This window comes from Cyanistes caeruleus, chromosome 5, assembly GCF_971803275.1.
Source record: "Cyanistes caeruleus chromosome 5, bCyaCae1.hap1.1, whole genome shotgun sequence".
Taxonomy (NCBI): domain Eukaryota; kingdom Metazoa; phylum Chordata; class Aves; order Passeriformes; family Paridae; genus Cyanistes; species Cyanistes caeruleus.
Window position 1 is genome coordinate 1,749,327 of NC_141705.1, and position 140,288 is coordinate 1,889,614.

Sequence of the window (140,288 nt, forward strand, 5' to 3'; positions counted from 1 at the left end):
AGCAAATCTGGGAATTGCAGCCCAGGCAGGAATTCCTTGCCAAGATCCCAGCCCAATCTCCCCTTTCCCACTGGAAGCCATTCCCTGGCTCCTGTCCCTGCAGCCCTTTCCCAAATTCCAGCTCTCCCGGAGCTCCGTTAGATCCTGGAATGTTTTTATTCCCTTTGGCAGCCACACCTTCCTGTGGGAATGGGAACATCCCGGCTCTTCTCCCTCTGGAATCCAGAGACCAATCCCTGCCTCATCCCCGATTTTTATGGGATGTGACCCCAATTCCTGTTATCCCAAACCTCCCAGAGCAGCTTCCCACATTCTCTGGAGAATTCCCAGCCCGGGAGCTGAACCAGCAGGGAGCTCGGAATGATCCCAATCCAAGCACGGAGCAATTCCCTACGGATTCCGTCCCACATCCCAACTGATCACATCCACAGGGGATTCTTTGGGATCTTCCCTTTGGAATGAGCCTGTGGAATCCAGGCTGCTTTTCCTGCTCTTCCAGGTCACTTGGCCAGCATTCCCAATTTCCAGGATGCTCCAGAACTGCTGGAATTCCCGAACTTGGAATTGTTCTGAACATTCCCTGCTGAGGAAGAGCAGATCTGGGGAGAGCAGCCGGATCTGAGGAGGGATCAAGCAGGTGAGAAATAAAATCAGGGAATTGCTGAGGCTGGAAAAGGCCCAAATGCGATCTGTGGGTTGGGAAGAGGAAATGCGGGATACTCAGAATGGCTGGGAAAGGACTTTGGGACAGGGATTGGGAAAAGGACATGGAAAGGAGGAACTGGGGCTCTCAGGAATGGAGCTGGAACTCGGGACAATCCTGGGATGAAGGGAATTGGATAAATCCCTGGAAAAACATTCCTGGGATGGATCCACACTTGGATAAATGGGAGGGCTGGGAAATTTTTTCTATGGAGCAGGGATTCCAGAGGGAACGGGAAATCCTCGGGGATCCCCCACCATCCCTTCCCAAGGAAATCCTTTGGAAAACAATCAATGGAATGATTCCTGGGAAAATTGACCACATCCCACTTTTTTTGAATCCCAAAGGAAAAGAGGAATCTCTTCTCCTTTTTTTTTTTTTTTTTTTTAAATCCTTTTTCCTTTTAATTCCTTGGAAAGAGTGAAGTGGGAATTATGGGATGTGTCCACAACAGAAAGGGAATCCCTGGAAAAGCTCTGAGGGACCGAGCACTCAGAATTCCATAGGGATCTGTCCCCAGCTGTTCCCTGATGTTGGATCCCACATCCCAAACCCAGCAGGGAATGGGAATTCCTCCTGGGAATCCTCTTGGATCCAACTGTCCCACCCCATCGGGAGGAAATTTTCCAGGATTTTCCGGGATTTTTCTTTCCCATCGGCATTGGAGCCTTTTTCCAACCCGGTAAAAAACCTGGGAATGTCCTTGGAGTGGGAATTTTAGAGGGAATACAGAGAGGGGATCCTTGAAGGGATGGAGGTGAAGGGATTTTCCGGGAATGTAGGGATAACGGTTTTTTGGGAGTCTCCAGTGGCAGGAACCGGGAAGGGGCTCCAGCTGTTCCAGGTGGGATCTGATCCTGGAAAAACTTGGAATGGGAGATAAAGGATTTGACCGATTCCAGCCTCATCTGCAATGGAAGAGCTCCCTCTGCTGCCGCCAGGAATTCCCGGTTTTCCCAGTTTTTCCTTTTTTCCCTGACTCTTTCCCAGGAAAATTGTTTTTACTGCTCTAGAGGGAAGGGCAAAGCTCATCCCGATTCTTTTCCAGAATCGGGAAAAATCCAATTCCTCATCAGAATATCCCAAACATCCATGGACACCCCAAGAGAGGCTGAAATCCAGAATCCCAAAATCCCTGATCCCAAAATCTCAGGGAAATATTCCCTGGGAAAGCAGAGGAGTTATTCCCACCTCAGAGTGGGAATTCCAGGCTTGGGAATTTTATCCATGTCCAACAGGATGGGAGCCCCAAATGGGAAAGGTCACAGCACCAATCCCGGAATTCCGCATATTTTTTTTGTTATCCCAGTCCTTTTCCAATGGGAACTGGAGTTCTTCCCTCTGGAAAAGGAGGGGAACTGGAGTTCTTCCCTCTGGAAAAGGAGGGAAAAGCACTGGAGAGGATTTTTGGGATGGAGCAATCCCAGAGCTGCTTCCATGGCCACGGGATCATCTCCAAGGGCAGCCTGGGAACTGAGGAGATTCGTGCCCTCTGATTCGTGCACTCTGAGGTGTGATCCAAGGTTTTGTTGGGATGCAGGGAGAGGAAAAGCATCCAGCAAAAGGTCATCAAATAAAAAAGTTCTTGAAAAATTCCAGGGAAAACTTGGAGCCTTTTCCAGGGCCTGCAGGGGCTCCAGGAGAGATGGAGAGGGACTGGGAACAAGGGCTGCAGGGACAGGAGCCAGGGAATGGCTTCCAGTGGGAAAGGGGAGATTGGGCTGGGATCTTGGCAAGGAATTCCTGCCTGGGCTGCAATTCCCAGATTTCCCATGGCTGCTCCTGGATCCCTTGGAATGTCCAAGGCCAGGCTGGATCCAGCTGGGACAGTGGGAGCTGTCTCTGGATGGGACTGGATGGGATTTGAGTTCCCACCTAAACCACTCTGAAATTCCAAGATTCCATGAAAGGTTTTTCCCTCATGAAATTCCTGTGATCCCCCTCAAATTCATGGGAATTCTCCCATTCCCATCTCTTTAAATTCTATTCCCCTCCATAGCCAGAATCATGGAATTTGTTCTCATCCGGGACATTTTTCCCTGCCCGGGTAAAACAGGAATCAGGATTTTTCCAAGACCTCTCCGAGCTCTCCGTTCCCTCGACCCATCCACAATTCCAGGTTTTTTTTCCATTTCCCTTCATAGTCAGGAGGAGCGGAATTAAAAATAAACCAAAAGGATCTTTTATAAAAGCTGAAACAAACAAACAACAAAAATCCCATGGGAATTCACAAATCTTCCTTTGCCAGGTCGGTTTTGGGAGGAGAAAAAGGAATTTTCCTGGGATGGAGCCGTTCCCTTCCACATCTGGGATGCATCCATCCCAAACGCTGCTCCATTGGAGCACCTCTGATCCCTGGGCCTTCCCAGGCCCCTTTCCCGGATATTTTAGGAGGGAATGTTTTGCCCGGAACCCCCATGGAGCCCTTCTGGGAAAAGGAGGGAATAACCTCTGGCTTTGGATGGATGGAAAAGAGAAGGCAGAGCTCTGGATGCATGGAACCATGGAATGCTTTGGGTGGGAAGGGACCTTAAAGACCTTCTGATTCCTATTGGATGGGCAGGGACAATTTCCATGATCCCAGGTGGATCCAACCTGGCCTTGGGAATTCCCAGGGATCCAGGGGCAGCCGGAGGAAATCTGGGAATTGCAGCCCAGGCAGGAATTCCTTGCCAAGATCAGATCCTGTGTAGGATCCAGCAACTGGAGAGGGCCTGGAGGGACAGGAGCCAGGGAATGGCTTCCAGTGGGAAAGGGGAAATTGGGCTGGGATCTTGGCAAGGAATTCCTGCCTGGGCTGCAATTCCCAGATTTGCTGGGGCTGCCCCTGGATCCCTGGCAGTGCCCAAGGCCAGGCTGGATATTGGGATTGGATCCATTGGGGTATTGGAAGTTGTCCCTGTCTGGAATTGGCTGAGCTTTAAATCCATCCCATCCCAAAGTTTCCCAGGATTTGGTGAAAACAGGGATCATTTTGCACCCCCCAGCTGCTCCCACTGCCACCTCGTGCAGTTGCTCCCACAGGACAATTCCAGCTCCGTTTCATGCCGGAGGCACCAGAGAATCCACAATTCCCTCCTTCCCCCATCTCACCTGGCTGAGCCTCCCAAGGGCCTGGAGAGCCTCCCGGAAAAACCACTTGGGAATTAATTTCATGCGCTAACGAGCCGACCTTTATTCCACAACAATTCCCGAGCTAATTGCGCTCATTCCCTCTTCCCGAGGCATCGCCGAGCACGTCAGAGGAGCCGCTTTCCCTACGGATGGAGAGGAAAAACGGGAAGGAACCTCCCATCAAGGACTTTTCATCCGAGCTCGGGGCAGGATGTCGGCGCTCCGTGGGTGTTTTTCAAGGGCTCTTCCATGCCTTGGATGGATTTTTATCCCATTTTCAAGGAAAAGAAACAATTCCCGGAATATTTCAACAGCCTCCGAGCACCTGTGAGTCCCTGAGAGCTTTTTTGTGCTCCATGGATTTATTTCCAGCCAAAGGAACGAGGGCGGCTCGTTGGAAACCGCTCTGAGCGTTTCTCACTCCAAAGTTTTCCCTTCCCGCTTCTCAGGGATGGAGAGAGATTTTTTGGGATAGGATTATTCTGAGAATTCCCCATGGAGAGCTTTTCCCAGGATGGGATGTGATGTGATCCATGGGATGGGATGGGATGGGATGTGATCCATGGGATGGGATGGGATGGGATGGGATAGGGGACAGGGAATCACTGGGATTTGGGATGGGATGGGATGGGATGGGATGGGATGGACAGCTCCTGCTCCAGGGTGTGCACACAGCTCTGGCTCGGTGTGGGAATTCTGGGATTCCCTGGATGTGCTGCTTCCTTTTGGAAGTTCAGCTGCTGGGGGTGAATTTTCCATGTCCCTCATGAAATCATGGAATGCTTTGGGTTGGGAAGGGGCTCCAAATCCCATCCCATCCCAATCCATGGGCAGGAACACCTCCCACTATCCCAGCTTGTTCCAAACCCCATCCAACCCAGCCTCGGACACTTCCAGGGATAAGACATCCCCAACTTTTCTGGGAATAATCAACCACAGTTCCTCCAAAAAACTTTTATCCCCAAAAACCCCTTTTTTTCCCGCCTCATTCCAAATCCAAACCTTATTCCAGAAAACAGCGATCCAAAATATTCCTCCATCTCCATCCCTTCCACATGGCCACAGAATACGAGACAAACAGAAGCCAGACTGGGAATAACTGGGAAAACAAGGAGGGAATGCGGATTTTAGGGAAAACAAATGTTATTTGTTTACCTTCCCTGGGCAATAAAATTCCCGACATGGAAATAATGAAGGGGAGCCGGGAAATGAAAATCGCTCGGAATCGCCGAGCTCGTAAAAAATTATGAGCCCAGAAACAGAAGGATCGGAGGGAAAAACTCAGAAAAGCTGGAAAAACCAGAGGAATTTTTTTTGTCTTCAGCCGGATTTTTATTTGGGAATTAATGGGGGTCGTGTCAGGGCATGGAAATCCCGTAAAGCGGAGACGGGAAAATTCTTCCTGAGGAAAAATTGAAGCTGGATTGGGGGGGAAAAAAGCAGGAAAAAATTGTTGGGAAAGCTGGGATTTTATAAAAAAAAAACCCAACCCGGAATTCCAGAGAGGAGCAGGGATAGAAAGAGCTCCTGGAATTTTAGATCCCGAATCTGGGATCCGATGGTTTTTTGTTCCACGTGGATTTTGTCCCGCAGATTCCAAGTTTTCCTAAGGATTCCAAGACTCCTGGCTGTCCTTCCAAGTGATATTGGGATGAAAGCTCCATTTTCCAGTGGAATTCCCACACTTGGAAGTGCAGGAATGAGGATCAGGTGCTGTTGGGAATTCCCTTCCCAGGCCCCAAACTGGGATGGGGGTCCAGAACTCATGGAGGAAAAGTGGAAATGATGGAAGAGGTGGAAAATCCTTTGATTTCCAGCATTTCCGTTTCATTTTCTGTTGAGATTTGGGATCTTGGGAGGGGCTTTTTGGTTGGGATTTTTTTTTAAATGCGGGAATGTGAAGATCCCAAATCCATCCCAAGCTCCATCAGCACTCCCAAAAAAAATCTTTTCCAGAGCCCAGCTCATCCCAAGGCTCCTCAGGGATATTTTAGGAGCAAAGCTCAGGATTTCGAGCGGCTGCCCAGGAGCTGCTCCGGGTTTTTTTTAGGAGTGGGATGATCAGCGGGATGGAGAAGCTCTGCTGGGAGAAAAAGCTGGGAGAGCTGGGAATGTTCCCCTGGAGAAGGGAGAAATGCAGGGAATGCTGAGAGTCCCTGCAGGGGCTCCAGGAGAACTGGAGAGGGACTGGGGCCAAGGGCTGCAGGGCCAGGAGCCAGGGAATGGCTTCCAGTGGGAATGGGGAGATTGGGCTGGGACCTTGGCAAGGAATTCCTGCCTGGGCTGCAATTCCCACATTTGCTGGGGCTGCCCCTGGATCCCTGGGAATGCCCAAGGCCAGGCTGGATCCAGCTGGGATCGTGGGATGGAACTGGATGAGCTTTTAAGTCCTTCCCATCCCAACCCTTTCCCTGATCCTGTTTTTTTTTTTATCTCCTGGGATGACGCAACCTCTCCAGAGGTGCAAATCTCACCAGGAGCTCCTCCTGCTCCCAAAATCCGGATGCTGATGAGCTCCAGGTGACTCTTCCCGACCCCATTGCGGTGAATCCCTCTCCAGGAGCTGAATTCCCCATGGAATGGATTCCCAGCGGGAATCTGACCTGTGGATATGGAAAATCCGTGAATCTACCTGGGTTTTGGTGCTTTTTTGGGACAAACTTCCCAAAAACCCTTCCCAATATCCCACCTGCCACCTTTCCCAGTTTTCCCTTCTGACATTCCCAATTTTCCCATCCCTCACTGGTTACAATCCCACGAATCAGCTCTTTTCCCATATATTCCACCGGAATTCCACACAGAGATCCTTTTCTGCCTCTGGATCCTACTCCGTCTTCCCAAAAATCTGCTTTTGGATGCCCCTTTCCCAGTTTTTATAGCAATGGAGCCCCATGGAATTCCAGGGGATTTCCATGGACAAATTTCTGACTCAGTTAAATAAATCCCATCCCGGATTTTTTCCCGGAGCACAAGGCTCCATCAGCAGGCCCTGCAATGCCATTTTTCCAAGGAAAAATCCTGGATTTCACCTCACTCCCAGAATTCAGCCTCACTTTAAGCAGCTTCCAGCTAAAACAGGGAAAGGGAGAGGCGGATTTTCAATCGGATAATCCCTCGGGGTTATCTCCTGCTGGAATTCCTGCCCTTCCCTGCTCCAAGGAGCACAGAATTCCCTCCTTTCCCTCCCTCTGGAAAAGCGGTTCCCTCTCCTTTTCCACCACTTCTATTTTTCAGCCTCCCAAGTCCAAGGAATAAAATCCCGGAAAACCGGGAGAGAAGGAGCAGAGCAGACTTTGGGCTCCGATTTAAGGAGGAAAAACCCCTTGGAAATTGATTCCAGACCTGGAGAGACCGGGATGGGGGAACAGCTGCCACCACCCCGGCTCCGAGTGCATCCAGATGTGCCACCACCCCCCCCTTCCCTTCCCTCGCACTTCCCACCCTCCCTGTGTTCCCAGAGCCAGAAAAAAACTGGGAATAGCCGTGCTGACAAGATGGATGGCTGGCTGCTGCTTCCCAGCCTCCGGAGAAGGGATATTTTTGGGATTCGGGAATGTCCTGACAGCTCAGGGTTGTGATGTCAGCGTCAGCTGATGGATCCAGGCTTCCAGGAGCTCAGGAGGCCGGGTTGGAAAAGGCTTGGAGCAACCTGGGATAATGGAAGGTGTTCCATGGAATGGGATGAGATTTAAGGTCCCTTCACACCCAAAGAAGTCTGGGATTTTGGGATTATTAGATTTTCCCAAACTTCCCTGTGGATGGTGCTGAGTGATCCCTGGGAAACCACCTTGGATCGCATCCCGCTGTTCCCTCCTGGAGCCCTTTCCAGGGCTGGAATTCTGGACCTGGAAGAGCTCGGATTTGGAATTCTGGAATGGTTTTGATGGGAAGGAAACTTAAATCCCATAGATCCCATCCCATTTCATGGGCAGGGACAGCTCCCACCATCCCAGGTGGATCCAATCCCAATGTCCAACCTGGCCTGGGGCACTGCCAGGGGTCCAGGAATCCATAGGAAATCTGGGAATTGCAGCCCAGGCAGGAATTCCTTCCCAGAATCACAGCCCAATCTCCCCTTTCCCAGTGGGAAGCCATTCCCTGAATTGGAAGGGGAGGGAAAGGAAGGTGCTCCAGGGGGGCCTGGATTTAACAAATTCCCGATGTCCAAGGCCCAGCAGTGGGAGAAAATTCCCTGGAGCAGGAGCGATAAAAGGTTACGAGCTCGGCCTTCCCACCTGGCCAGGAGAGATCCTTTGATGTTAATCCATGGATTTCCCATAAACCGTTATTGGAAAAGCGGCCGCCGGCTTTTGCTCCAGCTCCATGGGGTGCGGAAAAGTGGAGCTGCCCCAATTCCCAGCACCTGGTGGGATCCTTGGAGCACAGAAATGCTGGATTTGGTCCATTGGGGAAGCGCCTGATCCGAGGAATTGTTTGGGACTGTGTTGGGAGCTGCTTGGAGCCCATGAAGAAGGCAGCTCCAAATCCCGATATCTAACCTGACCCTGGGCATTCCCAGGGATCCAGGGGCAGCCCCAGCAAATCTGGGAATTGCAGCCCAGGCAGGAATTCCTTGCCAAGATCCCAGCCCAATCTCCCCTTTCCCACTGGAAGCCATTCCCTGGCTCCTGGCCCTGCAGCCCTTGGCCCCAGTCCCTCTCCAGCTCTCCTAGAGCCCCTGCAGGGACTCTCAGCATTCCCTGCATTTTGCCCTTCTCCAGGGGAACATCCCCAGCTCTCCCAGCCTGGCTGCAGAGCAGAGCTGCTCCAGAATCCTGGAATGGTTTCCCATCCCATTCCCAGCCCATCCATGCTCCCACTATCCCAGGATGCTCCATTCCCAATGACCAACCTGGCCTCAGACATTTTCAGGGATGAGACTTCCATGATTTCTCTGGGAATTCCCAGCCCCTCACTCACCTCCCAGCCAGGGATTCCTTCCTAAATCACGGAATTTGAACCAGTTTTGCTCCTGCCATCCCATTTCTCCCAGTTTTGAGGTCTCTTCAGAGGAACCTTGGGAAGAAGGATCCCCATCCCTATTCCCAGGCAATTTGTTCCAGGGAAATTAAAACCCGCATTTCCCTGTACAAATCCTGGCTATTCCAATCCCGGAATTCTGGATTCTCCATCACCCCTGGAGATGCCGATATTTCTAAAAGGGTTTTTCCACGCTCCGGGGTGTCGGAGCAGGAAATCCACGTTTGATATTCCGATGTTTTTTTTTTTCCATCCCGCATCCCATCATCCAATTTTTTTATTCCTTTTTCCACATCCACTGCTCAGCTCCCTGGATATAAAAATAAACAGCTGGAATCCAAGCCCATTCCCAAAAAGTGGCATTTAATGGACTCCAGATCTCCAGCTGCTCTCCGGTACTTTAATGGGAAGCAGAATTCTTGGAATTAGCCAGCCTGGAATGTCTCATCCACCCACTGGCACACCAGGAGCGGAATTCCTGCTCCAGACCCTCTCCAGCCTCGGCTTCTCCTTGGACACGAAGGTTTGGGATTTTTCCATGGAGCCCAGAAGTTTTCCGAGGGGAATTTTCCCAGTGGTGAGGAGAGGATGGAAAATTGTCCTCACCAGCGGAGCTCTGAACCGTGGGAATTTGGGAATTGGTGAAATTGTGGCTCCCCATCCCTGGAAGCGTCCGAGGCCAGGTTGGAATGGGCTTGGAGCATCCTGGGGCGATGGGAAATATCCCAGCCCATGGAATGGGATGAGCTTTAAGGTCCCTTCCCTGAAGCATTCCATGATTCCATGATTCTGGGAGAGCTCAGGAAGATGGAGAATCCTGGAAAAATTCCAACCTCGAGGGAAGGTCAAGGCCCAAGCTGACCTCAGCTGCTGCTCCCACTGGATAAAATCTGGGATGCATCCACAGCCTTTTCCTATCTTATCCCAGTTTTTCCTTTCGGTATTCCTGCTTCTCCGGGATTTATTCCCGGCTGTTTTCTGATTCTGAGTGGGTTAAATGAGCCTGGAAATTCCAATCTCATCCCACACGGAGTCTCCCTTCTCCCAGATATCCCAGATCTCTTCCTTGTCTTTTTTTCCAGCTTTTTTCCCTGTCCAATTCCCTCCCATTCCAGCAGAAATTTCCCAAAATTCAATCTCTGGGACAAATCCCTGTTTTGTGTTAATTCCTGACAGGGACAGAGGTGGGAGAGGTGGGAAAGAGGAAATGATCCTCTCCAAGTTAATTTTTTAAGATCGAGGTGAGGATTCAAAAATTAATAACAAACTTCTTGATTGAAACTAATTAATTAATAAGAAATTAAATATTAATTAATCAATTTCTTCAACTCCTCCCAGATTTCCAGAGCTGATGATCCCAGATATCTCTATCCCAGCCCAGAAAATTTGGGATTTGTGCTATTCCTTTAAAAACAGTGCTGGAATCGAAGGAAATTTCCGTTAACCTGCGGGAATGTTTTCAGGGTTTTGCCCTTGCAAAGGAAATCATGGAATTCCCAATCCATGGTTATTCAGACAGCTGGAAAATAGAAATAAAATCCATCCTGCCTTTGTGTTATTCCACTTGTTTTCCCTGGGATTGTGTAATTCCTAAAAAAAAAAAAACAAACCCAGGAATGATTTGGAGGCGCCCAACTCCGTTTTTTCCCATTCCCCGGGGTGAAAAGAGGGATGAGCTCTTCCCAGAATTCCAGCACCTCAAAAGCTCTCTGGTGACCTCGCTGTCCGTCTTTGGAGTCGCTGGGAAGCTCCAAGGTCATTCCCACCCTTTGGAAGCGACTCATCACGATTTTTCCCTGTTATCCATACAGGGGGGGCCAATGAATCCAGGCTTTGTTTTCCAGCCACGGATTTGCCGAGGGATGATTCTTCCCGCTGTTTTCATTGGCAAAGAGGAATTCGTAAATCTCTGGTTTATCCTGGGATTTCTTTTTCCCAATTCTCCGTCTCCGCCAAATCCTATTTTGTCTTTGTTTGGGATAGGAGCACAACCTTTGGAATCTGCTCCAAAAGGTGGGAAAAAAAACAGTGATAAAGAGGTTCCTCCCTCCTCCAGCAGCCCCGGGAATTCCATCCAGTTCAAGTGCCCTGGATCCATGAATTTCATAAACATGGGATTAGGCTGTTTCCTGGGAAAACCCCCAGGAGATCCCAACACTGGGGTGGGAGAATGGTTGGATTTCAATGGGGCTGTTGTGTCCAGATGGTCCCAAAGGTGTCGCCACGGTTCAGAATTCCAGGCTGGAATTCCTGCCGGCAGCAGGTCTGCGGAAATCCAGGATCAAGGAAGCGCTCGAGCAGCCGAAAGTTTGGTGATTAACTTCCGTGCGCAGGCAGGGAATCCTGGAATCATGGAATGTGTTTGGATGGAAAGGATCTGAAGGATCATCCCATCCCACCACATCCATGGGCAGGGACACTTCCCACAGTCCCAGGTGGATCCAATCCCGATATCCAGCCGTGCCTTGGACATTCCCAGGGATCCAGGGATCAGCCCCAGCAAATCTGGGAATTGCAGCCCAGGCAGGAATTCCTTGCCAAGATCCCAGCCCAATCTCCCCTTTCCCACTGGAAGCCATTCCCTGGCTCCTGGCCCTGCAGCCCTTGGCCCCAGTCCCTCTCCAGCTCTCCTGGAGCCCCTGCAGGGACTCTCAGCATTCCCTGCATTTTGCCTTTCTCCACGATCCTGATTTTCCCATTCCCACTCCCGAGAGGAGACGCAATTCCATCCCCACAATCAAAACACCAGGAACGGGAGTGTTTCAGAGCATTTCTTTGGGAATCACAGTGCTTTGGGCATTATTGCAGATAAGGCAGGCACGGGTGATCCAGAACAAATTCCAGCCAATTCCCTGGATAACCGGAAGCCACAGGGAATTCCCTCTCCAGCTCCCACTTGGATTTGGAGTGGACACACCCAGGCCTGGAGCTGGATGTGGCTGCTCAGGTATAAAAAAATGGGATGGAGTTGGATTTTCCGGATGCTGCAGCCTGAATTTACTCACCGGAATTTCATGGGATCCTCTTGGCGTGAAAACTGGACTGGGAGCAGGGAATTCCTTCTGGAAATCCCTGTCTTTATGGAATTGGATGCCCTGGATCCTTCTCTCCCATCCCTGCTCCAGGTTTGCCAGGAATAAAATAGGATTTCCCACTGGAAGTGTCTCTGGAGCCAATCCCGAACTTTCAAGCCCATCCCATTCCAGGCATTCCACAATCCTGGGTGGCTCCAATCCTTATCCAAGCTGGCCTTGGCCATTCCAAAGGTAACCCATGGATGGATTTGGATTCCTTTTCTTTCTGGGATAGACGGTGGTGTTCCCGATGGGATGAGGGATGAGCATCCCGTGTTTGTCATTCCGACATGGATCACGCATCCATTCGGAGCTCCTGGCTCCAAGATTTTGGGATGGGATCACAGAGAATGACATCAGGATGGGAAATCCCAGAATCAAATCCAGGGGATATTGGACCTGAATTCCCACTGTGGATTCCAGGAGAGCACTCAGGGAATTCCAGATTCCCTCTGGCACAGCTGGATCCTGGTGGAAAAGCTGCCAGGACCAAAAATTCCCAAAATTCCCATAAATCTCGAATTCCCAATCCCAGCAAGGGCCGAACAGAATCAACTTTCGTCCTCGGCTCCTCAGATCCTTCGGGATAATAAAACCTCTGGAAAATTGGAGCGGATCCTGGCGGTCGGCTACAAACAGGGATGGGGGTGGGAACGGGCTTAGGAGGTTTTTAGGGAAAAGCCGAAGGAAAACGAAGCGTTTAATGACGGAAAACGAAACCTCCGCCCTGGGATGTGCAAATCCGGAGCCGATTCCTCCGCTCCAGCTTTTGGGAAAGGGCCATGGATCAGCCAGAGCTCAGCAGCAGGGATGGGTTAGAAATCCCTAGAAATCACTAGAAATCCCAAAGTTGTGAGTTTTCCATGTGGAAAACACTGAGAAGGAGGTGCCCTGTGCGATCCAGGAGCTGTCCCAATAAGAATCCCGGGATTTCATCCCCCATGGATGGCATCCCAATCTGACAAAGTGTTTCAAATGGGTTTTTTCCCTGTTTTTTTAAGCACGGGATAAAATCCCAGCCGGAACGGGACAGGAGCTGCTTTCAGAGGTTTTTCCCAGGAAACTGATCCCTCGGGATCACTTTTCCCAGCTCCTCGCTCGTTCAGAGCAGCCACAGCTCCAAGGAAAACGTGGAATCAAGGAAAAGTCTCATCCAGCTGAAGGGAAGATGGGAAGATCCCAAATCAGCTGGTTATTAGCGGGATTTTCCTGGTGGAAAAATGGGAGATGATTCCTTGTGGGATGAGAATTTGAGGAATAATATCCTCCCAGCACTGGGAAACTCCATGGAATAATGCTTCCATGGAACAAAAATTCCATGGAATTATGGAAACATCCAGGGTGGGAAAGACCTCTGAGCTCGAATCCAACCTTGCCAAGGTCACGAATTCCCAAACGCCAAATCCCACGGGATAATCCCGCTCCAGGGATGGGAGGAGGGAACTAAGCGGGAACGTCCCAGCATTCCCATCGGATCTGTGGGAGGCTGAGAAGGTCATGGATCACGGATTTGTTTGGAAAACAAATCCCATTCTGGGACAGGTTTTGCGCTCCATTAATGCCTGGTGGTGGCAAGCGTGGGTTGGTATGTTTTCCATAAGAATCTTTGGGAATATAAGGGAAAATGAGGGATTTTTAAAGGAATATCAGTGAGGCTCAGCCTGGGAAAAAGGAGGATCCAGAGGGAGCTTCCAGCTCTCCCTAACTCCCTGGAATGTTGGAGCCAGGTGGGAGTTGGGATCTGATCCCAGGGAATAACAGGAAAAGAGGGAACAGCGTCAGGTTCTCCCAGGAGAGGCTCAGGCTGGACAGCAGCAGGAATTTCCTCATGGAAAGGGCAGTAAGGGATTGGAAGTGCCCAGGGAGGTTGGGAATCCTCATCCCTGGAGGTTTCCAAGGAATTCCTGGATCTGGCTCTCAGTGGGGATCAGGCACGGCTCAGACTCACTGATCCCAAAGGGTTTTTCCGACCTCTGGGATTCTGGGATTCTGCAAATTCTGACACCAAAAAGACCAAGAATTCCCAAAAAAGTGGCTGGGAGGCAGCAGGAAAGGAGGAAATCAAAGCCCAGCTGCTCCTGGGATTACTCTCCCAGTTGGAACGGGAGACCTGAGGGATTGTGGAGCAGCTCCAAGGGAAAACCAGCCCCAGAATTCCATGGTGGAATGCAAAGGCTTCAAAATCCAAGAAAAACCAGGATTTTGTGGAGCACCAGCTCCAAATCCCAGGTTTTCCACCGCAGCCTTTCCCATTCCTGTGATTTCAGCTTTGGGAATGCGATGTGTCATCCCAGAGATTCTGGTTTTCCAACACATATTCCATAGGTTTACAATATATAAATGGGATAATACAGGGAAAAGGTGAACTGAGGCTGGATCAGAGAGGAAAAAGTGCTCGGAATCCGTGGGATTTGCTCAGGCCGGCAAATCCCAGATCCTACCCTGAGGATCCTCCCCACATTCCCAAGTCACAGATGGGAAGATCCTTTCCCCGCTACCTCCTCAGATTTTCACTGGAATTTGGGATTTACCAACCAGAGCAGCGGGAAAACTCAAACAAAACACAGGAGGCTGGAAAATCGGGAGTATTTTGGTGGAGGCTTTGGTTAGGTTGACGCTTCCCAGGTGGAATTCCAAAGGGAAGCGGAGTCTTTGGCAGCAGCTGGAGGCCTGGATGAGGTTGTTCCTTCTCCACTTCCGGAGGGAAAATTCCTTCCCCAAATTCCCAGGCAGGCACGGGAGCGGCTTCAGTTGAAAGGTTTCACCAGTTTCATGGCAGCGTAGTTCTGGGAGGGTGAGAAAACACGGGAATCGTTGGGAAAACAAGGAAATTGTTGGGAGAATGAGGGAATTGTTGGGAGAATGAGGGAATCATTGGGAGAATGAGGGAATAATTGGAAAAACTAGGGAATTATTGGAGGAATGAGGGAATGATTGGAAGAATAAAGGGATGGTTGGAAAAACATGGGAATGATTGGAAAAAATGAGGGAATTGCTGGAAAAATGAGGGAATCATTGGAAAAAATTAGGGAATCACTGGAAGATTAACTGAATGATTGGGAAATAAGGGAATGGTTAGAAAAACATGGGAATCGTTGGGAAAATGAGGGAATCACTGGAAGAATGAGGGAATAATTGAAAAAACTAGGGAATTATTGGAGGAATGAGGGAATGATTGAAAGAATAAGGGAATGATTGGAAAATGAGGGAGTCATTGGAAAAATAAGGGAATCACTGGCAAATTAACTGAAGGATTGAAAAAATTAGGGAATGATTGATAAAATGAGGGAATGATTGGAAAAATGAAGGGAATCATTGGAAAAATGAAGGGAATCATTGGAAAAATGAAGGGAATCATTGGAAAAATAAGAGAATTGTTGGAAAAATGAGGGAATAATTGGAAAAAACTAGGGAATTATTGGAAGAATGAGGGAATGATTGGGAAAATGAAAGGAATCATTGGAAAAATGAGGGAATCACTGGAAGAATGACGGGATCAGTGGAAGAATGACGGAATCATTGGAAAAAGAAGGGAATGATTGGAAGAATTTAACAAGCACCAGGAGTCATTCCTGGATTTTGGCTGTTCTTCCCAAAACTTTTGAAGAGAAATTCCCACCTCTTCAAACCCTTGGAATAAATTCGGCCCCTCCCTCCATCACCATCCCAGCATCCCACTGGTGGGAGCATTCCCAGTTTTCCCTGATTTCCTGGAACCTCTTCCTCCCCTCTGGATCCCGCTGCTCATTCCCGTCCTCTGGGATTCCCACGGATCTCATGGATTCACTGCCCAACCCCTGGCTCTGTATCCCTAGAGCTCCTTTTTCCAGCATCCCACAGAATCTGGGATATCACCTGCTCTGCCCTTTTGGAAAGGGCTCCTGGAACATTCCCAAAAGCTGTGCCAGGATTTTTCTGGAATGCAGAGCTTTCCAGCAGGAGGAGGTTTCTCCAGCCCCGCCCCGTCGTCATTTATTCCAAGGACAAATCCAGCTGGCAGCTCCATGGAATTTTGCCAAAGGCCATCAAGGCAGGCACTGCTATCCCAGATTTTTCCCTTCCATATCCCAGAAAACCTCGGGATCTGTCCCAGTGCCAGGATTTTGTGTTGCTGAGGACACCCCAGGAATGACCTTCCCATGATTTTTTGGGATCTCCACCATTCCTGATTATCATGGAATTGCTGAGGTTGGAAAAGCGCCCCAACCCTTGCTCATCATTATCCACATCCTCAAATGCCACAAATGCCTCAAATCCAGATATTTTTGGAATAATTCCATGGATGGGGATTCAACCACTGCTCCAGGGATGGACACCCCTTTCCATGAGGGATTTTCTTTAACATCCATCCTAAAATTCCCTTGGAACAACTTGAGGCTGTTCCCTCTCGTCCTGTTGCTCCCTGGGAGCAGATCCCAAATCCCACCTGGCTCCAAACTTCCAGGGAATCATGGAGAGCAAAAAGATCCCCCCTGATCCCACTTTTTTTTCCAGGATGAGCCGCTTCCGCAGCTCCCTCAGCTTCTCCAGCCCCTTCCCAATTCCATTCCCATCCTCGGACACTCTCCAACCCCCTCCAGATTTTCCCCACGAGGATCCCAAACCCAAAGAAGTCCCTTTTTAACCCATTGTGCTCCTCAGCACGGAATTTTCCATCGCCCCGCAAACCTCGACCAATTCCCATCCTCTCCCTGCCGCTCCATACCGGGAAGGCGTAGACAAAGATTCCCAGGAAAAGCAGCAGGATGAAGAGGAGGATGGCCAGGAGCAGCAGCCACTTGTAGCGGCGCCACAGGATGAACTTCAGCGTCTTGTACGGGGACGTGAACCACAGGAAGGAGGTCTCGGGACGCCTGGAGCCAAGGGAAGGGGAGGTCACCTGGGAATTTCATCCTCCTGGATCCCCAATCCCACCTGCCTTGGTGGTCTGGAGCAGAATCCCAATCCCAGGGGATTCATGCTCCAGAACAATCTCCCAGTCCCACTGCTCTCCCATATTTCTGGATACATCCCATCAATGTCCAACTTGATGGTACAGAACTGTCTCCCAGATCCCAGCGGATTCATGGTCCAGAATAATCTCCCAATCCCACTGGATTCATGATCCCCACCAATTTCCCAATCCCATTGCTTTCAGCTCTTCCACATTTCGGATACATCCCATTAATGTCCTCGTGATGCTCCAGACCAACCTCCTAAATTTCATTGGATTCATGGTCCAGACCAACCTCCCAATCCCAGTGGCCGAGACCAGCTTCTAAATCCCACTGGATTTATGATCCAGGCCAACCTCCCAGTCCCACTGGACTGGGGGTCCAGGCCAGTTTCCCAATCCCACTGGAATGTGTCAGTTCCTTCATCCCTCTGGGTATGTCCCACCAATGTCCACCTTGGTGCTCCAGACCTGTCACCCGAATCCCATTGGATTCATGGTCCAGAATAATTTCCCAATCCCACTGCTCTCAGATCTTCCATATTTCTGGATACATCCCACCAATGTCCACCTTGGTGATCCAGGCCTGTCACCTGAATCCCAGTGGATTCATGGTCCAGACCAGAATCCCAATCCCAGTGGATTCATGGTCCAGACCAGAATCCCAGTCTCAGTGGATTCATGGTCCCTATCAGCTTCCCAATCCCACCGCTTTCAGCTCTTCCATCTTTTTGGATATATCCCACCAATGTCCAGACCAATCTCCCAGTTCCACTGGATTCATGGTCCAGACCAACCTCCCAATCCCACTGTTTTCAGCTCTTCCATATTTCTGGATACATCCCACTGATGTCCACCTTGGTGGTCCAGACTCCCAATCCTACTGGATTTGTGGTCCAGACCAATCTCCCAATGGATGGGGTCAGACCAGATTCCAAATCCCAATGGATTCAGGGTCCAGACCAGCCTCCCAATCCCGCAGGACTGCTGATCCAGACCAATCTCCCAATCCCAATGGATGCGTGGTCCAGACCACAATCCCAATTTCCCTGGACTGTGTCCCCTCCTCCACCAGCTCCAAGTGGATCCTACCCGGGTTCAAACCCAGTTCAGCCCAGTTCCCTTCAGCTGGAAACCCAGAATTCCCATCTGGACCTCGAGAAATCCATGCCCTGGTTGTTGCTTTTCCCTTCGGGATGTTCTTACTTGGGATCCTCCAGCCTGGGGTTCATGTTTGGCTCATCCCGCCCCATCCCGGCCGGACGCTCCTCATGCTCCTGTTCCGCCACGATTTCCAAAGTCATCTCCAGTTTGCCCTGGATGGGATAAACAAAACCAGATCTATTATCCCAAAAAACAGGGGGGGAAAAGTGAGGAATGAACATGGGATGGAAAATTTGGATTAGAGGAAGAAAATATCCTTTGAGCACAAACCATTCCCAGCAATGACCACAAGGATCCCAGGATTCCAGAGATCCCTCACCTGTCACTGGAGATATTCCAGGAAATCCCACATCCCACTGATGCCCAAATTTGGTCAACCCCAGAATCCCAGGATCACTGAGACTGGAAAAACCTCTGGGATAAATTCCAAGCTGTGACCGATCATCACTGAGGGCCACATCCAGTCTTTCCCAATTTCCCTGGAAGCAGCTCAGGTTTCCAATTCCCTGCCTGGATCCCCTCACCAAAACCTGGAAGAGGAGCCCATCCACCTTTAAATCTATCTCTGGGACAGTGGGAATTTTTTTTCCCGGTGTTTAGGACACGAGATCGTTGGGAATAGCCGTGATATGGAGCCAAACTTGGTGGCACATTCCAAAAACGACGGTGAAAATCCCACAAATCCCAATCGTTCTCTGCATGGAAAACTTCCAGCCAAGTGCGGGCTGGATCCACAAAATCTCCAGCTGGAAATGGAAATTCCTTGCCTTGGATTGCATGAAGCTTTCAGGGAATTCTGGAATGCTTTGGATTAGGAAGGAATTTGAAGCCCAGCCATTCCCACCTCACGGGCAGGGAAATTATCCCAGGGTGCTCCAATCCTCATCCAACCATGCCTTGGACGTTTCCAGGGATGGGAATTGGAGTGAATCCAAGGGAAAACATGGAGAGGCCACGTTACCGCCAGGATCTTCTGCTGCTTCTGCTCGGCCACACAGGGCCACCAGCCCTTGACGGTTTTCTGCTCGAAGAGGGACACGAAGCGCCCGGAGGACAGGGAATCATCCACGAGATCCAAGGAACATTTTTCCGCCGTCTTGGCAGGCTTGGGCATCCTGTTGAGATCCATCTGGATGGATCCTGCAAGGAAGAACATTCCAAGAGAGACATCTCAGTGGGATAATCCTTGAAACATAGAATGTTCCCTGATCCCGTGGAGTTTGGGCCATCCCAAATCATCCCAATACAAACTCCCGACTTCCGCTGTCCCAGGTGGCTCCAAGTCCCATCCAAAGTGGCCTTGGACACCTCCAGGGATTCAGCATCCCCGGACAACCTGATGCTTTCCCTTTTTTGGGATGGATCCCAAAATTCCCAACTCACCCAAATAGTCGTCGAAGGAGAACTTGTCGTTGTCCCAGATCTGGAGGATCAACTGCGGTGGGATCTTGTTTTCTGTCTTGTCCAAGCTCCAGAAGTGTTCCTAAAATCCCACCGGGAGAGAAACCACAGGAAAATGAAAGATTCACCGGGAGAACTGAGCAGGCTCTGGAAATCCTGGAATTCCTGGGGTGTCCTGCAGGAGCACAGGCTCTGGAAAACTCTTGGAGAAGGATAATCAGTGGAAAACCCAAGATGTTTCTGGAAGGTTTTGACATCAATTTATGCCTCAATTTAATGATTTAAATTATTGTAATTAACTTCATTTAATTAATTTGATTTAGATTAGGAAAAGGCTCCATGGGATCCCAAACAGGATCTTTAGGATTGATAGAAATTCCCACAATTCCAATGAGGAAAACTTCCCAAGGTGAAGAGAACAACGAGAGTTGAGTGGCCACACTTTGTCTTCCCCTAAATTCATGGAAAAATATGGGATTGACACCTAAATCAGAACTTCTGAATTCCCAAGGATCCCTTCCCTTCCGGATCCACCAAGGATCCGATCCCAGCTCCGTCACGGGCTGAGACAACCAGAGACCACCAAATTCAGGTCACCCATGGCTCCTGAATTTATCCTTGGAATATGGATATGGAAAGGAGGATTCCGTGGTATCCCAGGAATCTCCTGATATCACAAATGCTGCTCCCAGCCCCAGCATACAGCCTGGCCTTGGGCCAGGGATCCAGGGTCAGCCCCAGCGAAATCTGGGAATTGCAGCCCAGGCAGGAATTCCTTGCCAAGATCCCAGCCCAATCTCCCCTTTCCCACTGGAAGCCATTCCCTGGCTCCTGGCCCTGCAGCCCTTGGCCCCAGTCCCTCTCCAGCTCTCCTGGAGCCCCTGCAGGGACTCTCAGCATTCCCTGCATTTCTCCCTTCTCCGGGGGAACATTCCCAGCTCTCCCAGCTTTTTCTCCCAGCAGAGCTGCTCCATCCCCCTGATCATCCCACTCCTAAAAAAACCCGGAGCAGCTCCTGGGAAGCCACTCAAAATCCTGAGCTTTGCTCCTAAAATATCCCTGAGGAGCCTTGGGATGAGCTGGGATCTGAAAAAGATTTTTTTTGGGAGCGCTGATGGAGCTTGGGATGGATTTGGGATCTTCACATTCCCCACATTCGCATTAAAGAAAAAACCCCAACCGAAAAGCCCCTCCCAAAATCCCAAATCCCAACAGAAAATGAAATGGAAATGCTGAAAATCAAAGGATTTTCCACCTTTTCCAGCTTTTCCTCAAGGATTTAGGGATCCACATCCCATTTTAGGACCCCCAAAAATCCTAAATCCCAAGAAAAAATTAAACAGAAATGCTGGAAATCAAAGGATTTTCCACCTCCTCCAGCATTCCAGGTTTTCCTCCAGGAGTTCTGGATCCACATCCCAGTTTGGGTCCTGGGAAGGGAATTCCCAACACCTGATCCTCATTCCTGCACTTCCAAGTGTGGGAATTCCATTGGAAAATGGAGATTTCATCCATCAGTTCTGCACCCCAGAGTAAGGAATATCCAGTGCCTGAGAAGCGGCATCCGCTTCCCTATTTCCGTGCATGAAACCAGGAATTTTTTCCAACAGGGATCCAAACACCATTGTCGGGATGCCTGGGAGTTAGGACCGAGAATTCCAGAATCTCAGAGGTTGGAAAAGTCCTCCAGGATCAGCGAATCCAAGCTGTGCCCAATCCCCACCTCAGCATCCGAGAATTCCTTGGACACCTTCAGGGATGGGGATTCCAAATCTCCCTGGAGGTTTCCAATCCCTGACCACCCTTTCCATGAGGAAATTCCTGCTGATGTCCAAAAAGAAATGTTGGGATAAAGGAGAAAGACAAAATCCCCCCCAAAGCCCAGGGATAGTTGGGATTGTTATTCCTGGCTCCAGCAAAGAGCAGGAAAATCCCAACGGGATTCCTGACACCCCTCCAAGGTTGTCCCGGTGGCAATTCCTCCTGGAAGTGTCAGAAATCCCAGGATTTAATTAAAACCAGGAAACTCCAGCATTATTCGTCCCTCGCTCTATAAATTCACCCCAAGACTCGGATTCGTTATTTCATCCGATATTAAATTATTAAAACAAAAAAAAAAAGGAGGAAAAAGGTGTCACATTCCATCGGAACATAAATATTCCAGCTGGGAGTCCACGGGCACTCCGATCCCATTGGATTCATTTTTAAGAGATCCCCCTGGATGGTTCCGTTTCAATTTCGCTCCGTTCCCTGCCCGCTTTTGGGAAAACGTGCCAGGAATTTTGCACTGGAGCATTTTACGGATGCATTTGAGATATTGGATGATCCAGAAATCTCAAGTGAACTCCATGGAAAATTTCCTCTCTCCCCTCTGCTGGTCGCAGTGGGTTGGGATGGATGTTTATCCAGGGGGATTTTTTTTCCCAGCTTTTCCAGCTGTTTTGAATTAAAACTGCTAAAAAAGGGGGAAGAGTTGATGGTGATTCTTCCCTTTCCCAGAAAGTGGGAAAAGAAGGGATCCACAGGGACACGGGAGCCGTGGATCCATGGATAAGAAAGCTGTGATGACCTCAGGAGGGGCTGGAAAATTCCCAGGTGCTGGAAGATCCAAGGTGACCACCTCCTTTGGATTGTCCCTTCCTGGAGAAATCCTGGTGCCCTTCTAAGCTTGGAAAAGGGGGAATTACATGGAATTCCGGACTGGTTTGGGCTGGAAGGGACCTTCAAGAGCATCTCGTTTCCAGGCTGGAATATTCTCTGGAAAGGAAACTTCCATGAGCTCCATGTCCTCTTCTTCCCAGTGAATCCCTGGCTCAGAGGTCCATGCCATCACTCCCACATTCCAGGGATTTGTCCACGCTCCAGGCACATCCCATGCTCCCTTCCAGGTTGATGCAGCTTCCCAAGGATTCGTTGGAATTTCTCCTTGCACCATCCCATCCATGTGGAGCTGAACTTGAAGAAAACCTCACACCTGGGATCATCTCCCGCTTTTCCCAAACAGATCCGTGTCCCTCAGGATAACGAAGATGAAGGATGGGATATTGGGAAGGAAATCCAGGCTGGGGAGGAGATGGGATGGAATTCCCTGAGAAGCCGTGGTTGTCCCATCCCTGGAAGTGTCCAAGGCCAGGTTGGACAGGGTTTGGATCCACCTGGGATCGTGGAATGTTTCCCTGGATGGGCTTTGAGGTCATTCCCATCCCAAACTATTCCATGATTCCATGGAACTGCTGGCAAACACAGCAGACTTTGGGATTCCACCTTCCCTCCTTCCCACTGCAACATCCAAGGAAAAAGGGAACAAAACCCTGGCTCTGCACCCTCGGTATCCCAATCCCAACATCCTGGCATTCCAGGGATAGCTCGACCCTTTCCAGGTGGGAATTCAATCCTCCATCTCTCCAAATTCCCTTTTTTTTTCATGGAAAAACACCATAAAACATCATTTGGCCGGAGACAAAAACTCCCTGCTCCGAGCCCTGTCAAGCTAGGAACACCCAAAACTCCGCTGGAAAAGCAGGAAAAGGAACAGGGAATTGGGAAGAGGGAATTTGATGCCAAGCAAAGTTTATGGGTCCCTTCCAAGGCGGCGGGAAATTCGCTTCCATGATTAAATCGAGCTCCGAGCATTCCCTATAAAAACAACCCGGAGCGCGAAATTTATATCCCGGCCTCGGCCAAGCCGTGGGGAAAAAAGGATGGAATTATTGTTTGGGGGGTTTGTTTTCCAAGCGAGGGGAGGCTCCGGGATATTTTATGGATTTTTGTGGATAAAGCAGCAGGGAAGGCAGGGAAAAAACGGGCTCCGATTCCCAGGAATGTGTTGACAGGGCTGCATTTCTCCCGGATTCTGAATGTGCTCCAGAATACAGTGGAGGAAATCTGATTTTTGGGAAGGAGAAGAAATCTGCTTCCAGAAATTCCCATTTCAGCCTCGTCCCGCAGGAATTTGGGAGTTCTGGACGTGCAGGAGATTCCCCTTGGATGTCACAGAATCCCCGAGGTTGGAAAATACTCCAGGATCGTCGAACCCGAGCTGTGCCCAATTCCCACCTCGGCACTGAAAGCCACATCCAGGAATTCCTTGGAAACCTCCAGGGATGAGGATTCCCAACCTCCCTCTGCACTTCCTATCCCTGACCGCCTTTTCCATGAGGAAATTCCTGCTGCTGTCCAGCCTGAGCTGATCCTGGCACAGCCTGACGCTGTTCCCTCTTTTCCTGTTATTCCCTGGGATCAGATCCCAATCCCACCAGGTTCCAACATTCCAGGAAGTCGTGCAGAGCCAGAGGGAACCTCCCGGGATCCTCCTTTTCTCTCTTTCCCAGCTCTCTCAGCTTTTCCTGGTGCTCCAGTCCATTCCCAGCTCCATTCCCTGCCCTGGACACGCTCCAGCCCTTCCATGTCCATAAAAATCCCAGAACTGGCCATGGCACAACCAGGGAGACGCCGTTAGCTCCAACATTCCATGAAAACCTTTTCTCACCCTAAAGGACTTCCCAGATCCAGAACTGGCACGGGAAGCTGAACATTCCAAAACCAGTTCCATGCATTTTCCACCCCATGGCACCTGCAGGATGCAGGAGCCGAGCTCTTCCCTGAGTGGATGCCTGGGAAAATGGGATCCACATCCAGGTGACCTCGGATTGTCCGGCTGTTCCACGACCTATCTGGTAACAGGCTTAGACCAGGAATCCAAACTCTAAACTTCCAGTTTCGGTTGGAATTTTGGGAAAATTCCTTCGTGGAAAAGGTTTTCCAGCCATGCAGAGGCTGCCCAGGGAAATGATGGAATGTCCATCCCTGGAATGTTTTAAAATCCCTCGGGATGTGGCACTTGGGGACAATGGTGGCCTTGGCAGAGCTGGTGATCTTTGAGGGCTTTTCCATCCTAAATCATTCCATGATTTTCTTGTTTTCCATCCCATAAACTGTTTTCCTACAGAACTCCAAAACCTGGGAATGTGCTCCTCCCGTGCAGCCAACATGGACTGACATTTCCAGGGGGAAAATATTTGGAATATATCTTCTCTTTCCAGGGCTGGAAGAGAAAGATGGTACCAAAAAAAGCAGGAAAAAGGATGGAAATTCCAAAGGAATGCTGAGAAAAGCTTGAAAAAGGTGTTTCCATGTTTTCAGAAGAGCTGTCCTAAAGATCGGAATATTTCTTTTCCATGGAAATATTTTAGAAACTCGGACTGGGGGGGAATTCTCAGACTGAGAAGAAAAATCTTTATAACATTAATCCAACCAGGAAAGTTATGGAAAACCATCTGGAAGTGGTTGGAAGGTTGAGGAAAGGAGGAATAAGAGTGGCACCTGGGTTTTCCCTGGTTTTCCCTGGATTTTCCAGGCTCCCAACCATTCCCATCAGAATAAAATAACATGGACACCCCTCTTATCCAGGGGTTATCCAGCCTGGGTTGGGATGAGTCACGGAGCCATCACCTACAGGAATTCCAGTTCTGGAATTCCCATCAGGGGAAGGACCTGGAGCTCTTGGAGCAATCTAAGGAGGCACCAGGATGATCCAGAGGGATGGAGCAGCTCTGCTGTGGGAAAGGCAGGGAGAGCTGGGATTCCTGGAATTGGAAGAGAAGGATCCAGGGAAAAGTCGGAGTCTTCTCCAGGGCCTGAAGAGGGCCTGAAGAGGAGATCTGGAGAGGGCCTGGAATGACAGGAGCCAGGGAATGGCTTCCAGTGGGAAAGGGGAGATTGGGCTGGGATCTTGGCAAGGAATTCCTGCCTGGGCTGCAATTCCCAGATTTGCTGGGGCTGCCTCTGGATCCCTGGGAATGCCCAAGGCCAGGTTGAATCCATCTGTGATGGTGGAATTTATCCCTGGATGGGATTTCAGCTCCCTTTCTACCCAAACCATTCCACAATTCCATGATTCCTAATCCACCTGGCCACGCTCCTGGGAGCTCCAGCACGGAGAAAACAAAGGAAAACCATTGGAAAACTCTTTCCCTCCCTCCCGGTTGGGCACAGGTGGTTTCGAGCAGCTCCCAATTCCCCACAGTTGCTCTCGACTTTTGATTGAAATTCCACCTTCCAGCGCCCGCCTTTCCAGCCGGGATTTTTTACGGCCACAGGAACCGAGCCGGAGTTCAAACAGCACATGGCGAGATCAAAAAATTCCCGGAGCTGGAATGCTCCAGCCGGCTTTTCCTTCATTATCCCGGCCTTTACAGAGAGCTTTTACAAGGTGTTTATTTTCGGATCCAGCGTTGGAAGCCACGTGGTGGGAAAAGATTCCAGATCGGCACAGCGGGATGGATTTGCTTAAAAGGGTTTATGGATGGGGTCTTGGCTTTTTCCAAGCGGGATAATTGGATGTAGTACACCCTGTACTTGGGATTTGTTGGATATGAAGCGTGAAACGGGCCCAGCTGGAATTCTGTCAGTCGTTGGAACTGCACGGGAAGGGATTTTGGAAGCTGGGAATTGTCTGGGATGGGGGATTCGCTCGGCATCTTCCCAGCCGAGGCGTTGGTTCCCTGGAAAATGAGATGGGGATGGGGATCTGGGTGGGTTTTGGGGATCCCAGGGATGATCCCATCACAAGAGGGAATCTTTGGGCACCTCATATTCCGTTAATTCTGAGGCTGAGCTAAAGCAGGGAGTAGGAATCATGGAATTGTTGAGCTTGGAAAATCTTCCAGGATGATCAAGTGCAACCTGAGATCGATCACCAGCTTGACACTGCGGGCCACATCCAGGAATTCCTTGGATATTTCCAGGGATAGGGACTCCAAACCTCTCTGGGCAATTCCAAGGCCTGACCGCCCTTCCCATGAGGAAATTTCTGCTGGTGTCCCAAATCTGAGCATCCTAGAGGGATGAAGGCTCGGGATGAGGTGAATGAAGGACTTGGAGGCTCCAGGGAGGTGCCAGGATTTTCCCTGTTGCCCACAGCCCACAAAGAGCCAAAAATCAGGGAATCATGGAATGGTTTGGGTTGGAAGGAATCTTAGAGATGATCCAGTTCCATCCCCTGCCATGGATAGGGAATCTTCCCTTGGATAATTCCTTTTGATCTCCAGGTGAAGGAAATATAAATTAATGGATCTCCTCGATTGCTTGGTGCCCAATTTTCCCAAATTCCCATCATTCCCATCCAATTTTCCTTTGCGTTATTCCATGCACCCATCCCAACTCCATTCCCGTTTCCTTCCATCCGTGCAATTCCCATGAGCTGATCCAAGGAGCAGCCGGAGGAACGAGGGGATCGAAATCCCATCCAAAAAACCCCATCCCCTTCAACTCCCAATCCAATCCTCTCCCTGAATCCAAAGCTTTTCTTCCAGTGGCACATCCCAATCCGTGTTCCCCTCAGGAATTTGGAGGCAGCTCCTTCCTTTCCTGATTCTTAGCCTTTTCCGGGAAGTTTTTGCACGGCACGACTCCCGTTATTCCATGCCGGAAAACAAGAGATTCCCACCAAACCATCGCCATGGAATCGCCATCTCCAGCTTTGGAATATCCCCATTGTCCAAGAGCATTTGGACACTTCTTCCAATATTTTTCCTGCTCCGAATCTTGCCCAGAGGAATCTGTCTCTCCAAAAAAAACCCCACCTCTAATTCCCAACCCCATTTCGCTCCCAAACACGGATTTTCAAATGAAATTCCCAAAATTTCGCCGTCAACACCACGGAAAAGCTCAGCTTTGCACGGCTCTGCTTGTGAAGGTCTAAAATTCCTGTTCCCCCCCAGAATTCCCACCGGGATGCAGAAATTCCATCCAGGACCTCTCACCTTCTTGGCCACGTGGCACATCTGCTCCGCCGGGAGATAATCGAAGGGAAAGATGAATCTCCAGTTGAAATTCCCTTCTCCTCCCATGGATCTGTAGTGGACATCCGTCTTCTGCTTGTTCTCCTCGTGTCCCACCAGCCACCTGCCAGGGAGAAACGGAGCCCATGGAAAACCAGGATCGTGGCAAGGATTTGGGATCTCGCTCAATGTCACAACATCCAATGGAAATGGAATATTCCAGATCCCAGTGGCTGCTGGGGATGGGGAAAAACTGGAGGTGGCAGAGGGAATGCAGCAGTCCCAGAGCTGGGAATTCTGTCTGGGGGTAACAAGTCCAGGATTATGGAATCGTGGAATGGTTTTGGTGGGAAGGGATCTAAAAGCTCATCCCATTCCATGGGCAGGGACAGCTCCCACAATCCCAGCTGGATCCAAGTCCATCCCAACCCGGCCTTGAGCATTCCCAGGGATCCAGGATCAGCCCCAGTAAATCTGGGAATTGCAGCCCAGGCAGGAATTCCTTGCCAAGATCCCAGCTCAATCTCCCCTTTCCCACTGGAAGCCATTCCCTGGCTCCTGGCCCTGCAGCCCTTGGCCCCAGTCCCTCTCCAGCTCTCCTGGAGCCCCTGCAGGGACTCTCAGCATTCCCTGCATTTTGCCCTTCTCCAGGGGAACATTCCCAGCTCTCCCAGCCTGTCCACCATTCTTTGGGAATCCCATTCCACTGCTTGGCAGCTTTTCCATGAAGTATTTTTCCCTAATATCCAATCCAGGATAGACAGGATTCAGCCCCTGTTCCAGTGGCATCAATGGATGGAAGGAACTGGAACAGTTCCCACTGGATTCCCGATCCAAAGGGCAGATCCTTAGGCACAAAAAGATCACTTAACCCCTTCCCAATAGGATTTTTCAGGATGGTTTTCCTTTGGGATGGGAGATCTGGAAGCTGAGCAAGGTTTTACACATTGCAAGCCCTGCAGGATTCTCTTGGATGCTAAAAATTGGGAAAAGGATCTCAGCAATCCCTGGATGCTCCCACTTTTCCAGCAGCACGACTTTTTAGGAGCCCCAAAAGACGTGGAACAGCTCAACTGGAGCTGATAACAATGGACTTGATGGGAATACCAGGAAAGCCGCACGACATTCGGGATTTACGGGGGGAAAATCGGGATTGTAAACCAGGGATTTACAGTCTGTTCCCAAATCCCACCTCTTCCTGCCCGTAAATCCTAAAAAGGCACGAAAAAAGGGAGCTCCCTTGGCTGGGATTGCGTTTTTTAGCACAAGATAAATCCTAAATGGAGTTGGGAAGGGAAAAGGGGGGGGAAAAAGGGGGAAAGGGGAAAGGGGAAAAAAAGGGAAAAAAGGGGAAAAAAAAAGGGGAAAAAAGGGGAAAAAAGGGGAAAAAAGAAAAAAAAGGGGGAAAAGGGGGAAAAAGGGGAAAAAGGGAGAAAAAAGGGGGAAAAGGGGGAAAAAGGGGGAAAAGGGGAGAAAGGGGGGAAAGGGGGGAAAGGGGGGAAAAGGGGGAAAGGGGAAAAAGGGGGAAAAAGGAAAAAAAGGGGAAAAGGGAAAAAAGGGGGTAAAAGGGGAAAAAAAAAAAAAAGGAAAAAAAGGAAAAAACAGGAAAAGAAGAAAGTGCCAGAGGAGCTTTTTCCAGGAATAATGGGAATTCCAAAGAAATAATCCAGTCTATGAGCCTGGAGAAAGGCTGGGAATGAGCAGACAACGAGCTCCTCTCCCCATGGCCAGGTTGCTCCCACACCTTATCCCACTATGGGAACATTCAAGGAAAAATATTGCCCTGGGATCATCCTGGAGATCCAAAGGAAAAAGTTGCGAGCTCAGCAGAGATGTGTCTCTTCCAAAAAGCTGTATCCATGGATGGAGAGGTGTGGATCCATAGTGGGAAATGTGCATCTGCAGAAGTGTGGATCCACAGTTGGAATGGTGTGGATCCATGGATGGAGAGGTGTGGATTCATGGATGGAAAGGTGTGGATCCATAGTTGGAATGGTGTGGATCCATGGATGGAAAGGTTTGGATCCATGGTTGGAAAGATGTGGATCCATGGTTGGAGGAGATGTGGATCCATGGATGGAATGGTGTGGATCCATGGTTGGAAAGATGTGGATCCATGGTTGGAGGAGATGTGGATCCATGAATGGAGAAGTGTGGATCCATGGCTGGAAATGTTTGGATCTATGGCTGGAAAGATGTGGATCCACAGCTGGAGATGGGATCCATGGCTGGAAATGTTTGGATCCATGGTTGGAAAGGGATAGATCCATATTTGGAAAGGTTTGGATCCATGGTGGGAAATGTTTGGATCTATGATCAGAAAGGGGTGGATCCATCGTCGGAGATGTGAATCCACAGCTGGAAATTCATGGATCCATAACTGGAGAGCCATGAGGGCCCCTCCATCCCAACAGGATCCAGGTCTATCCCAGCAATCCCAATCCAAAGACCACCTTAATTCCCTCCCAGCTTCTCTTGCACCTCCAGCCTCTGGAATCCGGGAGACTCCGGAGCGGGACACTCACCCTTTGACGTAGATGTCGCTCATCTTCTCCCCAGTGATGCTGAGGTCGTCCAGGATCACATCCTTGGCGTTCCAGATGATGCAGCGCAGGTAGAACCTGGAAAATCCCGGGAATAAAACCATGGGAAGGTGGAAAACTCATCAGTTGTCCCGCTGAGGGATTTCCCTGTGGGATCCGCTTTCCTGGAGATGATCCCACAGCTGTCCCTCATCCAGGAGGGTGAATCCATCCCCACCTGAGGCTTCCAAGCATTCCCAACTCCTTTTCCCAAAAGAAAAGATGTGGAAGACATGGGAAGTTACCTCTTGGCTTTGCGTGGAGTGACGTTGAAAGGGGGGCCAGGATGTCCCAGGGATTTGGGAAACAGATCCACCCACATCTGGATCTTTCCCTGCATGGAAGAACAGATCCCTGAAATCCTGGGAGATTCCAAACTGGAATGCCTGAACCTCTCCAGGGAGAGCTGGGATCTTTGGGTGGGAAGGGAGGATTCCTCAATGGAAAAATGGCATTAAAGGTTATTTTAAAATTATTTTAGGGATGGTTGGGAATGTGTTGATGGATGTAAATCCTGAGGAGGAGAAGCTGAGGGAGGTGGGAAAGGGGCTGGAGCACCAGGAAAAGCTGAGAGAGCTGTGAATGGGGCTCAGTCTGGAAAAAACAGGGATCCAGAGGGACCTTCTGGCTCTCCACAACTCCCTGGAATGTTGGAACCAGGTGGGAGTTGGGATCTGATCCCAGGGAATAACAGGAAAAGAGGGAACAGCCTCAGGGTGTGCCAGGATCAGCTCAGGCTGGACAGCAGCAGGAATTTCCTCATGGAAAGGGCAGTAAGGGATTGGAAGTGCCAAGGGAGGTTTGGAATCCTCATCCCTGGAGGTTTCCAAAGAATTCCTGGATGTGGCTTTCAGTGCCGAGGTGGGAATCGGGCACAGCTCGGACTCGATGACCTTGGAGAGCTTTTCCAACCTCAGTGATCCCAGGATTCTGGGAGAAGAATTCTGAGTAGGACTTTTAGATCAAAAATGTAAAATTAAATTAAATCAAATTAAAATTAATTTAATTTAATTTAATTTAAAAACGGGAGCAGGGCCTGAAGGGAATGACACTTCCCCTCCCTGGGAACATCCCATATCCCAAGACAGACATTCCCAGTGGGATTCTCCCCTTGGATCCATCTGGATCGGGAGACGCCGCTCCTGGGCTCACCCCAGCACGCACCTGCTCGATGTCCGGCTGGAGGGGGCTGTAAAGGCGCCGCGTCTCCACGTGCTCTGGAACCAATCCCTGCTTCCGGAGCGCGGCCAGAGCCAGCCGCTCCTCCACCGGCCCCAGGTGCGGATTTGGGGGTTTTCCATCTTCTGCCACAGGGAAAAGAGCAGAGTGAATCCCACAAGGATGGATTTTGGCTGGGAAGAGCTGGAGCAGCACAGCCTCTGTTCCCAAATCCATCACCACAAACCATCCTGGGCACAGGGATAACATTCCCAGTGGGAAAACACACGGAGATCCTCGTGCAACCCCACAAGTCCCAGCCAGGGAAACGTGGCAAGGATCCAGCTGGATCCCATGGAAAACAGAATCCAATGGTTGATCCCACTCCCAGATCTAGCTCTCCTAAAGTCACAGAAATCCAGATTCCCATCAACCTTCTGCCAACAGTTTATCTCACAGTTTAAAACCACCCAGGATCTTCAGCTGGGCAAAGAGGAAGGAGCTCCCGGTGGGTTCCCATTTCTCCTCTGCAGGCTTTGGGGTGAAAGACGGGAATGAGAGGAGGAGGAACACAGAGACACCACCGGCACAGCCTGGGGGTTGTTCCAAGTTCCTACTCCGGTTCAAGTGCCTGCTCCGGGCCCACCAGGATATTTCTGGTGCTCCATCCATGGAAGACCTGGAATTATCTTCTCCTCCTCCTCACCTGCTCCACACCAGCCCCTGATCCTGCCAAAAATGGGCCAAGATTCCTCAGTCATGGACATTCCTTCCTTCTCTTCCTGGTCAGGATCCATCCATCCATCCATCCATCCATCCATCCATCCATCATCCATCCACCATCCATCATCCATCCATCCATCATCCATCATCCATCCATCCATCCATCCATCATCCATCATCCATCCATCCATCCATCCATCCATCCATCCATCCATCCATCATCCATCCATCAATCATCCATCCACTCATCCATCCATCCATCCATCCATCCATCCATCCATCATCCATCCATTATCCATCCATCATCCATCATCCATCCATCCATCCCAGTACAGCCAATGGCCAACTCCTGCCTTCCTATCCCATTCCTGGGATGGACACGATGCCTTGTCCTTGGATATGAGGGAAGTGGTGAAGTCCCGACCCCTGGAGGTGTCCAAGGAACAACCAGACATGACACTTGGACAAGGTTGGACTTGATCTTGGAGATCTTTTCCAACCTGAATTCTGGAATTACAGGATCTTAAACATCTTTTCCAACTTTACAAACTCCAACCCAAATGATCCCAAAATCCCAGGCTGGGGTTGGTGGACTTCACCCCACTCTGGTCCTGCACCTTCCAGGACATTTGAAACACAACCTGCTCCATAAATATAATTCCATAAATATTATCCCATAACTATTATCCCATAAATATCCCATAAATATTATCCCATAAATATCCCATAACAATTATCCCATAAATATTCTCCCAACTCCACCAAATCCTGGTGAGATATCTCAGCTCCTTCCTTGCCAAGGAAATGCTTAACTCCAGCCAGCTGGGCTAATTCCCGACATTTTCCCAAACCCTGGAATTCCGGCGTGCGCGCACACGCGTGGCTTTATGTGCCGGGAAAAGAACGAGCCCCTCTCGGAGAACGACAAAATCTGGGATTTATGGAATAACGGGCCAGGGGGAGGGGCTTGTAAAATCCCAGCTCTCGTGTTTAACGGCTCCAGTTTATTCCCAGTCCGGCTCCGGAGCTCGCAGCTGGATTCCAGATCTGCTCCGGGTCAAGCCCCGGGCTTTGTTCTGCTGTTTGAACTCGCTGCTGTTAAAGCCAGGGAAGGTGACAGCAGGCACTGCCACGGGGGGGACGCCTTTTAACACCTCCCCAGCTCTCCCTGGAAAACTTTTCCATAAGGATTCCCTGCTTTCCTTGTCCTTAAGGGAAAACTTGAATTCCTGAAGGAATTTGTGCTTTGTTTCCCAAGAGTGCGGAGAGGGATCAGCCCCGGGTTGTGCCTTGTTTTGTGTCTCTGGTGATATCCTTGGTGTGGTGGCCTTTAAAAATCCCATCAAAATTGAGGTGGGATATTGGGAATTCTTTGCTCTCAGGGTGGGGAGGCCTGGGAAGAGAATTCCCAGAGAAGCTGTGGTTGTGCCTGGATCCCTGGGAGTATCCAAGGCCAGGTTGGATCCACCTGGGATAGAGGGAGGTGACCCTGCCCAAGGAGGGCATGGAATGGGATCATCTTTATGATCCCAACCTGAACCATTCCATGATCCCAAACAGCAGCTCATGGGCCAGGCCCAGTGGGATTTCACCTCCTCCTGGGACCAAATCCCTCTTTTTGTGCCCTAAAGCAGAGTTTTCCCAAAAAAACCCTCCTGCCCCAGGAATGTTGGGTCAGAGGGAGGTGCCATGGGAAAACAAAAAACTCCTCCCTGAAAGTCCAGGACTTTTCTCCTCTTTGTAGAAGTTGGGTTTGTGCCCCGATTCCCCCAAATCCCAAAAGAATTCCCAGCTCTGTGTGTGGGATATTGTCTCCCTCTAGTGACCATTCCCAAAATGAGATTCCGATGGAAGAGCTGCTCTTCTGGCTCCGGCAGCACTTGGAATGTCAGGTTGGAGCATGTCACTCCCACCCAGGGGTGTTTGGTCTAGTCCAACTCAAGGTTGGTCAAAGTTCCTGTATTGAAGGTCTGGATTCAATCCCAGGATTTGGGATGCAGCCAAGTTTAGGAAAAGTCCAGACCCAACATGGTCAGTGAGGAAGAGGAGGGGGACATGTCCATCACCCACTCCTGGCCTCCATAATGCTCCTCATGATGTCTCCACGAACTGTGGGAAGCTCCAACCCAATGGAGTTTCCCACAAACTCAAGATCAGCATTCCCAGATCGAAGGTCTGGATTCAAATCCCAGGATTTGGGCCACGGCCAAGTTTGGGAATAGTTCAGAGCCCATGGAGACAGAGAGGAGGAGGATGGGGACAATGTCATCCCTCAATCCTGGTGATGTCTCCATGTCCCATCCCTTCCACTGGAGCAAGGAAATTCTGCTATCCCAAAATATCCCTGCCATCTTACCCAGCTCGGAGAGGACGTATTCCTGATCCCGGAAGACGATCCGGTCAGATTTGTAGGTGGGAGCTTTGTAGTTGTGCTGCAGGGAGAAGAGGTGGAGCAGCTGGGAAGGGCGGAGTTGGTCTCGCCACTGGTTGGGGCCGGAGCTGAAACCAAACAGAACCATGGAATTATGGAATGGGTTGGATTGGGAAGAGGTCAAACTTCATCCAGTGCCATGGGCAGGGACGGCTCCCACCATCCCAGCTGGATCCAACCTGGCCTTGGGCATTCCCAGGGATCCAGGGGCAGCCGGAGGAAATCTGGGAATTGCAGCCCAGGCAGGAATTCCTTGCCAAGATCCCAGCCCAATCTCCCCTTTCCCACTGGAAGCCATTCCCTGGCTCCTGGCCCTGCAGCCCTTGGCCCCAGTCCCTCTCCAGCTCTCCTGGAGCACCTCCAGGCACCACCCAGGTAAGGGACTCAAAGGTCAGCCCAGATCCTTCTCTTCTCCAGGCTGGACATTCCCAGTCTGGCTTCAGAGCAGAGGGGTTCCAGAATCTTGGAATGTGTTGGGTTGGAAATTACCTTGAATCCCATCCCATTCCAACCCCAACACTTCCCACGATCCCATGTGGATCCAAGCCCCAGTGTCCAGCCTGGCCTTGGGCACTGCCAGGGATCTAGAGGCAGCCACTGCAAATCTGGGAATTCCAGCCCAGCCAGGAATTCCTTCCCAAGATCCCACCCCAATCTCCCATTCCTGGGATGGGACATCCACAGCTTCTCTGGGAGCGTCCTCAGCACGAGGTCACCAGGAGAAACCACGTATGGAACAGGATATCCCTGGAGGAGAACCAGGACTCAGCCAGCTCCCCTGCTGTGATCCCGTGGCCACCTCAGCACCCCAGTCCCAGGAATCACGGGAATTCCGAGCCCCTGGAGGAACGCACACGCAGTAGGTCTGGGGGAGGCCGCAGCGAGCCCCGTATTTGGACAAGAAGCGATTCTCCAGGTCGATGACGGTCTCGCCAATCTTCTCATCCTTGGACAGGAGGTCGTAGTCGTAGAGGGTGACCTTGAGGTCCTTCTCCAGGGGCAGGGTGCAGTTCAGCTCAAACATCCTAGGAACAGGAACAGGGAAATGCTTGGGAAAAGAGGATCATGCCGCTGGAATTCCATGGGAATGGACTGAACATCTCGTCCTGGCCCACTGGTGATGGGACGGATCTGAGTCCCTGAGCGCCTGTGTCACCTCGAGCCAGCAGGGCCAGGGCTGGGTTGTGCCGGCTTTGTTTATCAAGGAATTGTGGAATTATGGAATGGTTTGGATCAGGAGACACCTTAATGACCTCATTCCACACCTTCCATGACCCCAGGTGAATCCAATCCCAATGTCCAACCTGGCCTTGGGCACTGCCAGGGATCCAGGATCAGCCCCAGCAAATCTGGGAATTGCAGCCCAGGCAGGAATTCCTTGCCAAGATCCCAGCCCAATCTCCCCTTTCCCACTGGAAGCCATTCCCTGGCTCCTGGCCCTGCAGCCCTTGGCCCCAGTCCCTCTCCAGCTCTCCTGGAGCCCCTGCAGGGACTCTCAGCATTCCCTGCATTTTGCCCTTCTCCAGGGGAACTTTCCCAGCTCCCCCAGAGCAGAGGGGCTCCAGAATCCTGGAATGGCTTTGGTTGGAAATTACCTTAAATCCAGTCCCATCCCACCCCATCCATGTTCAGGGACAGCTCCCACCATCCCAGTTGGATCCAAGTCCCAATGTCCAGCCTGGCCTTGGACACTTCCAGGGATCCACAGCAAATCTGGGAATTCCAGCCCAGCCCCTCCCCACCCTCCCAGCCCAGAATTCCTTCCCCAAATCCCATTTAAATTCCCCTCCCTCTCCATTTGGCTTTGTGGGAAAGGTGTCCCAGCACTGGTGGGAGCAGCCTTGGAAAATCAGATGGATTTTATGGGAAGCAGGATTTGATCCCTGTTTGTTCCCCCAATACCGGATTTTGCCAGCCTGGAGCTCATTCCAAAGGGCAGCTCCGGTCTGTGGGACAGGATCCATGGAACGGTTGGAGCTGTTCCAGGGGAGGTTTACGCTGGATATTGGGAAAAGATTCCTCATCCAGAGGGGGCTGGAGCACCAGAACAGCTCCCCAGGGAATGGCCACATTCCCAAGGCTGTCGGAGCTCCAGGAGCATTTGGACAACATTCCCAGGGACAGGGTGGGATTGTTGGGATTGTCCTGGGAAGGAGCTCAATGGATGATCCTCATGGATCTCATCCAACCCAGGCTATTCCACGATTCTCTGATTTTCTGGGAGAACAAAGCCCTATGGAGTTGAGCTTTCCTCAGTTTCCCTGCTCCTTTCCCAGTCTTGCCAAGCATCTTTTCCCAGAATAAACCATTATCCTTGGAATTTTATCCCATTTCTGAGGGAAAGGACTCAATTATCCATGGATAATCCTTTTCCAGAACATTCAGAGGTGTCCCATTCCTCTCCATCCCCCACGTTTTTCCTTCAGACATCGGATCAAAGATCCCAGATGAGGAGAAGTTCCCCAAACTCTTCCCCATCAATGGGGTGATCCAGATTCCTCCACTATTCCAGCCCCACAGCTCAGAAATCTCTGGGATTGATGAATGAGAGCCAAGGGAATCATGGAATAGACTGGGATGGGAGAAACCTTAAAATCCATCCTATTCCCAATCCCTGCCGTGGGCAGGGACACTTCCCACTATTCCAGACTGTTCCAACCTGGAATTGGGTGTCGGAATGGGAAGTTCCTGTTGGCCCAGCACAATTCCCTCAATAAGGGAATCCAAAAAATTCCATGGATCCTGAAGGGAATCCGTACTTACTTCCCAAAGACAGGCTCCAGGGTGCAGGGAAGGTAATTTTCCTGGTCATTTATGGATTTCTTTCCCACGGAAATCTTCACGTAGGGATCACACTGGAGGAAGGCACGGAAAGAAACATAAAAATCCCACAGGATTGTTGGATTGGGAATAAAGCCCATCCAGTCCTACCCCTTTCTGCAGGTTGCTCCAAATCCCATCCCTTTCCCCAAAAAGAATTATTCTGGGAATTCGGCATCAGTTTGGGAAGCAGGGAATTTAATTTAGATCTGATTTTTTTGCCAGGAGAAGGAAAAAATTCAAGGAAAAGATCCAGTTCCACCTCAAAGGTTTTGCCTGGATCTACAGGGATCCACTGCCCCAGCCACATCCAAGAATTCCCTGGAAAAAAAACACCCAGTCCAAGTTTTCTCATCACTTCTCCCGGATTTTCCTTTTCCTGCTGATTTGGTTTTTAAGGAATGGATGGGAAACAGAGCTCAGAGAATGGAATCAGCACTCAGGTATTCCTTGGGCTGGGATAAGCCTCTGGAAAAATTCCCATCCCAGAGGAAATTTGGCATCAAATTTGGGTTGGTTTGGGGTTTTAAATGGAAAAACTCCCTTTTTTCCTCCTCTTCTTTTTAATCCTTGGGAATTACTCATGGAAGATTTCTGAGGAATTAAACACTTCCATTCCAAATCCATTTTAAAAAATGGGGAAAATTCCAAAGTGATTGGAATTTCTTCATCTATTCCATATAGATTTCCCATATTCCATATATTTTTTCCGTATGTTTTTCCATATATTTTCATGACTATTTGTTATTTTTCCATATATTTTCATGTGTATTCCATGTGTCCATCCATCTTTCCTATATATTTCCTCACTTATTTCCCAATTTTCCCCTACTTTCCTTAAATTTTCCCCTTTTCCAGTGGAACAAAGAGCCTTTAAAAGGATTTTCCCCGTCCCTGGATTTTGGACCTTTACAATTCCCATTTTCCCAGAATTTTCCTTCCAGACCAGCAAACTTTTGCAAGAAGGAATTTTGGGAAAAACGGGATTTTATTTCCTTCACCACTGAAAAACCAAAAAAAAAAAAAAAAAACCCCAAAAATAAAACCAAACCCAAAACTCATGGAATCAATCCTAAAAAATCCCAGTGGATAAAGGAAGAGTTGGCTCCTGGAATTCCCAGATATTCCAAGGGAGGCAGAAAAAGGGAACAAATTCCTAAATTTTAAGAGAAAATTGTAAATTTTGACCCATTTTGATCAAATTTTGACCAATAAGGGCTGAGCTGTTCCAAGAATCCGCTACAGGAGCCAAGGCAGAGCTTTCCCTCTGGAATACCTTCCCATTGGAATCCTTGGGCTGGAGGCCGAAGGCGCGGATGATGTAAACCCGGACCAGACATTCCTGGAGTCCCCTGGCCGGGAGCTGCTGGAATTGCCGGGGAGGCACCGGAACCCGCGGATCATCGGGAAGAGGATAAATCCTGAAAGAACCCTGGGAAGAACACGGGAATTCAGGGAAGAACAGGTGTAGATGGGTCCTGTGGGAGCAGGCTTGGAACGACGGGAATGGATCATGGAATTGTGGAAGGGTTTGGGTGGGAAGGGATCTAAAAGCTCATCCCATTCCATGGGCAGGGACAGCTCCCACCATCCCAGGTGGATCCAAATCCATCCCAACCCAGCCTTGGGCATTCCCAGGGATCCAGGGGCAGCCCCAGCAAATGTGGGAATTGCAGCCCAGGCAGGAATTCCTTGCCAAGATCCCAGCCCAATCTCCCCTTTCCCACTGGAAGCCATTCCCTGGCTCCTGGCCCTGCAGCCCTTAGCCCCAGTCCCTCTCCAGCTCTCCTGGAGCCCCTGCAGGGACTCTCAGCATTCCCTGCATTTTGCCCTTCTCCAGGGGAACATTCCCTGCTCTCCCAGAGCAGAGGGGCTCCAGAATCCTGGAATGGATTTCCCACTTTGAGTGGGAAGTGACCTTCAATCCAATCCCATTCCCAGCCCATCCATATTGAGGACACCTCCCACTGTCCCAGTTGGATCCAATCCCAATGTCCAACCTGGCCTTGGACAATTCCAGGGATCCACAGCAAATCTGGGAATTCCAGACCCTCCCCACCCTCCCACAGCAGAATTCCATCCCAACACTCCCACCCATCCCAGCCCTCGGGCAGTTTAAACTCTTCCCCCTCCTCATTAACGCCCCAGCCGGAGGCAGATCCTGGTGAAATCCAGGACCCCCCTCACACGCTCCGCACTGAGCCGGATTTTTTTGGCTGGAAAAGCTTTTTTCCAAGATTTCCCCAGCTGCAGCCTCTGGGTCTCATTCCCATTTTTCCCTTCTCCAGGGGAATATTCCCAGCTCTCCCAACCCCACTCCTAGGGAATCCTGGAATGGTTTGATTTGGAAAAGACCATAAATCCCACCCCATTCCCACCTTTTCCATAGGCAGGGACACCTCCCACAATCCCAGGTTGCTCCAATCCCCTTCCAAGCAGCCTTGGACACTTCCATGGATGAGGATTCCACAGCTCCCACAATTCCTGGCCTCACAGAACAATTTGGGCCGGAAAGGACTTGAAGGATCTTCCAATTCCCACCCCTACGGACACAATCCATGGAAAGAGGATCATCCCACCTTGAATTCCCCGACCACCGAGGGGTCGTCGTTGGAATCCTGGGATCTCCCCCGGAACAGTTTGAAGGTGTGGCAGAAGTCTGAGAGGTGCTCAAATTCCTCAACGTTTTCCAGCTCCGTCTCGTAGACCTGAGGAGGAAAAGATGGAGCAGGGAAAAAATTCCAACCAAATCCCTCAATCCTGGGAAAATTCCTCCCACGGGGAGAAAATTCCAGGAGTTTTCCCCCTTGTTTCCCTCTGAGGCAGAGAGAAATTCCAGCCCATCCCAACAACCCAGACAAAGTCAAGGTCTCCCGGTGGGTTTTTCATGGATTGAGATCTTCCAGCTGGGAATATTTTCCTTAAAACCAAGGAAAATCTTCCCTATTTGGGAGTTTGCTTTAAATTTAGCATTTCTTGTGCCTAAATCTCCCTCTTCCCTGAGAAATCCCCGATTTTCTTCATTCCCAAACCCTTCCCAGTGTGGCAGTTCCCCACCCCCTCGCTGCCTCCCAAGAAAAAATTCCGGAAGTTTCCTGAATGGATTTTCCAAAGGAAATGGAATTTTTCCACACTTGGGGAAAATCTTTCCATTTTTTTTTTTTAACCCGGATGGGGAAAAAAGCCAAAAATCCCAAAGAAATCGTGGAGAACGGAACTCCAAGGATCCACACCCGACGGAAGCCGCTCACCTTCAAGGTGTCAAATCCCTTTTCCAAGTAATATCCGCATTTTTCCCTCTCTCCCGTGGAAGCGTAGAATTTGCTCCACCAGTCGATGAATTCCTCCTCCTGCAGCCAGAGATCCTAAAATTATTCCTTTTCCACAAAAAAAAAACATCCCAGGAAAACAGCAGAAGCTCCCAGGTTTGGGAAGTGAAGCCTGCATCGACCCCATCCCTGATTTCCAGGTTTTTTGGGATGCTCCCAGCCCAAATCCGGGTGTTAGAGCCACTGTGGATATTCTCAAGAGGATTTTTCCTCATGGGAAGATGAGGTAGACCTCCAAGAAGAATATTCCAAGGATTTGAAGCATTTTTAGGGAATTTTTGGCTGCTTGGAGGGTCATTTTCCCAGGATTTCCCTGCAGGGAAAGAACCAATTTAATGGTGTTGACAGCTTGAAATGCTCCAATTTTAGGCTTTCCCTGGAAATTTTTGGGATTTGGGAGACAGGGATTGACTTCCTGGCTGTATCCCAGCACCTCCCAACCTCCCCATCCCAACAAAACCTGCGGATAAATGAAGAAATCCATAAAATTCCTGTTTTTCCATTAAAACCCAGCAGTGCTCAGTTCTCCAGAGGGACAAAACCCTTGGATGAAAAAAAACGGGAAAATCCCACAAAACCTCGGCTCTCACCATCTCCCATTGCCTTATTCCCAGCAAACCATTCCAGCTCTAAGGATGCTATTCCAAGAGGAAAAACGACCACACTGGCTCAATATTCCATGGATTTTATAGGAATCCCGGTTTTGGGATCTCTTTGCCGGCAATCCATGAAAAATTCCCGGAAAATCCCAATGTCTCCTTTAAGGAGGCCGCAGAATTCCAGCTCGGTGACCTCACGGAGGATTCCAAATGGAATTCCATTTGATTTATATTAGAATTTATGGATTCAATGGATAGATATTGGATTTAATTGGAATATTCCGGAAATTCACTCCAAAGTATCTGCCACCTCATTTTATTTTTTTTTTTTTTGGGGGGGAAAATCCCGATTTTCCTCTCCTCACTTCCCATTTTATTTTTTCAAATGCTCCATTCGGACATCGTGACATTCCTCAGGTATTGGGATTCAAGGAAAACACTTGGATTCATCCCAGGACTTACCCACGGAATCTTCTGCAGCCCAAGGGAAAGAGTTGGATTAGAGATTTCGGTGGATTTTGACCAATATTCCAATGAAAAACAGGGAAAACATAAAAAGGAGGGAAGGGGAGCAGCTGGAACGTTAATGGTGATGGATACAATTCCGTTTGGGAATGGAAAAGCAATGGATGGGCCAAGGATGGATTGAGGAATTTTGTTAGTCCAGGTGATGGAAAAAATTTCCTCTGGGTATCCCAAACCACCTCCAGGGGTTTATCCAGGGCACAGACGATCCCTGGGATTGTGATCTGTGCTCCCTTTCCCAGCTTTTTCATGGATCCCATTGGGCAAAACCCAAGTGAGAATCCCCTGTGGATAAATTTAACCTCAAGCGACCAAATCCTGAAATTTTCCCAGAAAAAGGAGCTTATTCCAACCTGGAAAGCTGCTCCATGATTATCCCAAGGTTTCCTGTCTCCCTATCCTCGTTCCATTCCTCTTCCCTCTCACCATGCTGGAACTCCAACCTTTTTTCCAAGAGGGACGCATCATTTAGATATCCTGGGAATCACCGGATCATTCCAGCCAATCCCGTCATCCCAGGAGCTGCAGCAGCTCTGGGAGCAAAGCACGGCTGGAGGAAGGAGAATTTCTCCTTCACGGAAAAAATTCCCAGCTCTGAGGGTGAGGGAGGGCTGGAATGGAATTCCCAGATTTGCTGTGGCTTCCCCTGGATCCCAGGAATTGTCCAAGGCCAGGATGGGCATTGGGATTGGATTTACCTGGGATGGTGGGCGGTGTCCCTGCCCACGGATAGTCTGGGAATGGGATGGGATTGAAGGTCCATTCCCTTTCAAAGGATTCCAGGATTCCAGAGCCCCTCTGCTCTGGGAGAGCTGGGAATGTTCCCTTGGAGAAGGGCAAAATGCAGGGAATGCTGAGAGTCCCTGCAGGGGCTCCAGGAGAGCTGGAGAGGGACTGGGGCCAAGGGCTGCAGGGCCAGGAGCCAGGGAATGGCTTCCAGTGGGAAAGGGGAGATTGGGCTGGGATCTTGGCAAAGAAATTCCTGCCTGGGCTGCAATTCCCAGATTTGCTGGGGCTGATCCTGGATCCCTGGCAGTGCCCAATGCCAGGTTGGATCCAGCTGGGATCAGGGAATTTGTCCCTGCTCATGGAATGGGATGAGCTTTAAGATCCCTTCCCACCCAAACCATTCCGCGATCCTACAAACCCCGGCTGGAGAAATCCTGGAGTTTTCTCTGGGAATACTTTCCCCCTCTCCAGTGGCAGTGCCATGGGCTGGCTCCCAGCTGGGAATATCAAAACCATCAGGAACACTCTGGGGAGGGGCGAAGCTCTGGGATGGGAACCATTCCCAGGAGGAACCATCCAACAGCCGGAGCTCTTCCAAGGAGCCGTAACCGGAGAAGCCGTGAAATGTGGGCTTGGATTGGGAAGGAGCAAACACAGCAAACAACCAATTATCCCAAATAGTTCACAGACACGGAGAAGCCGGAATTGGCTCTGCTCGGCTCCATTAACGTGTCCTGGGATGGGGGATTTGGAAAGCAGCACAAGCTGGAGTAACGGAGGAGTAACGGAGGAGTAATGGAGGAGTAACGGAGGAGTAACGGCCCTGTAGGTCTGCTCAGCGAGGAATGGAGGAGCAGAGGTGTCTGAGAGTCCCTCCTGAGCTCTTCTCCTCTGGAAATCATGGAGTTATGGAATTATGGAATGGGAAAGTACCTGAAAGCTCATCCCATTCCATGAGCAGGGACAACTCCCACCATCCCAGGTGGATCCAAGTCCATCCCAACCTGGCCTTGGGCATTCCCAGGAATCCAGGATCAGCCCCAGCAAATCTGGGAATTGCAGCCCAGGCAGGAATTCCTTGCCAAAATCCCAGCCCAATCTCCCCTTTCCCACTGGAAGCCATTCCCTGGCTCCTGGCCCTGCAGCCCTTGGCCCCAGTCCCTCTCCAGCTCTCCTGGAGCCCCTGCAGGGACTCTCAGCATTCCCTGCATTTTGCCCTTCTCCAGGGGAACATTCCCTGCTCTCCCAGCTCCGCTCCAGAGCTGAGGGGCTATGGAATCCTGGAATCCTTTGAATGGGAAGGGACCTTAAATCCCAACAATTCCACCCCTTCCATGGAAGGGACACCTCCCACCATCCCAGTTGGATCCAATCCCAATGTCCAACCTGGACTTGGACAATTCCAGGGATCCACAGCAAATCTGGGAATTCCAGACCCTCCCCACCCTCCCACAGCAGAATTCCATCCCAACATTCCCACCCATCCCAGCCCTCGGGCAGTTTAAACTCTTCCCCCTCCTCATTAACACCCCAGCCGGAGGCAGATCCCGGTGAAATCCAGGACCCCCCTCACATGCTCCGCACTGAGCCGGATTTTTTTGGCTGGAAAAGCTTTTTTCCAGGATTTCTCCAGCTGCAGCCCCTGGGCCTCATTTCCATCTCCTGCTTTTGTGTAAAACTCCCAAGTCCTGAAGGAGAAGGAGCCGGGAAGGAAGATGGGAACTCAGTTTTCCAAACCAGGATGGTTTTCCCAAGGAAACATTCCCATCTTTTGGCAAATTGAGGTTTATCCTATTGACCCCCATTCCTGAAGGATCCTGGAAAAACCGGAACACCGGGATGGTTTATTCCCACCTAAAATTCCCGTAGTTTGATTTTAAATTAATGTTTTGCAGCTTTTACCTCTTTTTTTTTTTTCCCTGGATTTTGTTTTTCCTAAACCAAAACCATATCCATGGAAATTAAAAATGTGGATAGATAGCAGGGTGGAGGGATAATTTCAGGAATTTTTGCTTCCAGAGTTGAGATCCCAGCACTGCCACCTCTCTGGGATGGAGAAATCAATCCATTGGACAATATTTGGATCCCTGGAAGTGTCCAAGGCCAGGTTGGAATGGGCTTGGATCCACTTGGGATAATGGGAGGTATCCCTGCCCATGGAAAATGTGGAATGGGACAGGATTTAAGGTCCTCCCAACACAAACCATTCCATGATTCCATCGGGAATCTTAGTGGGATGAATTTGGGATGAAGGGAATTGCTCCTCTGGAGTGTTATCCCTGAGAGGGCAAAGCAGCTCCACTGCCCTCCCTATAAAACCCAGGAAAATCCCAACATTTGCTTTTCTCATGGAAAAGACACAAAAAGAGCAGGAAAATGGAAGAGATCCTTAAATCCCATCCTGTTCCAAGGGCAGGGACAGCTCCCACCATCCCAGGCAGATCCAACCTGGCCTTGGGCATTCCCAGGGATCCAGGGGCAGCCCCAGCAAATCTGGGAATTGCAGCCCAGGCAGGAATTCCTTGCCAAGATCCCAGCCCAATCTCCCCTTTCCCACTGGAAGCCATTCCCTGGCTCCTGGCCCTGCAGCCCTTGGCCCCAGTCCCTCTCCAGCTCTCCTGGAGCCCCTGCAGGGACTCTCAGCATTCCCTGCATTTTGCCCTTCTCCAGGGGAACATTCCCAGCTCTCTCAGCTTTTTCTCCCAGCAGAGCTGCTCCATCCCACTGATCGCCCTGGATTGCTCCCACATTTCCATGTCCTTCCTGTGCTGGGATCCCCGAGCTGGGGTCAGAATTCCTTCAAAACCTCCCTCATTCCCTTTGAAATGATTGGAAAACCCCAGGACACGCCGGCAGCCAGCTGGAATTGCCGTTTTCCTAAGCAGCAAGCGGGGTCATTCCTGGAAGGAAAACGCCTCCTTCCATCTTTATCCGCGTATTCTCATGGATTCAGATCATTAATTAAGCAATTAATTAATTAATTAAGCGGTTCATTAGCAATTAGAAAGGAAGCGGTACCTACATGAGGCAGGGCCCGGGAATCCGGGATGTTAATTAGCGCGGAGCTCGTCAAACCCTCGGAAAGCTACAAATTAAAATGATCCGTTATCCAAGGAATTCCGGGAACAGCGATGAACACACGGCAGCAAAAGCAACAAAGAAAGGGATTCATCCAAAGTAATATTCCCAACCCTGGGGTTTCCTGGGATGAGGCAAATTTGGGATGAGCTCAGGGTTTGTTTTTAGGGATGTTCGGCAAAGAGCTGGAATGAGGCAGGGGAAAAATGGGATTTTAAAAGGGAAAAATATGGAAAAGCTGTTAGTAATTCCCAGTGGAGGAGAGGATTTTCCCTGGATACCGAGGGCTGCAAATTCAGGGAGTCATCCTGGAATCCAGGGAAGGATGGGAGCCAGGGGGATTTAGAATGGGATTGGGAATGCTCAGGATCAAGGTCCAGGTCCAAGCCTAGCTCATCCTGGGCAAACCAAAACCCGGGATCACTTCCGTGGGCAGGAAGTAGCAACACTTCCCTGGGATCCTTGGAATCCACCTCGGAGGTGGAAAAGGGGAAGGAATGCGAGGTTCTTCCCAGAAAACAGCCAGGTCTGAGGATCAGATAGATGCCGACAGCATTCCCAGTTTTCCAGCTCAGGCTTGTTCCCAAAACCCTGCTCTGATCCCACCAGATCCACATCGGCATCCTTGGGCCCAACTCCACAGTTTCCGGCTGTTTCCATAGAGAAAAAATTCCCTGAGGATCATTTTCCACCAGGACTCCCTCACGGCTCTCAGAGGCAGCTGGGAATCCTTTCCAGCTGATTTCTCCATGAACAGACAGAACAAATCCCTGCTCATCCCACAGAGCCATGGGATCCTTCCCGAGCCTCTTCCCATGGGAATGAACCCTTGGAAAACACCGGGAGCAGAGCAGGCAGGACAAAGCCTGATCCAGCAGCCTTTTCCACAGATTCCACCTCTCTAAAACCCTGCTCCATGTCCTTCTCCCAGAGAACCAAACTAGACGGGATTAGCCGGGAAAAATCCTTTTTCCATGATTTTTTAGGAGGATTTTCCTCACTTTGGGTGACCGGGATGTGATTCCCGTGCACTTGAACTGGTTTTAAACTCCGCCTGAACTCCTGATCCCGCTCAGATGAGATGGAGAACGCGTTCCCAAGCCTTGGAGCTGAGGGATTTCACCTCTGGTTGTTTTCCCGATTTTCCAGGGAAAGCAACAAAGGGATCCTTTGTTCCAACCGTCCTGCTCGGAGCGGGGAGCAAAGCCAGGCTTGGCAAGGCGGGAGAAAAACTCCGGAGCCACACAAGGAAACACATCCATGAAAAATCCTGGCTCCTGCTTCCAAAGAGCCCTGAGCACGAGCTGCTGGCTTGGGATCCATCCCTTTTCCCGGGAAAGCGGAGCGGGATGGTCCCCGCGGGCCGCGATTGCTCCTTGACCTCCCAAATCTGGCCCTGGATGGGTGGGATGATCCCAGTGGTCCGTCCACGCCTCAATCAGTGTCCACCTCCAGGAGAGGAGCAGCTTCCAGAGCCAAAATTCCGAGGTGGGAATTTTGGGTTGGCTTTCCAGGAAGAAGCTCCCTGCTTTCCCAAAATAGCAGGAAAAACAAGGAAAGAAACAAACGGAGAAGGGCAAATCCAGGGTCAAACTGAAGAACTCCATGGGTGAAAGGAGGATTGTTTTGGAAAAGTTGTTCCCAGGAAACAAAAAGCCAGAATTTTCCACTTTGGAATGGTTTTGTCACATCACTCTCCCCCTTTTCCTGCTGTTTAAACTCTTCCCTAAATTTGATCCGAGCTTGGAGGTGCTTCCAATAAATTTATCCCAGGGAACAAAGCTCCAGGATTCCAAAGCTCCATCTCATTCCTTCCTCCAGAATCTCTGGGATGGGATCCTGCATTCCCAGGAGCAACTCCCAGAGCTCCAAAGTGTGTCCCTATCCAGAGGTTTTATTCCCAAAGGAAAAAGTGGGAGCAGGTTTGACACCAACCTGCTTTTCCATAACTCATGGAAATCTGAGCAGAGAATTCCAGGGAATTGTGGGCGTGGCCAATCCCACTCTGGGCATCGCAGGGTGTTCCACCCATCCTGACCGCTCAGAAAAATGGGACAAACTGGGAATGTCACCCGCGGGAATGTCCAGCACCACATTTTCCGAGCACTTCCAGCATGGGATCGTGGGAAATCCCAATTCCAGCTCTTGGGAAATCCTGGATCTGGATCATGGGAAGCCGGGCTCAAGCTCCACATCCCAACTAAGGATCCCTCCGTGGGTTCAGCCCCCAGAAGATTCCCACATTATTCCCTCCGTTTTCTCCCAAGTTTCTCTGTCCTGGACTAAAAAAAGAGGGATTTTATTACAGAAATTCCTGTTCCTAAATTCCATCTTTTTCCACGGACACGCTCCAGTTGCCTTCCTGAGAAAAGACAAAGCCCAGCTGTAAATTTTAAGGATAAATCCTGAAATGGGAAGCGAAAAGGAGGGAATGAGGCTTCTTCCCCAGTTTCCCAATACTCCAATCAGGAGCATTTTTGGGAGCTGCTTTTCCCTTTCCACACTTTCCCAATTCCCCTGTCCGGTTCCTAATGGAAGCTTGAAGGATTTCAGGATAAGATCCCAACGGAGCTGTGAACAGGATCACAGAATCATGGAATGATTTGGGTGGGAAGGATGTTAAATCTCATCCCATTCCACCTTTTCCATTGGCAGGGACACTTCCCGCAATCCCAGGTTTCTCCAAGCCCCATCCAGCCTGGCCTTGGACACTTTCAGGGGTGAGGACTGGGAATGAGCAGGGCCACACCCACAGTTTTTTGGGAATTTGCCGAATTCCTGATTCCCAGATTGATGTGGGATCCAGCCTGAGCTTGGATTTGTGGATACACCACAAATATCCAACAGCACCAGAGAATCCTTGGGAATAGAAACCCCCAGGAGCCACCAAGGATGTGGATAAAGAGCAGGATCCATGCCCAACTTGGACACCTTGGATTCAGCAGCTCCTCCATCCCTGGAATTGTTCACAGCCAGGGAAACTGAGGCAGGAAACACCTGGAAGGGAGATTCCTTCTGGAAACTCCAGCCCTGTGGCATCCAGGAATAGGGAGAAGGGAAATTCCAGCCCCTGATATCCCACCAAGGGATGGGAGATCAGGAAAAGCTCCACCAAACATTCCTGACACCATTCCCAGCTGCTCCAGAGGCATCGGGATCGCCTCCGGATCTGTGCATCCAACACACAGCTCCATCCCAAAGATTCCTTCTGCTGGAGAAGGAGCCCAGGGGCTGCGAATAAAGGAACTTTCCAGAAGAACGGAAACTCCAGGGGTGTGTCCATCCTGATCCATTCCTAAGGGAATGCTGAGATCCCTCAAATTCATTGGAACTGCACCAAATCCCCCCTCCTTCCCTGCTCCCACCACCATGGATTCAGGATTCCGCAATCCCAGCCCAGTAAAATTCCTGCAAACCGGGAGCCAAACTGGGAAAAGGAGACCCAGCCATGGAGCAAGGACGAGGGAGCCTCAGGGAAATTTTGCTTTCCTTGGGAAGAGCCCGGCATGGATTTCTCTCCATCGGGAAAGCAAATCCAGCCCTTCATTCCCACCATCGGGAATGAGGAGGAGTTTGGGGTTGTGCAGCTGAGGAGAGGGAGGGAAAACACGTGGGAGCTGGAAAAGGATGGATCTGACTGGATCTGGCCTCGCATCGGCGCCTCGGATCCGGCCTCACCAGATCCACCGGAGCACGGAAAGAATCCGGGATCTTCCCAGTGTGGCCGCGTTTTCCGTACCTGGATGGGGATCAGGGGCTCTTTGTCATCGATGTCGATGAGGACGTCATCCCTGGGTGTGAGGCTGACGTCATCTGCAATAAGAGCAGGGTGGCACCGTCATCCCAGGATTTGGAAATCATGGAGTCCAGAAACTTGGGATCGACCTCCAGGAGTGATCCCAGTTTCTCCCAGACTGCACCTCCATGATCCCAATCCCATCCAGACCCTTCCCGCCATCCAAAGTTCATCTCCATCGTCCCAAACTCATCCCAAACCTTTCCCACCATCCAAAGATGATATCCATGATCCCAACATCTCCCAGACCCTTCCCACCTCACAAAGTTCATCTCCATGATCCCAACCTCATCCAGACTTTTCCCACCACCCAAAGCTGATCTCCAAGATCCCAATCCCATGATCCCAATCCCATTCAGGGCTCCAAGGAGTGAGAGGGACTGGGGCCAAGGGCTGCAGGGACAGGAGCCAGGGAATGGCTTCCAGTGGGAAAGGGGAGATTGGGCTGGGATCTTGGCAAGGAATTCCTGCCTGGGCTGCAATTCCCAGATTTGCTGGGGCTGCCCCTGGATCCCTGGGAATGCCCAAGGCCAGGCTGGATCCCCCTGGGAAAGTGCAACCTGTCCCTGCCCACAGATGTGGTGGAACAAGATCATCTTGAAGTTCCCTCCCAACCCAACCATTCCATGACTCCATGGACACCAATCCCGATATTCCCATTACCTGGCTGCTCCGGGGACGTTCCTGTGTCCTGCTGGAAGGGATCCCAGTAGAATTCCTGGAGGGAGCGGATGGTGCACTGTCCCACCACGGGTCTCCGGCCGAAGGGGCGGTTGTCGATGATCTTCAGGATGATGGGAGGGCTGTAGAGGCTCTCCTTGGGCAGGCGCTGCGGGAAGAGGGACGGGAAGAGGGAATGAGGCTGGAAAGGGAGGGTGGAGGTTCTGCACCATCCTCAAAAATCCAAGGGCAGAAGGAGCTTCACCAGAAGAAATAATTGGATGGAATTCTGAGGTCTTTCAAGAGAAGAATCAGTTTTATGGAATTTTGAGGTCCTTCACCAGAGGAAACAACTTTATGAACCTCCAAGTCCTTCACCACATGATCTATTTTTATGGAATTTTGAGGTCCTTCAAGAGAAGAACCATTTTTATGACACCTCCAGGTCCTTCACCCCATAAAATCCAATTTTATGGGACTTCCAGATCCTTCAGAACAAGATCCCTTTTTATGGAACTTTGAGGTCCTTCACAAGCCCCATTTCCCTGGAACTTTGAGGTCCTTCACCCCAAGATCCATTTTTCTGGGACCTTCAAGCCCTTCAGAAGATCCACCTTGATGGGACTTTCAGGTCCTTCACCCCATTTTTGAGGATTTTTCCCCATTCCCATTCCCCATTCCCGCTGGGACCTCACCACTTCCATGAAGAGCACGCAGACGTCGAAGTTGGGGTTCTTCTTGACGTTCTTGATGACGCTGGACTGGACACGCTGTCCCCCACACTCCACCAGCAGGCTGGGCGAGGTCACGCTGGCCAGCTGGAAGCTCTTCAGGTTCCTCAGGCCCCAGGCCAGGATCTGTGGGATGAGGGGACACCAAATCTTGAGCCAAACTTCTGCTTCCAGGTTTTCCATGGAGCTCCTCAGCAGTGGAGGAGAACCTGGAGGTTGAACCGTGTAGGACAAGCAGTGGTGGGAATTATGGAATTCTTGAGGTTGGAAAAGACCTCCAAAGTCATTGGGTTCAACCTGTGACTGATATTCACCTTGGCACCAGGAGTTTCTTGGAAATTTCCAGGGATGGAGATTCCAAACTTCCCTGGGCACTTCCAATGCCTGAGCACCCTGTCCATGAAGGAATTCCTCCTGATATCCAACATGAACTTCATCCTTATCCCATTCCCTATTCCTTGAATTTCCTCCTTATCCCATTCCCTATTCCCTGAACTTCATCCTTATCCCATTCCCTCTTCCCTGAACTTCATCCTTATCCCATTCCTTTGTTCCCTGAATTTCATCCTTATCTCATTCCCTATTCCCTGAATTTCATCCTTATCCTCTCTCCTGTTCCCTGAACTTCATCCTTATCCTCATCCTTATCCTTGTTCCCTGAACTTCATCCTTATCCCATCCCTTTTTTCCTGGGAGCCAACCCAAACTCCCCCAGTTCCTCCTTCCCATCAGGGAATTGTGAAGAGCCGGAAGTTCCCCCTGGAGGTTCCTTTTTCTTGGAATCCCACCCTGGATCCCATTCCCAGCTCCGATTCCCGGCTCCGTGGCTCACCTCGATGGCCGTGCGCTGCAGGACGGGTTTGATTCCCTGCGGGACCACATAAACGTTGGGCTCCCGCTGCGGCGGCGGATAGGGAAGGTCGGAATCCGCGGACTGCGGGAACGGAGAGGGAAAGGAAAACATCGGGAACTGCCAGGATGGGACATCAAACCCCTTTCCGTGTTAGATCCAACCTGGAAGCTCCATCTTTGCCAAACTCATCTCTCCCGGGAAATCCAGGATGGGAGAGATGAGGAATGGCAGGACAGAGGTGCCAGAAAAGTGGTTTTATCCCTTCAATCCATCCTGGAGAAGATCCAGCATTCCCGAGCTTTTCCCAGGGAAATACAAAGGATCTGCCCTCCAAGGTTTTTAGGGAATGACGGGATGGAATCGCCTCGATCCCATCCCGGGATGGCAGCGGGATGATGGAAGGGATGAAGCAGCGGCAGCGGGTTCAGAGTTGGGAGATTCCCAAAAAATTTGGCAGGAGCAGCACCATGGGATGGGGGATTGGCATCACCTCTGGATCTGGGAAGGGGCTGTGCTTCATCCCACACTTCATGGATAATCCATAAATCCGTGGGATAGGGCTCAGGTGAAAGTAGCTGGGAATTCCATTGGGATCATCCCAAATCTGTGAGGCAGCCAAGGAATTCCCAATTTGCCCTCCCAGAAGAGGAAGGTGGGAGCCAGAATTCCTCCCCTTTGCTTTTCCTGCATCTCCCAGAGCCCTGAGAAAGGCTGGAATGAAAGCAAAACCTCTGGAAATCCATCCCCGGAGCATGGAATTCTCTCCCAGCTGGAATTTTATTGGATTCAAGGACGTGTGCGTGTGTTTGAATTATGGGATTGGGTGAGGGATTGGCTCTCCAAAGGGATTTTCCACATGGATTTTCCAATTTTCCATTGGAAAGGACATTCAGGAACATCCAATTCCAACTTCTCTTTCCATAAAATTCCAAGCTTTCGTTTTCCTTGGGAATTGCTGGTTCCTGGGTCCAGCTGCTCGTTAGACAAAGGTTTTCGGGAATTCCGTGTGGGAGAAGGTGCCTGGGATTCCCACATGGAGCAGCCACTCCTCCATCCCATGATCCACGTGCTCCCAGAGCCGGTTAGTGCTGGCAGGGAATGGGAATTTTATCCGGGATAACCCGGAGGAGAAGGGAGAGCTGCCGAGAACTCCCACATTCCCTGGGTTACCTCCGGAACTCTAATTCCCAAAAAAAAAATCTCATTTCAGACTGCTCCAGCCCAAAATCATGGAAGGGTTTGGGTTGGAAGGAATTTTAGGGATCAATCCTTCGGCAAATCCAATGGGAAATCCTTGGGAAAAGAGCTCCTGCCCCATCCCTCCTCTCCAGGATCAACTTGGATTTTAATCCTGCAGCATTCCAGGGTTTTTTAAGCCCTTCCCGCTGCTCTCCCAGTGGTTTTCCAGGCATTCTCCTGGATTCCAGCAGAATGCTGGAGGATGGAATGTTCCACCTGATGGATGGGAATGAGCAGGGAATTCCAGGGATGAGGCGGGAGCAGGGAAGGACCAGGATGGGAGTGGGAAAAATCAATTCCCAGATGGAGGCGGCTGGAGGGAGGAAAATCCATGAAAATCCTGCTGGGAGCCAGGATGGGTTGAACGAGGATAAATCCGAGGGAACCCAGGCGGCACGGACCTTCAGAAATCATGGATTCCAACCCGGATTTGAATCCAGGATGAGTGAAAATCAGCATGGATGAGGCTGGGAAAAAAAAGTCTGGAAAAGATTCCCAGTTTATATGGAAGCTGGAATGTGATCCAAAGATAAATCCCAGAGTTTGGCAGGAATTTAGCCCCCAAAGGCCATTCCCAAGAAAAAATGGAGAAGGATGGAGCCAGCCTGGTCCTTCAGGAGCATCCATGAGGCACCGGAGACTCCGGCCAGCACCAACCCTTGGGATGCAGGAATTTTGTTGGGATGGGGTTCCCACAATCCTGCTCTCCCTGAAAGGCTCTTCCGGGATTTTCTTGGATTCTGGGAAAAGGGAAGGAAGGGAGGAGAGTGATACCCATTGGAGGAGCCCCTCCGAGAACAAGGCAGGGATGCAGAGCTGTGGAATGTCCCATCCCGGAATTCCGGCAGTGGGAAGAAACCGAGGAAAAAGAGGAGAGAGATGATTATGGACACACGGAAAAGTGGGATGAGCTCCCAAGGAAAGGCGGATTGGGCAGGGAAAAAAATCTTGGAAAAATGCATTTATCCCAACCAATCCAACCTTTCCTGGGAATGTAGCTCGGATCTTTCCTAGCTCATCTCCCGGATTTTGGGATTAACGGCTCCGAGGGCCGCCACAACATTCCGAGAGTTGTTCCCTTTCCCTGCCTGGAGTTCTCCAAGATTCCCAACTCCACCTCTTGGTTCAGCCCAGGATCGGCTCCATGGGATGCACAAGGATAAAATCTCAGGATCCTGGGGGTGGAATCAGAATCATAGGCATGATGGAATCTTGGGAATAGTTTCCGTTGGAAAACTCATCCCATTCCATGGGCAGGGAACCTTCCACTATCCCAGGTTGCTCCAAGCCTCATCCAATCTATCCCTGAATTTTTCCCGGTACGAGGGACAAAAATTTCCTTGGGAACAACGGGAACAGTCCGGCACATCCTCGATTCATGGCAAATTCCCTATGGAAAGTCTGGAACTGGGATTTCCTGAGGACACCTCATTCCAGAGGGTAAACGGATCCCAATATTCCCGGCCATGGGGAAAAGCCCATCCGGCCAGGGGTCGTTCATATTCCCAAAATCCTGATGCTCCCGGCTTGAGTCATCCAGGGAAAAAGAGGAATTTTTTCCCAAGGAAGCAAATTTGAACAATTCCAGGATGAAAACCAAGGAATTCCAGAAGACTCACCTCATCCAGGCTGGAGGAGAGCTCGCTCTGGGAAAGAGGAGGAGAGGACGGAATTAGAGGGATTCTCTTCCCTAAGCCCATCCCAAGGTTTCTAATTGGAGCTGACAGCTCAAGGGAATCATGGAATGGTTCAGCTTGGAAAAATCCTTAAATCCCATCCAGTGCCACCCCCTTCCCGTATCCCAGCTGGATCCAACCTTGGGCATTCCCAGGGATCCATGGAAAACCTGGGAATTGCAGCCCAGGCAGGAATTCCTTGCCAAGATCCCAGCCCAATCTCCCCTTTCCCACTGGAAGCCATTCCCTGGCTCCTGGCCCTGCAGCCCTTGGCCCCAGTCCCTCTCCAGCTCTCCTGGAGCCCCTGCAGGGACTCTCAGCATTCCCTGCATTTTGCCCTTCTCCAGGGGAACATTCCCTGCTCTCCCAGCTTGGCTCCAGAGCCTTTGGAGTATCTCCACAGGATCCTCTGGATCCTGGAATGGAATCAATTTTCCCTGTCAGGAAGGAGCTGCCCCACTCCCGGTTTTCCTTATCAGCTGAGAAAAAATTGAATCCGTGCAGGAATTCCAAAAGAATTCCCTAGGACAGGATGGAGGAATTGCTGCAGGGCTGGAAACGGCCTCCAAATCCCTGGGAAAGCTGGGAATGGTGCTGGATTTGCAAGAAGGAGTCAGGAATTACCTCAAATCCAGGGATGTGATGAACAGCTGGCTGCAGGGAGAGAACACAATTCCCGTTCACATTCCCGATGAGAATTCCTCCTTTTCCAGCCGGGAACCTTCAGCCCCTTCCGTTCCCAGCTCTAAAAATCCCAGACTCTCATCCAGTCAGGAAGAACCAAATCCACCCGGATGATTCCCACTGGGATCAAACGGCTCCTCCAGGAGCACATCTCATTCCAAAGGCCTTTCCAAGGCTTTTCCCACCCGGTTCTGAGGGAATGAGGAGGAGGAAGAGGCCACCTGTGGATATCTGGGCCCCGTCCTGGTGTTTGGGATGGGATTTCCAGGGAAGAAGGAATTGTGGGGATTCCCATTCCCAGATAAATCTCAGGGCTGGGAAGGAAGAATGGGATACAGGGATTGATCTTCCCAATCCATCCTTTTTTCCTGGCACATCCGGGATGCAGCCTTTGGAAAATCCAGAGTGGCTTCAGCTCTCCTAAATCCCCTCCTGAAATCATTCCAAGGAAAGGGCAGCATTCCTTCGGGATTTGGCAATTCCCAGCTCCCCCGATATTCTGAATTCCTGGATTCAGAACTCCAGGACTTTTCCAAGGAGAGAAGGATCCATTCAGCCCATCCCACTTGGAATTCCGCAGTTTTCCATCAGCCCAACCTAAACCACCCTCTTTTCCCACCTGGACAACCTCACCCTATGGTCCCTCAAAAAGGGACAAATCCCAAATCCCTCCGGCTCTCCCAGGCTCCGATGGATGGACTAAACCCAACACCTGGAAAATCCTGGTGAAGATCCGCTTGGATCCTGGGGAAGAACCGGAATTCCAGAGCATTCCAGGCTCAGGGATGGATCTCACCTTTTCCCTCTGGATCAGCTCAAAGGCAGCCAGGAGCTCACCGACATTCCGGCCAGATTTGAGGACGGGATACCAGGAAAGCCGAGGTGAGCGCTCCAAGCTGGGCCGGCAGATGCAGCGTCCCATGAATTCATCCGCACCCTGGAAAGGGAATTCCAAAGAATTGGGAACCGCGGGAATTGGGATCATTTCTCCCAGAGAAATCCATCCCCTCCTCAGCCAAAAATCAGGAGCGAGGGATGATCCCGTTAGGGAAGTGGGGCAGGAAAATGAATGGATTGGTGCCCACACAGCCTCCGGTTTTCCAACTTCTCCCTGGAATTCCTAAGGCTGGAAAAACACTTTTTTGGGAATTCCTATCCCAGGTTTTCCAGGGCAGAAACTCAGAGCTTTCAGCAGCTCCAAAAAATCCCATTCCCTGCTCCGCACCGGGATATTTGGAATTTTTTCCTGCTTCCTGCTGGGAAGGAGGAGGAGAAAGAGGGAAAAAGATTCCTGAGATATTCCTGAGCCCTTCCCAAGGTGTATTCCAAGCATTTTTCAACAGAATTCCCTCCTTGGTTTTTCCAGGATTTGGGGTTTCTTTCCAGCCCGGTTTTTGTGGGAAAAACCTCAAGTTCCCGCCACCATCCCCTCAAAATTCCATCATTCCCAACCACTTTGGACATGGCAAACAGCAGAGGGCATTGTCCTACTTCCCTGACTGCTTCCAACTTCATCCCAAGGTTTTTTCCATGAGAAAACCCCGTTAATTTCCCCACTTTAAATGAGGGTGAGGAATGAACGGAACCTCAAGGATGCCACGGGGTTTTCCCTGGAATTTTCCCCTCTGGAACATCCACCTCAAAGCCTGAACCACCCCAGAGACACCAGAAACCGCATTCCAGAGGCCGGGAATTCCCGGCAGGAATCGCCGCACTCACGTAGGTGTCATGGTCGTAGATTTCCACCAGGATGTTGGGCGGGGACTCGGCCACATCCCGAGAATTCCCGAAAATCTCGATCTCGTAGAAGATCAGGGTCTGATCCCAGGTGGGATTCAGGGTGTTCTTCTCCACCACCGTCTTCTGGCTCTGGTGCAGGAAGGAGACGATGGCGTAGGGATCTGCGGAAATTCAAGGAATGGGATTCAGGGATGGATCCCGGCTCCAGCTCTTCCCAGAATTCCAAGCTCCATCCAGAACTGGCTCCCAAAGAATTTGGGAATTCTCAGTTGGCTCCATCTCATCCTGAGGTCCCTCAGGTCTTGCCTGAGGAGAAAGGAGGGGCCCCGTCTATCCTGCCTGGAATTCGGCATTCCAAGCCTAGAGTGCCAGGTTTTCCAGGTGTTTTTCTGCCTGGAAAAGGCCCAGTCTGAGAGTTGGGACTGTTCTAAAGATCCAGGGAAATCTTGGAGCCATTTCCAGGGCCTAAAGCAGCTCCAGGAGAGCTGGAGAAGGATTTGGGATAAGGGCTGGAGGGACAGGAATGGCTTCCACTGGGAAAGGGGAGATATTGGGGTGGGATTTTGGGAAGAAATTCCTGGCTGGGAAGGTTGGGACCATCCCACACATCCCTGGGTGCAGATTCCAGGAACATCTCACACGTCCCGGGGAGCTTTAATGGGAGCCAAAGGCTGCCGCTTCCAGGATTATCCCAAATTCCTGGATGCAGATCCCAGGATTATCCCACACATCCCTGGATTCAGATCCCAGGAAAATCCCACATCCCTGGATTCGGATCCCAGGAACATCCCACATCCCTAGATTCAGATCCCAGGATTATCCCAGACATCCCTGGATTCAGATCCCAGGAAAATCCCACATCCCTGAATTCAGATCCCAGGAACATCCCACGTCCCTGGATTCAGATCCCAATCAGGACCAGCTGATCCCAGCAGCATTCCCCCTTTTCCAAGGAATGGGGGCACCAGCACTTGGATTTCCCCCTCTATCCATGCTTAACAAGCCGGGGCCACTCGGACATTCCCAACAAACCTTCTCCGGGAAGAGCCTTTCCCACTTTTCCTGGGCCAAATCCATTACACCAAACAAAAACCCCTGGATTTGGAGCTGCTTTTCCCTTTTTTTTTTCCTTTTTTTCCCCATTTTCCCTCCCTTCTCCTCTTTTTTTTTTTTATGGAAGCCTCTCTAAAGCCCCTTTGTTGGGAGCAGGGAATGTTTATTTTTCCAACTGCCGAGCCCCTTTAATGAACTCCTTTATTCCCGGCAGCGGGAATCACAATCCCGCATTGTGGAACGTTGCTGCTCATGTTGTCCTTGGCCGGGATTTTTCCAAAGGAAAACGATTCCGGACTCCCCTCCCGGGCCATGAGCTCACCTCGCTCCCACCTCCTCATCCCGACAAGGAGCCTTTTGTGGGAATTCCAGGTGGGAGCAGACACTGGGGGATTTTTTTTTTTAATTTTTTTTTTTTTTTGGATGCCGCGGGGTGTTTATTCCCAAAAAAAATCACATTATTCCAACTACTGGGAAAAGCAGGATTCCCTCAAGGTCACAATCCAACTGATTCCCCAGTTTTGGGATTGTCCCTGTTTCCCATCATTCACGGGATGTATTGTTCCAAGGGGGGTTTAAATCCCGGAATTTGGAGGGAAATCCCACCCAAATCCCTCTGGAAATTCCCATGGGAATTGGAATAATCCTGGGATGGCCCAGCCCAGCCTCCAGGGACGAGGATGTGGGATTTTCCAATCATTCCAGGAATTCCTTCCCCCCTCAACAACATTCCAAAGGGATCTTCCACCTGCATCCAACCAAGCACCTCCAGCATGGAAATCCCATGGATAAAAGGATTTCTCCTATTCCGATTTCTTTCCTATCCCAAAAAAACCCAGCATGGGAAGCCCTGGCCGCACCAGCACAATCCTGGGAATTTCACAAATCCCTGGAATTATGCTGGGAATGGATGAAGCAGCAGACAAAGCTGTTTTCCACCCGGATTCCCTTTTTTCCATGGGAATCCCTTCTCTAAATCCCAAACTCCAGGGCCTGCTGCCTCCTGTCCAGCTGGGAGAAGGGGGATGTTAAGGAATTATGGAATCATGGAATTCCACACTGTTTTGGGATGGAAGGGACCTTAGGGATCATCTGGATCCAACTGGGAAACTTCCACTGGATCAAATCCAACAAGGAATTTCCTGAGGATGCTGGAGAAGAGGGGCCGGACTGTGCCAAGATCCTGATTAAATCCTGTCACCCTCTGGAATTTTCCCCAGGCACATCCCATGGAAGTTTCTCCCTGTGCTCCATCATATCCAGCCTGGAGAAGAAAAAGCTCCAGAGATTCCTTGGAGCCCATTCCAGGCTCTGGGAGAGCTGGAGAGGGACTGGGGCCAAGGGCTGCAGGGCCAGGAGCCAGGGAATGGCTTCCAGTGGGAAAGGGGAGATTGGGCTGGGATCTTGGCAAGGAATTCCTGCCTGGGCTGCAATTCCCACATTTGCTGGGGCTGCTCCTGGATCCCTGGGAATGCCCAAGGCCAGGTTGGGATGGATTTGGATCCAGCTGGGATAGCGGGAATTGCCCCAGCCCATGGGATGATCCCTCTGATCCTGGAATTCCATGCCGGTGCAGATCCAGACTCACCGGAGAAGCTGTCCTTGTCCATGGCTATGAGATCCCGCGCCTGGTACAGGTAACAGCGCAGGTGGAATCTGTTCCCGGCTGCCGGAAGAAAGGGAAACATGGAAAAGATCCCAGGGAACAGATATGGAAAAGGTATTCCATCATTCCCAACCTCCCATCCAAGATAATCCCGGCTTAATCCCCCCAGGGTATCCCAAGCGCCGATCCCAGAGCCTGTGGATGCTCCCATGAGCACCGTCCTCCTCTCCACCCTTTTTCCATCTCTCTTTTTCCATCTTTTTCCTTGGAAAAGGATGGGAAAGGCCTTTCCTGCTCCCCTGGGATCCTTACAGTCAAAAATGCAGGAGATCGTGGGTCTGTTGACTCCAAAGCTCAGGGTGGACGCGGATTTTCCGTCGGATTTTCCATCGTCGCTCCTGTCGTCCGTCACTCCTCCCTGCAAGGAAAACAACAGAAAGTCAGGAATGCTGGGATCGCCTCCCGGATTCCCCATGGGAAGGAATTCTCCGGGACGCCCAAGAGTAGTCTGGGCTTCCAGCGTTCTCAGAATCCTAAAATTTAGGTTGGAAAAGCTCTTGGAGTTCTCCTAATTCCCCTCTGGCCTTGGAATATTTGCGGGAAAAGGAGCGATTTCCAAGGCTGAGAATTCCCATTTGCAGATCCCACGGGAAAAAGGGGGATGGGAACAATCCTGCCAGGAGCTCTGGGTGTGAGGGGCAGCCAGGATCCCCCAAAATGGGAGCAGCTCTTGGAAAACACCATGGAACCGCTTTTATCCCAAAGGGATCAACTCTGGATTGGAGGGAAAAACAGAGCAAGGAAAGACGGAGGGAAAAAATGCCAAAGAGGAGAGGAAAAACTTCCATAAAAACACAGAATGGGAGCTTTGTGCTGCTTTGGCTTTCACAGAACCATTGGAAAAGCGGCGGATTGGGAAATCCAGAGTGCGGAGAAAGCCAGGAACAAACAGGGAAAACAGGGAACCAACAGGGCGGATAACGGGAAGTGGATAACGAGCAGCCGATAACGAGCGGCCGATAACATTCCCAGGTGGAAATTTGGGAATGGGAGAAGCTGTTCCCTACCAGAGCCCCTTCCAAGGCGAAAACGGCAGCGGGGCCAGTGCGTTCCAGAGGCTCCATCCGGCGTCTCCAGCGGCGCCGGCGGAAGGCGTCGGAGCGGCGCTGCTGGAGGTGGAAGCGCCAGCCGAAGAGGGAAGCGTATTCCCAACCGTCCCCATCCAGCTCCTCCTGCTTGTGCTGCCGGACAGGGATCGCAGGGATCAGGTTTTCCAGGATTGACCCAGAAGGTGGATTTAGGTTTTTTGGGATGTTGTTGGCTACGGTTGTTCCGCCCCAGGTTTTCCCTGGGTCTCCCCCGGGTTGGAATCGAGGAATGGAGTCATGGAATTGTTTAGAGGGTCACAGAAATTTTGAGGTTGGGAAAGATCTCTGAGGTCATTTAGTTAAGGTTGGAAAAGGCCTTGGAGATCATCATGGAATCATGGAATGCTTGGAGTGGGAAAGGGACCTTAAATCCCATCCCATTCCAACCCAGGGACAGCTCCCACCATCCCAGGTGGATCCAAATCCATCCCAATCCAGCCTTGGGCACTGCCAGGGATCCAGGGGCAGCTGGAGGAAATCTGGGAATTGCAGCCCAGGCAGGAATTCCTTGCCAAAATCCCAGCCCAATCTCCCCTTTCCCACTGGAAGCCATTCCCTGGCTCCTGGCCCTGCAGCCCTTGGCCCCAGTCCCTCTCCAGCTCTCCTGGAGCCCCTGCAGGGACTCTCAGCATTCCCTGCATTTTGCCCTTTTCCAGGGGAACATTCCCAGCTCTCCCGGCCTGGCTCCAGAGCCAAAATCCTGGAATGATTTGGGTTGGGAGGGACCTTCAATCCCATCCCATTCCCACCCCATCCATGGGCAGGGACACTTCCCTATCCCAGGTTGCTCCAAGCCCCAGTGTCCGGCCTGGCCTTGGGCACTTCCCAGGATGGAGCTGGATTCTCCCAATCCATTAACACTGCTGGATCCACCACTGTGAATGCAGCCCTTCACCAATCCCTGGGTTGATTCCCACTTGGAGCGGGATAGCTGGAAATCCAGCAGATCCACTTCCCATCCCACTTTTCCCTTTGCCATCATCCCGAACCCCCCCACAGCTCTGCCACCTCTGGAATTTCTCCCTGGATCATCCACACCAATCCCTGGGAGGTTTTTCTCCCTCCCAGTGACACCCACAGCAAACAGGGTGATGGTGACTACAATTATCCCAAAAAATTTCTGGGAAGGGAGACAAGTGGCCTTGGGTAGCGGCAGGGGGCGGAGAAGCCGGAGTGGCATTCCCGGTCCAATGGCACCATCTAGAGGGAAGCGGGATAGGGACAACCTGGGAACATCGGCCCTCCCTCCTTTCCCACACTCCAGGACTCTCCTGGATCTCCCCATCCCACCCCACATTCCGGTCAATCCTCCGGAACATTCCCCACCCCTGGGAATGTGGCGTTTTCCACCAGAAACCGGGACGATCCTTCCCCAAATCTCCAAGGAAAAGCAGATCCTGCCAAAGCTGGGCACCCACCCGATCCGGTGGCACCTTTTCCCAGCCCATCCTACCTTTTTCATGGCTTCCATGTGCTCCAGGTCGCGCCGGCGGAGCCGCACCCAGCGCCGGCGCCGGTTGGTGTGGAACATCTTCTCCGCCGGCACCCAGGCCTTGGGCTTGCGCTCCGGCGGGATCGTGATCCCGTATTCCCAGCCTTGGGAAGAAGGGAATTGCTGGTGGAGGTGGGAGAAGAGCTTCCCCCCCCAACCTTGGCTCCCAGCAGGAATCTTCAATGCTGAATCCCACAAAATTTCCCAGCTGGATTTCCGTCCTGTTGGATGGCTAATCCATCCCTCTGGAATGCCCAGGGATGGATCCCTGGTGTTCTTGGCTCCAAATCCCACCCTGGAGACTCTTCCCTCCCATCAGTCCAATCCTTGGAACCATCCTAGCACTCTCCAGCCTGCTGTTTTCCATTTCCTTTCCATCAGGATATTCCCAGATTATCCCAGCACTGCCTTTGAGAATTCCCAGAATTCCCATCCCACAGCTCCAGGGACAGACACAGGAAAAGGATCCCCCGGAGCCTGATCCCTTCTCCTGATCCAGTTCCCACAGCCAGGGGAATGTTCTCATCCATGGACCATAGAAAGAAATCCCAAACTTCCCAAATCCCAGATCCCAAAATTCCCCAACCCAGGATCCCAAAATTCCATCTTTGGTACCTTTCTCATCCACAGCCCTGTTGAGATCCGTATCCCATTCCACGTCTTCCCACTTCCAGCCTGGAGGACACTCGATCTCATCCTTGGGCAGGACCTTCTCCCCATTCTGTGGGACACAGGGAATTTACCCTCAAACCCATCCCTAAATTTCCCCTGGGATTCCAGACCGGCTCCCAGAATTCCCAGTTTTCCCTCACCACATCCGTGTAGAAATCGGTCATGTGGATCCACTGCCCTCCGGGCAGCCGGACCTGGTTCTCAAACACCTCCTCCACGAAGCTCAAGTGTCCGGCGTCCACATCGTGCAACAGCCTGAATCCCGGGAATACCCAAAATCAGGAATTCTCCATCCCGCTTTCCTCCTGCGCCATCCTCGGCGCTCCCAAATTTTTCCCACCTCTCCAAGCAAAGTTTCCCCTCAGGAAAAATCCAAACCAGGATGAAAAATCCCACCCCAAAGCTCCTCAGTTTTGGAGCATCCCAAGATTTGGATGAGAAGGAATCACATCCATGAGCGCAGACGAGGAACCCCGGGGGAATCCCAGATTTTGGGATTCCCGGGAATTCCCAATGGAAAAGCCCCACTCACGTCTTTTCCGGGCAGACGAACCAATCCCCAGCCCAGGTCCATCCCACGGAAGGCCGGAAGCTGTCCTTGGGAAGCTTGATCCGGCCGGTGACATCGGAATATTTGGGATAAGTGAGGCCGGTGGTGCCCCAGTTCCCCACCAGTGCCAGCTTGGTCTGGTTCTCGTACTGGGAGAGCCAAAAAAAAGATGGATTTGGGGTCAGAATAACAGAATTCCATGAATAATCCCATAGAATCCCGTGAATAATCCCTGCTGAGGGACAGACCTCCTGGGAAAAGCCCAACCCATTCCATGGCATCCCGATTTTCCCATTGACAGGGACAACGCAGCTCCATGGCTCATTCCCAACTTTCCCCTCAGCATTCCAGGCTGAGCTGGTGGAAACAGCTCCTCCTTCCCACAGTTTTTAGGGAACAATGAGGTTTTAGGTCCAGCCCAGCCCCTTTTCCCACCAGGATGGGGATCCCTTGGGAATGCTCACGGTTTCGGCGAAGACGGAGAGTTTTCCCTCGGCGAATTGGTTGAATTCCTTCTCATCCACGGCCAATCCAAACCAGAGCCGCACCCGGATCTGCGCCGGGATCCGCGGCCCCATCACCTCCTCCTGCGGGTACTGCCAAGGAAAAGATCCCCAGGAAGGGATTAATGGGAATTCTCGGAGGTTGGAAGGGTGGGAATGAAGGTTCCTGGATGGGGCAGGTGGGACATGGAGCAGTTGGGATAATGTCAGGAGTGGGTGGAGTGCTTTGGGATCGTGGAATTGAGGTTGGAAAAGACCTTAGGGATTATCCCAATGCCACCATCAACATCCCTAAAATGTGTCCCCAGATGACCTTGAGGAGCTTCAAATTCCAGTGGTCCAGGACAGGATCAGGGACAGGATCAGGGATAGGATCAGGGATAGGATCGGCAATAGAATCAGGGACAGGGACAGGATCAGGGACAGGATCAGGGACTGGATCAGGGACTGGATCAGGGACAGGGACAGGATCAGGGATAGGATCAGAGACAGGATCAGGGATAAGATCAGGAACAAGATCAGGGATAGGATCAGGGTCAGGGACAGGATCAGGGACAGGATCAGGGACAGGGATAGGATCAGGGACAAGGACACAGAAAGGTCAGGGACAGGGACAAGGATAGGGGTAGGGAAAAGGACATGGACAAGGTCAGGAACAGGGAAAAGGACAGGGAACAGTTCAGGGACATGAACAGGGACAAGGACATGGACAGGGACAAGTTCAGGGACATGGACAGGGAGAAGGTCAGGGAGAGGGAGAGGGACATGGACAGGGATGAGTACAAGGAAAAGGACAAGAACAGGGACAAGGACAAGGACAAGGTCATGGACAAAGCCATAGGCAAGGACAGGGATAAGAACAGGGACAGGGAGAGGGACAAGGGACAACAATAGGGAGAGGGACATGGGCAAGCTCAGGGAAAAGGACAAGGACAAGGACAGGGACAGGGATAAGTTCAGGAACACGGAGAGGGACAAGGACGTGGCCAGGGAGAAGGTCAGGGAGAGGGACAGGGACAGGTTCAAGGATAGGAAGAGGAACATGGACAAGCTCAAGGAAAAGGACAAGGACATGGAAAAGGAAAGGGACAAGGACAAGGTCAAGGACAGGGAGAGGGACATGAACAAGCTCAGGGACAAGGACATGGAAAAGGAAAGGGACAAGGTCAGGGACATGGACAGGGACAAGGTCAGGGACACCCTCCAGGGTCAGGACAGCAAACCCAACTGACAATTTCAGCAAAACCAGGAACAATCTCCAGGAATTTTTTCCTCCCTGCCCTTTTTCCCTCCATCCCATCCACTTTTTCCCACTCTGAGAGCTCCTGGTTTTCCATCCGAAAATCACGGATAAGGAAAATTCCCAGTTTTGAGATTTGAGCTCATTTTTGGTGCCAGCTGGGTTTGGGAACGGGGATTTTATTTCATTTATTTTATTTCCTTTTTTTTTTTTTTTTAACTTGTTCCATTCTAATTTCCTGCTGCTGGAAGATATTTCCTTCTACCTGAAGATATTTTCCAGACCTGAAATATCCTTAGAGATAGGAAAAGCTCGGAAAGTGCTTGGGAGAGGAGGCAGCAGCCAAAACTTTCCGGAGCGGCAAAGGGTTGGAAATTTGGAAAAATACTAAAAAATGAAAAAAATAAAATGGATTTTCCTAAAAAAAAATCAGAAACTGGGAAAAATCTTCCCTGCCTTAGAATTGCAGGATAGAGGGAGATATCCAGGGAATCTGCTGCAGATCCATGGAGCTGGACTCCACCAGAAGCACAACTTGGAATTTTTCCTGCAGTTTCAACTGGGCTGCAATTCCCAGAGAAGTTGTGACTTGCCTCTGGATCCCTGGAATTGTCCAAGGCCAGGTTGGATGGACTCAGATCCATCTGGGATAATGGAAGCTGTCCATGGATGGGGTGGAACTGTTGGGATTTAAGGTCTCTCCCAACCCAAAGCTTTCCATGATTCCATGAAAGTGGGTCTGAACGTCGTGTTGGGATTTGAGCTTTCCCTGCTGGATTTTCCATCTTTTTTATTAATTTTTAGTGGAGAAACGAAAAATCAAGATTCCACTTGGACACGTTTCCAAAGGTACCTTGAGGAAAATGGTCTGGAGCTTCCCGCAGTTCCGGCCGCAGCAGTTGGAGATGTTCCGGGAATACAGGACCTGGTGGGCCGGGATGCGGGCGAAGGCCACACGTTTGTCCCCCTGGAGCATCCAGATGACGATGTCTGGGAGGCTGTTCTGGGGCTGGAAAACACAAATCCGTAGGATTCCGTTGGGAGGGATCCACCAGCACGGCCCAGAATGGGATCATGAAATCATGGAATGGTTTGGGTTGGGAGGGATCTTAAATCCCATTCCATGGCAGGGACAACTCCCACTATTCCAGGTGGATCAAATCCCAATGTCCAGCTGTGCCTTGGACATTCCCAGGGATCCAGGGATCAGCCCCAGCAAATGTGGGAATTGCAGCCCAGGCAGGAATTCCTTGCCAAGATCCCAGCCCAATCTCCCCTTTCCCACTGGAAGCCATTCCCTGGCTCCTGGCCCTGCAGCCCTTGGCCCCAGTCCCTCTCCAGCTCTCCTGGAGCCCCTGCAGGGACTCTCCGCATTCCCTGCATTTTGCCCTTCTCCAGGGGAACATTCCCAGCTCTCTCAGCCTGGCTCCAGAGCAGAGGGGCAGAATTCCCCTTTTCCTTCAGTGGGATCAGCCTGGAGCACATGGAGTTTCCCACCCACCAACATTCCAAGTCCTTCTCCCAGGGCTGCTCCCTATTCATGAGTTGACCTCAATTCATCCATGAGCAAGACCAACCTCAACTATTCCAGCCAAACCATGGGAGAATCCATGGATTTGGGAGCCAGGATGTAACATCAGTCCCACTTCCCACAAAAACCCCAATGGGAAAACCAGGAAGTGTCACCTCCTCCGCCATGGCCCGGAGCCGGCACAGCCAATCCTCAGCCTGATCCAGGATTTGGGAAAGGCTGGAATTCTCGTGCTTGAGCCTCAGGGCCACCTTCAGGATCTGCTCCAGGTGGGTGCTCCGGAAGCGGAAAAGGTTCTGATCCAGGTGGGTGCTGGATGCCTTCCCCAGGACATCGGGAAGCTTCAGGCTGCAGGGATAGGTGGGAATCAGAGATTGAGTTAGATCGGGATGGACCTTGAAGGCCATTAAGGATCATTAAGGGTTGTTAGTTGTCATTAATCATCATTAATGGTCACCAATCATCATTAATGATGATTAAAGGCCTGTAATGGTCACTAATGGTCACCAATCATCATTAATGGTCACCAGTCATCACTTAAGTTCATTAATCATCATTAAAGTTCACCAGTCATCATTTAAGTTCATTAATGATCATTAAAGGTCAGCAATGATCACTAAAGGTCATTTATGGTGGTTAATGATTATTAATGGTCACTAATGGTCACCAATCATCATTAACGTTCATTAAAGGTCAACAGTGATCATTAATGGTGATTAATAGTCATTAATGATCACTAATAGTCATCAATCATCACTGATGGTTGTTAATGGTCATTAAAAATTATTAAAGGTCATTAATGGACACTAGTCATCATTAAAGGTCATTAAGGATCATTAATGTTCAACAGTCATCGTTTAAATTCATTAATGATCATTAAAGGTCATAAATGGTCAGCAATGATCATTAAAAGTCATTAATGGTGATTAATGGTCACTAATGGTCACCAATCATCATTCATGATCATTGATGACCATTAAAGGTGATTAATGGTCAGTCATCATCATTAATGGTCATTAATGGTCACCAGTCATCATTAATGGTGATTAATGGTTATTAATGATCACTAATGGTTACCAATGATCATTTAAGATCATTAATGATCATTAAAGGCCATTAATTGTCATTAATCATCGTTAATGGTCATTAACCCATCCCAAATCCAGCCCCAATAGCTGATCCAGCTTCTTGTGGGATTTTCCGGCCCTTTTTAACGGTTTCTCCATATTTTCAGCGAGTTTCCAAGGAATTGAGAAACCACCAAAGATATTTGGGAACAGGAAGAGCAAAAGAGCCGGGATTGCCCCTGGAATCAGGATGGGAATGAGCCCCACCCACATTTTAATATCCATTGATCCCAGCTCCTGGAAAAATGGATCAGGTGCCAAACTGGGAGGTTTTCCTGTAAAATTCGAGGATTTATGGATCCGCTGCTATAAACGAACTTCCTGTTCCCGGCTTCTGAGCTGAAAATCAGGATTTCCTCCGGAAAAAATAGATGGAGAGAAAGATAAATTTATTTTTAGGCCCTGGAGAAGTTTGGAAATGAGATTTTTGAGGATGAGACATTCCCACCTCGGGAATTGGGACTGGGATCTGTAAATCCCAGTTTTTATTGCAGGTAAATCGGGAGAACATGGAATTATGGAATGGTTTGGGATCTTCCACTATCCCAGGTTACTCCAAGCCCTGTCCAGCCTGGTCTTGGACACTTCCAGGGATGGGGATTTGGAGTGAGGGAGAATGAGAAGGGAAAAGGTGGGAAAAGCGGGAAAAAGCGGGAAAAAGGGGGAAAAGGGAGGGAGAGGGAGGAGAAAAAACGAAAAAAATAGTGGAAAGGAGAAAAAGGGGGGAAAAAAGGAAAAAAGGCAAAAAAGGGGGGAAATGGGGGAAAAAACAAAAATAGGAAAAAACCAGGAAAAATAAAAAAATGGAAAAAAGGGGAAGAGAGGAAAAGGGAAACAAGGGAAAAAAGAGGGGAAATGAAAAAAGGGGGGAAGTGGAGGAAAAAGGGAAAAAACTGAAAAAAGGGGAAAAACAAAAAAGGGAAAGGGGAATAGGGGAAAATGGGAGAAAAGGAAAAAAATAAAAGGGAGAAAGAAGGGAAAAGAAGGGAATAAAAGAGGGAAAAGAAAGAAATATAAAAAAGGGGAAGGAAGAAAAGAAAAAAGCAAAAAAAAAAAGGAAAAGGGGAGAGCGGAAAAAAGAGTGAAAAGGAAAAACTGGAAAAAAAGGGAAAAAATGAATAAAAGGAAACTGGGAAAAGGCAGGAAAAGGGGGAAAGGAGAGGAGAAATTAGAATAAAAAGAAAAAAGGTGGGAAAAGGCAGGAAAAGGAACTAAAAAGGGATAAAAGGGAGAAGGAGGAAAAGGGGGGGGAAAAGGGAGGAAAATTGGAGGAGAAAAAAAGGAGGAAAACTGGGAAAAGAGAAGGAAAAGTGGGGAAAAGGGAGAAAAAAGGAGGGAAAAAAGTCAGGAAAAGGAGAAGAGGGGTGGAGGCAGTGGTTCCTTACAAGATCAAGAAGAAAGGTCAGGAAAGGTTTCCCATCCCGAATTCCCGAATACCTGCAGTCAGCGATGACGTCATCGAGCAGTTGGGATCCCAGGGCCTCCAGCTCTGTTGGAGAGCGGTTGGATTTCAGGGCCACCAGGACCTTCTCCAGGTTTGCTTCCTGCAGGAAAAATGGGGATCAGGAGTTACAGAATCACCTGGAATCCCATCCCGCTTCCAGGACATTTCCAGCAAGGGGTTGAGGAAGCTCCCTGGGATCAGAGATTCCACTCTGGGTTCCGCCAGGGATCTGCATCCAAGTTTTTGGAGATCCAGGGGAACCAAGAGGGAAATCTGTCAGGAAATGTGAGAAATCACTCAGGAGCTGAAGGATGGCCCCTGGATCCCTGGAATTGTCTCCAGGTCGGACAGGGCTTGGAGCAACCTGGTATCGTGGCAGGCAGATCAAATCCCTGAACATGGAATGGGATGGGATTTAAGGTTTCTCCAAACCCAAACCATTCCAGGATTCTGGAGCCCCTCTGCTCTGGGAAAGCTGGGAATGTTCCCCTGGAGAAGAGCAAAATGCAGGGAATGCTGAGAGTCCCTGCAGGGGCTCCAGGAGAGCTGGAGAGGGACTGGGGCCAAGGGCTGCAGGGCCAGGAGCCAGGGAATGGCTTCCAGTGGGAAAGGGGAGATTGGGCTGGGATCTTGGCAAGGAATTCCTGCCTGGGCTGCAATTCCCACATTTGCTGGGGCTGTCCCTGGATCCCTGGGAATTCCCAAGACCAGGTTGGATCCTGCTGGGACAGTGGGATGGGTGGGAATAGGATGGGATTTAAGATCCCTTCCCACCCAACCCATTCCAAGATTCTGTGACTCCATGAAGCTCCTCCTCCAGCAAACACACTGAATCCATGTCACCAGACACTCCCCACCCGCAGGTGGCCTCTGTCCCCTCCCGGTGTCCCCAGGGATGTTCCCAAGATGTTCCCGGGCACTCACCAGCCGCTCGGCTCCGTGGAGCAGGAGGTTCTGGGCGTCCATGCGGTGGCTGATGTCCTCCCAGTAGGAGGAGAGCACCACCACCGGCTTCACGTTCCCCCAGGGCAGGTAATAGTAGTGACAACCTGGGGGACAGCACCGTGTCACCTCAGGATAACGGGATCCACCCCTTGGGAGCCGGGGATGAAGGGGAAGAGCAGGATTGGGATGGGAATTCGCCACTGAAGGTGTTTGGGAGAAAGGTGGGAATGGTGCTGTGCAAATCCTTAAGATGTCACCGAGATCCGATGGGATCTGACTCCACGGCTCTGGCAGGGATGCCAGAAACCAGCTCAACATTCCTGGTGGGATGAGGATGGGAGCCAGGAAAAGGCCAGGGAAAGCTGCTCCCAAAAACCACCTCATGGAGCTGAGAGAAGTTTCGGCTTCCCTGCTCCTTCCCAGACACAAATTCCCAATGGCTGAGGTGGGAAAACCCTCTGGAATTGTCTGGTCCAAGCAGGGACACCTTCAGCAGGATCACCTGGACACAACCTCTGGCTTCCCCTGGACCCCTGGAAGTGCCCAAGGCCAGGTTAGACATTGGGATTGGATCCACCTGGGATGGTGGGAGCTGTCCTCAACATGGATGGGGTGGGATGGGACTGGATTTAAGGTAATTTCCAACCCAAGCCATTCCAGGATTCTGGAGAGAGCTGGGAATGTTCCCCTGGAGAAGGGCAAAATGCAGGGAATGCTGAGAGTCCCTGCAGGGGCTCCAGGAGAGCTGGAGAGGGACTGGGGCCAAGGGCTGCAGGGACAGGAGCCAGGGAATGGCTTCCAGTGGGAAAGGGGAGATTGGGCTGGGATCTTGGCAAGGAATTCCTGCCTGGGCTGCAATTCCCACATTTGCTGGGGCTGATCCTGGATCCCTGGCAGCACCCAAGGCCAGGTTGGGATGGACTTGGATCCACCTGGGACAGCAGAACGCTCCCCTACCCACAAAACCAAACAACCTTCAAGCCCCTCCCAACCCAAACCATTCCATAATTCCGGGATTCTCTCCCGCCAGCCGGGTTCGGATCATCCCAAAGGATGGGATCCGTGCCATGCTCACCATCGAAGACAGCCCGGCTGTACTGGGTGGTGGAGGCCAGGGGCAGGCAGGTGGTGTCGAACTTGTTGCCGTAATTCCCGATGCTGACCTCGAACTGGATGGCGCCGTCCACGCCCTGGAGCATCGTGGCCGAGTAGAAGGCGGCAAAGAGGGAATATTTCCGTCGACGCAGGTATTTCTGGAATACGGATGGGAATTGGAAGTGGAGGAGATGCTGCTGATGATCTCCAGGAGGCTGAGCCAGGAGAGGCGGGAGGGTAAATCCTGAGGAGCGGCTGAGGGAGGTGGGAATGGTCTGGAGAACAGGGAAAAGCTGAGGGAGGTGGGAATGGTCTGGAGACCCAGGAAAAGCTGAGGGAGATGGGAATGGTCTGGAGAACCAGGAAAAGCTGAGGGAGGTGGGAATGGTCTGGAGAACCAGGAAAAGCTGAGGGAGCTGGGAAGGGACTGGAGAACCAGGAAAAGCTGAGGGAGATGGGAATGGTTTGGAGAACCAGGGAAAGCTGAGGGAGATGGGAAAGGGGTTCAGTCTGGTAAAAACAGGGATCCAGAGGGACCTTCTGGCCCTCTACAACTCCCTGGAATGTTGGAACCAGGTAGAAGATGGGCTCTGATCCCAGGGAATAACAGGAAAAGAGGGAACAGCCTCAGGCTGTGCCAGGATCAGCTCAGGCTGGACAGCAGCAGGAATTTCCTCATGGAAAGGGCAGTAAAGGATTGGGAGCACCCAGGGAGGTTTGGAATCCTCATCCCTGGAGGTTTCCAAAGAATTCCTGGATGTGGCTTTCAGTGCCGAGGTGGGAATCGGGCACAGCTCGGACTTGATGACCTTGGAGAGCTTTTCCAACCTCAGTGATCCTGGGATGGGAATCTACTTGCAGGGGGAAAGACAAACTTTGCAGCACAGGAATTTTGGGGGAATTTTAGGAAAAACAGATGGAAGAGGAGGCTGCAATTCCTCATGGAAAAGGAGCCAAAGGAGGAAATCTGAGAGAGCCGGAATGAAGGGAAATCTCCCACAATGTCATGGGAGACCTTGACAAGTCTAAAGGAGCTCCAGGAGAGCTGGGAATGTTCCCCTGGAGAAGGGCAAAACCCAGGGAATGCTGAGAGTCCCTGCAGGGGCTCCAGGAGAGCTGGAGAGGGACTGGGGCCAAGGGCTGCAGGGCCAGGAGCCAGGGAATGGCTTCCAGTGGGAAAGGGGAGATTGGGCTGGGATCTTGGCAAGGAATTCCTGCCTGGGCTGCAATTCCCACATTTGCTGGGGCTCATCCTGGATCCCTGGCAGCACCCAAGGCCAGGCTGGACTGGACACTGGGATTGGATCCACCTGGGATCAGAGATTTCTCATTGTCCATGGAACAAGGTCAGCTTCAAAGTCCATTCCCACCCAAACTATTCCATGATCCCACCATTCCATGCCCACCATGACCAACTCAGATGGATCAACCTGGGCACTTTGGGGTGGAAATCCAGCAGGAAACCCAATCCAGGAGCTCATGGACCATGGGAAAACCTCCACCCATGGCTGACATCCCCTCCATAGCATCCCACGTGCCAATCCCAGAGATTTTCCAGAAATTCCAATACCTCCACCCTCAGGATGTCATCGGCAGGAATCTCCTCCACCTTCTGCTCCATGTGCTCCACCAGTTTGGTCTCCAGCTCCACCAGGATCCGGCCCCGATACGCGACCCCCTCGCCCTTGGGATAGACCAGGAACAGGCGTCAGGATACCGAAATTCCCTTCCCGAGACCGAGCTCTGCCTTTGCTTCCAAGGAGCTCCACTGCAAGCACCGAGCTCAGGCAAAGAATTCCAGCCGGCACTTCCAAGGTGGAATTTTGGGAGCAGAGCAGGATCGGGAGGCATTAGCGGGAATTGCCGGGAGCGGGAAACGCAGCGCAGGCTCCTGATGACAAAGCCAGGTTGGATTAGAAGCAGCTTTTTTTTTCTTTGGGAAAAGAGGAGCTGGAGGGTTATTTTGGGATGTGCTGGGAAGCAGCCGATGTCACCTTTCCCAAATTGAGCGTCTCGTAGGGATCGGGAAATCCGGTGAATTCCCGGGGGCTGCCGTACAGGTTGATGTAGCAGGGCCCGAAGGTCGGCAGGAATCCCAGCCCGTCATCCACTGGGAATGGCAGGGAAAAGAGGGATTAGGGATTCCTGGAGGCACCTTGGGAATGTGTCACACTTGCTGTAGAATCACAGGGATCACACAGCTGGAGGACACCAAAATCCTGGAATTTTCACCCATTTGGAATCCCACAACCTCACCTTGGAGCAGGAGAAAGATAGGAGGATGTGGCGCTGAATCCTGGGAATTCCCAATCCCAGGAAAATCCCCATGGAAAAGGGCAGGGTCAGAGAGGGTTCAGAGAAGAGTAAGAGTGACAGAAGAGAGGGAAGAGCCTCAGGATGTGCCAAGGGAAGTTTGGGTTGGATTTTCGGGAAAATTCCTTCCTGGAAAGGCCTGTCCCCATCCCTGGAGGGATTGAACATCCCTGTGGATGTGGCACTTGGGGACATGGATATGGATTTGCCTTGGCAGCCAATGGATCGGAGGGATTTTCCAATCCTGTGATTCCATGAGGAGAACCACTTGTTTTTATGGAATTTTGAGCGGGAATCCTGCCCTGAGCTCCGTGCGCCCGGCTGGCTCCACATTCCGGACATGACAGAATCCCAGGAATCCCCAAAACGGAGCCATTCCCTTTTCCCAAGGTGCCCAACTCATCCCAGCTGATCCTCCCCCAGTCCAGAGAGCGGAACCAGTACAACCAGTCCCAGGAGGTGCTGGAAAACTGGGATGTTACTGGGAACGTACGGTCCGAGGGTTTCAGAGGCTTCACGGGAACAGGAAACTCATCTGAGGCACAAAGAGAGGGAGAGAGGTTGGGAAAGGTTGGAAGAGGAGCATGGAAAAGGGATGGAGATGGGAATGAGGGTGGAGATTCCCACGGGTTTTAGTGTGGAGAGACAGAGAGAAAAAGTGAGAGGTTTTTTAATGGAATCATAGAATTATGGAATGGTTGGGGTGGGAAGGGACTTTAAAGCCCATCCAGGTGCATCCAGAGACACTTCCCACTATCCCAGATCATTCCAAGCCTTGTCCAACCTTGGACAATTCCAGAGGCTGTGGGATTGGAGCAGGATTGGAGCTTCTCTGAGTGGCATTCCCAGGCATTTCCTTGGTAAAATCCCAGTGGTGGGAAGGGAAATGACAATCCTGGATCCCCTCCATTCCCATCCTCCCTCCCAGTCTCTCTCTCTCTCTCCAGCCCATCCCAGGATCTGTGCTGGGATTTGGGAAGAGGGGACTGGACAGTGCCAGGGGTAGGACACGGGTGGAGCCTCTGGATCGTGTCCTGATCCATGGAATCACGGAATGGCTCGGAAAGACCTTAAAGCTCATCCCATTCCATGGGCAGGGACACATCCCACTATCCCAGGGTGCTCCAAGCTTTTTTCCAATGTTTTTCCCATGTCCCTACGGCTCACGCGGAGGTCACAAAGCCAAGTGCGGAATTCCCGCTGGGATCGCGGATTCCATGGAAGCGCTGCCAACGGGAAAAGCTCATGCACACAGAAGCTCCAGGCCCTCGGCAGCTCCAAAGCCGTGTCCCAAATTCCCACCCTCCCACCTGGCACCAGTGACAGTGATGGTGACAATGACATCCGGCTGAGCCCTGACGTGCCTGGGCATTCTGAACCTCAGAAAATTCCCAGGATTTGGAGCAGCACAGGCTGGATGGAAATTCCCAGCCTGTAACAGTCCCTAAATGTCACCTCAGTGGGGCCACAGGGGGGGCGTGGCCCCTGCCAGCAGCGGTGCCACCATGGGTGTCACCAACCTCCAGCACCCACGGGCCTGCATCCTCCATGCCCCATTCCCAAGAATCCACCCAATCCCAAAAATCCTGAGGGGTTGGAGACATCCAAGAATGGGGCACGGCCTGGAGTGACCCCATTGCACGTCCCCAGGAGGGGACGGTGACAGCTGTGACGTCCCCAAAGCCACCACCAACCTCCAGCCATGCCATGCAGCTCCTCCAAGGCCATGCATCCCAAATCCCGGCCCGCTTCCCGCCCTTACCCTCCAGCTCCCCTCCGGGGGCCGAAATCTTGGACATTCCGAGGAAAGCGGTGCCGATGACGTCATTGTGCGTCAGACGGTCCCTGCGAGGTGACATCGTCACTTTGGGGACCGCAGTGGGGGGGATGTCCCCATGCCCTTCCCTCTGCTCCGGGCACTGGGAATTCCACTGGGAATGCCCTTCCCCGCTCACCAGTCGGTCACACGGATCCTCATCCGCTCGCACATGGAAGGGAACTGGGAAAAGGGATACGGGAAGAGGGTGAGTGGCACTGGGGACGGCGGGAGGGGACCTCGGGGACACCGTGAGGGGACCTTGGGGACACCTGCGCTCACCATGGCCGGCAGCGTCAGGCACTGGTTCCACTGGGGGTTGGCGTTTTTCTCCAGGATCCGGGAGTACAGCTGGAATGGAGGGATGGGAAGAGGGAAAAGTTGGTGTTGTCCCAAGAAAGCGGCTGCTGGTGCAGTTCATGGAGTTGGGAAACCTCAGATTCCTTAAAATCCAGCCTTGGATTCCCAAAAGCTGAGGTTCACGTTGCCCCAAATCCAGTCTCAAATTCCCTAAAATCCAGTCTCAGATTCCCTAAAATCCACCCTCCATTCCATGGGGTTCCTAAGCCCCCCAGCACAATATGTTTTGGATTTCCCAGGTCTCTTCCCACCTTGGGATCAGTAGGATCACGTTTGCCCCATTCCAGGAGCAAATTTCCCCATTCCAGGACCGAATTCCTCCATTAAAAGACCAAATCTCCTCATTCCAGGTCCAGGCTTGGGGATCCACAGGGAATGTCCCACTGCCATCCCAGCCCTGAGGATATCCTGGTGCCATCCCAATCCCAAAGATCTGGGTGGGAATGTCCCACTGCCATTCCCAATCCCAAATTCCTGGGGACCCTCCCGCTGCCATTCCAGCTCCAAGGACATCCCACTGAAATCCCAATCCCAAAAATCTGGGTGGGAATGTCCCACTGCCATTCCCAATCCCAAAGACATCCCATTGAAATCCCAATCCCAAAAATCTGGGTGGGAATGTCCGGCTGCCATTCCATCCCTAAGGACATCCCACTGAAATCCCAATCCCAGAGACCCAGGAGGTCTCTGGATCTCACTGAAATCCCAATCCCAAAGATCTGGGTGGGAATGTCCCGCTGCCATCCCAACCCTGAGGACCATGAGAGATCATCCCACCGCCATTCCCAATCCCAGGATCATCCTGCTGTTATCCCATCCCCGGGAACACCGCACTGCCATCCCAATCCCGGCTTCCTCCCGCTGCCATTCCCAGGATCCCGGCGGATCCCGCTCCACTGACCGTTTTCCCGGCAAAGCTGACTTCCACGAAGGGATCCACTAGGTTCTTCTTGTTGCTCTCGAAGCCGAAGATCTGCCGGACGTTGTCCATGACGGCGTCATCCACTGGGAAAAGAGGGAGATGCCAAAATCCATGGAATTCCGCGGCATCCGGAGGGTCCCAGCTGGGGATGAGCATTCCCATGGGGGAGACGCTCTCCAGGCGGGAAAAGCAGGGGGATAAAACCAGTTTGGAGCGGTAAGAAACCTCTCCCATAAAACCGCCCGATATCCTTGGATTGAGAAACGGATCTTTCCCTTCTCCAGGCCGTAATTCCCGCCTGGAATGTCGCAATTCCGAGGGATCCAAAGGAAAAACCTACTCTGGGGCAAATCCTCGGCTTTGAAGATCTTGAGGCAGAACTGGGCCCCCCTGAGGGTGACCCCAGTGGGGCGCAGCAGATTGGCCTCGATGTCCTCCTTGTCCTCGGCCGACTCCTTCTTCTCCAGCTGCGGGAAGAGGACAACGGGAAAAGTCACCCCGGATTCAGGAATGAGCAGGAAAATCCCAAATGAGAGAGGCTGGGTGGATTTGCCGTTCCTGGGAGCGTTCAAGGTGAGGCTGGAGGGGGTGTGGAGTGACCTGGGATAGTGGGAGGGGTCCTCAACATGGAATGGGATGGGATGGATCCAAACTCAAACCATTCCAGGATTCTGGAGGTCCTCAGCTCTGGGAGAGCTGGGAATGTTCCCCTGGAGAAGGGCAAAATGCAGGGAATGCTGAGAGTCCCTGCAGGGGCTCCAGGAGAGCTGGAGAGGGACTGGGGCCAAGGGCTGCAGGGCCAGGAGCCAGGGAATGGCTTCCAGTGGGAAAGGGGAGATTGGGCTGGGATCTTGGCAAGGAATTCCTGCCTGGGCTGCAATTCCCACATTTCCCATGGCTGCCCCTGGATCCCTGGCAGTGCCCAAGGCCAGGTTGGGATGGACTTGGATCCACCTGGGATGGTGGGAGCTGTGCCTGGGTGGGAATGGGTGGGATTTAAGTCCCCTCCAAACCATTCCATGATTCCATAAGAAAATGCAGCACTTTTCCCTCAAAATGGGGAAGATCCAAGCTGTGGCTTCCCTGGGAATGGTTGTGGGGATTGGTGGATGTTGGCTGGAATATCCCAGGGCTGGAATATCCCAGGACTGGAATATCCCAGGGCTGGAATATCCCAGGGCTGGAATATCCCAGGGCTGGAATATCCCAGGGCTGGAATATCCCCCCATTCCCAGCTGGAATACTCACAGGAGCTTCGTCTCCAGGCCCCAACACGCAGGCGCTGACCTTCAGGTAGCCCTTGGCTCCTGCGGAAAAATCCTCCGGATCCGAGAGGAGCAGCCACTTCCTGCGGAAAGCGTGTTCTGCGGGAAAACGTGGGAAACCGGGAATTAGTCCCCGGATATGCAGGGAGGTCAGGGACGTTCCTGGATGAAAATCATGGAATGGGATAAGGGAATATTTCAGTTCCTTTCCAAAGAAAGGGATCAGGGAAGAGTCCAAATTTTTTTGGAATTCCCAGAGAAGCTGTGGATGCTCCATCCCTGGAAGTGTCCAGGTTGGATGGGATTTTTCCCTGGATGGAACTGGATGATCCAGAAAGTTCCTTCCCACCCAAACCATTCCAGGATTCCAGGATCGTGGATACGGGGTTCCTCTAGGGAAGAGTTGGGATGCGTGGGCGCATTTCCCGAAAAAAATGAAGGAGTTTCCCGAGGCTCACTTGGCTCGGAGTAAACGGTCTCCACATCCATCTGCGGGATTAAAGGAAAAGGAGATTCCAGAGTTCATCCAGAGCGGGAAACGCCGGGAAAAGGGGATCTGATCTTACCCGGAATTCCCCGATCACCGAATCCGTGCGGAACGATCGAGAATCCACGACCTGAAAATGAGGGAAAACAGGGAATCCGACCCAAATCCTGCCGGGATGGGGGATCCTGGTGAACAGGGGGTTTTTCCTGTTCAGGAAAGGGGAGAATTCCAGGTTTTCTCAACACTCACTGTGAGGAAAATGGGAGCATCGAACAGCTCCGACGGGGAGTCGAAAACATTGAAGAAAAAAGTCTGTGGAAAACCGGGATGAGGATGAGTTATCCCAGTTTCCCCCTGGAGCTCATTCCCACATCCCAGGAATCGTTGGAGCGGGAATTCCCGCTGACCTCATCGAAGAAGGGGCTGTTCCCTTTCCGGATCCGCGTTCTCCGCGTTTGTCCAGCCACCGTCACCTTCACCACCGGCCGGATCTGGATCCCGGGAAGCTGCCGGGCCTCGATGACCCTCACCCGGATCTGGGATGGGATGGAGGACAGGGAATTAGCGGGATGGGAATCACCGGGATCATCCCATGGGATGGAGGAGAATGAATCACCAGGATCATCCCATGGGATGGAGGACAGGGAATCACCGGGATCATCCCATGGGATGGAGGACAGGGAATCACCAGGATCTGGGATGGGATGGAAGGCAAAGAACCACTGGGATCATCCCATGGGATGGAGAATGAGGAATCATCAGGATGGGAATCACTGAGATCATCCCATGGGATGGAGGAGAATGAATCACCAGGATCATCCCATGGGTGGAAAGCAGGGAATCACCGGGATCTGGGATGGGATGGAAAACAGGGAATCACTGGGATTTGGGATGGGACGGAGGACAAGGAACCAGCAGGATCATCCCACAGGATGGAGGACAAGGAATCTCCAGGACAACCTGCAGGATTTGATGGGAACACCTCATCCCACCTGGAAGTCCTGCGGTTTGTTGGATAACGGTTTTTTGGGAGAGCTCCTCCTCCTCCTCTTCACCCCCTGGATGTGATTCCCGGGCGGTTTCTTTGGGAATGAGGGTGCCTCCGAGCCAGGTGCTCCCGAGGATGCCGAGGGCTCCGTGTCCCCCGTGGCCTCCGGATCTTCCGTGTCCTCCTCTCCGGCCGTCTCTGCCCGGCAGGAGAAGGGAAATGTGGGATTTGGGAATGGGTTTGGATTCCAAAATCCGGGATGGGAAGGGGTTGTGGTTACCGGTGACCGTGTCCAGCTCGGCAGCAGCCGGGGCCGGCTCCGGAGGGGCCGGAGGCGGGAAAAGCGGGATAGCGCCTGGAGGGGGGATGTAGGACACCTGCAGGAACAGGGAAGCCTGGAAAACAGGGAATGAGTGTCAGAGAGGCTGGGATGGGAGAGCTGGGATCAAACTGTGAGGGACAGGCTCAGACTGGGATTGAACTGGGAGGGAAGGGATTCAAACTGGGATTGAACTGGGAGGGACAGGCTCAGACTGGGATCAGACTGGGACAGAAGGGATTCAGACTGGTTCCAAACTGGGAACCCCAACTGGTCCAAACTGGGAGCCCAAACTGGGAGCCCAAACTGGGAGCCCAAACTGGGAGCCACAACTGGTCCAAACTGGGAGCCACAATTGGTTTGCCATGGCTCATACTGGTCCCAAAATGGGAGCCCCAACTGGTCTCAAACTGGAAATCCCAACTGGTCCAAACTGGGAGCCTCAAGTGGTCCCAAACTGGTCCCAGACCGGGAGCCACAACCAGTCCCAAACCAGGAGCCCCATCTGGTCCAAACTGGGAACCCCAGCCGGACCCAAACTGATCCCAGACTGGGAGCCCAAACTGGTCCAATCTGGGAGCCACAACTGGTCCCAAAGTGGGAGCCACAACCGGTCCCAAACCAGGGGCCCCAACTGGTCCAAACTGGGAACCCCAACCGGTCCCAAACTGGGAGCCCCAAGTGTTCCAAACTGGTCCCAAACTGGTCCAAACTGGTCCCAAACTGGTCCGAACTGGTTGCCAGGCCCTCACCCCGGTGCTCTCCTTGCGCGAGTCCAGCAGGGGGAGGCTGAACGAGGCCGCCAGGCTGGGAGTGCCCAGAACATCCCGGAGCGGCACCCGGGATTCTCCCAAAAACCTGCAGGAAACAGGGAGAGGGCTCAGGGCTGATCCAAGGGCATCCGAACCATTCCTGAGCCACGGATGGGAGTCTGGGAATGTTCCCCTGGAGAAGGGCAAAATGCAGGGAATGCTGAGAGTCCCTGCAGGGGCTCCAGGAGAGCTGGAGAGGGACTGGGGCCAAGGGCTGCAGGGCCAGGAGCCAGGGAATGGCTTCCAGTGGGAAAGGGGAGATTGGGCTGGGATCTTGGCAAGGAATTCCTGCCTGGGCTGCAATTCCCACATTTGCTGGGGCTGTCCCTGGATCCCTGGGAGCGCCCAAGGCCGGGTTGGATCTGCCTGGGACAGTGGGAGGTGTCAGTCGGAATCTTCCTGCTCCAGGATCCAGGACCCTCCTCCCGTTTTCCCGTGGCTATTTATGGGCACCCAAGAGTTGGAGCAGCCCCAAATTCCAGCTCCTTTGGATTTCAGCCCGGCAGCAATTCCAGCCTCGGCTCCAGCCCTGGAATCGGGATCCTTCCTGCCCAGGCCTCATTCCCAAGCTCCTATCCCTAAAAATAAATCCCTTCCTCTGTTTTTTCCCTTTTCCAAGCAGCTCTCGCACCCCGTGGAGCCGGGAAAGGCCTGGAATCACCGGAATCCCGGCATTCCTCACCCAACAGGAGCCCCCGATCCATGGGGAACCCCTGGAATGGGGGGCACCGGGATCAGCCGGAGGAAGGAAACCGGAGGCTCCGCTCCCACCGCCCTTCCCGGCACTGCCGGCGCCTTGGGAATGATCTTGGCAGCGCTTCCCAAATCCCGGCCAAGTGTCCAAAGTGTCCATCCCCAAACAACGACCCCCCTGTGTATTCCCGACCTTCCAACGCTGGAATTTCCCCTCGGATTCCGAGCAAAGCAGCCCAAAAATGCGGCTCCGGCCTCCCACGGCCTCCCCCGCTCCCACAGCGGGAATCCACGGAGTCCGGGAAGAGCCGGGTGAACCCCGGGATTGGGAAAAGGGAGAGGGGGTGGTGTCCGGCTCCGGAATTTTTCCCCACCTGTTTCTTCCCACGGTTTCATGGTCCTTGACCACCACGGTGAGCTCGGCATCGGGATCCAGCGGGATTCCCTTCAGATCCCACTCGAATCCCTGGGGGAAAAAGAAGAGGGAGAGGTCGGGATCAGCACCTGGAAGTGGGAAACCCAAGTCTCAAAACCCTCCGGAACCACGGCATTCCCAAAGTCAAATTTCCCGGCAAATCCACCGGGAAAAGTTGCCTCTGGAAAAAGTTTTCCTTGGCCATGGATTGCTGGGAAGGAGCAAATCCCAGGAGCTGTTCCAGCCCCAAATCCGTGCCCGTTTTCCCACCAAGTTCCCTATTTTTATTTCTGTTTTTTTTGAATTTTGGCCCATGGGAGCACAAGGACAGGGTTGGAAGGGAAAAGGTGCTGGAAAAATTCCCATTCCATAGAAATTCCTTGTAACCGAGTCCGGATAGGACCTTGATGGAAGAGGGAAGAGATTGGAATTCTGCCTGGAATTCTGGAGCAGACAGGGAATGATCCTGAGTTTTCCATGGGGAGGAAGCTCCAGGGAATCCCCTGAGCTCGGGGCCGTTTTCTGGGAACAGGGTTGAAATCCAGGGACTGGGAATTCTCACCTCATTCCAGACAGGATTGACGTTGTTCTTGATGACCTTTGTCCTCTTCTTGACACCTGGAAGGAGAAAAACCAGGATTGGGATCTTCCTGGGGATCGGGAGCTTCCCAGGGATCAGGATCCCGGAATGAAACTCTGGGGCTGAGCTGCCAGGGATTCCCAAAATTCCCTGGATCAGCCTCTGTTCCCTGCTCCCAGCTGGAGCTGAACTTCCAAGAATTCCTAGGAAAATGATTGAATCCCGTTCCCTGCTCCCAGAGGTGGCTGAGCTTCCAGGGATTCCCACAATTCCCAGGATCAGGATCCAGCCCCATTCCCTGTTCCCAAGCAGGGCTGGGAATGCAGAGATTGGATCCGGGATCCCCCTTGGAGCCCCAACACTTCCAGAATGGAAAACGCTCTGGAAAATCCCATGGAATCCCTTCCTTGCTCTGCCTCAGTTTCCCCAGGAGCATCCAAAGGTTTCCAGGGATTGGGAATTCGGGGTGGGCGGGAAGAGCCAGGGGAGATCCCAAACATTGAATTCCCTCCTTTCCCAAACCTCGAGGTTGTGCCTCAGTTTCCTCAAAAAGCCGCATGATGGGGAATCCCGGGATTCCCCCAAATCCAACATTCCCGATCCTGGGAATTCTCCATCCCTCCCCACCCCCTTGCCAGAGCCACGCCCCCCTCATCCCTCCTGGAATGTCGCCGCATCCCAAGGGAGGGACCCCCGCGGGAAGAGGAAAAGGAAAAGGCCAAACAATGGAGGTGACTCAAATCCCGGGAGACTCCGGGATATTCCAGATATTCCCGGTTTTCTGCTCTTCTCGCACCGCTCAGCGACTCCTTCCCTGTTTGGGATTGGGAAGAGCCGAAATTCCCGGCTCTGGGAATACGGAAAACTCATCCCGCTGTTTTTCCTCATCCAGAGATTCATTCCCATCCCATTCCTGATTTTTGGGGGTGTTTTTTTCCCCCGGGATTCAGAGCCCTGGAATTGCCCTGGATGAGGATTCCATGGAAAACGGAGCTGCCGGGATTCTCCAGAGGGATCCCGGTGGGAATGGGATCGGCAGCACCCCCATCCCAAACGGAAAACCTGGATCGGGAGCCGCTCGGCCTTTTCCTTCATTTTTGTTAAAAATGGGATTTTTGTCCTCATTTTTTTCGAACTCCAGGAAAATCCCAGGGCGGCGCCATCCTGAATTTTGGGAATTTTGGGAGTTCAAACCCCTCCGTTTTCCCAGGAAATCCATTCCTCGGGAATGGGATAACCCCCGCTCCTTGTGGGATTATTCGCATCCATCCCAATCCAGAATTCAAGGATTTAAAGGGACGGAATTCCCGGGGATATTCCAGCGTGGATTTAAAAACTTTGGGATCAGGGAAATAAAAGCGGCAAAGGGAAGGATTTTCCAAGGAGCTTCCCAGATCCCAGATTTTCCTGGGAGCTGCTTCCAAAGCGGGCAAAAATATTCCAAACCCCTCTTCCTTCCCAAATAATTGAATAAAAAAAAAAGAAATCGGGATTCCCTCACCTCGGAATGTCAGGCTGGCCACGGGATCGCTTTGTTTATCCCGCTTTTCCAGGTTGGGAAGTTGGGAAGCCCTTTGGAGGAGGCAGCGGAGCATGGCCGGGATCGGGAAAGCCGGGATCGGGAAAGCCGGGATCGGGAAAGCCGGGATCGGGAAAGCCGGGATAAGGATCCGCTCCCATGTCCCATTCCCACCCCCTTTTCCCGGTCCGGCCCTTCCCGGCGTGGGAACGCCCCTGGAGAGGCTGGGAAAAAACCGGGATGGTGGGAAGGAGAGCTGGGATTGGGGGGAGATGGGAAGGGCGGGAGCTGGGAATAAATCCCTGGGATTCGGGGAGGCTGGAATTCCCAGGGATTTGGGAATGCTGGGAAACCCCGGGATGGGGAATAGATCCCTGGGATTCCAGGAATGCTGGAAAACCCAGGGATGGCCGAACACCATCCCGAATCCGGGAAAACTCCAAAACCGGGATTTGAGAATGCTGGGAAGCTCAGGGACAGGGAATAAATTCCTGGGATTCAGGGATGCTCCAAGTTCCAAGGATACCCCGGGAGCGGGATCCAGGGAATCCGCAAATCCCAGGGATGGGGAATCAATCACCGGATCCAGGGAATCAGAGGCGGGAAATGAAATCCTTGGGAGCCAGGAATGCTGGGAATATCCAGGATGCCCAAACACCGGGATTTGGGAATGCTGTGAACCCCGGGGATGGAGAAGAAATCCCTGGGATCCGGGGATCCCGCAATTCCCAAGGATGGGGAATTAAATCATCGGGAATTCAAGAATTCCGGAAACCCCAGGGATAAACTGGCACTGGGATTTGGGAATGCTGGGAGCCTCAGGGATGGGGAAGAAATCCCTGGGATTCAGGGATGCTGCGAGGCCTGAGGATGACCCAGCACAGGGATCTGGGAATGCTGCAAATCCAAGGGATGGGGAATGATCGGATCCCGGGAATGCTGGAAACCCCCAGGAAGCCCAAACACCGGGATTTGGGAATGCTGGGAATAAATCCCCGGGATCCAGGGATCCCACAATTCCCAGGGATGAGAAATCAAAACATCGGGATCCAGGAATTCTGGGAACCCCAAGGATCCCCCAAACGCCGGGATTTGGGAATGCTGGGAACCCCAGGGATGGGGGGAAAAAAAAAAAAATGCCTGGGAATTTCGGGATCCTACAAGGCCCCAGCTCAGCGATGCCAGGATTCGGGAATGCCACAATCCCGGGAACACCAAACTGCCAAAAACCTGGGAATTCGGGATGAGCGGCACCAGCAGAACACCGGGAATGCCACACCCACACCGGCAGAATTCCATGAAAAACCAGGAGCGCTCCCTCACCCAAGATATCCCAAAAATAACAAATCCCGCTTTTCCTTAAAATAAAAACATCCCAATCAAGCCGTGACGTCACCGCCCTTTGTGTGTCCCCCCCCCACCCCCCCCCAATGTCACTTTTGTCCCCCAGCGGTGACACCGCGAAAGGACCCCGGGAAAGGGACACGATTCCCGTTATTCCCAAATTTGGGATCGTCCCCCTTCCCCCCTCCCGCACGGAAAATCCCAAAATATCCGCGGCGCCGCTCGGGGGAGCGGGGGGGGCTTTAGGGGGGTCCCCAAATGCCACCAGGGAGGACCCGCGGCTCTTCCAACCCCATCCCAAATTTTCGGGCCAAGATTCCTTCCAAAAAAATCCCAAAATTCCTCTAAATCCCGTTTTTTAAAAAATTTTTCCCCCCCTCTCCTCTGGAGTTTCTGGAATAGGGAGGGGACACCAAAGGTGGGTGGCGGCGACAACGGGGACAGCGAGGAGCGGCGGCGCTGCCAACCCCATCCCAACCTTCAGGGCGGCCAAAATCCCCTTCAAATCCCCCAAAATTCTCCCAAATCCCGGGGTTTTTTTCTGTTCCCTCCCGAGGAATTCACACTTTGGAATGGGGAGGCGACACCAAAAACGGGGACGGGGGTGGCGGGGCGGGGGGGGGACCCGCAGCCCTTCCAGCCCCATCCCAACTTTTAGGATCGGGCGTGGTCGATTTCTCCCTCCCCCCCACTCAAAATTCCCCCAAAATCCCCCAAAATTTTCCCAAATCCCGTTGGGGTTTTTTTTGTCCCCCTCGGGAGCTTTCCCACCTTGGAATGTGGAGGAGCAGTAGGTGTCGCTGATGTCGCTGTCGCCTGTGAGGACATTTTCGGCCCGCAGGACGAAGACGCGGAGCATCGTCCCCTCCCCCACCCCTCTGCATCCCCCCCCCCACCGCTTCCCAAAAAAAAAAAATCCCGGGATTTCCCCCCCTCCCCCCCTTTGGGCTCCGCCTCCCTTAAAGGGACGCGGCCCCGGGAGTGGGGGAGGGGCGGGGTTGGAGCGCCACCCCCCCCTTGGGGACATCGGGTGGGGTTTTGGGGTCCCTGCAGCCCCAAATTGTCCCCAAAGCGGGAATTTTGGGGTTCCCGCCCCCCACATTGCCCCCAAAGCGGGAATTTTGGGGTTCCCGCCCCCCACATTGTCCCCAAAGCAGGAATTTTGGGGTCCTCACCCCCTCCTTTGGGGACATCGGGAGGGATTTTGGGGTCCCTACAGCCCCAAATTGTCTCCAAAGAGGGAGTTTTGGGATCTTCATCCCCTCCTCTTTGGGGATATCAGGGGAATTTTGGGGTCCCCACCCCCCCCCCCCCATTGTTCCCAGGAAGAGAATTTTGGGGTCCCCATCCCCCTTTAAGGACATCAGAGGGATTTTGGGGTTCCCAACTCCCCCATTGTCCCCAAAGCGGGAATTTTGGGGTCCTCACCCCCTCCTTTGGGGACATCTGGAGGGATTTGGGGGTCCTTGCAGCCTCAAATTGTCCCCAAAGAGGGAATTTTGGGATCTTCGTCCCCTCCTCTTTGGGGATATCGGGAGGGATTTTGGGGTCCCCAACTCCCCCTTGTCCAGAGAAAGGGAATCTTGGGGTCCCCACCCACTCTTTGGGGATATTGGGGGGGATTTTGGGGTCCCAGCCCCTCTTTGGGGACATTCGGAGGGATTTGGGGGTCCCAAACTCCCCATTGTTCCCCAAAGCAGGAATTTTGGGATCTTCACCCTCTCTTTGGGGCTATCAGGGGGATTTTGGGGTCCCCACCCCTCCGTTGTCCCCAGAAAGGGAATTTTTGGGGTCCCCATCCCCCTTTGGGGACATCAGAGGGATTTGGGGGTCCCCAACTCCCCATTTTCCCCAAATCAGGAATTTTGGGGTCCTCACCCCCACTTTGGTGACATCGGGAGGGATTTTGGGGTTCCCAACTCCCCCCATTGTTCCCCAAAGCAGGAATTTTGGGGTCCCCATCCCCCTTTGGGGACATCGGAGGGATTTTGGGGTCCCGACAGCCCCAGTTGTCCCTAGGGAGGAAATTCTGGGATCCCCATTCCCTCCGTTTTCCCTGGGATGGGAATTTGGGGTTCCCAGGCCCCTTTTTGTGTCCCCAGGGGGATTTCGGGGTCCCCACCCCCCTTTATGGGATTCGCATTCCCGGTGGGAACAGCTGGGAATGGCCCCGCCCCCGGCTATTTTTGGGAATTCTTTCCAGCCCTGGTCCTTCCCAGAAAGCGGCTCCGGGAGATCCCGCCCCAAAGTGGGATGGGATCCGGATCCCCCTTTTCCCTGTTTTCCCCCTGATCCCATCCCCTCATTCCCGCTTTTCCCTCTTGGGGTTTATCTGACCCCATTCCCGTTTTCCCTCCTTGCGTTTATCCCATTCCCGCTTTTCCCTCCTTGCGTTTATCCCATTCCCGCTTTTCCCTCTCGGGGTTTATCCAACCCCATTCCCGTTTTCCCTCTTTGGGTTTATCCAACCCCATTCCCGCTTTTCTCTCCTTGCATTTATCCCATTCTCATTTTTCCCCTCTCAGGGTTTATCCAACCCCATTCCTGTTTTCCCTCCTTGCGTTTATCCCATTCCCATTTTTCCCTCTTTGGGTTTATCCAACCCCATTCCCGTTTTCCCTCCTTGCGTTTATCCCATTCCCATTTTTCCTTCTCTGGGTTTATCCCTTCCCATTTTTCCCGGCCCCAAATCCCAGGATGGACCACAACCCCAAACCCAGGACCTGCCGGATTTGGGGGATATTTGGGATCTGGGAGAGGTCAAAGTCAAGGGCACCCATGGGAATGGGAAGGGCCAGCGGAGCGTGTCCCCAATCCCAGTGCCAGGAGCGTGTCCCCAATCCCGGTGCCAGGAGCGTGTCCCTAATCCCGGTGCCAGGAGCGTGTCCCCAGTCCCAGTGCCAGGAGCGTGTCCCCAGTGACAGTGCCAGGAGCGTGTCCCCAGTCCCAGTGCCAGGTGTGTGTCTCCAAACCCTGTGAGCATCCCCAAACCCTGTGAGTGTCCCCAGTCCCAGTGTGTGTCCCCAGTCCCAGTGCCAGGAGCGTGTCCCCAATCCCAGTGCCAGGAGTGTGTCCCCAGTGCCAGTGCCAGGAGCGTGTCCCCAATCCCAGTGCCAGGAGCGTGTCCCCAATCCCGGTGCCAGGAGCGTGTCCCCAATCCCAGTGCCAGGAGCATGTCCCCAATCCCAGTGCCAGGAGCGTGTCCCCAATCCCAGTGCCAGGAGCGTGTCCCCAGTGCCAGTGCCAGAAGCGTGTCCCCAGTGCCAGTGCCAGGAGCGTGTCCCCAGTCCCAGTGCCAGGTGTGTGTCTCCAAACCCTGTGAGCGTCCCCAAACCCTGTGAGCGTCCCCAGTCCCAGTGTGTGTCCCCAATCCCAGTGCCAGCTGCATGTCCCCAGTCCCAGAGCACATCCCCAATCCCCGTGTGTGTCCCCAATCCCGGTGCCAGGTGCGTGTCCCCAAGCTCTGTGAGTGTCCCCAGCATGAGTGTCCCCATGGCCGGTCCCCTGAGATGTCCCCAACACCTGGGCCATCTGCATGTCCCCAACACCTGTGGCTGTCCCCAACACCTGTGAGTGTCCCCTCAACATGTGCCACCCGTGTGTCCTCAACACCTGGGCCACACGTGTGTCCCCAACACCTGGCAGTGTCCCCACAGCATGTGCCACCTGTGTGTCCCCAACACCTGGGACTGTCTCCATGGCACATGCCACATGCGTGTCCCCAACATCTGAGTGTGTCCCCAACACCTGTAACTGTGTGCCACCTGCGTGTCCCCAACACCTGGCAGTGTCCCCACAGCATGTGCCACCTGCGTGTCCCCACCTGTGACTGTCCCCAACATCTGGGAGTGTCCCCAACACCTGGGAGTGTCCCCAACACCTGTACCATGTGCATCTCCCCACCCATGCATGTCCCCAACATCTAGGAGTGTCCCCATGGCATGTGCCACCTGCATGTCCCCAACACCTGTGTGTGTCCCCAACATGTGCTACCTGTGTGTCCCCTTAACGTGTGCCACACCTGTGTGTCCCCTCAACGCATCCCACCTGTGTCCCCTCAACGTGTGCCACGTGTGTCCCCAACACCTGTGCATGTCCCCAACACCTGTGTGTCCCCTCAACGTGTGCCACCTGTGTGTCCCCACCACCTGTGTGTGCCCCCACCACATGTGACTGTCCCCAAGTCCTGAGCGTGTCCCCACAGCGTGTCACACGTGTCCCCAACACCTGAACAAGTTCCCAGCACTTGAGTGTCCCCATGACAAGTGCCATGCTTGTTACCGCCTGTCCCCAACATGAGCACATCCCCACCATGTCCCCACCACCTCCGGGTCCCCGTGTGCTATCTGTGTGTCCCCAACACCTGGGACTGTCCCCACCACATGTCCCCACCCCCCGTGCCACCACCCCCGGCCGGTCACGGTGTCACCCCCGTCCCCACGGGGGTCACGCGGTGTCCCCAGCCGCGCTGCCACCCCCGTGTCGCCGCTCGGTGTCCCCGCTCCGTGTCGCCGTCCCCGTGCCGCTGCCAGCTGTGCCACCTCCCCCCCCCGCGCTGGCACCGCCACCTCCTCATTAACCTTTCTTGATTAACGCAATTAATTCCAGCTCCTCCTGCGCTCATCCCGGCGCGCGGGGGCGGGGGGAGGTGACAGGAGGTGACACCGCAGCTGGAGGGGACCGGGGGCGGGGAGGGGACACGGGGCAGGGGCAGCTCGCGCCTTGGAGCATTCCCGGGATTCCCGAGGCTGGGGGTGGGGACATCACCGCCGTGGGGACAGCGGGGTGACACGGGTGTCACCATTCCGGGAGTGACAAATCCCGGGAGTCCCGGCTTTTCCACGAGGTCTTTAATTCCCATTCGGGCCCCCGGCCACGCCCTGCGCCACCTCCGCGAGGGGGACATTGTCCCCAAGGGTCACCCCCCAGCCCGGGGCGGGGGGGACACGCGGTGACACCGAGAGGGGACAGACACGGAGGGGAGGGACACGAGCCACCCCCGATGGGGGAAAAGGGGGAATTGTTGGGAATTCTTCCCGTTTTATGTACAAAATTCCCAGTTGGGGGTGGGGACAGGGACACCCAGGGACACCCAGGGACACCCAGGGACACCCAGGGACACCCAGGGACCTCCCCCCGCCCTGTGGTCAAAATAATTCCGATAATTAATATTGATAATAATGGCGATAATTAATGGCAGGGGACAGGGACCGCGGTGCTCCCCCACCCCAGGTGGCACCAGGATCCTGATCCCGGACAGGCAGAGATCCGGGATCTGGGATTCCGGGAATCGCAGAGATCCAGGATTCTGGGACTGGATTCTGGAATTGTGGGTGAAGCTCCGGATGTGGAGTGGGGAGAGAGCCGGGAAAGGTGAGGGGAGCCAAGTCCCACCGGAGCATCCGGCCTGTCCTGGGGTATCCATCCCACCTGGAATATCCATCCCACCCGGAGCATCCATCCCACCTTGGACTATCCATCTCTCCTGGGAGCATCCATCCTGTCCCAGATCATCCCTCCTGCCTTGGAGTATCCATCATCCATCATCCATCCATCATCCATCATCCATCCATCCATCCATCCATCCATCCATCCATCCATCATCCATCATCCATCATCCATCCATCCATCCATCCATCCATCCATCCATCCATCCATCCATCATCCATCATCCATCCATCCATCATCCATCCATCATCCATCCATCCATCATCCATCCATCCATCCATCCATCCATCCATCATCCATCCATCCATCATCCATCCATCCATCCATCATCCATCCATCCATCATCCATCATCCATCCATCCATCCATCCATCCATCATCCATCCATCCATCATCCATCCATCCATCATCCATCCATCATCCATCCATCATCTATCCATCCATCATCCATCCATCCATCATCCATCCATCATCCATCCATCCATCATCCATCCATCCATCCATCCATCCATCATCCATCCATCATCCATCATCCATCCATCCATCATCCATCCATCATCCATCCATCCATCATCCATCATCCGTCCATCATCCATCCATCCATCCATCCATCCATCCATCCATCCATCCATCTCACCCCAGTTCATCCCCCCTGCCCAGGAACATCCATCTTTCCCTGGATCATCCCTCTAATCCTCAATATCCATCTTTTTTCTGGAGCATCCATCCCATCCTGGATCATCCCTTCAACCCCGAGTATCCACCCTATTCTGGATCATCCATCCCACCTTGGGTCATCCATCCCACCTGGAGCTTCCATCCCACCTTGGATCATCCCGCCAACTCCGATTATCCACCCTATTCTGGAGCATCCATCCCATGTTGGAGATTCCATCCTTTTCCAGAGCATCCATCCCACTTTGGATGATCCCTCCCATCCCAGATCATCCACCCCTCATCCTGGAGCAGCCATCTTTTTCCAGAGCTTCCATAGAATATCCTTCCTATCCTGGAGTATCCTTCCCATCTGGAGCTTCCATCCCACCTGGATCATCCATCCCACCTTGGATCATCTGTCCCACCCTGGAGCATCCATCCCACCTTGGAACATCCATCCCACCTTGGATCATCCACCTTTTTCTAGAGCTTCCATCCCACCTTGGAGCTTCCATCCCACCTAGAACATCCCTCCTATCCTGGAACATCCATCCCACCTTGGATCATCTGTCCCACTTTGGATCATCTAGCCCATCCTGGAGCTTCCATCCCATCCCAGAGCTTCCATCCCACCTTGGAACATCCATCCCACCTTGGACCATCCATCCTTTTCCAGAGGTTTCATCCCACCTTGGAAACTTCCATCACACTTTGGAACATCCATCCCACCTTGGAACATCCATCCTTTTCTGGAGCTTCCATCCCACTTTGGGTCACCCCTCCCGCCCATCCCAGCACCTCCATCCCACGCCCTCCGCTGCCCCCCATTCCCGGCTCTCTCCGCCTCTTCCCGAGGCCAAACCCAGGAATTTTGGCTCATTCCAGGATTTCCCCAAGTCCCCCCTCAGCCAGGCCAGGCCGGGGTCACCCGGGTAGGGACATCGGGGGGATGTCCCCTCATCCCGCTCTGCGTGGCTGCTCCGGAGCCATCCCAGCTCTGAGGGGAGGCAAGGGGTGGGCACAGGGGACAGGGATGTCCCCAATCCTTGTCCCCGCTCCTGTCCCGGTGGGATGGGGGGTCCGGAGCCCCTCCGGACACGCCGTCCTTAGGAATAGGCCAATCCCTGGAGCGGCCGCGCCGGAGCGTGGAATTTATCCGAGTCCTCGAAAGCCGGGTCTGGGCAGGACAGGGACAGTGTCAGGAGGGGACACCGGGGACACCAGGGACAAGGGTGGCATGGGACAACACCAGGTGTGGGCGTCACATGGGCAGGGACGTCAGGCAGGAGTGCGGTGACATCGGGGACCCTCGGTGGGGCAGGGGGACTCGAGGTGTGTGTTGGGGACACCAGGGACCTCAGGGACACTGGGGACACGAAGGGGACAGGTACCAGGGTGGCACAGGGCAGCTCCAGCCACGCCCGTGGGCGGTACAGGGGTCACAGTGACAGCCAGTGACCCCTGGGTGACCCAGTGCCCCTCTGTGGGGCAGGGCCACCCAGGGACAGATGTCACACGCCTTGGGGACACTGGGGACACAGGTGGACAGGGACAGGGGTGGCACAGAGCAGAGCCCTGACCAGAGAGCCAGAGAGGTGCAAGGGACACAGTGACACCAGGGACCCTCCATGGGGCTGGGGCCACCTGGGGACAGATGTCAGGGACCTTGGGGACACTGGGGACACTGGGGAACACTGGGGACAGATGTTAGGGATCCTGGGGACCCTGGGGACACTAGGGACAGATGTCAGGGACCTTGAGGACCTTGGGGACACTGGGGACACCGGGGACGAGGCACAAGGGTGTGGCACAGGGCAGGCCCAACCATTCCCATGTACGGGAGCGTGGTGACACCGGGGACCCTCCATGGCGCATGAGCCACCAGGGGCTGGGTGTCAGAGACCACGGTGGCCTTGGTGGCCTTGGGGACAGTCTGACCTTGCAGGGCGCTGGCGCAGGCGGGCTGGGGGGAGCCCTGTGGCCGCAGCACGGGGGCGAAGGCGCTCTTCTGCTTCACGGCCGAGATCATCGTCACCGGAGAGAAGGAGAAGCCACCAGGAGGGGTGGCCGTGCCCGGGCCCGAGGTGACGGTGACAGACGAGGCGCCCAGCGGGGGACTGGCGGGCAGGACTGAGGGGACGGACACACACCGCTTGGCTGGGGACAGGGGACACCGCCAGGGGACGGGGACAGGGATGGGGACAGAGCCAGGACAGGGACAAACAGGAGTGGGGATGGGGACAGGGATGGGACAGGGGAGGGGACAGGGAGAGAGGCAGGAACAAGGACAGGGACAAGGACAGGGACGGGGACAGAGCCAGGACAGGGACAGGGACAAACAGGAGTGGGGATGGGGACAGGGACGGGACAGGGGAGGGGACAAGGATGGGGACAGGGATGGGGACAGGGCCAGGAAAAGGAAGGGGACAAGGATGGGGACAGGGAGAGAGGCAGGGATGGGGACAGGATAGGGACAGGGAGAGAGGCAGGGACAGGGACAATGACACCGGTGGCCCAGGACAGGGCTGGGGACAAGGACAGGAGCAGGGGCAGGGCTGTCCCACCCTCGCTCCCTCTCTCACCCTCAGTGATGGCTTTGGGGACACTCCAGGGTTGTCACATCACTCTGGGGACCCCCAGCGACCCCACAATGACTTTGGTGACCCCCAAGGACCCGTCATGACTTCAGGACCCCCCAGAGCTGTCACACGGATTTGGGGACTCCCCAGGGCCCTCCCATGAACTCGTGTCGCCCCTCCCCACCGGTGTCCCCAGCAGTGTCACTCACTGGCGTAGGGGGAGGTGGCGGTGGAGCCGTTCAGGAAGCTCGGAGGGGACCCGGGGACCCCCAGCCCGGCCATGGTGGCCCCGCCGAAGCCACCGGTGGCCCCGGCAAAGCCCTGCTGGGGGGCAGAGCCCGGGGGGCCGAACCCCCGCGCCGGGGGCGTCCCGGGGCTGCGCGAGAACCCTGCGGGGACAGCGACACGGTGGCACCGCCTGAGGAGGGGACAAAGGCTCTCCGGACCCCCCTCAGCCCCGCCCCGAGGCCACTGCGCACTTTGGTCACAGCCCTGAGGGGACAGCGACACGGTGGCGGAGGGGACACAACCCCCCCGAGGCCACCGCGCACTTTTTGGGGAGACCTGAGGAGACAGGTGGCACCTCCTGGGGAGGGGACAAAAACCCTCCCGCCACCCCGAGGTCACCTCGGTCACAGCCCTGAGGGGACAGGGACAGGTGCCACCAGGCGGGGAGGTGACAACAACCTTCCCGCCACCCCGAGGCCACCTCGCACCTTGTTCGGAGCCCTGCGGGGAGTCGCCCATGGCGAGGCCGAGCTGTCCCCCGCCGAAGGAGGGGACAGTGACATGCGCGGGGGCCCTGGGGACACTGTACAGCGCCTCGGCCACGTCAGCCGCCCGCTTCAGCAGCACGTCCTGGGGACACGGCGGTGGTGTCACCGAGCGAGGGTGGCACTGCTTGGTGGCACCCCTCAGTGTCACCTCGTGGTGGCACCCCACAGTGTCACCCTCCTGCATGGTGCCACCCCACAGAGACAGCCCTTGGTGGCACCCCAGTGTCACCCGAGAGCGTCACCCTACAGTGTGACCTCACTGTCACCCCACAGAGTAACTCCTCAGTGTCACCCCACAGTGTCACCCCAGTGTCACTCCAGTGTCACCTCACAGTGTCACCCCACAGAGGAAGCCCTTGGTGTCACCCTTCAGTGTCACCTCTCAGTGCCACCCCATAGTGTCACCCTCCAGCACAGCGTCACCCTAAAGTGTCACCTATCATTGTCACCCTTCGATGGTGCCCCACCAGTGCCACCCCTCAGTGTCACCCTCGATATCACCCTCGGTGTCACCCTCTATGTCACCCTCAATGTCACCCTTGGTGTCACCCTCGGTGTCACCCCGCCACCCACAGAGCCCATGGGGTCACTCTGGGATGGGCCGAGGGTGGCTGTGACTGTCCCTGCTGGTGTCACCTCCCGGGCCACCCACGGTGACGGTGGGGGAACCCGAGGGGGTCCCAGGGGGGTCCCAGGAGGATCCCGTGGGGGGTCCCAGGGGGGTCCCAGAGTGGGAGGGGAGGGGGGGGTGTCCCGGGGGGATCCCAGGGGGTCCCAGGGGGGTCCTGGGGGGATCCCAGGGGGTCCCAGGGGGGTCCCAGGAGGATCCCGGGGGGGGTCCCAGGGGGGTCCCAGAGTGGGTGGGGGGTTCCAGGGTGGGGGGTCCCAGGGGGATCCCAGAGTGGGAGGGGAGGGGGGGGTGTCCCGGGGGGATCCCAGGGGGTCCCAGAGGTGTCCCGGGGGGATCCCAGGGGGTCCCAGGGGGGTCCCAGGGGGGTCCCAGGGGGGTCCCAAGAGGGTCTCAAGGGGGTCCCCGCACACCTGGTTGCTGTGGGGGACCCCATAAAGCGCCTCCACCAGGTCGGCCGCGCGCTTCAGCAGCACCTCCTGGGGACAGCGAGGGGACAGGGCAGGGGACAGTGCAGGGGACAGCGAGGGGACAGGGCAGGGGACAGGGCGGGGGGGGGCTGCACCCCCAGCCTGCCCTCTATGGCCCTCATGTCCCCCCTGACCCCCCCATTCTGTTTTCCAAATCACCCCCGTGTCCCCAACCCCCCCATTCTGTGTCCCCAGTGGCCTCCCGAGTCCCCAATGACCCCCCCCATGTCCCCCCCCGTGTCCCCCCCGTGTCCCCAACCCCCCCATTCTGTGTCTCCAACGACCCCAGGGGACACAAGAATTGTCACCCCCATCCCTATCCTGGGGCGCTGCCAGGGAATCCCCGTGTCCCCCGGGGGGGTCCCTGTGTCCCCCAGGGATGTCCCCATCCCCTGAGGGTGTCCCCCTGTCCCCCGGGGGTGTCTCTGTCCCCTGGGGCTGTTCCCTGGGGGTGTCCCTGTCCCCTGGAGGTGTCCTTGTCCCCCGGGGGGGTCCCCGTGTCCCCCGGGGATGTTCCTGTGTCTCCCGGGGGTGTCCCTGTCCCCTGAGGGTGTCTCCCTGTCCCCCGGGGGTGTCCCTGTCCCCTAGAGCTGTTCCCTGGGGGTGTCCCTGTCCCCTACCTTGGGCAGGCGCTCGGGGTCCCCGGGGTGCCGCGGGATCACCTTCTGCAGCCGCTGGAAGCCGTAATCGATGGTGGGCTCGTTCAGGGCTGGGGACAGGGGACACCGCCGGGTCACTGTCCCCTCCCCGGGGGCTGGGACATTGTCCCGAGGGGCTGGAGCACTGGCCCGGCTGTCTGGGTCATTGTCACAAGGGCTCTGTCCCCTTCCCGGGGGTCTGTGCCATTGTCCCAAAGGTCTGGGTCCCCTTCCCGGGGGTCTGGGTCCCCATCGCATGAGTGTGTGGCACGGTCCCAGCTGTCCCCATCCCAATTCCAGGATGTCCCCACCCCACTCCCAGATGTCCCCATCCCACTCCTGAACGTCTCTATCCCAACCCCAGTGGTCTCCGTCCCATTCCCGCGTGTTCCCATCCCATTCCCTCATGTCCCCATCCCCGCTTCAGGATGTCCTTACCCCAGCCCCTATGTCCCCATCCCATTCCCCGGTGTCCCCACCCCAATCCCGCTGTCCCCACCCCAGACCAAATGTCCCCACCCCGCTCCCTGTGTCCCCACCCCACTCCCAAAGTCCCCACCCCGCTCCCAGGTGTCCCCATCCCATTTCCAGGTGTCCCCACCCCACTCACGGTGTCCCCACACCAAATCAAATGTCCCCACCCCACTCACGGTGTCCCCATCTCAATCCCGATGTCCTCAACCCAATCCCGGTGTCCCCACCCCAATCCCGGTGTCCCCACCCCGCTCCCAGTGTCCCCACCCCAATCCCGGTGTCCCCACCCCATTCCCGATGTCCCCACCCCACTCCCAGGTGTCCCCACCCCAATCCCGCTGTCCCCACCCCGCTCCCTGTGTCCCCACCCCGCTCCCGGTGTCCCCACCCCACTTGCGGTGTCCCCACCCCGCTCCCAGTGTCCCCACCCCGCTCCCGGTGTCCCCACCCCACTCCCAGGTGTCCCCACCCCAATGTCCGACTCCCGGTGTCCCCACCCCACTCACGGTGTCCCCATCTCAATCCCGATGTCCTCAACCCGCTCCCTGTGTCCCCACCCCGCTCCCGGGTGTCCCCACCTCACTTGCGGTGTCCCCGCTCCACTCCCGATGTCCCCACCCCATTCCCAGTGTCCCCATCCCAATCCCGATGTCCCACCCCGCTCCCAGGTGTCCCCACCCCAATCCCGGATGTCCCACTCCCGGTGTCCCCTCGCCGCTCGCGGTGTCCCCTCACCGGTGTAGACGAAGCGTCCCGGGGCGCCCTTGCAGAAGTGCTTGGCCTTGTAGGACAGCGTCACCTCCACGACCCCCGGGATGTGCCGGGGGGGGGTCTGCACGCGGATGGCGTGGGGGGTGATGAGCTGCGGGCGAGGGGACACGCGGCCTCAGCGGTGTCCCCGAGCTGTCCCCAGGCCACCGCCGGGCCCGTCCCCGTACCTCGCTCCACACCAGCACGGTGCCGAAGAGCACCTGGAGGCCATCGAAGAAGTTGTCGCCGATGACGATGACGGTGGCACCGCCCGTGGTCCAACCCTCGCTGGGGCTGATGGCCTTGATGCAGGGGGTGGCTGCTGGAGGGGACAGGGACAGCCATGGTGGGGACACGGGGGGACAGGGACAGCCATGGTGGGGACATGGAGGGACAGGGACAGCCATGGTGGGGACACAGGGGGGAACAGGGACAGCCATGGTGGGGACAGGGAGGGGACAGGGACAGCCATGGTGGGGACAGGGAGGGGACAGGGACAGCCATGGTGGGGACACAGAGGGACAGGGACAGCAATGGTGGGGACAGGGACAGCCATGGAGGGGACAGGGAGGGGACAGGGACAGGGACAGCCATGGTGGGGACATGGAGGGGACAGGGACAGCCATGGTGGGGACACGGGGGGGACAGGGACAGCAATGATGGGGACATGGACAGACATGGTGGGGACATGGAGGGGACAGGGACAGGGACAGCCATGGTGGGGACACAGAGGGACAGGGACAGCAATGGTGGGGACAGGGACAGCCATGGAGGGGACAGGGAGGGGACAGGGAGGGGACATGGACAGCCATGGTGGGGACATGGAGGGGACAGGGACAGCCATGGTGGGGACACGGGGGGGACAGGGACAGCAATGATGGGGACAAGGACAGCCATGGTAGGGACAGGGAGAGGACAGGGACAGCCATGGTGGGGACACGGGTGGGACAGGGACAGCAATGATGGGGACAAGGACAGCCATGGTAGGGACAGGGAGAGGACAGGGACAGCCATGGTGGGGACATGGAGGGGTGGGGAGCGCTTGGGGGTGATGGGGTGGGGTCAGGGAGGAGGGGACAGGCATGGGGACATGGATGGGGACACGGGGACATGGACTGAAACAGGCATGGGGACATGGATGGGGACACGGGGACATGGATGGGGACACAGGGACATGGATGGGGACACGGGGACATGGACTGAAACAGGCATGGGGACATGGGGACATGGATGGGGACAGGCATGGGGACACAGGGACATGGACATGGACATGGCTGGGGTGGGACACAGGTGGCACAGGGACATCAGGACATGGGTGGGGACACATAAGTGGCCACAGGGACATGACAGGGGACAGACATATGGAGACAGATGGGGACAATCACAGGTGGCCACAGGGACACAGCAGGGGACACGCATGTGTGACCATGGTGACACGGGTGGGGACAAACAGGGACACCCATGGATAGACCCACCAGACACTGGGGACAACAGGGTGGGGACACAGGGTGGGGATGCCAAGCCAGGCTTGGAGGGTCCTGTGGCACGTCCCCAAGATGTCCCCAAAATGTCCCCAAGATGTCCCCAGGCGGCCGTGGTGACACAGGTGGGGAGGCACCCATGGACACCCAACATGGATGGGCACAGACACTTGGGGACAGCAGGGTGGGGACACAGGGATCACCCTGGGGATGCCAGGCCAGGATTGGAAGGTCCCATGGCACGTCCCCAGGATGTCCCCAAGATGTCCCCAAGTGTCTCCTGACCTTCGGAAGGGTCAAGGCGCCGGGCGCGCCGGCCATGCTTGGAGTTGTTGTGGACGAACATGTTGTCGGACACGGCCAGGACGTGGCCGTCCACGTGCACCGTGGTGGACACCACCACCTGTGGGGGACAAGGGACATGGTCACCCCGTGGTGTCCCCACAGTGTCCCCTGCTCAGTCACAGCGCAGGGATGCTGTGTGTGGTGTCCCCATGACATCCCCATGGTGTCCCCTGCCCTGTCACACTGCAGGGACACTGTGTGTGATGTCCCCACAATGTCCCCACGATGTCCCCATGGTGTCCCCTGCCCTGTCACACTACAGGGACACTGTGTGTGGTGTCCCCACAATGTCCCCACAATGTCCCCACGATGTCCCCACAATGTCCCCTGCCCTGTCACACCACAGGGACCCTGTCTGTGGTGTCCCCACAATGTCCCCACAGTGTCCCCATGCTGTCCCCTGCCCTGTCACACTACAGGGACACTGTGTGTGGTGTCCCCATGACATCTCCATGGTGTCCCAACAATGTGCCCACAATGTCCCCATGGTGTCCCCTGCCCTGTCACACTGCAGGGATGCTGTGTGTGGTGTCCCCACAATGTCCCCACGATGTCCCCATCCCTGTCACAGCCCGTCACACAGCAGGAGGGGCCGGCTTGGTGTCCCCACAGGGGTGGCCCAAAGGTGGCCCCCACAGCCTGGGGTCACCAGCCCCCCCAGATTGCCCAAGTCCTTCCTCCAGGACACTCAGGGGACACCCAGACCCCCCCAGGGGACCCCAAATCCCTTTTAGGGCCACCCCAGACCCCCCCAGGGGACCCCAAACCCCTTTCAGTGTCACCCCCAATCTCCCAGGTGTCCCCAGGGCACCCCAAAACCCCTTAGAGCCACCTCCAGCCCCCCCAAGGAGACCCCAAACCCCTTTTAGGGTCACCCCCAGCCCCCCAAATTCCCCCAAGGCTCCCCTCCGCAAACTCACCCAAGGAGACCCCAAATCCCTTTTAGGGTCACCCCCAGCCCCCCAAATTTCCCCAAGGCTCTCCTCCCCAAACTCACCCAAGGAGACCCCAAACCCCTTTTAGGGTCACCCCCAGCCCCCCAAATTTCCCCAGGGAGACTCCAAACCCCTTTTAGAGTCACCCCCGGTCCCCTAAACGCTCCCAGGGCACCCCAAAACCCCTTAGACCACCCCCAGCCCCCCCCAAGGAGACCCCAAACCCCTTTTACGGCCACCCCCAGCCCCCCAAATTCCCCCAAGGCTCCCCCCCGCAAGGAGCCCCCAAACCCCTTTTAGGGTCACCCCCTCAGGGACCACCCCAGCCCCCCCAGAAGACCCCAAACCCCCTTTTGAGCCGCCCATCCCCTATAAGGGAACCCCCCCCACCCCATTCCCAGCCCCCCCAATCCCACAACTCCCCCCGCCTTTCCCCTTTTCCCCCCGCCGCTCTCCCGCCGCCGATGCCGCGATGCAAATGGGGTCGTTAATCACCGAAATGTCATAATTAACATCTCGTTACCGAGCCCTGATGAACCTCGGGGGGGGCCAGGACCCAGCTGCGACCGGGGAGGGGGGAGGAGGGGCGGAGATTTTGGGGTTTTCAGGGCGGATTTGGGGTTTTTTTAATAGGGCGGCGGTGGATTTGGGATTTTCAAAGGGGTCGAGGGGAACTGGGGACTCGATTCCCCCCGAATGGGGGGAATCGAGTCCCCAGTTCCCCTCGACCCCTTTGGGAAATCCTTTTGGGGTCGCCTGCACCCCTTTTTGGGGTCCCACCCTCATTGTGATGTCCCCAAGTGTCACCTGGAAGCGCCGCATGTCCCGCGGGTTCCCGGCGTTTTTCAGGCAGTTCTGGTTGCACTTGAGGAAAAACTTGAGGAAAAACCTGGGATAAGGGAAGGGGGAAAAAAAAAAAAGGGGGGGGGGGACAAAAATGTGTCCCCGTGCTGTCCCCTCCCCCCCATTCCCAGTGTGTCGTTTTGTCCCCAATCTTTCTGACACTTCCTGTCCCCATCCCAGTGTCCCCATCCCAATGTCCCTCTCTGTCCCCATCCCAGTGTCCCCATCCCAATGCCCCTATCCCAATGTCCCCATCCCAATGTCCCACCCTGTCCCCATCCCAGTGTCCCCATCCCAATGTCCCCATCCCAGTGTCCCACCCTGTCCCCCATCCCAGTGTCCCCATCCCAATGTCCCTCTCTGTCCCCATCCCAGTGTCCCCATCCCAATGCCCCTATCCCAATGTCCCCATCCCAATGTCCCACCCTGTCCCCATCCCAGTGTCCCCATCCCAATGTCCCCATCCCAGTGTCCCACCCTGTCCCCCATCCCAGTGTCCCCATCCCAATGTCCCTCTCTGTCCCCATCCCAATGTCCCCATCCCAGTGTCCCCATCCCAATTGTCACCATCCCAATGTCCCACCCTGTCCCCATCCCAGTGTCCCCATCCCAGTGTCCCCATCCCAATTGTCACCATCCCAATGTCCCACCCTGTCCCCCATCCCAGTGTCCCCATCCTTCTGTCCCTTCCTGTCCCACTCTGTCCCCACCCCATTGTGCCACCCTGTCCCAATCCCACGGTCCCATCCCATCCCAGTGTCCTCTCCTGTCCCCATCCCATGATGCCACCCTGTCCTCAACCCAGTGTCCCCATCCCATCCCAGTGTCCCCATCCCTGTCCCCAATCCCTGTCCCCATCCCAGTGTCCCTCTCTATCCCCATCCCAATATCCCACCCTGTCCCCATCCCAGTATCCCCATCCCAATGTCCCATCACAGTGTCCCCATCACAGTGTCCCACCCTGTCCCAATCCCAGTGTCCCATCACAGTGTCCCCATCCCAATGTCCCCATCCCAGTGTCCCATCACAGTGTCCCCATCCCAATGTCCCCATCCCAATGTCCCATCACAGTGTCCCCATCACAGTGTCCCCATCCCAATGTCCCCATCCCAATGTCCCATCACAGTGTCCCCATCCCAGTGTCCCCATCCCAATGTCCCATCACAGTGTCCCCATCCCAATGTCCCTCTCTATCCCCATCCCAATATCCCACCCTGTCCCCATCCCAGTATCCCCATCCCAATGTCCCATCACAGTGTCCCCATCACAGTGTCCCACCCTGTCCCAATCCCAGTGTCCCATCACAGTGTCCCCATCCCAATGTCCCAATCCCAGTGTCCCCATCTCAGTGTCCCCATCTCAGTGTCCCCATCCCAATGTCTCATCCCAGTGTCCCCATCCCAGTGTCCCCATCCCAATGTCCCCATCCCAATGTCCCTCCCCATCCGACACCGGGACCCCTGGGAATGTTGGGACCCCCAGGCCAATCCCTGGGGTCACACGGGGTTTGGGGACACCCCCGGGTCAGGCTGGGGGGACATGGAGGGGGATCCCAGGGAAGGGGGGTCCCACAAAAAAGGGGTTACATGGAAAGGGGATCCCAAAAAAGGGGATCCCAGAGAATGGGGATCCCATGGAAATGGGGTCCCAGGGAAAGGGGATCCCACAAAAAAGGGGATCCCACATTAAGGGGTTACTTGGGAAGCGGATCCCAAAAAAGGGGATCCCACAAAAGGGGGTCCCAGAGAATGGGGATCCCAGAAAAAAGGGATCCTATGGAAAAGGGGTCTCAGGGAGAGAGGATCCCACAGAAAGGGGATCCCAGGGTAAACAAGGATCCCATGGATCCCACAGAGAAAGGGGTTACGTGGAAAGGGGGATCCCGTGGAAAGGGATCCTGCAGAACAGGGGTCCCATGGGTGAGGGGATCCCACAAAAAAACCGGGATGCCACAAAAATGGGATCCCACAAAAAAGGGGATCTCATGGGAAAAGGGGATTCTGGGGAAAGGAGGTCCCACCCCACAGGGATCCCATGGATGAGGGGATCCCATGGAAAGGGGATCCCAGGGAAAAGGGATCCCATAAAAAGGGGGTCCCACGGAGAGGGGATCCCAGAGAAAAGGGATCACGGGGAAAGGGGATCCCACGGAAAGGGGGATCCCACAAAAAGCAGATCCCATGGAAGGGGGGGGCACAAGGAGAGAGGATCCCATGGGATGGGGGGAGGTCCCACGGTGCGGGGCTCCCCGTGGAAAAAGGGGGATCCCAAAAAAAAGGGGAGATCCCACAAAAAGGGTGATCCAAAAAAAGGGGGAATCCCAAAAAGGGGGGGATCCCAAAAAAAAGGGGGGATCCCAAAAAAGAGGAGGATCCCAAAAAAAAGGGGGTCTCATTTAGAGGATCCCATGGAGGGAGGGGTCATAGGGAGAGAGGATCCCATGGAAAAAGGGGATCCCACAAAAAGGGAGATCCCACAAAAAGGGGATCCCACAAAAAGGGGATCCCATGGAAAAGGGGGATCCTACAGCGAGGGGCTCCCCATGGAAAGGGGGATCCCATAAAAAGGGGTCTTATGGAAAGGGGGACCCCACAAAATGGGAGATCCCACAAAAAGGGGATCCCACAAAAAGGGGGTCCCACAAAAAAGGGTCTCATTTCTAGAACCCCACGGAAAAGGGGGATCCCACAAAAAGGGGATCCCACACCAAGGGGGTCCCGACCCCATAGAAAGGGGGTCCCACCCTATGGGACAACACAGGAGAAGGGGGGGGTCCCCCTATTCCCCACAATCCCATAATCCCATTCCCGCCCCGCGGGTGGTAATCAGGGCAAGGAAGGAGCTGGAAAACTCCGGGAAAACGCCGGGAAAACGCCGGGAAAACGGTCCCGCCATCCCGGGACAGCGCGGCCGGGGAGGGTACCCCAAACCCCCCCAAAAAAACCCCAAATCCCCCCTAAATCCCTGCCCCAGGTTGGCGGGGGGGGGAGCTGGGGCTGAACCCCCGCGAGTTAAAAATACGGGGCCGGCGCATTAATTAGCATCGCTAATTACCATTGAATATGCAAATGCCCGGCGCCGCTGCCGAGCACCTTCTGCTCGCGGCGCATAAATTTGAATGCGCAATTAGCATAATCGTGGCTAATTAATGAGAAGCGTCAATTTTCGCTGCCGGGTAATTTGATTAACGCCGCGAGAGGGGCACTTAGCGCGCTCTCAAACCAGCGGGGCTGGCCCGGGGGGGGACACGGGGACACGGGGGGGGCTCCCGGGGGGGGCTGGGGACACGCCTGGCCCTGCCTGACCCCCCAAAAGTGATGGGGATGGGGACACGGGGGTGGGGGGCAGCCCAAAAGTGATGGGAGAGGTTGGGGACACCCCGAAAGTGATGGGGATGGGGAGAGGAGATTGGGGACACCCCAAAAAGTCCTGGGAATGAGGAGGGGGATTGGGGACACCCCAAAAGTGATGGGGATGGAGAGAGGGGATTGGGGACACCCCAAAAGTGATGGGAATGGGGAGAGGGGATTGGGAACACCCCAAAAGTCATGGGGGGGGGTTGGGGACACCCCAAAAGTGATGGGGATGGGGACACGGGGTTTGGAGACACCCCAAAAAGTCCTGGGAATGAGGAGGGGGATTGGGGACACCCCAAAAGTGATGGGGATGGGGACACGGGGGTGGGGGGCAGCCCAAAAGTGCTGGGGGAGGTTGGGGACACCCCAAAAGTGATGGGGAGAGGGGATTGGGGACACCCCAAAAGCTGTGGGGTGGGTTGAGGTCACCCCAAAAGTGATGGGGATGGGGACACGGGGGTGGGGGACAGCCCAAAAGTCATGGGGGAGGTTGGGGACACCCCAAAAGTGATGGGGAGAGGGGATTTGGGACACCCCAAAAGTCCTGTGGATGGGGACAGGGGATTAGGGACACCCCAAAAAAAATTGGGGCGGGTTGGGGTCACTCCAAAAGTGATGGGGATGGGGAGAGGGGATGGGGGACACCCCAAAAATTCCTGGGGCGGCTTGGGGACACCCCGAAAGTCCTGGGAATGGGAACAGGGGATTTGGGACACCCCAAAAGTGCTGGGAATGGGGAGAAGGGATTTGGGACACCCCAAAAGCTGTGGGGTGTGTTGGGGACACCCCAAATGCCTTGGCAATGAGGAGAGGGGGTTGGGGACACCCCAAAAAATCCTGGGGCGGGTTGGGGTCACCCCAAAAGTGATGGGGATGGGGACAAGGAGGTGGGGGTCACCCCAAAAGTCCTGTGGGTGGGGACAGGGGATTGGGGACACCCCAAAAGTTCTGGGGCTGGTTGGGGACACCCCAAAAGTCCTGAGGCTGGAGCGACACAGGTTGGGGACACTCCTGGCCCTCGGTGACCCCCCAAAAGTGCTGGGAATGGGGAGAGGGGTCTGGGGACACCCCAAAAGCCCTTGGGGGCACATTGGGGACACCCCAAAAGTGCTGGGAATGGGGAGAGGGGTCTGGGGACACCCCAAAAATCCTTGAGGGCAGACTGGGGACACCCCAGAAGTGCTGGGAATGGTGGGTGACATGTTGGGGACACTCCTGGCCCTGTGTGACCCCCAAAAAAAGCTTTGGGTGACCCCCTAAAAGTCCTGCGGCTGAGGGGGGGATGCGGGGACATTTGGGACATTTGGGACATTTGGGACACTGCCACCAACCATGGGGGTGTCACCTCCCAAGGGGGGGTCACAGGAACCCCCCCCGGGCACCCCAAAAGTGCCATGGTGGGGACAGCAGGACAGGGGACACAGGGGACATGGGGACAGTGACAAGGGGACCCTGGTCCTGTCCCACCCCCCGGGGCTTGGCGTGGTGACACCAGAGAGGTGACACCAGGACAGGCCGGAGGACCCCGCTGGGGACAGGAACAGAGGGACACGGCCACCCTGGGATGTCCCCAACGCCGCCAGCGCCACCTCCATTATCGATGTCACCAACGGGGACATCTGCCACCGCCCCATGGGGACACCCAGAGCCCCCCACGCTGTCCCTCTGCTCATCAGCATCGTGTCCCCAACCTTGGGGACACCCCTGGTGGCTGCCACCCCCTCCCAGGTCGCGGTGAGGTGTCGGGGGTCCCCCGATGTCCCCGATGTCCCCGATGTCCCCAGCACCTGTCGATGATGACGGGGTCCGAGGGGGTCTCGTTGCGGTTCCCGCAGCTCTTCTTGTCGCAGCAGCGGCTGGACACGGCGACAGGAGGTGACATCAGGGGACAGCGAGGGCTGAGGGACCCCCCAAAGGCCGGGGGGGACGCGCCAGGTCCCCATGTCCCACCCTCGGACCGCCCGACACTCAGGGCTGGGGACAGAGGGGACAGAGGACAGGCACAGCAGGGAGGGGACACTCGGGGGTGTCACTTTACCACCTCTAGATGGGGCTGGGGACAGATTTGGGGGGTCCCGGGGGCTCCGAAGGAGTTGGGGACCCGTCCCTGTCACCCAGGGGGGCTCCGTGTCACCTCCGGAGGCTCTGAAGGGGTTGGGGACCCGTCCCTGTCACCCAGGGGGGCTCCGTGTCACCTCCGGGTGGCTCTGAAGGGGTTGGGGACCTGTCCCTGTCACCCAGGGGGGCTCCGTGTCACCCTCGGGTGGCCCTGAAGGGGTTGGGGACCCGTCCCTGTCACCCTCGGGTGGATCTGAAGGGGCTGGGAACCCGTCCCTGTCACCCTCGGGTGGATCTGAAGGGGCTGGGAACCCGTCCCTGTCACCTCCGGGTGGCCCTGAAGGGGTTGGGGACCTGTCCCTGTCACCCTCGGGTGGCCCTGAAGGGGTTGGGACCCGTCCCTGTCACCCTCGGGTGGCCCTGAAGGGGTTGGGGACCCGTCCCTGTCACCCTCGGGTGGATCTGAAGGGGCTGGGAACCCGTCCCTGTCACCTCCGGGTGGCCCTGAAGGGGTTGGGGACCTGCCCCTGTCACCCTCGGGTGGCCCTGAAGGGGCTGGGAACCCGTCCCTGTCACCTCCGGGTGGCCCTGAAGGGGTTGGGGACCCGTCCCTGTCACCCTCGGGTGGATCTGAAGGGGCTGGGAACCCGTCCCTGTCACCTCCGGGTGGCCCTGAAGGGGTTGGGGACCCGTCCCTGTCACCTCCGGGTGGCCCTGAAGGGGTTGGGGACCCGTCCCTGTCACCTCCGGGTGGCCCTGAAGGGGTTGGGACCCGTCCCTGTCACCCTCGGGTGGATCTGAAGGGGCTGGGAACCCGTCCCTGTCACCTTCAGATGGCTCTGAACGGGATGGAGACCCACCCCGGAGCTCCGTGTCCCCCCCAGGGGACACACCAGTGCCACCCGCAGTCCCCAACCCCGAGCGGGTGTCCCCGCGGGGACTCAGGGAGTGGCCTGTCCCCTGCCGCGAGGTCAATTAGCGGCGCTGGCCCGGCTCATTAATTAACGCGGGGTCTGTAATCACTTCAGCGGGCACTAAAGGGACCTTGGGGACAGCCCTGTCACCCCCCGGGTGTCCCCAGCCCACCTGCACATGATCTCGTGGGTCAGCAGCACCCGGCACATCTCGGGGTTCTTGTCCTGCCCCTCGTAAATGATGGCCTGCAGGGGACACCGAGGGGACAGCGGCGACACCGCGGTGGCACCGGCGAGGCGCTCCCGGGCCCTGCCACCTGCGCCACCCCCTCCCCGCCCAGCGCGGGGGACACCGCGGCCAGATGTGGGAACATCCAGATGTTCCCCGCGGGTGGGGGATTTGGGGTGGGGGGTGGATTTGGGGTCTCGGTACCTGCTTGGACATGGAGTCAATGAGCCGGACGTACAAATCCTGCTCGGTCCGGAGCCCTGCGGGGACACCAGAGGGGCCACCCCGCTTGTCACCTCCCCCTGGGGACACCTCGAACCCCCCCGGAACCCCCCCGGAACCCCGCACCCACCGTTGCTGTAGAGCAGCTGCAGGCGGTAGTGGATCCCGTTGTTGGTCTTCTCCCCGTTCTGCTCCTTGAGGGGTGGGGACAAAATTAACGGGGCGGGCTCAGGTGGTCACCCGGTGTCCCCTCCGCACCCCCCTGGTCACCCGGTGTCCCCTCCACACACCCCTGGTCACTCGATGTCCTCTCCGCACCCTCCTGGTCACTCCGTGTCTCCTCCACACCCTCCTGGGGTCACCCGGTGTCCCCTCTGCACCCTCCTGGTCACTCCGTGTCTCCTCCACACCCTCCTGGGGTCACTTCGTGTCCCCTCCACACCCCCCTGGTCACCCGGTGTCCTCTCCGCACCCTCCTGGTCACTCCGTGTCCCCTCCACACCCTCCTGGGGTCACTTCGTGTCCCCTCCACACCCTCCTGGGGTCACTCCGTGTCCCCTCTGCGCCCTCCTGGTCACTCGGTGTCCCCTCTGCGCCCTCCTGGGGTCACTCCGTGTCCCCTCCGCACCCTCCTGGAGTCACCCGGTCTCCCCTCCGCGCCCTCCTGGGGTCACTCGGTGTCCCATCCGCACCCTCCTGGTCACCCGGTGTCCTCTCCGCACCCCCCTGGTCACTCCGTGTCTCCTCCACACCCTCCTGGGGTCACTTCGTGTCCCCTCCGCGCCCTCCTGGGGTCACTCCGTGTCCCCTCCGCGCCCTCCTGGGGTCACTCCGTGTCCCCTCCCCATCCTCATGCGATGAGCTGGGGCCGCGCTCCGGCCTCAGCCGCGGCCGCCCCGCCCCGCGGGGGTTTTGGGGTGGTTTGGGGAGCTTTTGGGGGGGTTTTGGGGTTTTTTGGGGGGTTTCTCACCCTCTCCTTCTCCACGAAGTCGATGAAGCAGGTGCGCTCCACCTCCACGGGCTGGCCCTGGCGGTCGTACATGGCCAGCACGAAGTGGAAGAAGTTGGATTTGCGCAGGTTGGCCGGGGGCTGCTTCTCGAAGTGAGCGCGGGCCAGTGACACTCCGCTGCGACAGGCCACGGTGTGGGGGACAGCCGGGATAGCCGGAACCCCGGCACCAGGAACCCTCCCATCCCTGAGAACCCCGGAGCTGGGGACCCCCATCCCCGAGAACCCCAGACCTGGGGACCCCCATCCCCGAGAACCCCGGAGCTGGGGACCCCCCTCCTCAAGAACCCCAGACCTGGGGACCCCCATCCCCGAGAACCCCAGACCTGGGGACCCCCAATCCCTGAGAACCCCGGAGCTGGGGACCCCCCCATCCCTGAGAACCCCGGAACCAGGACCCCCCATCCCTGAGAACCCCGGAGCTGGGGACCCCCATCCCCAAAAACACCGGCACCAGGAACCCCCCATACCTGAGAACCCCGGAACCAGGACCCCCCATATCTGAGAACCCCGGACCTGGGGACCCCCATCCCCGAAAACCCCGTTCTGGGGACCCCCATCTCTGAGAACCCCGGAGCTGGGGGTCCCCAACACCCCGTCCAGGGGAACCCCAGGACTGGAACCCTCAGTGCCCCATCCTAGGGACCCCCAGAATCCGAGGACCAGGACACCCCGAACCCCATCCCCGGAACCCTCAGCACCCCATCCCGGGGATGTCCAGGATTGGGACACCCCGAAACCCATCCCGGGAGCCCCCAGGACTGGGACACCCCAAACCCCATCGCGGGAACCCCCAGCACCCCATTCCGGGGATCTCCATCCTAGAGAACCCCATCCTGGGGACCCCAAAACCTTCTCCATGGGACTCCGGAACCCTCAGCACCCCATTTCCAGTACCGCATGTTGGGGACCCCCAGAACCCCATCCCGGGGACCCCCCATCCCCGAGAACCCCGGACCTGGGGACCCCCAGCACCCCATTACCAGCACTGGGACCCCCAGCACCCCATCCTGGGGATCCCCGTGACTCCAGTATTGGGACACCCGAAAACTCAGCACCCCCAGCACGATGTCCCTGGGACCCCCAGCACCCCATCCTGGGGATCCCCATAACTCCAGTATTGGGACACCCGAAAACTCAGCACCCCCAGCACGATGTCCCTGGGACCCCCAGCACCCCTTCCAAGAACCCCAAAATCCCAAAATCCCCAAATCCCAGAATCCCCAAATCCAATCCTTGGGACCCCCAGCACCCCTTCTGTGGGACCCCCCCCCCCACCCTGGCCTGACCCCAAAATCTGCAGCACCCTGTCCCCAAGGCCACCAGGACCCCGTCCCTAAAGCCACCAGACTGTCCCCAGGACCCCAGAGTCACCAACCTGTCCCCAGGACCCTGTCCCCAAAGCCACCAACCTGTCCCCAAGACCCCCAGTGCCACCAGGACCCCGTCCCCAGGGCCACCAACCTGTCCCCAAGACCCTGTCCCCAAAGCCACCAGCCTGTCCCCAGGACCCCCTCCCTGGGACCGGCCCTGTCCAGGGTAGGGGACACAGATGGGGACACGGCCAGCACCTGCCCCTGGCATCGGGGACACGAGGGACAGAAGGAGACAGAGGGGACATCCCTGAGCCCTCCCCGCTCGCCGGTGTCACCGCTGCTGTCCCTGCCCCGACACCCGAGTGACAGGACAGTGACAGCAGAGCCACTTCAGGGACGATGGCTCCAGCACCGTCCCCGTCACTGTCACCGCGTCCCCACCCCGCGCGTCCCCTCGGTGTCCCCGCGGCAGCAGCGGAGCGGGTCCCCAGTGTCACCCCCCCGCCACAGCCGGGCCCACGCGCCATCCCTTGGGGACCTCGGCGACACTCTGGGGACATTTCTCCGTGAGGTGACAGAGGAAAAGCTCCTTCAGCTGCTCCCCGGGGTCCCCAAAGTGTCCCCAGGGACACCCGAAGGGTCCCCAACTGTCCCCAGAGACACCCGAGGGGTCCCCAAACTGTCCCCAGGGACACCTGAGGGGTCCCCAACTGTCCCCAGAGACACCCGCGGGGTCCCCAAAGTGTCCCCAGGGACACCCGAAGGGTCCCCAACTGTCTCCAGAGACACCCGAGGGGTCCCCAAACTGTCCCCAGGGACACCTGAGGGGTCCCCAACTGTCCCCAGAGACACCCGCGGGGTCCCCAAAGTGTCCCCAGGGACACCCGAAGGGTCCCCAACTGTCTCCAGAGACACCCGAGGGGTCCCCAAACTGTCCCCAGGGACACCTGAGGGGTTCCCAACTGTCCCCAGAGACACCCGAGGGGTCCTCAAAGTGTCCTCAGAGACACCGAGGGGCCACACCTGGGGAGGTGACAATACCTGCACGCGGCCACCACAAACGGCTTACATCACGTCCCCACACCTGCCGTGGACACCGCGGCGTGTCCCTTGTCCCCTCCCCGTGCTGGTGGCTTTGCTCTCAGGGTGCCACCCCCGCGGGGACACCTCTGTCCCCTCACTGTCCCCCCCCCTCCCCAGCCTACAACGGGACAGCGACGTCCGCGGCTCCTTCCAGCCCCAAAAATTCCCCTCCGCGCCCCCCAAATGGCCTCGGTGACGCTCGTGGGGTGGCTCTGGCTGTCCCCGCTGTCCCCCGCCGTGTCCCCCCCGCGCTGCCAGCCCCGCCCGGCGCGTTAATTAATTATTAAAGGCAATCAAGCATTTCCAAGCAGCCGCGGCCCCGGCGCTTCCAGGAAAGCGGCGGCCCCGGGCACGGCCCTAAAGCGGCTCCCGGGGGGCGTGGGGACCCCACCCCACGGCGGGGACACCGCGTGGCTCACCCCGGACCTTCAGCGGGACCCCAGAGCTCGGTGCCAACCCCTTGGGGACATCGCGGTGGCCGTGGGGACACGCGGGAGGAGGAGGTTTAGAGGGTCCCGGATGCCACCCACGGGTGGGGACCCCGTGTGGGCCACCCAGGGACCCCAGGACTGCGGTTCCAACCCCTTGGGGACATCGTGGTGGCCTTGGGGACACGCGGGAGGGGGCGGTTTAGAGGGTCCTGATGCCACCCGACAGCCCAGGATCCCGGTGCCAGCCCCTTGGGGACATGGCGGTGGCCTTGGGGACACCGGTGGTTGTGTCCCCACGCGTGGCACTGCTAGCACGGTGGCACACGCCCACCAAGGTGACCCGGGGAGGGCAGGAGGGGACACCCCAAACCGCCCAGGACCCCACTGGGTGACACGTCCCTGTCACCGCTGCCAGCCCCGGGTGTGTCCCTGTGTCCCCTACAGGGGTCCCGGGGAGTTTTTGGGGACACGGGGACAAGGCCAGCACCTCCCTGAGACCCCCAACTCCCCCCTCCCCACAGCGTGGCACTGCTGTCCCTCAGCTCCACATTGTCACCCCCCCGGGGGTGGCTGTCACCGCGGTGGTGGCAGCGCTGGGGTCCCCTGGTGGGGGTTGGGGAAGCGTTCCCTGAGATTTTCCAGCATCCCAAAGTTTTGGGGGGATCCCAGGGAGCCACCATGGCCTCGGTGACCCCTTAGGGACACCCCAAACCCCGCAGAGGGGACAGCACGACAGGGGACAGGGGTGGCACTGACCCCAGGAGGGAGGGACAGGGTACACTGAGGCCCCTGGAGAGGGCAGGGAATGGGATTTGAGTCCCAGAGGAAAGCAGGGAATGGGATCCAGAGAGCTCTGAGCCCTCTGGGAATGCAGGGAATGGGATCTGAGCCCCCCAGGAGGGCAAGGAATGGGATTTGAGCCCCCTGGAAAAGGCAGGGAATGGGATTTGAGTCCCAGAGAAAAGCAGGGAATGGGATCCGGGGACCTCTGAGCCCTCTGGGAATGCAGGGAATGGGATCTGAGCCCCCCAGGAGGGCAAGGAATGGGATTTGAGCCCCCTGGAAAAGGCAGGGAATGGGATTTGAGTCCCAGAGGAAAGCAGGGAATGGGATCTGGAGAGCTCTGAGCCCTCTGGGAATGCAGGGAATGGGATCTGAGCCCCCTGGAGAAAGCCGGGAATGGGATCTGAGCCCCCCGGATAAAGCCGGGAATGGGATCTGAGCCCCCTGGAAAAGGCAGGGAAATGGGCACAGATCCCATTCCCGTTGGCACAAACTCCTGGCAGCTGAAATCCATGGGGATGCCCGGGGCACCGGGATAGGGACATCCAGAGGCCCAAGGAATGCCAGGAAAAAAGCGAGGAGGGCACATCCTGGGATGCCCACGGAACCAGGAATGCCCAGGGAAGCAGGAATGTCCGTGGATCCCGGGACACTCCCAAATCCCAGGATGCCCACAGCCCCTGGAATGCCCGCAGTGCCCGGGAGGGCTGCGGAATTTGGGATATCTGTGGAGCCTGGGGGGTGCCTGTGGAATTTGGGATGTCTCTGGATGCCCATGGAATTTGGGATGCCCATGGAACCCGGCACATCCACATCCCCGGGATACCCACAGCCCCTGGGATGCCCAGGGAAGCTGGGATACCCGAGAAGCCCAGAATGTCCAGAGCCCTGGAATACCCCAGGATACCCAGGAAAACCGGGAATGCCCGCAGCCTCTGGAATACCCCCAACCCCTGGAATACCCACTGCCCTCAGAATTCCCGTGAAACCCGGGATGACCACATCCTCCGGGACACCTCCAGCCCCCGGAATTCCCGTGCAGCCCGGGATACCCGCCGACCTCGGGATGCCCCACGGAGCCCGGGATGCCCCGCGGAGCTCGGGTTGCATCCATCCCGGAGCCCCCGGAGCTGCGGGGCTCTCCCCGGGCTGTCCCCGGGCTGCCCCCAGGCTGTCCCCGAGCTGTCCCCGAGCTGTCCCCGGGCTGTCCCCTTACCTCTGCGCCGCCGTGCTGGCGTCCAGGATGCCGGTGCCCTGCAGCCAGCGGCCGGCGGGGAGCCCCGCGCTCAGCGGCTCCTCCTTCATGGGGACCCCCCCCCGGGGCAGCGCCTCCTGCACCGAGAACATGACCGGGGGGCTCAGGGGGACCCCCCCGGAACCCCCCCGACCCCCCCCCAGCCCCGGGCTCAGCACCGGGCAGGTGCCGGGGGCCGCCGTCCCGGCCGCCGGGGAAGCGGCATCTGCGGAGGGAGGGAGGGAGAGAGGGAGGGGGAGAAGGAGGGGGAGGCTCCGGGGGAGGGAGGGGGTTTGTGGGGAGGGAGGAGGGGGCGGGAGGGGGCAGAGCCCGGGAAGTTGGAGCTGGAGGAGCCCCGGAGCCAAGTGAGGGGAGGGGAAGGGGCGGGGGGCGGCGCGGGGAGAGAGGGAGGGAGGGGTGGAGGGAGGGGTGGAGGGAGGGATGGGGAGGAAGGAGGGAGGGAGGAAGGCTTAGAGGGAGAGGAGGGAGGGATGGAGGGAGGCTCGGAGGAGGAGTGGAGGGATGGAGCGCGGCACCGGAGGGAGGGATGGAGGGAGGCCCGGAGGAGGAGTAGAAGGATGGAGGGAGGGAGAGGAGGGCTGGAGGGAGGGATGGAGGAGGAGTGGAGGGATGGAAGGAGGGAGAGGAGGGCTGGAGGAAGGCTCGCAGGAGGAGGAGTGGAGGGATGGAGCGCGGCGCAGGGAGGGATGGAGCGAGGCTCGGAGGAGGAGGAGTGGAGGGATGGAGGGAGGCTCGGAGGGATGGAGGCTCGCAGGGAGGCAGGCGGGGAGGGAGGGCCGAGGCGCAGGGGAGGAGTGCGGGCGGCCGGGGGGGCCCGGCCGGGGGCGGGGGCTCGGTTCCGTTACCGGGCGGGCGGCGGCGGCGGCGGCGCGGGGCGGAGGCAGCGGCGGCGGCGGCGGCAGCGGCAGCAGCAGCAGCAGCGGGCGGCCGGGGGGCGGCCCGGGGGTCCCGGGAACGCCATCACCGCCCTCTCCCCGCCGCCTCCGCCTCCCCCCGGGCCGGCCCCGGCGGCTGGGCTCGGGCAGCAGCACCATGAGCAGCAGCAGCGCCCGCTGCCGCCGCCCCGCCGCCGCCCCACCGGCCCGGGCCATCCCGGCACCGCCGCCGCCGCCGCCGCCGCCTCCCCGGGGAGGCAGGGCCGGAGCCGCCGGGGGAGGCGGGGGCCGCGGCCGGCCAGGCTGACATCATTCCGGGGAGGAGCGGTCCCTCCCCGCGCCGCGCGGGGGGCGCCGGGCACCCCGAGGGGAGACCCCCGGGACAGACCCCCGGGAGAGACCCCCCAGGCCACGGAGAGGCCCCGGGGAAATCCCAAATGGGGCCCGGGGGTAGCGGGAAGTGACCCCAATGTGTCCCCCGAGACTCCTCGGGGTGACCCCAAACAGGGGCCGGGGATGGCACAAAGTGACCCCAATGTGTCCCCCGGGGTGACCCCAAATGGGGGCCGGGGGTGGCACAAAGTGACCCCAATGTGTCCCCCGAGACACCTCGGGGTGACCCCAAACAGGCCAAGGGACACTTTGGGATGACCCCAAAAAGGTTCTGGACACAAGCCAAGGGAGATCCCACCGGAGCCACAGGGATTCCCAGGAAAGGCTCCAAATGGGTGCCAAGGGTACCCCAAAGTGACCCCAATGTGTCCCTGGGGTGACCCCAAGCTGTTCCCAGGGACATCCTGGGGTGACCCTGAACCGCTCCCAGGGTATCCCGGGGAGACCCCTCTGAATCCCCCAGGGACACCCTGGAGTGACCCCAAATAGGTCCCAGGGGTTCCACCTGTCCATGTCCCCGTCCATCCCAGCAGCCCTTTGTCCATCCATCCCTGTGTCCATCCCTCTGTCTATCCCTCTGTCCATCCATCCCTGTGTCCATCCATCCCTCTGTCCATCCCCATGTCCATCCCTCTGTCCATCCATCCCTCTGTCCATCCATCCCTCTGTCCATCCATCCCTGTGTCCATCCCTCTGTCCATCCATCCCTCTGTTCATCCATCCCTGTGTCCGTCCCTGTGTCCATCCCTGTGTCCATTCATCCCTGTGTCCATCCCTGTGTCAATCCATCCCTCTGTCCATCCCTGTGTCCATCCATCCCTCTGTCCATCCATCCCTCTGTCCATCCCTGTGTCCATCCATCCTTGGTGTCCATCTCAACATCCATCTGCACACATCCCCATCCATCCCAGTGTCCACCTTGGATGTCCATGCCCTTGTCCATTCCAGTGTCCATCCATCCATCCATCCCGGTGTCCATCTATCCATCCATCCATTCCAGTGTCCATCCATCCATCTATGACTCTGCCCATCCCCCATTCATCTGTACCATCCCCATGTCCATCCCACTGTCCATGCATCCCTGTGTCCATCCATCCATGTCCCTGTCCATCCCACTGTCCATCTGATGAAGATGGTGGATGAGATGCCATCATGATCTTGTCCATCCTGGTGCCCATCCAACAACAGCTGTACTGATCTCACCATCCATCCATCCATCCATCACCCATCATCCATCCATCATCCATCCATCCATCATCCATCATCCATCCATCCATCATCCATCCATCATCCATCCATCATCCATCCATCCATCCATCCATCCATCCATCCATCCATCATCCATCCATCCATCATCCATCCATCCATCCATCCATCCATCATCCATCCATCCATCATCCATCCATCCATCATCCATCCATCCATCCATCCATCCATCCATCATCCATCCATCCATCCATCCATCCATCATCCATCCATCCATCATCCATCCATCCATCCATCCATCTATCATCCATCATCCATCCATCCATCCATCCATCCATCCATCCATCCATCATCCATCCATCCATCCATCCATCCATCATCCATCATCCATCCATCACCCATCATCCATCCATCATCCATCCATCCATCCATCCATCCATCCATCCATCCATCATCCATCATCCATCCATCATCCATCATCCATCCATCATCCATCCATCCATCCATCCATCCATCCATCCATCCATCATCCATCCATCCATCCATCCATCATCCATCATCCATCATCCATCCATCCATCATCCATCCATCCATCCATCATCCATCATCCATCCATCATCCATCATCCATCCATCATCCATCCATCCATCCATCCATCCATCCATCCATCCATCCATCATCCATCCATCCATCCATCCATCATCCATCATCCATCATCCATCCATCCATCCATCCATCCATCCATCCATCATCCATCATCCATCCATCACCCATCATCCATCCATCATCCATCCATCCATCCATCCATCCATCCATCCATCCATCATCCATCATCCATCCATCATCCATCATCCATCCATCATCCATCCATCCATCCATCCATCCATCCATCCATCCATCCATCATCCATCCATCATCCATCCATCATCCATCATCCATCCATTTGTGCCTGTCCATCCCAGTGTCTGTCCATCCATCCATGACTCTACCCATCCATCATCCATCTGTACCACCCATCTGTCCATCCCAGTGTCCAACTGTCCATATGCCCATCTATTCCAGTATCCATCTGTCCATCCCAATGTCCATCCATCCATGCATTCCAGTGTCCATCTATCCATGTCCATCCATCCACCTCTTCCAGTATCCATCTGTCCATTCCAGTGTCCATCCATCCATCCATCCATGACTCTGCCCATCCCCCATCCATCTGTACCATCCATCTGTCCATCCCAGTGTCCATCTGTCCATCTCAGTGTCCATCTCTCCATGATGCTGTCCATCCCAATGTCCATCTCTCCATCTCTGCCCCTGGCCGTCCCAGTGTCCATCCCAGTGTCCATTTGTCCATCCCAGTGTCCATCTGTCCATCCCAGTGTCCATTTGCCCATCCCAGTGTCCATCCCAATGTCCATCCCAGTGTCCATCCCTTTGTCCATCCCAGTGTCCATTTGTCCATCCCAGTGTCCATCCCAGTGTCCATTTGTCCTTCCCAGTGCCCATCCCAGTGTCCATCCCAGTGTCCATTCTAATGTCCATTTGTCCATCCCAGTGTCCATTTGTCCATCCCAGTGTCCATCCATCCCTCCCCGCACTGATCCCATGGGTTCCCTCTCCCCGTCCCCATTCCCATTCCAGCCGGGATCCCCGGGACGGGCTCCTTTGGGATCTGCGCCCTACAGGACCCCAAATGGGACACCAGGGGACCCCAAATCCGGCTGGGGGAAGGATTTGGGGTCACCGTGCGGGGACCGGCTTTATCCCACGGGATTCCCATGGGGAATGAGGTGGGGGCTCCTTTCCCACATTCCCAGGGCCACCCCAAAACCCCCCGCGGGGCCAGGGGACAATGCCACCCTCCCCTGCCCCCTGTCACCTCCGGGGGACCGCGGGGACCCCCCCGCCATTGCCCAGGTGGCCCGGTAGGGGGCGCCCCGTGCGCGTGGTGACGTCAGGGCCACGCCCACACGGTGACGTCAACGTCACTCCCGCTGTGACGTCAGAGCCCAGCGGCGGCCGCGTTGGGTGAGGGCAGGGGACGCGCAGGGGCGACCCCAAAATGGGCACAGAAACCCCAAATTTGGCACAGAAATCCCAAATTTGGCATAGAAACCCCAAGAACTGTGAGGTGCCAGCCCAAAAATGGGAGAATTCACCCCAAAATTGGCACAGAAACCCCAAAATGGGCACAGAAACCCCAAAATGGACACAGAAACCCCAAACACTGTGAGGTGCCAGCCCAAAAATGGGAGTATTCACCCCAAAATGGGCACGGAAACCCCAAAATGGGCACGGAAACACCAAAAACTGGGAGCTGCCAGCCCAAAAATGGGAGAATTCACCCCAAAATTGGCACAGAAACCCCAAAATGGGCACAGAAACCCCAAACACTGTGAGGTGCCAGCCCAAAAATGGGAGAATTCACCCCAAAATGGGCACAGAAACCCTAAAATGGGCACAGAAACAACAAAATGGGCACAGAAACCCAAACACTGTGAGGTGCCGGACCAAAAATGGGAGAATTCACCCCAAAATGGGAGAATTCACCCCAAAATGGGAGAATTCACCCCAAAATGGGCACAGAAACCCCAAACACTGTGAGGTGCCAGCCCAAAAATGGGAGTATCCACCCCAAAATGGGAGAATTCACCCTAAAATGGGCACAGAAACCTCAAACACTGTGAGGTGTCAGGCCAGAAATGGGAGAATTCACCCCAAAATGGGCACAGAAACCCCAAACTGAGCAAATTCACCCCAATCTCGGCGCTGAAACCCCAAAAATGGGCACTGACACCCCAAAAATAAACATTTAAACCCTCCAAACTGGGAACAGATACCCCAAAACTGGGAGAAGTCACCCCAGAAATGGGCACTGATATCCCAAAATGGGAGCAGTCAGCCCAAAAATGGGAGAATTCACCCCAAAACTGGGGACTGACACCCCCAAGAATGGGAAAATTCACCCCAAAAACGGATCCGGTCAACCCAATCTGGCCAAATTCACCCCAAAACTGGGTGGACTTGTCCCAAACTGGGCACTGACACCACAAAACAGGGAAAATTCCCCCTAAACTGGGAAAATTCTGGGAGCAGACACCCGAGAACGGGGAATGGAAACCCAAAAACTGGATCTGGTCACCCCAAACTGGGAAAATTCACCCCACAAATGGGAAAATGCATCCAAAAATGGGAAAATTCATTCAAAAATGGGAAAATTCACCCCAAACTAGGAACATTCATCCAAAAATCGTTAAATGCAGCCCAAAACTGGGAAAATTCATCCAAAAATGGGAAAATTCAACCCAAAAATGGGAACACTCATCCCAAAAAGGGGAAAATTCACCTCCAAAATGGGAACGTTCACCCCAAAAGTGGGAACATTCATCCCAGAAATGGTTAAATGCAGTCCAAAAATGGGAAAATTCACCCCAAAAATTGGGAAAATTTATCCCAAACTAGGAAAATTCACCCCAAAAATGGGAAAATTCAACCCAAAAATGGGAACATTCATCCCAAAAAGGGGAAAATTCACCTCCAAAATGGGAACATTCACCCCAAAAATGGGAACATTCATCCCAAAAATGGTTAAATGCAGTCCAAAAATGGGAAAATTCACCCCAAAAATTGGGAAAATTTATCCCAAACTAGGAAAATTCACCCCAAAAATGGGAAAATTCAACCCAAAAATGGGAACAGTCATCCCAAAAAGGGGAAAATTCACCACAAAAATGGGAAAATTCACCCCGAAAATGGAAAAATTCACCTTAAAAATGGGAAAATTCATCCAAAAATGGGAAAATTCACCCCAAACTGGGTGAATCCTCCCCAGACCGGGGTATTTGGGGTTCAGGGTCCCCCGGGAACACCCAGGCTGATCCCACCGGATCCGTCCCCTCCCGGGAAATCCCGTCCCTGTCACCCCCTGTCCCCATCCCCCCGCTTTGCGCAATTCCCGTTTCCTTCCCCATTCCCGCGGATATTGGGGAACGTCCGGCCTGAGTCACCCCCCGGCTGTCACCAACACCCCCCGAGGCCCCCCTGGATCCAGAAGGAGATGAATCCATGGGAAATTCCATGTGGGGAAGGTAAAAAAAAATCCGAGAGTTCCAGCCCGGAATTGCGGTTTTGGGGTTTTGTTTTTTCCCAACCGGAACCATTATGGGGTTGATTAAATGCTTCATCCCAACGATCCCGGAATTCCCGTGGGATCGGTGTGGCCGCCGGAATGTTCCCTTGGGAGAGCCCATTCCAGGGATTCCCAACCTTCTTGAGGAGCAGGAAGCCGAAGGAGAAAAGAGAGGAGCAGGATGAGGTCAGCACCCCAAAAATTCCAAGGAATTTGGGTTGGCCGCGCGGATTCCTCATCCCTGGAAGTGTCTGAGGTCAGGTTGGACGGGGCTTGGAGCCACCTGGGAATGGGATTGATGGGATTTGAGGAACCCCGGGATTGCAGGAGAAGCCGGAGGGACCCTCCCAGGGGTGGGGTTGGGATCGGGGAGTTGGATCCCACTGGGGTTCCGGGGTTTCCCTGGGATTTTGGGGTCTGAGGGTGGGAGAAGCGAATTGGGGTAGAGGGGGCTTGGGGTGGAACAGTGGGGACTGGGATATAGGGATGGGATACAGGGATTCAGGGATACAGGGATATAGGGATTCAGGGATACAGGGACACAGGGATTCAGGGACACAGGGATATAGGGATTCAGGGACACAGGGATATAGGGATACAGGGATACAGGGATATAGGGACACGGGGATACAGGGATTCAGGGCTACAGGGATTCAGGGCTACAGGGACACAGGGATACAGGGATTCAGGGGTACAGGGATTCAGGGGTACAGGGATTCAGGGATACAGGGACACAGGGATATAGAGATTCAGGGATGAGATCCGGGAATTCTGGGATACAGGGATATAGGGATTCAGGGATTCAGGGATATAGGGACACGGGGATACAGGGATACAGGGATATAGGGACGCAGGGATATAGGGATACAGAGATTCAGGGATACAGGGATTCAGGGATGAGATCCGGGGATTCTGGGATACAGGGATTCAGGGGTATAGGGACACAGGGATACAGGGATTCCAGGATACAGGGATATAGGGATGCAGGGATATAGGGGTACAGGGATTCAGGGATATAGGGACACAGGGATATAGGGATTCAGGGGTACAGGGGTATAGGGATGGGATTCAGGGATGGGATACAGGGATATAGGGATATAGGGGCACAGGGATATAAGGACATAGGGATTCAGGGATATAGGGACACAGGGATACAGGGATTCAGGGATATAGGGACACAAGGATACAGGGATATAGGGATACAGGGCTACAGGGCCACAGGGATTCAAGGATATAGGGGTATAGGGGTATAGGGTATAGGGATGGGATTCAGGGATGGGACACAGGGATACAGGGATATAGGGGCACAGGGATATAGGGATTCAGGGATTTAGGGATTCAGGGGTATAGGGATGTGACACAGGGATATAGGGATTCAGGGATACATGGATTCAGGGATACAGCGATATAGGGGCACAGGGATACAAGGATACAGGGATATAGGGATGGGGCTAGGTACAAAGGGACTGGGACAAGGTCAGGAATAGTGACAAGGACGAGCCTGTGGGACACAGGGACAGGGATGGGACAGGATCGGGGGCAGAGCCAGGGACCAGTCCAGTGACAGGATCAGGACTGGGGACAGGGACAAGGATGGGGACAAGATCGGGGACTGGACTGGGGACAGGACTGGGGACAGGACTGGGGACAGGACTGGGGACAGGGAGGGTCAGGATCAGGGACAGAGCCAGGGACAAGTTCAGTGGCAGGGACAGAGAGTCAGGGACAGGGAGTCAGGAACCAGGATGGGGACAGGAGCAGGGACAGGGATAAGATCAGGGACAGGGACAGTATCAGGGACAGAGTCAGGGACAGGTTCAGCGACAGGATCAAGGACAGAGGGACAAGGATGGGGACAGGGTCAGAGACACACAGGGACCTGTCCAGTGACAGGATCGGGACTGGGACAAGATCAGGGACAGGGAGGGTCAGGATCAGGGACAAGTTCAGTGGTGGGGACAGAGAGAGTCAGGGACAAGGATGGGGACAGGATCAAGGACAGGGACAAATTCAGTGACAGGATCAGGGACAGAGTCAGGGACAAGGATGGGGACAGGAGCGGGAACACAGAGGAACAGACACCGGGACAGGGACCAGTGACAGGGTCAGGATCACACACAGAATCAGGGACAAGGATGGGGACAGGGACACACAGGGACAATCAGGGCTGGCCGCAGGGTCCAGTCCCTTCACCCCTACGCGTCCCCAGGTCGGGCTGGCTGTCCCCTGGGGGCGTGGGGACACGCGTGACGCCGGGCGGGTGGCACCAGCGGGGTTCCTGTTCCCCGGCTGGCACGGGGCAGGAAGCGGAGGCACCACCGTCCTTGTCCCCGACGTGTCCCCAAGGCCATGCCCGACACCCCCGACCTGTACGAGACCCTGGAGATCCGGTACCCGCCCCCCCGGGCCCCCGGGGACCCCCGGCCGGCCCTGCCGCCGCCACCGGCGCGGTCCCCGCGGTGTCCCGGGTGTCGCCGGGCGCTGGGCACGGCCGCGCTGCTGCTGCTGGCGGTGGCGCTGGCGGCGCTGGGCACCCTCTGTGAGTGGCGACAGCGGCGGGGACAGGGATGGGGAAGGGGTGGAAGAGGGGCAGGAAGGGTCAGGGAGTGGGAGAGGGGTTGGGAAAAGGGATGTGAGGGGGATTGGGGGGCTTGGGAGGGGCTGGAGAGGGGTTGGGAGAGGGATTGGGGTTTGGGGAGGGGTTGGGAAAAGGGATGGGAGGGGGATTGGGGTTTGGGAGGGGTTTGGGAGTGGGATTGAGGTTTGGGAGAATAACTGGGAATGGGGCTGGGGGCTTGGGAGGGGTTGGGAGTGGGATTGGGGTTTGGGGAGGGGTTGGGAAAGGGGATGGGAGTGGGGCTGGGGACTTGGGAGAATGACTGGAAGAGGGGCTGGGAGTAGGACTGGGGGATTGGGAGGGGCTGGAAAAGGGGATGGGAGTGGGGCTGGAGTGGGGCTGGGGGCTTGGGTGGAGTTGGAGAGGGGTTGGGAGTGGGACTGAGGTTTGGGAGAATAACTGGGAGTGGGACTGAGGGCTTGGGAGGGGTTAGGAAAGGGCTGGAAGTGGGATTGGGATTTGGGAAAGGGGCTGGGAAGGGGCTGGGAAGGGGCTGGGAGTGGGATTGAGGTTTGGGAGAATAACTGGGAATGGGGCTGGGGGCTTGGGAGGGGTTGGGAGTGGGATTGGGGTTTGGGAAAGGGGCTGGGAGTGGGATTGGGGTTTAGGGAGGGATAGAAGAGGGGCTGGGAGAGGACAGGGACTGGGAGAATGGCTGGAAGAGGGGCTAGGAGTGGGCAGGGGGTGGGAAAGGGGCTGGGAGAGGGGCTGGGAAGGGGAATGGGATTGGGAAAGGGCAGGGAGCTGAGAGAGGAACTGGGGAGGGGGTGGGAATGGGACTGGGCGTGGGCAGGAGAGGGGCTGGGGGCTTGGGAGGGAGATAGGAAAGGGCGGGGAAGGGGCTGGGAAAAGAGCTGGGAGTGGGGAGGGGGTTTGGGAGAGAGACGGGAAGCGGGGAGGGGGCTGGGAATGGTGTGGGAGCAGGGAGTGGGGAGCGGGATGGGGAGGGGGCTGGGAATGGAGCGGGCAGGGGGCTCCGGGAACGGGCGGGGAGTGGCCGGGAGTCCCCGGGCAGGGGACAGGGACCTCGGACAGGGTCAGGAGGGGACAGGGACACGGACAGGGTGAGGAGGGGACAGTGACACGGGCAGGGTCAGGAGGGGACAGTGACATGGGCAGGGTCGGGGGTCCTGTCACGGCCCTGTCCCCCCTCCCCAAGACGTGCAGGGCAGGGGGGAGCTGCGGGCGGCGCGGGCGGAGCTGGCAGCGGCCACCGACCCCCTGGGACCCGACAGTGACGGTGAGGGACCCCCGGCACTGGCCCTGTCCCCAACCTGTCACCGGTCCCTGTCCCCAGACCCTGCCTGCAGCCCCCGTTCTGCACCCGCTGGCCCCGGGCACAGCTCCTGTCCCCAAATCCTGTCCTGTCCCCAAATCCTGTCCTGTCCCCAGCTCCTGTCTTGTCCCCAAATCCTGGGCACAGCCCCTGCCCACAATCCCTGTCCCCAAACTGTCCCCAGCCCACAGTCCCTGTCCCTACGCTGTCCCCATATCCTGTCCCTGTCCTTACCTGCTGTCCCTTGTCCCTGTCCCCAGACCTTGTCCCTGTCCCCAAACCCTGTTCCCATTCCCGGTCCCCAATCCCTGTCCCCGAAATCCTGTCCCAAACCCCTGTTCCCTGTCCCCAGATCTCGTCCCTGTCCCCAAACCCTGTTCCCATTCCCGGTCCCCAATCCCTGTCCCCAATCCCTGTCCCCCAAATCCTGTCCCCAACCCCTGTTCCCTGTCCCCAGATCTCGTCCCTGTCCCCAAACCCTGTTCCCATCCCCTGTTCCCAATCCCTGTCCCCTGTCCCTGTCCCTAACCCTTGTCCCTGTCCCCGTGTCCCCACAGGTGACAGCCCCTCAGCGGCGCAGCGGCGGCAGGACCGGCTCGGTGGGTGACACGGGGAGGTGACACGGGTGGTGACAGGGGTGTGACAGGGGTGTGACAAGGGTGTGACAGGGGGGTGGTGACAAGGGAGTGTGGCAGGGGTGTGACAAGTGGGGTGTGACAAATGGGGTGTGACACGGTGCCGGGCTCAGGGAGGTGACAAAGGCAGTGACAGGGGTGTCCCGTGTCCCCACGCAGGCCGGTGGCTGCAGGGGCTGGCGCTGGGCTGGCGCTACCACCGGGGTAAGATTTACCTGTTCTCGGGCCAGCGGCAGCCCTGGGCCGCGGCTGAGGCCGCCTGCGCGGTGACACACGCGCACCTGGCCTCTGTCACCAGCGCCGAGGAGCAGGTGAGGCTGGGGACAGCCACGGCCACTCCTGTCCTGTCCTGTCCTGTCCCCTCCCTCCTGAGCAGCGACTGCCTGAGCACCGTTATGGGCCTGGCCCCAAATCCTGACCCCAAATCCTGTCCTGTCCTCAAATCCTGTGCACAGCCCCGTCCCCAAATCCTCAACTGTCCCCAAATCCTGCGCACAGCCCCTGGCCCCAAATCCTGACCCCAAATCCTGTCCCCAAATCCTGTCCCCAACTCCTGTGCACAGCCCCTGACCCCAAATCCTGACCCCAAATCCTGTCCCCAAATCCTGCGCACAGCCCCTGGCCCCAAATCCTGTCCCCAAATCCTGTCCTATCCCCAAATCCTGTCCTGACCCCAAATCCTGTCCCCAACTCTTGTGCACAGCCCCTGACCCCAAATCCTGTCCTGTCCCCAAATCCTGACCCCAAATCCTTTGCACAGCCCCATCCCTAAATCCTGTCCTGTCCCCAAATCCTGTGCACAGACCCTGTCCCCAAATCCTGACCCCAAATCCTGTCCTGTCCCCAAATCCTGTGCACAGCCCCTGTCCCCAAATCCTGACCCCAAATCCTTTGCACAGCCCCTGACCCCAAATTCTGGCCCCAAATCCCATGAATGGCCCCTGTCCCCAAATCCTGTTCTGTCCCTAAATCTTGTCCCCACATCCTGTCCCCGAATCCTGCTCACAGCCCCTGTCCTGTCCCCAAATCCTGTCCTGTCCCTAAATCTTGTACTCAAATCCTGTCCCCAAATCCTGCTCATAGCCCCTGTCCCCAGCCCCGACCTGTGCTCCTTTACCTGTCCATGATTGTCCCCAACCCTTGTCCCCCGTCCCTTCCTACCTGCACATCCTCCTGCCCCTCCCTCCCTGTGTCCCCCCACCTGTCCCCATGTCCCCTCCCCTGTCCCCATGTCCCCTCTCACCTGTCCTTGTGTCCCCAGGTCCCCTCTCACCTGTCCCCATGTCCCCTCACCTGTCCCCATGTCCCCTCTCACCTGTCCCCTCCCCTGTCCCCATGTCCCCTCCCCTGTCCCCATGTCCCCTCTCACCTGTCCCCTCCCCTGTCCCCATGTCCCCTCACCTGTTCTTGTGTCCCCAGGTCCCCTCTCACCTGTCCCCATGTCCCCTCACCTGTCCCCATGTCCCCTCTCACCTGTCCCCATGTCCCCTCTCACCTGTCCCCTCCCCTGTCCCCATGTCCCCTCCCCTGTCCCCATGTCCCCTCTCACCTGTCCCCTCCCCTGTCCCCATGTCCCCTCACCTGTTCTTGTGTCCCCAGGTCCCCTCTCACCTGTCCCCATGTCCCCTCACCTGTCCCCATGTCCCCTCTCACCTGTCCCCTCCCCTGTCCCCATGTCCCCTCCCCTGTCCCCATGTCCCCTCTCACCTGTCCCCTCCCCTGTCCCCATGTCCCCTCACCTGTTCTTGTGTCCCCAGGTCCCCTCTCACCTGTCCCCATGTCCCCTCACCTGTCCCCATGTCCCCTCTCACCTGTCCCCTCCCCTGTCCCCATGTCCCCTCTCCCCTGTCCCCTCCCCTGTCCCCATGTCGCCAGGTCCCCTCTCACCTGTCCCCATGTCCCCTCCCCTGTCCCCATGTCCCCTCCCCTGTCCCCATGTCCCCAGGTCCCCTCTCACCTCTCCCCTGTCCCCTCCCCTGTCCCCATGTCCCCAGGTCCCCTCTCACCTGTCCCCGTGTCCCCTCCCCTGTCCCCAGGCCTACCTGGCCCGCGAGGCCCGTGGTGGCACCTACTGGATCGGGCTGGCGGCCACGGGCCCGGGGGGCTCCTGGCGCTGGGCGGACGGGACCCCCTATTCCCCGGAGCGCAGGTGAGCGGGGTGGGGACAGCGGGGGACACTTGGGGACAGCGCTGTCCCCAAGCACTGAGCGCTGTCCCCAACGCCGTTCTGGGCAGTTTCTGGGCTCCGGGCCAGCCGGACAGCACCGACCACGGCCGCTGGGGAGGGGAGAGCTGCGCCCAGATCCACCCGGTGGGCGCGGGGCTTTGGAACGACCACAACTGCAACTTCAGCTTCCCCTGGGTGTGCCAGAGGGAGCTCAGCGTTGTCACCTGATGTCCCCTCGGGGTGTCCTGATGTCCCCTCGGGGTCGCCTCGGTGTGCCTTGATGTCCCCTTGGTGTGCCCTGATGACCCCTCGGTGTCCCCTGATGTGCCCTCGGTGTCCCCTGTTGTCCCCTCGGTGTGCCCTGATGACCCCTCAGGGTCCCCTGATGTCCCCTCGGGGTGCCCCGATGTCCCCTTGGTGTCCCCTGATGTCCCCTCGGGGTCCCCAGAGAGCTCTCCCCAGGGAGGGGGTTGGGAAACTCTGGAAATAGTGAGGTGATCCCACTGATCCCGAAGGATTCCCGGATCCAGGGGGCTCAGATCGTCCCAAAGCAGTGGGATGATCCCTTCCATCCTGTGGGATGATTCCCTTCACAGCCAGGAAATTTAATCCCCCAAAAATCAGTGGGATGATCCCGTCCATCCCGTGGGATGATCCCTCTTATCCAAAGGGTTCATCTCCCCCTAAGGGTCTGACCCCCCCAATCCAATGGAATGATCCCCATTATCCAGAGGGTAATCACCCCCCCATTTAGGGGTCTTATCCAGTGGGATCATCCCCCAAAATCAGCGGTGTGACCCCAATAATCCTGTGGAATGATCCCCCTATCCAGGGGGTTCAACCCCACATCCACAGGGATCATCCCCCAAAACCAATGGGATCTCATCCCCATATCCAATGGGATCATTCCCCAAAACCAATGGGATCTCATCCCCATATCCAGTGGGATCATCCCCCAAAATGAGATGAATCAATCCCCCAATCCAGAGGGATCATCCCCCCTATTCAGGGATCTCATTCCCCCTATTTAGGGAATTCATCCCCCATATCCAGGGTTCTCATCCCCCAAAATCAGTGGGTCCAATTCCTCAATCCAGAGGGATCATCCCCCCCTTATTTAGGGATCTCATCCCCCTTATCCTGTGGGATCATCCCCCAAAACCGACGGAATTATTCCAGGGGTCTCATCCCCCATATCCAGAGGGATCATCCCCCAAAACCAGTGGGATCAATCCCCCCCTTTTTTAGGGATCTCATCCCCCTTATCCCGTGGAATTATTCCCCAAAACCAATGGGATCATTCCCCAAAACCAATGGGATCTCATCCCCCATATCCAGTGGGATCATCCCCCAAAACCAGAGGGATCAATCCCCCTATTTAGGGATCTCATTCCCCCTATTTAGGGAATTCATCCCCCTAAAACAGTGGGATCAATTCACCAATCCAGAAGGGTCATCCCCCTTTATTTTAGGATCTCATCCCCCTTATCCCATGGGATCATCCCCCAAAACCGACAGGATCTCATCCCCATATCCAGTGGGATCATCCCCCAAAACCAGTGGGATCAATCCCCCCCTTTTTTAGGGATCTCATCCCCCTTATCCCGTGGGATTATTCCCCAAAACCAGTGGAATCATTCCCCAAAACCAATGGGATCTCATCCCCATATCCAGTGGGATCATCCCCCAAAACCAGAGGGATCAATCCCCCTATTTAGGGATCTCATTCCCCCTATTTAGGGAATTCATCCCCCAAAAACAGTGGGATCAATTCACCAATCCAGAAGGGTCATCCCCCTTTATTTAAGGATCTCATCCCCATATCCAGTGGGATCATCCCCCAAAACCAACGGGATCATCCCCCCATTTTAGGGATCTCATCCCCCTTATCCCGTGGAATTATTCCCCAAAACCAGTGGGATCTCATCCCCCATATCCAGTGGGATCATCCCAATCCAAGGTGTCCCCAACCCCAATCCAGGTCCCCCATCCCAGTGTCACCCTCCCCACCCCCACCCCAAATCCCTCCCTGATTGAAGTGTCCCATCTCCCCCACCCCAGGGACATTTTGGGGTCCCCAGCCCCCCCCCAGGGACATTTGGGGACGCGCCCCCCTTGAATTAATCATGGCTGAGCAGAGAATAAATTGCTTTAAAGACCAAAAAAGGCCAAAAAACGCAACCCAAAAACCCTCAAATAATCCCAAAATAATCCTCAAATAATCCCCCCCAAAAAACCCCAAAGAAATCCCAAATAAATCCAAAATAACCAAAAATAGACACCGAAAAAACAACAATAAAAAAAATATAAAATACCCAGAAAACTCGAATAAGATCAAAATAACCCCAAATAAACCCCAAAATACCCCCCAAAATACAGAAAAAAGAAACTGAACTCAAAACAAACCCAAATAAGCCTCAGGATGACCTCCAAAATCAACCCAACCCCCCAAAAACCAAAAAAAAACCAAAAAAAAATCCCAAAGACTCCAAAAAAATCCCAACCCCGTCCAAAAAAACAAAACAAAACCACCCCAAACCACCCTAAAAAACCTAAAAAATCCACAACCCCCCAGAAAAACCCTGAACCCCCAAAAATACTCAAAACAAACTGAAATAAACTCAAAACACCTCATAAAAAACAACAAAAAAGCAAAAAAAACCCTCCAAACTACACGCAAAAACCCTCCAAAAATCCAAAATACCACCAAAAAGCCAAAATCCCCAAAACAAACCCAAATAATAAATAATAAAAATAAATAAATAAATAAATAAATAAATAATAAATTATTAATAATAAATAATAAATAATTAAATAATCAACAAACCCCCCCCCCCCCCAAAAAAAAAGTAATCCCAAAAAACAGGATTTAAAGGATTTTCTGGCTTTGGAGGTTTCCGGTGGTGAAAAAAAGAATAAAAAGGGGGAAAAGGGGAGAAAAAATAGAATTAAAAAAGGGAAAATATGGGGAAAATTAGTTAAAAGTAGGAAAAAAATGGGAAAAAGGGAATAAAAATGGGGCAGAGGAGGAAAAGGAGAATTGAAAAAGATGGGGAAAGAGGGGTGAAAAAAGGGTGGGAAATGGGAATAAAAGTGGAAAAAAAAGGGGGTGGAAAAAAGGGGGGAAAAAGGGAATTTACAAAGAGGAAAGAAAAAGGGGGAAAATGTGGGAAAAAATAAAGCAAAGGGCCGGGCAAAATGAGATTCATATTCAAAACAAACGCGGTATCATCCAATGGGAGCGCGCGGTGGGCGGGGCCTGAGAGAAGCGGCAGATGATTGGACAGTATTATGATTGGCGGGAGCTTTAGCCAATAAAAGTGATGGGAGGGTGGAGCAAGAGATAGTGCGGAAGTACTCGATGAGTGGGCAAAAAGGATGGGCGGAGCCAGATGATTGACGGGAGGTGCAGCCAATTGGAGGTGGAAATGAGTTCAAGGGGTGGGGTCATTGAATGGGGCGTGGCTTAAAGCGCGGGCAGGAGCGGGGGAATAGCGGGGAACGTTTGAGGAGGGATTTTGGGGACACGGCCTGGGCAGGGTGGGGACATGGCTGGGGGAAGGGACAAGGAGGGGGTGGCAGCTGAGAACGCCCCGGAAGTTCAGGTGAAGGGAGGATCTCCTGGCTGGAGGGGCCATGTCACCCCTGTAAGGACCAACCCCTGGTCTGGGGGTCTCACTGTCACCTCCTGGGTTTGTTGTTCTGCCCATATCCCACTCTGGTGTCCGTATCCCATCCACGGTGTCCATATCCCATCCCGGTGTCTGTATCCCATCCATGGTGTCCATATCCCATCTCAGTGTCCATATCCCATCTCAGTGTCCATATCCCATCCCGGTGTCCATATCCCATCTCAGTGTCCATATCCCACCCCTGGTGTCCATATCCCATCGCTGGTGTCCATTTCCCATCCACGGTGTCCATATCCCACTCTGGTGTCCGTATCCCATCCATGATGTCCATATCCCACTCCTGGTGTCCATATCCCATCCCAATGTCCATATCCCATCCAAGGTGTCCAGATCCCATCCATGGTGTCCATATCCCATCCCAGTTTCCATATCCCCTCCATGTTGTCCATATCCCATCCCAGTGTCCAGATCCTATCCATGGTGTCCATATCCCATCCATGATGTCCAGATCCCATCCCAGTGTCCAGATCCCATCCATGGTGTCCATATCCCATCCATGATGTCCATATCTCACCCCTGGTGTCCATATCCCATCCCAGTGTCCATATCCCCTCCATGGTGTCCATATCCCATCCCAGTGTCCATATCCCATCCACAGTGTCCATATCCCACCCCTGGTGTCCATATCCCATCCCCAGTGTCCATATCCCATCCCAGTACCCATATCCCATCCCCCATTTCCATGGCAATAGGATGCACTCTGCAGGCCCTGCCCCCATTGCCATGGCACTGTGACCCTTCTGATAAGCCCCGCCTCCATTGCCATGGCAATGGGATTATCCCTTTAAACCACGCCACCATTGCCATGGAACCAAAATGCTCCCTGAAGCCCCGCCCCCTTTGCCATGGCAGCAGCGATGCTCTCATTAAGCCCCGCCCCTGTTGCCATAGCACCATGACCCCCCCATGAATCTCCTCCTCCATTGCCATGGCACCATGATGCTTCCATGAAGCCTGTTGCCATGGCAGCAGCGATGCTGCCATTACGCCCCGCCCCGTTGCCATGGCACCTCGACGCTCCTATGAAGTCCTGGCCCCCGTTGCCATGGCACCGAGACGCTCTCATGAGGCCCCGCCGCTGTTGCCATGGCACTGCGACGCTCCCATTAAGCACCGCCCCCGTTGCCATGGCACTGCGACGCTACCATTAAGCTCCGCCCCCGTTGCCATGGCACCGCGACGCTCCCATGAATCCCCACCCCCATTGCCATGGCACCGCGACGCTCCCATTAAGCCCCGCCCCCGTTACCATGGCAGCAGCGACGCTCCCATTAAGCCCCGCCCCCGTTGCCATGGCAGCAACGACGCTGTGTCCGGGCCCTGATGGCGGCCGAGGGGCCAGGCCCGAGCCCGGACACGTCGCTGGTGTCCCTGTACCGCTGGCTGGACACGGTGCCGCTGTCTCGGCCGCGCAGGAACATCGCCCGCGACTTCAGCGACGGGGGTTGGCTTCAGGGGGGGCACGGCGGGGTGGCCGGGACGGGCTGTCCCCGGTGGTGCCACCCCCAGCGTGTCCCCGCTGTCCCCGCAGTGCTGGCGGCCGAGGTGGTGAAGTTCTTCTTCCCCTCCCTGGTGGAGCTGCACAGTTTTGTGCCCACGAGCTCCACGGCGCAGAAAGTCGCCAACTGGGGCCACCTCAACAGGTAGGGGGACCCGTGTGACCTCCCGGGGTGACCCCAGAGTGTCCCCAGCAGGCCTGGGGGCGGTGTCCCCCGTCCTTTGTCACACCCCTTGTGTCCCACAGAGCCACCCCGGAGTGCTGCGGGTGGGGATTGGTGTCCCCCCGTGTCCCCCCCCGTGGTGACCCCCGCGTCCCTCTGTCACCTCCCCGGGCTGTTCCATCCATCCCAAATTTTAGGAAAGTGCTGAGTAAGCTGAATTTGCGCGTCCCGGAGGAGATGATCCAGCAGCTGGTGCGGAGCCGGCCGGGAATGGCCGAGCAGCTCCTGCAGCTCCTGCGGGAGAAAATCCAGGAGAGGCAGAAGCAGAGGAAGGAAGGGGCCGGGCAGGTGAGGAAATCCCGGGAATGGGGAATTCCCAGGGAATGGAAGTGTCCCAGGAAAAGTTGGACACTGGGGCTTAGATCAACGTGGGATTAGGGAATCCCTGGATGGGATTTAAGGGCGTTCCCAACACAAATCATTCCAGGATTCTGCTCTGGAGCCAGGCTGGGAGAGCTGGGAATGTTCCCCTGGAGAAGGGCAAAATGCAGGGAATGCTGAGAGTCCCTGCAGGGGCTCCAGGAGAGCTGGAGAGGGACTGGGGCCAAGGGCTGCAGGGCCAGGAGCCAGGGAATGGCTTCCAGTGGGAAAGGGGAGATTGGGCTGGGATCTTGGCAAGGAATTCCTGCCTGGGCTGCAATTCCCAGATTTCCTGTGGATCCCTGGATCCCCGGGAATGTCCAAGGCCGGGTTGGACATTGGGATTGGATCCACCTGGGATCATGGAATTTGTCCCTGCCATGAAATGGGTTGGGATTCCCGGTCCCTTTCCCACCCATCTCATTCCAGGATTCTGGAGCCAGGCTGGGAGAGCTGGGAATGTTCATGTGGAGAAGGGAAAAATTCCCGGGAATCTTTGGAGCACCTTGCATAGCCTAAAGGGGCTCCAGGAGATCTGGAGAGGGAAAAAGGGGAGGAAAAAAGAGGGGGGAAAGGCCAAAATAAAGGAGGAAAAAAGGAGAAAAAAATGGGGGTTAACGGGGGGAAAGGGAATGGTTGCATTTTAGGGATAGAGACCAAAAAAAGTGGACAAGCATTGCAGGGCCAGGAGCCAGGGAATGGCTTCCAGTGGGAAAGGGGAGATTGGGCTGGGATCTTGGCAAGGAATTCCTGCCTGGGCTGCAATTCCCACATTTGCTGTGACTGGATCCCCGGGAGTGCCCAAGGATCCACCTGGGGCTGGTGGCAGGAGGGTGTCCCAGGTATTCCAGGTGTTCCAGGGCTTTTCCTGCCTTTCCCACTTTTCCTGCCTCTCCTCGCAGCCCCCAGCTGAGCCGGCAGCGCCGGAGGGAGGATACCTGGACACAGGTAAGGATGGGGGGGGAAAAGGATCCCCAAAATCCCCCACTGGGATTTTTGGGGTCTCTGGGAGAGGACAGCTGTGTCCGGGCAGGTGACCCCATCCATCCCTGTGGGATTTTCCAGGCCATCCCAAGGTCCAGAGCGATTTGGGAAGGGGCTGCAGCCAGGAGGGCGCTGCCAGGTGAGGGCTGGGCAGGGGACGGGACCCTCTTGGCTTCGGGGAGGGGTCTTTTTTGGGGTCACTGAAGGGGTTTGGGGTGTCCTGGTGGCGGTTTGGGGGTCACTGTGGTGATCAGGGGGTCACTGGGGGGGGGGTCTGGGGCACTTGTGGGGTTTGGTGGGGTCATTGAGGGGGTTTGGGGGCATCACTGAGAGGTTCGGGGGCTCTTCATGGGGGTCTGGGGCCCTTGTGGGGTTTGAAGGGGTCATTGAGGCGGTTGGGGGGGGTCACTGAGGGGTTGGGGGGGACCTCATGAGGGTCTGGGGGTTCTTGTGTGGGGTTTGGGGGGGTCTCTGTGGGGTTTGGGGGTCACTGAGGAAAGTCTGAGGGTCCCTGTGTGGGGTTTGGGGGTCTCTGTGGGATTTGGGGGTCACTGAGGAAAGTCTGGGGGTTTGGGGGTCCCTGTGTGGGTCAGGGGGTCCCTATGGGGTTTGGGGGTCCCTGGGAGGTGCCTGGGGGGGTCACTCTGAGCTTTGGGGGGGGTCACTGCGGTGTCCCCGGGTGTCCCCGCGGAGATCGGGACATTCCCATGGGATCGGGGGCCGGGATTTAGGGGGGGTCCGCAGGAGGGGTCAGTGCCTGTCCCCAGGGCGCTGTCCCCGTGCCAGGGCGGTGACATTCCCGGCCGGGGCTGGCCCTGGGGACATGCGACAGCAGCTGGCCGAGCGCGAGCAGGCGCTGCAGCTGGCGCGGGACACGATCCAGGTGAGCCCATCCCAAATCCCGGTGCCGGGAGCGATCCTGGATGCGCGGGGACATCCCAGGGGGACACACGCGACACTGTCCTGTCCCCCCGCCCTTCTGCCCGGCTTTTCCCGGCTTCTCCCGGCTTTCCTCAGTTCCTCCTTCCCTAAAATTATCCCTGTCCTCCTTCCCGGCTTTTCCCTGAACCCCCTACCCTGCTTTTCCCGGTTTTTTCCTTTCCCGGCTTTCCCCGGCTTTTCCTGGCTTTTCCCTATCCCTCCTTTCCCGGCTTTCCCTTTCTCCGCTTCCCGACTTTTCCCGGCTTTTCCCCGTCCCCCTATCCCGACTTTTCTCGGTTCCTCCTTCCCTAAAATTATCCCTGTCCTCACAGGACAAACCGGCTTTTCCCTGATCCCCCAACCCTGCTTTTCCCGGTGTTTCCCTTTCCCCCTTTCCCGACTTTTCTCTTCCCCCCTCCCCTGCTTTTCCCGGCTTTTCCCTGTTCCCCTTTCCCGGCTTTTCCTGGTTTTTCTCTTTCCCCTTTTCCCGGCTTTTCCCGGCTTTTCCCGGCTTTTCCCTGTCCCCCTATCCCGGCTTTTCTCCGTTCCTCCTTCCCTAAAATTATCCCTGTCCTCTTTCCCGGCTTTTTTCTGTTCCCCCTACCCGACTTTTCCCGGATTTTCCCTTTTCCCCTTTCCCGGCGTTTCCCTGTCCCTCAATTCCGGCTTTTCCCTGATCCCCCTACCCTGCTTTTCCCGGTTTTTCCCTTTCCCCCTTTCCCTGCTTTTCCCGGCTTTTCCCTGTCCCTCCTTTCTCGGCTTTCCCGTTCTCCCCTTCTCGACTTTTCCCGGCTTTTCCCCGTCCTCCTATCCCGACTTTTCTCGGTTCCTCCTTCCCTGCTTTTCCCGGTTCTCCATATCCCGGCTTTTCCCGGTGTTTCCCTTTCGCCCTTTCCTGGCTTTTCCCGGATTTTCCCTGTCCCTCATTCCCGGCTTTCCTTTTCTCCCTTTCTCCCTTTCTCGACTTTTCCCGGCTTTTCCCTGTCCCCCTTTCCCGACTTTTCCTGGATTTTCCCTGTCCCCCTATCCCGGCTTTTCTCGGTTCCTCCTTCCCTAAAATTATCCCTGTCCTTCTTCCTGGCTTTTTCCCTTTCTCCCCTTCCCGACTTTTCCCGGCTTTTCCCTGTCCCCCCATCCGGCTTTTCCCGGTTTTTCCCAATTCCCCCTTCCAGGAATTTTTCCCTGCCCCCCTTTCCCAGCTTTTCCCCGTCTTTCCAATTTTCCCCTGAAATCCGGGATTTTCCCACCGCAGTTATAAATTCTGGGAAACGTCGGGATTCTGTGGGATGGGAAAAGCGGGATATCCGGAATTCCCTTTTTTTTTTTTTTTTTTTTTTGGGAAAAGGGGCTGAGATCGGAACCCCAAATCCTCACCCGCCTCAGTTTCCCCCAATCTGAGAGGAAAAAAAAAAAAAAAAAGCCAAAATTCCCTTTCCTCACATTCCCTGCGGCGGGAATGGGTTTGAGGGTTTGAGGATTTGGGGGGATTTGGGATTCGGGGAATTTGGAGATTTGGGATTTGAGCCCCCAAATCCCTCGGGAATGGCAGATCCTGCAGGCCAAGGTGGGGCGGCTGGAGCAGCTCCTGCTCCTCAAAAATCTCCGCATCGACGACCTGAGCCGGCGGCTGCAGCAGCTGCAGGGCCACCGCCGCTGACAGGCGACAGCGACAGCAGCGACACCGCCGTGGCACCGGGGGACAGCCCGGGGACAGCCTGGGGACAGCTCGGGGACAGCCCGGGGGCTCCCAGTGGCTCCCAGCGCGTCCCAGTTCGCCCAGCGCCCGGCGCGGCTCCGGCGCTGGGAATTAAAGTGTTGGATCCTGGCTGGCAGTGAGGGGACAGAGGGGACACCGTGGGGACAGAGGGGACACTGTGGGGACAGAGGGGACAACGGGGACAGAGGGGACACCGCGGGGACAGAGGGGACAACGGGGACAGAGGGGACACCGCGGGGACAGAGGGGACAACGGGGACAATGGGGACAGTGGGGATACGATGGGGACACGGCGGAGACACGGTGGAGACACTGGGAACAATGGGGACAGAGGGGACACGGTGAGGACACGATGGTGACACTGTGGGGACAGTGGGGACAGCAGGGAGGGGACAGCAGTGGGGACAGAGGGGACACGGCAGGGACAATGGGGAGGACCGTGTGGGGGACACGGTGGGGACACTGGGGACACGATGGGGACAGTGGGGAGGGGACAGCAGTGGGGACAGAGGGGACAGCAGTGGGGACACGGTGGGGACCCTGTGGGGACAACGGGGACAGCGGTGGCCACAGTGGGGACAAAAGGGGGATGGCACTATGGGGACATCACTGGGCACAGCAGGGTGAGGACATGAGGGTAGAGGTGGCAGTGTGGGGACACGATGGGGACACTGTGGGGGACATTGGCGCGAGGACATCAGGGCAGGGACACTGTGGGGACACCAGAGGGGTGACAGCAGGGTGGGGACAGTGTAGGGACACCGTGGGGACAGCAGAGTGGCAGGGGGACATCGGGGGAGAGGAGGGGGACAGCACCATGGGGATAACAGAGTGGGGACACCCTGGGGACATTCTGGGGACGCGGTGGCCGCCGGGATTTAATCCCTTCCCAAATCCCGTTGTTTTTGTAATCCCGGAGCAAATCCGCGCGCTGGGAGGTGACAGCGACATCCCCCCCTGTGTCCCTCCCCCCCTCAGGTGACATCCCCTGGCACGGGGACACGCGCAGGGGTGGCTCTGGGGACCAGAGTGACTTTTTCGGGAAAAGCTGGAATTTCTGGCCCATGTGGGAATGGCAGGGGACAAACTGGGCCCTGGTGTCCCCTCCCTTGGGGACAAGCCGGCTGTGATGTCACCACGCCGGTGACAAGGACACGGCCGGGGAGCTCTGGGGATCCCTGGGAATGTGGATCCCAGATTTCTGGGAATGTGGATCCAGGGTTTTTAAGCGTTCCAGCAGCTGGAGCAGCCCGTCCCCGGGGGTGACATTGTCCCCTCTGTCCCTCCCGTGTCCCCGTGCTGTCCCCCCGGGGGTGACATTGTCCCCTCTGTCCCTCCCGTGTCCCCGTGCTGTCCCCCCGGGGGTGACATTGTCCCCTCTGTCCCCCCGCTGTCCCCCCGGCATTCCGGGGGGACAATCCCGGTGCTCTCCGGGCCGGAACTGGCGGCGTTTGCTGTGTCCCGATGGGATGTGGCCGTCCCCTGTCCCCTGTCCCAGCAGGAAGGGACACGGAGGTCGGGATGGGGACGGGGAAGGACGGGGCTGGATGTTCCCAGGCTGGGCGGTGACCTGGGAATGGGATTGGGATTGGGATTGGGATTGGGATTGGGATTGGGATTGGGATGGGATGGGATGGGATGGGATGGGATGGGATGGGATGGGATGAGATAAATGGATGGAATAGGATTGGGATGGGAAGGAATCGGGATAATTTGGGATGGGATGGAACTGGGATGAGAGAGGATGAGAGAAAATGAGATGGGCAGGGAATGAAATCGGATCAAACGGGATGAGGTTGGTGGGATGGAATGGAGATAGAATGTGATAGGGAAGGGAAGGGAAGGGAAGGGAAGGGAAGGGAAGGGAAGGGAAGGGAAGGGAAGGGAAGGGAAGGGAAGGGAAGGGAAGGGAAGGGAAGGGAAGGGAAGGGAAGGGAAGGGAAGGGAAGGGAAGGGAAGGGAAGGGAAGGGAAGGGAAGGGAAGGGAAGGGAAGGGAAGGGAAGGGAAGGGAAGGGAAGGGAAGGGAAGGGAAGGGAAGGGAAGGGAAGGGAAGGGAAGGGAAGGGAAGGGAAGGGAAGGGAAGGGAAGGGAAGGGAAGGGAAGGGAAGGGAAGGGAAGGGAAGGGAAGGGAAGGGAAGGGAAGGGAAGGGAAGGGAAGGGAAGGGAAGGGAAGGGAAGGGAAGGGAAGGGAAGGGAAGGGAAGGGAAGGGAAGGGAAGGGAAGGGAAGGGAAAGCTGCTCTCCCGCCCCTCCCCGTTCCCATGGCAACGCCCCCGCATCTCCCCCGCCGCCCACAAGGGGGCGCCCCGCAGCGCGCGCCCGTCCCCATTGCCTGCCCCGCCCTTTAGCCCCGCCCTTAACCCCGCCCCTTAGCAACAGTCCCGCCCCTTAGCAACGCCATTAAGCCCTGCCTGGGGCGTGGCCTGGAGGCGTGACCGGCGTGCGCGCCGACCAATGGCAGCGCGAGGTGGGGGCGCGCCAGCCAATAGTAGCGAGGGGGCGTGTCCCCACAGCGGGAAGCGGGCAGCGGGAGCGGCGGGGTGAGCGGGGCATGGCGACACCGGAGGGGGACATTAAGGGGGGACATCGGGGACACCCGGGGGGTGGCGATGGGATCGGGGGAGCCCCGCGGAAGCGCTGCCGGGCCGCGGGTGATGGCGGAGGGAAAACCGGGCTGGGAGCGCTCGGGAAAGGGGCGGGGGGGGACAGACGCGGCCCCGGTGTCCCCTCGCGGTGTCCCCTCCTGGGGTCCCCTGCTGCTGTCACCCCGATCCTCAGGTCCAGTGACGCCTCTCCCCTCCCCCGCCCAGTGCGGCTTGAGACGCCCCCAAATCCCTGGATTTCCCCCCCTCCCTCGGGAGAAGCTCCCCCCTTCCAGCTCGGTTTTCTTTTATCCCGTTTTTCCCGAAATTTTGTTGTTTGATTTTTTTTTTTTCCCGTGGCTTTCCCGGCGTTTCGTTGGCGGGGCCGTTTTGGGGTTTCCACTTCCCAAATTCCTGCCGGGATTCCCGGTCCGGTCCTTCCAGGGAGGAGGAGGAGGAGGTTTGACCCTCCGATTCCATCCAGGGGATTTTTTGGGGATGTCGCATCCCGAATTCCCGGCTGGCGGTGGGAATCTCCGCGCGCCGGTTTTCCCGGGAAAAAGCGATTTGGGAAGGGCTCCAAGTTTGGGATCTGCGCCGCTGCTTCCAGCCTGGAAAACATTCCCAAACCTCGGAGACGTTTTTGGGGGGGGGGGGGGGGGGCGGGGAAAGGGGGGGGAGAAACTGAGGCACGCGCGGGGGAGGGAATTCCCTAATTCCCGCTTTTCCCGGAGATTTGGGATGAGGGAATGCCCATTCCAGGCCCTGGCGATGCCGCAGGCTCCTCCCCGCCAGGATCGCGGCCACCTCGGGGCCACCTCGGGGCCACCAAGGTGCCACCGCTGTCCCCTCAATGGGACGGAATTGGCGCCTTCCCATTCCCATCCCATTCCCGCAGAATTCCCGGACGATGCCCCCCGGCCGCTGAAGTTGGGGACAGCGACAGGGACGGACGGCGCAGGGGACAGATGGCGACAGCGGGCAAGAGTGAGTCCCCAAATCCCTTCCCTGTCCCCTGCCCGGATCCAGGGATTTGGGATTTTCCCGGGGTTTTGGGAGGGTCCCTTCTGTCCCTGGAGCTTCCCTCTGTCCCTATCCAGGGATTTGAGGGGTTTCCCGGAGTTTTTGGGGTCACTCTGCCCCATCCAGGGATTTGGCTGAGACGAATCCCGGGGAACCTTGGGGGGATTCCGGCTCCTTTGCGCTCCGGGAATTTCCTTGGGAATGGGGCTGGGGGCGGCTCCTTCCCGCTGGGATGAGGCCGGGAGAGCCTCAGGAGATTCCCAGGAAAAAAAAGAAAAGGGTTGGGGACATCCTGGAGGGGACCTTGTGCCCCCCCTGGGGGGGGACGCGGTGACCCCCAGGGTCCAGCAGGTTCCGATCCCACAAATCCCAGATCCAGGGGATTCCCTGATCCCATAAATCCCAGATCCAGGGGATTCCCTGATCCCACAAATCCCAGATCCAGGGGATTCCCTGATCCCACAAATCCCAGATCCAGGGGATTCCCTGATCCCACAAATCCCAGATCCAGGGGATTCCCTGATCCCACAAATCCCAGATCCAGGGGATTCCCTGATCCCACAAATCCCAGAT

The 140,288-nt window shown here is 55.4% G+C and overlaps 4 protein-coding genes across 23 annotated transcripts in view; 2 read left to right on the forward strand and 2 right to left on the reverse strand.

Annotated features, from left to right (window-relative positions):
• Positions 1-11,555: 11,555 nt before the first annotated feature.
• On the reverse strand, positions 11,556-85,640 carry DYSF (dysferlin). 19 transcript variants are annotated; one of them, XM_086887928.1, is made up of 58 exons: positions 85,514-85,640; positions 81,862-81,917; positions 81,259-81,350; positions 80,132-80,237; positions 79,341-79,455; positions 79,065-79,258; positions 78,480-78,608; positions 78,322-78,384; positions 78,152-78,202; positions 78,044-78,074; positions 77,569-77,684; positions 76,661-76,787; positions 76,300-76,403; positions 75,321-75,389; positions 75,178-75,221; positions 74,985-75,067; positions 73,716-73,757; positions 72,904-73,019; positions 72,480-72,593; positions 70,890-71,067; positions 69,794-69,918; positions 68,863-68,969; positions 66,454-66,646; positions 65,621-65,776; positions 63,489-63,620; positions 63,007-63,173; positions 62,615-62,729; positions 62,418-62,523; positions 61,764-61,906; positions 60,230-60,403; positions 59,475-59,580; positions 59,145-59,222; positions 56,483-56,664; positions 55,560-55,700; positions 54,704-54,733; positions 54,023-54,049; positions 53,178-53,219; positions 51,144-51,245; positions 50,276-50,437; positions 49,584-49,749; positions 48,864-48,937; positions 45,069-45,131; positions 41,255-41,266; positions 40,116-40,214; positions 39,444-39,572; positions 38,141-38,296; positions 36,808-36,899; positions 34,899-35,069; positions 33,970-34,112; positions 30,897-31,036; positions 29,978-30,066; positions 29,676-29,771; positions 27,133-27,274; positions 19,352-19,451; positions 18,930-19,108; positions 18,011-18,120; positions 16,577-16,724; positions 11,556-14,657 (listed from the first exon to the last, which is right to left on the reverse strand). In XM_086887928.1, exons 1-58 carry the CDS (start codon positions 85,599-85,601, stop codon positions 14,619-14,621), a joined length of 6,354 nt encoding a protein of 2,117 aa, XP_086744054.1. In that variant the 5' UTR covers positions 85,602-85,640; the 3' UTR covers positions 11,556-14,618. The 19 variants fall into 19 exon arrangements, with proteins under 19 accessions (XP_086744054.1, XP_086744044.1, XP_086744055.1 ...); XM_086887918.1 differs by lacking the exon at positions 85,514-85,640 and adding an exon at positions 83,381-83,570; XM_086887929.1 differs by lacking the exon at positions 73,716-73,757.
• A 5,821-nt stretch (positions 85,641-91,461) lies between these two features.
• LOC111929146 (transcription factor COE4-like) lies at positions 91,462-114,536 on the reverse strand. The gene is made up of 17 exons (XM_086889599.1): positions 114,267-114,536; positions 113,383-113,498; positions 108,515-108,671; positions 107,675-107,738; positions 107,527-107,582; positions 107,266-107,339; positions 105,909-105,977; positions 100,730-100,811; positions 98,928-99,045; positions 97,350-97,483; positions 97,147-97,273; positions 95,920-96,008; positions 95,243-95,308; positions 94,142-94,283; positions 93,635-93,814; positions 92,785-92,976; positions 91,462-92,023 (listed from the first exon to the last, which is right to left on the reverse strand). Exons 1-17 carry the CDS (start codon positions 114,510-114,512, stop codon positions 91,953-91,955), a joined length of 1,983 nt encoding a protein of 660 aa, XP_086745725.1. The 5' UTR covers positions 114,513-114,536; the 3' UTR covers positions 91,462-91,952.
• A 7,769-nt stretch (positions 114,537-122,305) lies between these two features.
• LOC147652837 (C-type lectin domain family 4 member F-like) lies at positions 122,306-127,938 on the forward strand. The gene is made up of 6 exons (XM_086890394.1): positions 122,306-122,560; positions 123,798-123,878; positions 124,472-124,513; positions 124,709-124,860; positions 126,586-126,698; positions 126,785-127,938. The coding sequence occupies exons 1-6, from the start codon at positions 122,371-122,373 to the stop codon at positions 126,942-126,944; spliced, it is 738 nt and encodes a 245-aa protein (XP_086746520.1). The 5' UTR covers positions 122,306-122,370; the 3' UTR covers positions 126,945-127,938.
• Positions 127,939-131,648: 3,710 nt separating this feature from the next.
• The window catches only part of ADISSP (adipose secreted signaling protein), a 15,529-nt gene continuing 6,889 nt past the window's right edge, over positions 131,649-140,288 (forward strand). Inside the window, exons 1-6 of one of the 2 annotated variants that reach the window (XM_086887939.1) lie at positions 131,649-131,852; positions 131,940-132,051; positions 132,267-132,417; positions 133,392-133,437; positions 133,555-133,612; positions 139,591-139,679. In XM_086887939.1, the coding sequence (XP_086744065.1) occupies positions 131,732-131,852; positions 131,940-132,051; positions 132,267-132,417; positions 133,392-133,437; positions 133,555-133,612; positions 139,591-139,679 (577 nt within the window). In that variant the 5' untranslated portion in view covers positions 131,649-131,731. Of the gene's footprint in view, positions 131,853-131,939; positions 132,052-132,266; positions 132,418-133,391; positions 133,438-133,554; positions 133,613-138,599; positions 138,651-139,590; positions 139,680-140,288 lie in introns of those variants that run through there. The other variant, XM_086887941.1, reaches the window with a different exon arrangement.

What these genes read in the sequence shown, in the direction of transcription:
- DYSF (XM_086887918.1), bottom strand. Translation starts at nt 83,474, where the DNA reads ATGCTCCGCTGCCTCCTCCAAAGGGCTTCCCAACTTCCCAACCTGGAA. An exon ending in CGGTGATCGGGGAATTCCGG is followed by an intron (nt 78,075 to 78,151) that starts GTAAGATCAGAT and finishes TTAATCCCGCAG; the next exon opens with ATGGATGTGGAGACCGTTTA. An exon ending in TCAGCTTTGCCGGGAAAACG is followed by an intron (nt 75,390 to 76,299) that starts GTCAGTGGAGCG and finishes CCTCCATTCCAG; the next exon opens with CTGTACTCCCGGATCCTGGA.
- LOC111929146 (XM_086889599.1), bottom strand. Translation starts at nt 114,512, where the DNA reads ATGGCCCGGGCCGGTGGGGCGGCGGCGGGGCGGCGGCAGCGGGCGCTG. An exon ending in TTGACTCCATGTCCAAGCAG is followed by an intron (nt 107,340 to 107,526) that starts GTACCGAGACCC and finishes TGTCCCCTGCAG; the next exon opens with GCCATCATTTACGAGGGGCA. An exon ending in GCGCCTTGACCCTTCCGAAG is followed by an intron (nt 97,484 to 98,927) that starts GTCAGGAGACAC and finishes TGTCCCCTCCAG; the next exon opens with CAGCCACCCCCTGCATCAAG.
- LOC147652837 (XM_086890394.1), top strand. Translation starts at nt 122,371, where the DNA reads ATGCCCGACACCCCCGACCTGTACGAGACCCTGGAGATCCGGTACCCG. An exon ending in CCTGGGACCCGACAGTGACG is followed by an intron (nt 123,879 to 124,471) that starts GTGAGGGACCCC and finishes GTGTCCCCACAG; the next exon opens with GTGACAGCCCCTCAGCGGCG. An exon ending in TCACCAGCGCCGAGGAGCAG is followed by an intron (nt 124,861 to 126,585) that starts GTGAGGCTGGGG and finishes CCCTGTCCCCAG; the next exon opens with GCCTACCTGGCCCGCGAGGC.